Source organism: Melanotaenia boesemani, chromosome 24 (assembly GCF_017639745.1).
Source record: "Melanotaenia boesemani isolate fMelBoe1 chromosome 24, fMelBoe1.pri, whole genome shotgun sequence".
Lineage (NCBI taxonomy): Eukaryota > Metazoa > Chordata > Actinopteri > Atheriniformes > Melanotaeniidae > Melanotaenia > Melanotaenia boesemani.
In genome coordinates, this window is record NC_055705.1 from 13,290,729 (window position 1) to 13,415,401 (window position 124,673).

Consider the following 124,673-nt stretch of genomic DNA (forward strand, 5'->3'; position numbering starts at 1 on the left):
TGGTAAAGTTGCTGCTTGGATATCCTTCAGCTCTTTGCTTTAATCTACAATTTTCCTGCTTTTCATCTTCTTGATAAAAGGGTGAAATTTCTGAGTTGTTTTTTTTTTGTTGTTGTTTTTTTTTTTTTTTTTTTTTTACTTTTCAACTGATTTTATTATGGGAACATGTTTCCCGTTGATTATTTTTTGACCCTGGCTAAAAATATTTTCTGGTTAATTTTAAGAAAAATGTTTTTATTTTGATTTTCTGCCTCATTTGATCCGGTCAATGTAAGGTAGTTTCCCAAACACCCAAGGCCATTTTACAGTTAAAATAAACTTAAACAAGTCATTTGAAATGTGCAAAATAAAACCCATAAATAAATTACACAGATGAAATTATTGGTAAAGGTGTGGGCTTTAAGAGTGGATTTAAAATAGGTTAAAGACTCAATGGTAGAAAGTTGATCATGGAAGAGGCGAGGGCTCTTTAGCTGAAAGCTCTTAACCCCATCGTGCACAGACGAAGTGGAGAACTGGAAAGAAGAGGGTCTGAGAGTTTGCACAGGAATGTAAGAATGATGGAATTCAGAAAGATGTGCAGGAGCAAGATTATGGAGATCTTTCACTGTAAAGAGGAGAATTTCTAACTCAATGGACTTTTTGACAATAGGAATGATTGGTAGCTGAGAGGAAGCAAAAATATTGTTGATTTTATATTTTTAATTCCTTTAAAATGCACTGCAAAAGATAAGAAGTTCAGTACCCTTATGTACTTATCAGCTATTCATCTCTTCCCTGTCTTCTTCCACTGTCGTCCTCATTTTATTTTATTTTCATTTTCTCTCTGTATTCAACCTTGTTTTCTCCATTTGGCCTCCCCTACTCGTTCCCTCTCCCTTCCCTTTCTGTCCCCCTGACTGTGATCCCAAAGGTCACTTCTCCCCTGAGAGCCCTGTTTACCTGAACCACTCCCCACTTTTTGACATTCACCTACTTGGAGACAGAGGGTGAAAAGGGAAGAAAAAATTCAGCTATTCTTGTCTTGGAGGATTGCTGCTTTTCAAAAATGAAATGTCAGTTTTCTCCCAAAAGCTTTAATCAGCACCACATGACACAATAGTGTACAATAGAGCCTAAAATCCTTTCCTACTTGGCCCCTTCAGGTGTTATGCACATTAAGACAACTAGATTTTTTTTTTTTTTTACATAGACAGGGAATTCTTGAGGTTTGTCCAAAAAGCTCTAAGAAAAGAAAAATTACAAGTGATCCCAGCAATAAATATTTCAAAATATTGTCATGTGATGCCTTCATATTAAGATAACTGAAAATCCTTTATTGGGTTTAAAAGTCTCTGGATTATGAGGGGCCACTTTAAAAAGGCCTCAGGATATTTAGGATGTCAGGTGTGTGTACATTACACCTCTGCATCTCTATCCATTACCAATTTATTAGCTTTCACTCGCCGTTTGTGTCTTGGAAAAACGTTTTTCTCCTTTTCCTTGAATTCACCTCTTGTGTAAAAACACGTGAACATGGATATTTTCAGATAATAGTTTTAACATTGCTGTTCCTTTCTCTCACCTAGTGTATTTGATGTGAGCGTGTATGCTTTGCTCCCATTTACATGGTTAACAGTGTGTGTTTATGTTGAGTGTTATGCATGCTGATGGTGACCCAGACCCCCACAGAGCCTCTCACCCCTAAGGCTCTCCCCTCCCAGTGTTAGGGCAGCAGGATGGGGTCAAACAGACAAATCTGCACCCCTGCTCCATAGAGGCCTGCCCACGGCCATCAGTGTCCATTACCAGCAGGCATGGGCACATCACGGCTTGGGGAATTTTATATTACACTCACACAGATACCTTTTTTTAAGCATTAGAGCATGTAAACAATTGAGCAGGCATAATGAAATAATACATTTCCATATTTACTCACATACATAGTTAACCTGTCAAATTTTCATGGTTACAAATATAATTCTACAAATATGCAGACACACACATATGCACAAAAATGTTAAAGTCCACACAAAAACAAACCCACCTGACAGTGAATCAGGCCTCCAGCAGCTTGCGACTGAGGTCCTTACTTCAAACAGACATTCTCAGAGGGGATGACCTTCTGGGAGTCTGTGGGGTGTGTGTGCATGTGTATCTTTGCATGTATGCATTTATCAAAACTCTGAATTATAAGCACAACATTTCATGTGGCAGTAATTTTGTATTAAATTTGCTTCCAATAGTTCTCCCCTTAGTTGGGAAGGTGCGTGTTTATATTAGTGGTGAAGGTATGGGTTCAGAGCAGTGCTATTGGCTCCTTCTGACTTGTCTCAGTCACACACCACGATGTCCACACAGATGTAGGCTACCTACCAAACAGATGCAAGTTAAATGGTTATAAACGAGCTTCTGGATGAGCCAGCACAAGTTTTTATGGCCGGTAATGTCTATTTAATAGAAACATCCGGAGCAGCAGCCCTCCCCATCTGTCTGTGAGAGATACAGAAGTGATAGTGGTAGAAAAAAATGGGAAAGAGGTATGAAAGGGTTCACAGGGACGGATCAAATGGCAGGGAAGAAATATAGTTAGAGCCAGTGGAAAGAAGATTGAGTCATCACTGTATCCTTGGTTGCTCTCTGTTCAGTTCTTGGCTTTTGCCACTTGTGTATCTGAATGTCAGCTGTGGCTGGCTAACAAGCTTCACCCTCAGCAGCCTATTATCTAGAGCATGGCAGCTGGCCCATACCTGCAAGGTGTGTGTGTGTGATTCAGAGCGTGACAGCTGTGTCATACCTGCAAGCATCTTCAGGACACTCTTTTCGTCTGTAATGGAGCAGAAGGGGGGGATTGTGGTGCAGATGAAGGAGAAAACTGATACTCCCCCCTCCTCTTTTTATCTCCATCTCCTCCACACATGCAAGGAAGGCAGCTTGGACGATTCCTGTCGCCTCCTTAGAGGACAGTGAGGAGACTGGATGCCAAGGGCCATACACACATGCACACACACATACAGTAGGACAATACACGCATGCCCGCATGAATGAATGCATATGTTCAGCAGATGCACAAGAATGTCAAGGACATTTCCTGCCCATTCGCTTCACATGATGATGTTTTATAGAAAAAAAAATTAAAAAGGCAATTAATAACCAATAGTTAAGGGGAAAAGAAAAATCTGATTTCAAAACATTTAGCTTTAAATTGAACATCCAAAATGTACCCCAAAAGTTAGGATATGTGTTTTTTTACCAGGAGAGAGTTAGGATTCAAATTTGATACACAATTATCCTATATCCTATATGATCACTTTTGACCTTACTATAGCTCTAATGGTGAGAGGCAATTGCCAAACTTATGGCTTGAAAATGGTAGTTCTTATCATAGTAACAACCTTCAGCATTTCTGACCCTGTAATGCCTCAAACTTTGTTTTCTGCCCCTATTAGGAAATACTTTAGTATCAAAATATTTGAATTCTGGTGTTGCATCCACTTTGTGTAAGTCTTTCCACAAATAAAAACTGAAAGTTTCAATGCATATTTTCATTATAACGAAGCCTTGATCTTTATTCAGACCACACAAGTTGCAGATGGATTACTCGTGGACTGTAAACTGCTAATAACAAGAGTAAATAAGTGCATCTCACTAACATTTAAAAGTGGCTTAATGAGACATGCTGCTAAGTATGCAGCTTTATTAGCAACATCCTTGTCCTCTTTTTCTTGTCTTTGCTCTCTGTGACCAGAAGAAGTTCTTCTGCACTGCTGCTCTTCCATCCATCCTTTCAAGCAGAAAACCTGCGCACTCACACAGACGGACACTCGTCCCACCTACCATCACACACCTCCGATGCACATACACAGACACACACCTACTTAACACCCTCCAACCACAAGCGTACACACTCACCACAGGCCACACCAGCGGAGGCCTTAGGGCTCAGCCATCTGCTGTCCACTCAGCCCCCCCACTCCCCCCTCTGTAGTGCCCACCTTCCCAACATATGCAGCCCTTGCCCTGGGTAAGGTGGCAGGGGCACTGGCCTTGGCCCTGGCCAAGAGAGGGGTGAAGGAGCACATATGTAGCCCAGACGGTGTGTGAGAGAAAGAAAGGGAGGGGGTTGAGACACTGAGACAAATCAAGGACTAGATAGCTCTCCTTCAATCACTACATCTATTGCTCTGTCTCATCCATATGGACTGTTACTTGTGAGTTCACAGCATCTCAATGGCCACCAAGGTCGCACCCTGCAAAGGGCTTGTGAGGCCTCAAGCAAGGCAGCTGAAAACAGAGCAGTGAGAGGGAGACAGGAGCGGGAGGGGGGTTGGCATTGCCACTGACACACCTCCTTTTTTTTTGCACCCCTTTTTCCTAACCTTCATTTCCTATGTCTGTCTCTTTTCTCTGTTAAATCTTGCCTCAGGGTATACTCCACCACAAAAGGCAGAAAAAATGAGCGTGGCACTTTCATCCTCCCATCATCCCCTCTATCCATCTACCCAACCTTCTGTCTTGCTAGGATGTGTGCATGTGTGTGCGCAAGACAAGCGATATGACAGCAGCAGTGGACGTTTTGTTTCAACGCTAACATTAATTACATTGACTATTCCAAAGTCGTCCATATTTCATGAGCGTTCTTTTGCATGCACAGGCGATGCACCACTTTCCTATTCTCTTTAGTCTTCCAGAGTCTCTTTACACGTTCCAGGAAACCCAGTGCTCATGTCAGTATCAGGTAGAGCTGGAAATCCAACAGGGACCTGCGCCAAAAGTACCTTGGAAAGTTGACAAAATACAGTTGTAATAGTCGCACCATCACTGGGGTTTCTGCAGTTGTCCAAACTAGTTTAAATTGTTTAGTAGAAGTTTTACAAACTCTAACTATAAATGCAAAAATAACACAGAAAAGCACAACAAATGCATTCATTCTAAAGGTTCAAATGAAAAAAAAGTCTTTTTAGATTTACTATACAGAAGCTTTTTTTGATGGATTTTGATGGATTTTTTATGTCAGTTAGTGGACAATAAATGTAGTTTCCTCATTAAACCTTGGCCTGAAAACTAGATTGGTCAGAGACAAATTCTAATGGCTCTGCAAAATTTTATCATCCCTATAAAGTAAACTGGAGCTCTTCATAACCTATAAGTTTTATTAACTCTAAATTACAATTCTTATTCAATAACACTGTAAAGTGTTATGTAAAAATAACAATATGAAACAAACAAAGCACGTGAATACATTAATATATGAAAATTATTATTTTTTTATACATTTTAATCTAATTTAGTGCTTTATAGTTTGAATAATTATAGAGAAATAAAATAGCGTCACTAATAAGAAAGCTTTATAAATTCTTTGACTTCTTAAACCTTACCCGAATACCAGCAGCTATTAGATTCTCAAAGAAGCTACCCTAATGCTTTCAAACAAAAAATAATGGATACCCAAGAAGTAATGGAAGTTTAGAAGAAAGCTTAGTGTTTTAAAGTAGATGATTCCTCAGCTGGCAATGTTATTAATAAACTGTGGTTAACAGGGACATAAGAGATCAAGCTGAGATCTGATTTTCCTTTCCAGCAAAGGTCCTTGTGGTCCCAACCTAAATATCATAGAAAATCTGTAAATAGATTTAAAAGGAACAATGACTTTGACCCAATTTGCTGTCTTTTCAAGAGAAATTAGCAAAAACAACTCAAACAAGAATAGAAACTCTCATTTGGTCTGTAATACTTATCAAAAAGGCCCTGCAAATTACTGATCATGCTGACTGTCCAAGCTCCGGATTTACATCCGTTTAAGCTTTTGAATTCAGTTCAAGGAACCTAATTCATCTGTTTGGATTAGGATGCAAAGCATGAGGATGAATTCAGTTCACAAACCGAACAACACAAAAATACCAATGTAACATACCATCAGTTCACACTATTAAGATGGCAAAAAATAACAATAATAGAATTTTAATTTAATTTAATTTAATTTAATTTAATTTAATTTAATTTAATTTAATTTAATTTAATTTTTATCCATTTATTTACACATTTTTTTCATTTTTTTTTTTTTTTTTAAGTCAGCTACATCTTCTAATGTTAGTTGCCTAACAAGGAAAGCATTAAGATGAACAGGATGATCTTGTGTGAACCATGTCTGTGAAAAAACATTGTGGCTTTCGATGGCTTGATTTTCATTATGTGGACCAACTGACTGTTTTATGCCAAAAGCAGTATGACCAAAAACTGAAGTTCCCACATGAACAGCGTAGCTCTGTAGATACAATCTAAAGTCTCACTCTGATTAAAAAAACTGATAAAAATTAAAAAAAAAAAAAATTAAGCATACAAATCTGAAGAATATTAAGCTGTCACACTCGTGTGGGTTATAAAGACGTGCGGGAGGGGAATGTGTGTGTATGTGTGTGGGAATTTGTGAGTGTGCTGCTGCTTCTGATGCATCAGTGATTAAATAAATCATGGTAACCTTTCCTGTAACCTTTCCCCCCCCTCCCCAGTCCCTGTCTGACCTTACAAGACCCACACACATTAAAGACTCCTTTCTTCTCCTTCGCCCCCTCGCCTCCTCCCCACCTCTTTCTACTAAAACTCCTCCTCTGTCTTCATCTGTTTTAAATAACTTTCTCTCTTCCCTCGTTTCTTCTAAGTGGCCAACCCAGTCTCACCAGAACATGTGGAACAGATACTGTACATTTGTTTACATCTCCAAACAAAAGTAGGGTCACTCCATGATTAGAAATTAGGTTCATCTCCTTTGCGCATTGTTTTGTGAAAGCAGAGCTCATATGTGATGAAATTTTTGCCTTGAATATTAAAATATATAATCCCTTTGTGTGGAATAGGTCTCTAACTCTGGTGTGTTGTGAGGGAAAGGTGCTCAATTTTTGAGCCAAAAAATAAAAAAATGTAAAACTTAATTGTTGTAAAAGTATGAAGTTGTAATGACAGGATTACATGTTTGTGTCACACATAGTTTCAAGTACCTGCACTTGCAATAATCTCTTAGCCATTGAGATGCAGCTTAGCTATTAAAAAGCAAAACATAAAAATAAAAACTGTGTAAATAACTGCATAAATGGTTTAGTCTGGAGTTTAAATGTGTCATTAGTTGCATTTACATGGAGCACTTTTCCAATCAAATGTCCAATCAGAATAAAAATGCATCATGTAAACATGTCAGCTGATCCGATCAGCTTTGATCGGAAAAAATGTTCAATCTGATCAAGAAGGATGGTTTAAATCTTTTCACGATTTGAACAGCAGGAAAAAATTAGCCATATGTTTACTCATTCTGATGGTTTATGTGGTGTATGTTGTTTCTGCGCATGCTTAAACCACGTGGTGGTTACGAGACGAGAGTTTCAGGTAAAACATGAAAAAGGACAGCAGCCAAACAGAACGGGACTGAGGCAGATAGGAAACTGAAAGAGTTAAGGTTTATTGAGCATTTTAATGGTCAAAAGGTTCAAAATTAAAAAAAGAAAAGAAAAAAGCATCCTCTTCCGACCTAGTAGGCACTGTGCATGTCAAACGATCGTATTAAATCTGTCCATCATGAGCTACAACTAATCCGATCACTTTATCTATATACATTTAATAATATTTATTTATATTTATATATCCACTAGATACACAAGGGATGGTGGAGATGTTTAGATAGGGAAAGATGGTGAATGGTGAGTCTGCAGAGACGTAGCTGGATGGAAGAATCTCCTCTGAGATGGACATTTAAGCAAAAGATGTAAAAGGGAGGAAGGCAAGGATGTGTAGATATTGACTTGACAACAGGGATACCAGAGGAATTATTAAAATGGAGGATCAACTGAGTAAGGATTTATTTCAGAATGATCAGAGAATAAAGTGGAGAGAGGAAAGGTTAGGGGCTAACTGTTCAGACAAAGGAAAAGCAGATGCCTTGGGGAACAATGGAGAAAGGAACATCCAGAAAAACATGAAGAAACTCCTACATTTCCTTAACTTTTCTTCTAGATCGTTCTTGTCTTCTTCCAGCTCTTTTATGCTTACAGAGATGCTTCTAGTTAGATTTTAGTTTCTACCACAAGTCCAAAAATTAGCATTAAACTCTTTTAGGCTGTGAGTTTGTTATGCTTTAGAGACTTTGCTGTGCTGTTCTTCAGAGTGAGCAAAGTTTTCAACACTGGACTCCATGACCAATGAGACGAGATTGCAGCTGTCCATATGTGTCAAACTGTATTTGGTATTTCTGTTTCTATTTCTGTTGAGCAGAACCACTGACTCAAAGAAAATGATCAAGAAGGCTCTGGCTCTGTGCTGGGGACAACTCTTGGGGCTGATTGTACAGAGAAGGATGCTGCACAAGTTGTTGAACATAATGGACAATTCTTCACACCCTCTACACGACACAGTGAGGAAAGAAGAAAGTGTGCTTAGTGAGAAACTTCTTCAGGTCTTTCTGTAACAATGAACGGTACAGGAGATAATTGTGAGATCATCATTAGCCCAAAGAACTTAATAACTATTAATAACTTCTAATTACAAGAAAAATTACAAGATGATCATTTCCCTTTACCCTTTTCCATTTAATTTCTTATTTAATTATTATGTTTTCAATGTGTTTTTACTTAATTCTATGTACTCATCCAGCCTATTGTTCATGGCAGTTTCCTTAGTTCCTCCTGAGTTTGCTTTGTATTGAGTCTTTCATTCAGAACATAATAATGTATTGCTTTGTGACTTAAGGTCACAGAATATGCAGTCTATGCTGTCAGGGTGAGCTGGGGTAGAAGTGGGTTAATGGAATATCTAATTATAAGATCATAAACATGGACGTTTGTGAATTTGTTCCAAAAATGCTCAACTAGCTCTGCAGAAATGAATCCCAACAAATATTATCTCCTGTTTAGCCACACCAGACATGCTCTCCAGTCAGTGTACCTCTGCCCCTGGAAATGACGGTGTGTTGCTTTTTTTAAAATAACCGGTATACCCTCCATACTTGAGAGAGGCGTGTGGAGGAAAAGTTAGTCCCCCCCACCCCTAAATAAAGAAAATATGTACACAATGTAGAGCTCAGCCTGAGTTATCGGGTATCAGTTATGTTATTCAAAGATATAAATTAAGATTTAGCCCTTTTTTGTTCAGGTAAAGGCCTTTCAGGGCAGTCTTCCTAACACCACATTACAATGAAGAAAAAACTAACCAAAATTTCACTGCTTTAAGATGACCTGGTTACTATAGTTCTGTTAGGACTGGCTACCAGCTGCAGAAATCACATTACAAATTAGCAATCTGAGAGCACTCAAAAGTGAAGCAATTTTCACTCTGTTCCTCACTTTGATAAGCAAATCTAATTCCCGAAAATGTGGGGCAATATGTAAAATGTGAATAAAACAGAATGCAAATCTCATATATCAGTATTTTTTTCACAATAGAACCAAAAATATATATGTGGAAGTGAGCCTTATCATAATGGAAATATCAATTAAAGTTAAATCATAACCTTTTTTTTAAAGCTAATAAGGCATCTAAACCTCACTAAACATTGTTTTACCTCAACCTAACCAAACGGTGTGAAAATCAAAATTGTGTGTTGAATAAAAACCTGAAATCTTTGTCCTGCTCTGTGTTGATTTTGAAGCCCTTTGATGACTTTAACTACAGAAGCTCCTGGACAACTAATGGACAGAAAGTATTGCTTATTCACGTTTGTTTGATAGCTGTGACAAGACAGTGCCAGCTGCAAAATGGATGGATAATATTTAATATTCTGAGGGAACCACAGACCTTTAACTATTTAAAGCAGACTGGGGTTGCACAAAAATCTAAAAAAAAAGTGTCTGCGATGTCTACTTTCTGATTGAAAGTGCAAACTGTGATCCTTATTCAAATTTAACAGTGAATATAATGTGCCTCTAAAGATTTATTTATTTGTAGAGCTTATTTTGTATTAACACAGGACTTTTCAGTGATTTAACACTGCAAGCACACAGTAAGTTGGTTTACTTGGAATTGTCCTACATTCACTCTTAAGAATACTATCTGAATCTGGTCATTGTTTTTTAACATGTTTGGTAACAAAATAATCCCAGCTAGAAACGTTATCAGTGCCAGCCACCGGCTGACATGAAGCTAGTCGTTACAATATGTTTATAATTGTTATATGTGGCAGTATATAAAATAGACCTTATTTAATCATTGAAAAATATATCAATCGATCAATCTTTATTTATAGATCACTTTTCCATACATAGAAATCCAATGCTAAGTGCTTTACATTAAAAACAAAATGGAAAAATAAAACCCCCTTTACCCATCAAGTCTCCCAGACCACAAACACACAAGTCACACATGAACACAACATATTCACATGCACACACATAAACACACACACACAAACGTGTAAACGTCCAGCTCACATTTTCTCCAAATCTGTATTCAGTCTTTTAATTATGAAATAGCATTCAAATAAAAATGTGAAAAGTTTTTTACCACCTCATGAATGCTAGCTGCTCTTTTCTGGGGATGTTCTGTACAATGCAAACATCTTAAAGTAGCACTATGTAACTTTCTAACCCTAAAATAAGTGTTACCCTAACACAGAGACATTTATCATGTACATTTCTAGAGTTGTCGTTGCCTTGCAGCATCCCAAGAAACTTATCAACTTATTTTTGCTATGTCACACATTAGCAACTGGGTATCAACAGACTGGCCGCTTTGAATGTGCACCATGGCTAATTTATAAAAAAATAAAATAAAAGCAAGAGGACATTATTGGAGAAAGAGAGGAAAAGAAAGAAAAAGGGACAGAGTAAAAGGTAAGAGAAAGTCAACATTGGACTGACTTTTATTGACTGGGAGAGCTCACAGTACTAGTAGGATGCAAGATGGGTGCCAAATTAGCTGTCATTAGAAAATCTGCCAAAGCAGTGCTTCTTTAATGCTGACTTTGTCACTTGTTCATGCTTCAAAATTATCTTTGATGTTTACCCCTTAGAACACCTTGTACTCAAAGCTATCTCCTTCAACAAAGCAGCAATTTTTTTAGCAGTTTTATTCAGTTAGAAGCGGTTTTATTCTTCTAACTCCAACTACGTCGCTTCCTGCAGATATCTGTTTGCCCAGTTTCCTTTCAAAAGTCCAACCTCGAAGCCCACGTGAACAAAAAACAAAAAGGTTCAACTGTTCTGCTTCTTTACCATTAATCTGTGTGTAGTTGTCTGTGTGTGTTTGTATGTGTGATCTTTAAGATCTGCAGGTTCAAACGGCAACTCTCACCACGCCTTGCCACTGAACTCACCAAGAGGTCGTTGAGACTCCACAATATGCGCAAATGTCTGTGCACCAGTGTGTATGTGCTGACTCCCTGATCTCCTGCTCTAATACCCTGAGGACCTTTGGTTCCTTAACTATAGGAGGTCCAAGCAACCAACCCATACACCCACATAAAAAATACACACCACACACGTATCTTCAGAGGATATCAAAGATTAGACATCAATCATTCACATCTCTTGAAGTCTTGAAGAACGAAAATCTCATATGAAATGTCAGCACACGCCTGGAGAGCCACAACAAAATCAATACACAATGACGAAGGTAATGAGGAAGATGTCAACAGAGAAAATAAAGCTGGTAAATATGAGCAGATGGAAAACAGTGCAGATTTTTTTAACATAATCTTGCAGATAGGACCTACATTTCACTTCCAATACAAACCTAACTTTTTAATTAACTTCTATCAAGTAAAAAAAATAAATAAAAATTTAATGACACTGCCTACAGATATGTTTCCCTTGGTTATACTAACAGCTATAGCAATCTGCTTTTCTTTTTTTTTCTTTTTTTTTCTGTTTTTGTTTGTCACCATAGCACTTTTCAGCCCATTGTTCCATGTTTATTTGCCAGCTTGGCAATTCTAAAAGTCTCTGTAGTTAGGTTTAGGCAAATGTTTTTTTACTTTTACCTTTAGTTTTGTTAGGTTTAGGTAAAGCAAATACAAAACACAGACATCTATGCTAAACAAAGTGACAGGTGCTGGGCCAAATAAGCCTAATGGAGCTGTACATTGTAACTGTATCTTCTTTGTGTTACCTGGAAAGCAATAAAGTATCTATTAGTGGCGTCCTGCGGTGTGCAGGTCTGTTTGACTTTAAATAGTTAAGTTTAGGAATTGTCATAAGATGCTAATTTTTCCCAGCCATTGATGATTTTTCAATCTGGTTCAACCCTTATGTGCTTAATGTGGGACAGAGATTGGTACTCTTACTCATTGTTATTGGTCATCATAAACTGGAAAATCTTTTTGAAATTGAAGAAAATATAAATACTTAATTGAAAAGTAAAGATGGACCTCTTATTCTAGGGCTCCCAATCAGAAATGCAACGTCTGAAAGTGAGAGACTTTATTCTATTTTGACTTATGGTGTTTTTTTTGTAAAAAAAAAATAATATACATATTGTTAGAAAAGATGAGCCATTATAACTGCAAGGAAAAGATTATGGTTTGGATAGTATTCACAATACATAAAAATAAAACGGCACTGTAAAGCATGTTGTTTAAAAAGTTCCATGAACTTAAAAAAGTAAGGCAACCAGCTGCAAAGCTTTTTTGAGTAAATTAAACTAAGTGTTCTTGTGTTGTCTGAATCTAAATAAGAGGTTAAAGCGTAAAATCTTAAATTTAACAAAGTTAGGATAAATATTCAGGTTTACTCATGTCTTTGACCTGAAACAACTCACGTTGTTAAGCTGAGAAAAAATAGTACTCTCATGTTTGTCCAACCTGATATTTTGATTTAAATTTTTTGTTGTTGTTAAGTTATTGCAAAAATGTTTTGCGGCTGGTTGCCTGACTTTTTAAAAAGTTTTCTCAACCATTTATTTTTTTGCTGGGACGTCTGTATTTTATCCATTTTCTGTACTCACTCGTGGGGGAGGCGAAGCTTATCCCAGCAGCTAGTCACTGGTCACCAGTCCATCAAAGAGACACATACAATCATTCACACTCAAACAGGTATAGGTTCATGAAAACCTTTTAAAAGACCTCAGAAGTGTACTTAATGTCCTTTGGGTATTCTAGGTTTAGAGCATAAGTGAAGCGAACCTGTACCCACTTCACAGCCACTGTGGTTTGGAAATAGCCTGCGATAATGTTGTAATGTTGGTGGTCTGCACCGTTGCCTCAGAGCAAGAAGGTTCCTGGTTCAAGCCTCAGCTTTTCTGTGTGGAGTCTGTGTGTGTGATTCTGTTTCTGTGATGGACTGATAACCTGTCCAGGGTGCATTCCTGCCTCTCACCCAGTAGCTGCTGGGATAGGCTCCACCTCCACAACCTTTCATTGGAATAAGCAAGATGGATGAATGGAATACTGACATTCCATGTAAAGAATGGCAACCAGCTGCAAAGCATTTCTGCACAGAATGAAAAAAAATCAAAACACTAAGTAAGACAAACTTGAAACTACTAACTTGTGAATAAAAGTTGATTAAACCTTTTCAGGAAAATTTTAACTTAGGATTCTACTTTGAGTTACCCTCTTAATTTAGGTTCACACAACACCAAAATTTATGATGTTTAGCCCAAATTTGTGCCTCAGTCTTACTTCTTTTCAGTGCTCCTCCACACATGCATTGGGATGCAATGTAGCAGGACTGTTTTCATAAAGCCTTCATAAAGTTTCATAACTCATTTGCAGATGTTGGAATCATAGATTCACTTCTCTGTAGCTGGTTTGAACTTCAGTGCAGTTCTGTGTTGCTGAACTTTGCTTGGCCCAGAGTGCTGAGTAACTGATTGTGATAGGAACAGGGAGACTTATCTCTGAATGCTTGGTGTTTGGATACGTATGATGTCAGACCAGTTTTCGTTATGCTTTCTAGGCTGCATTTACAGATAAGCTTTTGGATCTGGAGAAGGTAGAGACGTATGCAGGTAGCAAACAAGACACAATTGAAATTGGAGCAAGTGAAAGCATATGCTTGTGTTTGTTCAGATGTCTTTTTGTGCACGTGTGTGTGTATGTGTGTTATGTTCTTCTCTGCTGAACTTACTTTTAGCTCATCGTACTCCCTAAGCAATGACCGGAGCAGTAAGCCCCCCCTGTCCAAGCACTTGGAAACCAGAGTGAGGCGAGGAAAATGAGTGGATGGATTGGAAAGAAAGGGAGCGATGCGACTGGGGAGAAAGAGGATGGAGCGCAAAGAAAGAAAGGACAGGAGAAGAGCGGAGGCAAAAAGAGGCAGACAGAGCAGCAGCACATGGAACGGCTCAAAACGGAAAGTACTGACGAACGAATGGAACCAAACGAAAGGAGGAGAAGTATTGGATTGAGGGATGAGAGGGAAGGCGAGGCCACCTCTTCTTCTCCCTCTCCTCTCCTCATCCCTTTTCTTCTCCCCCCCTCGTGAGAATGTGTGTGTTTTCTTCCTCGTCAGATCTGCCACACTTTCATTCGCACACAAAGACGGGACGTTCCTGGCACGGTCGGATGTGAAGGAGCTGGCAGAAGTATGTGTGAGTGTTTGTGAGTGTGTGTATGCGAGAAAGACACTGGCTCACCTGCCTGGCAGAGAGCGATGCCTGTTAGAGGATGGCCTGTCTGTCTGAGATGTCCCACTTAACACTGTCACACACACATAATACATCCCCTCTGTCTTTGCTGTCTAACATATTCATATATATGCCACATCTGTCTGTGTGTGGATGTTTTATATTTCAATATTTTATGTTAGAGTTGTTTCAGATTAACTTTGACATGCCAAACTAGTTTATTATGCATACCAAAAATGTCCCACGGTGTTTGGCACCGGGACATTGGCAGTGGGTCCGTGGGGTCCTGCAGCTTCCTTAGTCAGGCTCCACAGCTCAAACTTGTTCCTGGGTGTTCCCTAGATGATCGATCCGTCATTTGGCAAGTTCCACGACGAGGTCAAGTAGCATTGTCTTGCTTGGGTTCAGCTGCTGCCATTTTTAGTCTGCTGTATTTCCTTGCAGAATTTAGCATTTTTTCATTTATTACTGCTTTTTAAAACAGTGTCTATAAATGCAGACTAACGATATAAAGATATTGATTTCAATGGAAATTAGAGAAACACTGATATATAAAGATAAAACTGTTGTCCTTCACTGTGGCCCATCTACGTAAATTTAAAATGAAGTAAAGGGAAAATAAAATTACACAAACTGTGTGAGAACAGAAGTTAAAATGCAGCGACATGGCTCGGTGACTTGTGGAAAGCAAACTACTTCACAGAAGGTTCTAAAGTTAAACTTGCTCTGAAGTTGCCGTAGACCAGTATCAGGTGTAAGCTGGTCTAAAAGGAGTAAAAAGTGAGGACATGACACAGGACCTGTGCAAAAAAGATAGATGTGTTTGACCTCTTGGCATCCACAAGAGCTGTTTTGCAACAAAATACAACAAAAGACTGAAGAACAAATTAATGCGGCACATTTTTTTACACAACTGAGTAGAAACAGTAAATGTTGATATGACAGCCATTACATTTCCATTTTTCTTCTTTTTTCTTTGAGTTTACAATAAAAAAAAAAAACTAATTAAAAAAAGAAAAAAAAAATTGGCTAAAAAGTCAAATTGCTGCCCAACAGCTGCAACAGGATGCGCTTCTCTGCCAGAGGGAAAATGTGTCCATGCTAAAGAAATTGGAAGGGTCTGCAATGCGACACAAACAAACAATAAACACGGAGACAAGCAAGTCGACAAACACACGAATACACATACACATACAGCGACTGGCAATGCTGCAATTAGCTTGTTTTAAAGGAAACAAATAACAGTAATTTGAACAGAACAGCATCCATAACAATTCACCCCTGGGGGGATCAGCAATTTGAACACACATAAACACACACTGGAGAGCAGCACACATTCATACAGAGGAGTACACACATGCAAGAACACAAAAACACATGGTTGGGTATGTACATGCAGTCACATCCAAATACAACAGAGATGCACAAGATACACATGCATGCTCACACACACACACTAGCACACATGCACACACACTTCCATTAAGTGTACTTGAGAGCAGCAGAGAGGGTCAGCTCAGTGTCTGAGTTATTACGCTACTTTGTTCTGCCTCAGTGGGGAGGCTGCACCATGTTCACACACACACATACACACACAGAGAATTATTATCAGCCAGTAACACTCAAGGTGCAAATATAAAAGGGTTGCTTTGATAATGGATTGAAAGAGACAAATAAAAGAATGGGTAAAAAAAAAAAGGATGAATAAATGGAGAGAGAAAGTGGTCCCCGTTTCTTTGCGTGCATGCAGAAGTTTGCAGCTGCCTGGCAAAGCCGGACTCCCTCTTTCTGTCCCCACCTCTCTGTCCATCTATCCATGGCTGCACAACAATGGTCTGAAACATCTGCGGCTACCAGGTAATTACAGCAGAGCCGAAACAGTGGGATGTGCCGCTCCGGCGTGCTACGACACCCCACAATTAGCCCCACATCTCCATCTCCCCTCGCTCTGTCGCTCCCCTGATGACCAGTGTATTATCTCTCTTAAGAGACCTGAGAGACATAGCAAAGTGGAGAGAGAAAATAGACAGTTGAGTGGTCTCTGAGAGACACATGTAGTGAGAGAAGAGGACAGCTACATCACAAAAACTGTCCATCTGAATGAGAATGAATTGGCCTTTGGATAGTTTTTAGCAATAATTTCACACAAATGTGTGTTTATTTTGCTTCTCTTCAGCTTGTTTGTGATTTATAAATGTTTGTGAGCATCTGATGAGCAGACCCTCCCTGCAGCACACTTCCACACCTGTTTCCATTCTCACGCAGCCCTGGAGCATTCAATGAATACTTACAAAGTGGTAACTTTTCACTAAACATTACTTTAATTTCCCTTTAATTCATTTTGCCTGTCCTACAGTCATGCTTTACTAAGTTAACAGCAGAATTTGCTCAAAATAAACTGTATCAACTCAAAAATCTTGTATTTTTTTTAAATGGCAAGCTCATAAAGGTGTATAACCAGATCTGTTTATTTAAGCCTCTCTGATCTATGTTAAAGCAGCATATAATGTTTGTCTAAAAATACCTCCAAAAACAGCAGAACCAGCATTGTTCTGGTTTATCTGAGATGAAGAGCCGTAAAAGCTGCTTATAATCTCCAAGTTGCGGTTTTGCTGGTTTGTTTGCTCGGTTTCAGATTCATATTGTATCTCATGACTTTTGTGGCCGAGTAAAGTTTAGTTGGATGCAATCAGATTGTTCTAACTTTATTTGGTTGGTTGTATCATCTGAATGTGTTGCTCTTACTCTCCAAAATGTGGTTTCACAATCAGGAGAAGAAACTGGGTACTCTGAAGCTGGGTGAGAAATTAAAATCCCAGTTAAACTTTTCCATGGGGGAAACTTTCCTTCCTTTCGCACATCCCATGTCTTCATTCCATGTTTGATTAGTAGATTCATGACCAATTGTTTGTGGTTATGGATTAGCACCCTCACAGCTTGTGTGTGTGTGTGTGTGTGTTTCTGACTGTGGGTGCAGTTTAAAACGTGAACTGTCTTTTTTTTCTTTTCTTAGTCCAGGAGTCCCCGTCAGGACCCCTAGGCTTCCCTGTGCCCGCCTGCCAAAAAACGTCTGCATCTCCTGGACCCCCTTGAGGCACGGGACAGCCAAATGTCACTTGGACCCTCTACAGAGTAGTGAGAGGAGGACAGGAAGAGGCCAGTGGGAGAAAGGGGAGGAAGGAGAAAGAAGGGGGGGGAGTCGGTAAAGTGAATGAGAGGGAGACAAAAGTTAAAAAGGGTATCCCAAGAGAGTGCCCACAGAGTGCGAGACGCAACCGGAATGATAAGAGTGAGAATGACTTATAATCAAATACTGAATTCTAGTTGTGAAAACAAAAAGGGATTTTAATACCAGGAGGCAGTAGTCAAACCATTTGTAGTAGACTTTAGCTTTTATTGATGCACATATAGAAGTTTTTTATACTTTAGTTGTTGTGCTAAACTTTAGGCACCAACATGCATCATTTCATGGAAGAAGATTTTTAAAAAAAAAGTTAATTTTATTCAGTCATTCTTTTTAATTCGTCTTTTTATTCAGTTCTTAAAAATCATAAATGTTTTCCTGCACCAAAAAAATTATATTTTACAAGTTTATGTTAATTTCACAGAAACATGAAAGTAACCCAACCTGAAATTTTAAATGTGCATTGTAGCAGGTTAGCATGGTTAGCATGTACACCACCATGTATCCATAGACATCCATGTTATTTTAGCTTAAGTTCATCTTCACAGCGATGAACATAAGCTTTTAGTGCTTATTACCTTTTTTCCATGTATTCAGAACTTCATCTCCACATATAAAAACCTACATTTCAACCACTTTCTGTGATATATCTATGAACAGTCAGTGGGAAAAAATAACCTTTTCAAAATGTTATAAAGGTGACCTATTTGTTATTTCTTTTTTTTCTCCACAAATTACTTTCTTTTATGTTGTTTCTTTCCTTTTGCAAATCTCCTCCATTCATCTCTGCCCATCCATCCCTGTATGCAATGTGTGTGTCTCTTGTTCCCTGTCCTTGCATGGAGGACAAATGGACAAGATGTCCAGCTCCCTCACACACTTATCCATGCACCTGACAGAAAAAGATATAAATCTAATCCTTTTTTTAATTGAAAACAGTTAGCTTAAGCATATGAGTGTGTGTCTGTATGTGAGGTGTGAATGAAGGAATAAAATGTCTCTTATTCTGGGTCACAGCTGCTGAGATAAAAACACACACACACAGACTTGCAACCTCTTTCTTTAACCCTAATTCCCAAAAGGCCCACCCACCCACACATAGTGTCTTTTTTACATGTCCCCTGTGTGTAATAACACTTCTGGATACGTAGTATTGAAGAGTAATGTACAAGGAGCATGAATGCACGTGAATACTGATAATAAAAGTGTCCTTTTTGCTTTAATTCCAGATTTCATACAACATTTCTGCACTGATTATGGGTCAAGTCCTCAGAGAAAAAGAGACTTTAGAATGAAAAACAGTGTGAAATAATGAGATTATGCATAAAAGACCCAAACTAGAGATCAAATTGTGTGCAGCTCTTGTGGTTAAATCAGCTTAACTGATAGTTTTTTTGTTTGATTTTCTGAAATCACTTTAAGTCCCAGAGTGTGACGTCTTCTCAGTCAGACTGTGCCTGTTGAAATGCTGGAATAATGCTGCATTATGAAGGCAGGAAACTTCGAAGTGACAGTAAAACAGGGCGTGTAAATAAACAAGCTGTCGTTCATTTACAATCCAAATACATAATTCAAGCAGCCATGCGCATGAGAGAAGGATGAACTGGCTTTAACCAGTAGCCAGCTCTCCAAACAGCACTTACACAGCAATTACTGACAAGAGATAGGTGTATGTGTGTATCTACTACGTTAATGGCTGTATGGAGGCAACAGTCTAAATGTTTTCATCTGCAACATTTTATCCTGGTTCACCTCACTCTGCCACTGTCACGCAGCAAACACACACTTAAACACGAGCTCACAAAGCAGGGAAAAGACAGGGCGGGATGGATGGGAGAGAGAAATGAAAGCAAAGCAGGGAGAAGATCATTTGTAAGCATTGGTTTGTGTTTTCAAAAAACATTATCAAGATTTTTTTTTTTTTATCTGTCTGCTTCTTTTTAATAATTTAAATAAAGGGAAGGGTTTTTTTGTTTGTTTGGTTGTTTTCTTTTAATATCTCAGGTAATGTTTAAACTAAAGGAGTGAAAGCAGATTATAAACTATTATAATCTGCCTTTTTTAATATAAATATTTCTATAAACTATCAGTGCAAAAAATATCTGATATGATCTTTTTTCATGAGATTCCTGACAATAAGCAAAAAAAGGAACATAATATGGAATTACTTAAAGTGCACTGGCAAATTATTTATTTTAGGTCTTTAAACTGCTTTTTTCTACAGTTATTGAGATAAATGGGTTACTAACAAAGATTAAAGCTGGTTAATTTTCATGTGCTCCCTCATACATTTATCAAGATAAAACCCTTCTTAGAGGTTAAATAAAGACATGTGTTTACACATACAGTAAATGTAATTTCATGCTGGGAATCTACTGTATTTTGAAAGTTAAATTTATCATCTATTTGCAATGGTCAAGTTGATCCATGGGTTGCAGCCAAACTTCTACTGCAGCATCATTTCTGAAGTTGAAATTGTATCAAATATGGATGGTTTATGTTTTACAAACTTTTAAAGCTATATAATATTTGATATCTAAAGGACACTCATTTGGGCATTTACTTCTCTTGATCAATCAACAAGAAGTCCAGGGTTTAGTTGCCAGTTGAATAAATTATCCAGTATAGATTAACATTTTTTTCTATCTTCCAATTGACTTTTACCTTCACTGTCAGTAGAAGTGAATAAAAGTAACAATTAGTCCAACTATTCAAGACCGTGACTGAAATAGCATCGCAGACAAACGCCATCACACACACACACACACACACACACACACACACACACACACACACACACACACACACACACTGCTGTCCTCATTCAGCTCTAAATATTAAAAAAAAATTCTATTGAAAACTTGAGTAATGCTTTGGAATCCTGTTAATCATTTTTCATGTATTTTGAATTTATGAAAACATGCAGTGTGTAAAATACATATTTCATGGCTATTAATTAAGAGACGGGAGAAAAGAAAGCTCAGGTTTAGATGTTCACTTATCGCCTCCTTGTGGTTATTTGGCAGCACTGCACCCGGCTCACAGTTGAGTTTCTCGCCTTAAAGAAAAAAACCAACCTCTGAAATGTTCCATTAAAAAGATATCATTTGGATTTTATTATTATTATTATTATTATTATTATTATTATTATTATTATTATTATTACTGTGGCTCCTAATACTGTGTAAAGAGTCAGAGTTGATTGAACGAATGCAGCTGTTCTGGATTGGAAAACTCAAGAGTTGCCCCACATTTTAAATAACACCCCCTCCATTGTTGGGTCCAGTTCGACTTCGTGCTGAAGAACTCTACACAGCAAGTGAGAGACATCTTTAAAATAGCTAAAACCTTTTACGTATTACATTGCTATTTTTATGCTCTAAATATCAATAATATATAAAACAACATACTACGTTTTACCCAAACCTCATATTTAAATGTTTTTATAACTTGTAACTTTTGGGCACTTAGCTATTTGGAACACGGCCCAGGGCTGTTGCGTCTCACCAAAACAGGAAGTTTCCACACTTCATAGCTGCAGGCTAGTTAGCTAGCCTGCGAGTTACCTACGAAAATTGCTATGATTTAGAAAATGTTCTAACGTCTTGGACAACCTTCGCTTACGCAGGTATTATAGGATTTGTACTAAAGCATTTGTTTGTAAATAGGTTTATTGGCTTGTGCTTGTGCCAAGTAACTTCAGTGTTGTATGTGGAGTTTAAAGATTAGCCGACAAGCTAGGTGTTGAGCTAACGTTAGCTGCTGACAGTTTAGGTCTGGCTCTTATATCTGGAAACACGCTTTACCTTTCCAGCCTGTTTGATTATTAGACAGCGCCGTAACATGAAGTTATGGAGGAACGAAAGCTAAAGAGAAAGAGTCCCAGGTCCTCAACTAACACTGCGGCTCCGACTGGTAACTCTGGCCGGAAGAATAGCGCTTCCTCCGGTGGAAAGCATGTGGGCTACAGCCATAACACGGGGACTCACTCCAGCCAAAAGAGCAAGAGTCGGAGGTAGCATCTCCAGCTCATGTTATCTCACCGAGGAAGGGATAATTTGATGTTTCTGCTGTTTATCCAGTTATCTTGAATGCACTTCTTCCGTTTTCCCTTTTTTTCCTCAGGGGAGTAAGAGACAAACCTAGAAATCAGCTGGGTGCGGGTGGTAAAACCAGTCGGAGCCAAGGACAGGCAGCACCTATCGTCCAACACTCGTTTCTGACCGACGTCTCAGATGTGCAGGAGATGGAGAATGGCCTACTTAGTCTCCTCAACGACTTCCACTCAGGGAAACTACAGGCGTTTGGTAATTTAATCAACTCACCACAGAGCAGATTTACTATTACAAATAGCTGCAGATAAACTCAATCCTGTGCATTTATAGAGAGCCATGTTTAAAAAGCAGATTTTTTTTAAAGATGACTTACAAATTCTGAGGGAATATTGTATTTCAAGACTAAATATAGCAAAGGCATGCTTGCTGAAGGTGGTTCTGGTGTTTGTTTTTGTCTCAGGCAATGAATGCTCCATTGACCAGATGGAGCATGTGAGAGAGATGCAGGAGAAGCTGGCACGTTTGCACTTTGACCTCTACGGTGAGGTGGATGAAATGCCTGAAGATCAGAAGAAAATGGCCTGTGACACCAACATGGACAAGTTACTTCTAAACGTAAGGCTGTTGTTAATTAGAGTCTTTGTCATTGCATTTATACCATTATATGTTAAAGTTTGCTTTACTTTTACTCTATAACACCTTATGATGCCTGATCAGATTCAGTTCTAATAACTCTGAATGTTTATCTGTATGCAACTACTCTGCTCCAGAATTGTTGGTGATATAACATATTAAATTGACAAGCCTGTTGCATGTTCTATCTTTGATCCTGGTGAGGATTTAGCTGCTTATCCTACTGAAAGTGCTAAGCTCTTAGAGTTTAGTCAGCTTGTTACATGTTGAACAGGATAAAGGTTTACAGGTTATTTATAATGATTTGTGAATGACACAAACTGCTTGTGTATTTTAACATTAAATATCAATCTTATCCGCAGCTTGAGGAGCTGAGTTCATCTATGTATCCTTTTGATGCTGAAAGTTTTCAGTGGACAATATTAATCCTTACTTGCTTATAAGAAGCTTGATTGTAAAATTCTTGTTAACTAACCAGTTTAAAAATCTTTTTTTTCTTAACCCTGCACCTCCAGTCAGAAACTGAATCTAGCCGACGCTCAAGAAATCCCGAGGACATCCAGCATGTGATTTTCTTTTTTTTTTTTTTTTCCCTCTCCTTCTTTTACCTCTTTTGAATCCACAGTTTGTTTTCTGCCACCTGGAGGTGGAGTAATAGACGAGGTGGAGGTGAAACAAGTTTTGTGGGTGTGTTTTAACAGAAACGGCAACAACAACAAAGCTGTCCACCAGCAGTCCCTGTCTGCAGGAAGCTGTATGTACTTTAACATGGCATACATGCACCAGCTGCAAAATCTGAGTAGAAAATAATATATTGTTTTCTTACTAAACCTAAAAAGAAAAAAACCGCAGTAATTAACTTACTTATGATTGAATGTTATCCTCTCTGGTGATATGTCAGGTACATTATATTGTTTTATGTGGTTGGAAAGAGGTTTAATATCCGATATTTGTTGGGTATGATCAGTACATCATATGATTACATATTAGCTTTGGTGAATCTATCATCTTTTTGTGTATTTACTAATATCCAAATAATACATTTGCAAAACATTGCTAACCAAAGTATTCAAATCAGTGAGTGTTTCACAAACTAAAGACCCCAAGCTTGACTTTTAAAGCTATAGAAAGAAATATTTTTGTAACTATCTCAACATACAGCTTTAATCACTAGCATAGCTCCAGTTATGACCCAAATACAGAAATATAGCTCTATTAAAGTTAATGCCCAGTACATTATAAACAGTATGTTACTCCAGTTTGAGATTTTTGTCTATGATTTCTTGCTTCATATGTGTGGCCTGATTCCACCTCCAAAACATTGTTCGCTGTTGAATATGTTTGCACAAATCCTTGAAACGTAAAACACGCTGCACATTATTACAGGCGTGTTGGTTGGACGCTGGGAAAAAGACTGAATTATCCAAATGTTGACCAAGCAACCATGCCTTAATTTTTAACTAACTTGTTTTTGCCTTATTGGTTCATAACTTTTAAGTGACTGGTTATAATTTTAACTTTTATTACAAGTTTAATAATCATTTGATGCTGCTTTGATTGTAAAACAGGTAATTATGTCATATCTTATTTCAACAAGTGTTGGGGTTGTGGGACGTTATACTGTTAACTTTTCTGATTTTATTTTTATTGACTTAATAAATGTTTTACCAAATGTGAGTTTCTGAGCTATCATTATCATTATTATTATTATTATTATTATTATTAGATTTTTTTAGAAAGGATGCCGAGAAGGCTCGTGTTAGGAAGAAAGTTGATCAATAGTCTAATACAAATTAGCTGTCTTCTCAACCTCTTGTTCTTTCTGGTTCCGTTATTACATGAATTAATTTCCATTTTAACTTTGTTGAAGCTACATTTATGCTGTTATATGAGAAAGCTTCAGAAAATACTGCTGGATGCAGTTTGTGAGATGATGCAGAAAAAAAATCACCTCATCTTGAACAGAAAAAGGTGATTGTATTTTAGGAGGACCAGGAGTTAATAAAGCACTTTGAATCCTGGGAGAGGAGATGGAGGTGGTAATGGACTACAAATAGTTTGAAGGGACGGAGCAGACTTCTTGAGGAAGCTGAGATGAGGCGGTCTCTGTGGACATGGGTGGGGTGGCTCCTGATGTGGATGGATCTCCATGATATTGTTTCCTCACAGCAGCATCAAGCCAGATATTTATTACCTTTAGTATTTTATACCTACATTCAGCTTAGAGACAGAAATTAAGGAGTCATGCTTTGTGTGTGTTTGTATACATGTGTGAAAGACTTTAATGAGTGTTTTTATTATTAATTGTGTAATCTATTTTGCTGTGTGTAAAGGCTTGTTTTATATTTTAATAGGCATGAATTGATTTTTTTTTTTTCATGTAAAGCACTTTAGCATGAAAATCACTTTATAAATAAAGTTTGGTTTAATTTGATTTGAGATCCTTTAATGTCTGTACCAAGATGTTGCATATCTTCTACAAGTCTGGTTTTGTGCTGGGGACAACCCTGGAGCAGCTGAAGCTGGCTTCTGAACTTAATGGACACCTGCAAATAATTCACATCCTCCACACTTTTGTGTGGAAACATGAGTGTGTTCAGTCAGAGGCTTCTTCAGTACCTTACACTGCAAGACAGAAGGGTACAGGAGAAAATTGCTTTGCTGCTCTTACCCTCTGAAACAAGACAGAAAATTATACATACACACACACACACATAAATATATATATATACCATTAAAGCATTAGTCTCCCTTCTTGGATTAAGAAAGAATCTTTTTCATTTCATATTTTTTTATACTTTTTTCAAATAACTGATCATTTGGCAAATCCAGAGCCTCTTGTCAAATATTATGACACCGATATCTTTTTTGTAATTTAAATTTAGTCATTGGAAAGCTCATTACATTTGAAGACATCCTGTTAATTATTCATGTTCAGGATGACGGGATGGGCTGTGAAGGAATGCCCTCATCCCTTTGTTGATGCGTCTCTAAGGTTACAGTCTGCAGAGAGAAGAACTGCTGCGACCTGTTTCTAGGAATTTGCTCAGAAGGAAGCTATGTGACGGTATTATTTTGGAGTTTGTCGTTAAGTCGAGGCTGCATGGAGACGGGTCTGAAATCCGCCCCTCACTCGGTGAAGCGGTGGCAGCTGAACGGGACAGAGTATGAGTCCCAACGAGTCCCCAACCTGCGGTCCGAGACCCGCTTCAGCAGCTGGACCCCCCTTAACAACAAGAAACACAACCTACAGGTCAGAGGGATTTTTTTCTTTAATTTGTTTTATAACAGTATAACCTTTACGCATGCGTAATTGGTTTGGAATTACTCCATACATTTTTTTTTAAATCATGGTTGTGGTAAAAGCTAGACACTGCTGCTATGCTAATATTAAAAATAAAGAAGTAGAGGTTTAGTCAGCATTATTGGCTTATAAGTTAAACTTGACCCACCCTCTGTAAGAGTGGCTAAGAGTAATTATTTCCTTAATACTGCAATGTTTTTTCCATTATTCTGCGTTCTGTTTTGCATAACTATATTAGTGATTTACCATCCAGTAAATATCTTTTAGCTGTACCTTAAACTTCATTCAGTTTATTTCTTTTTAACTGAAAGCTTTATATGATGATGCTGTCCTCCCAAGTTCAAATATCTTCTCCACTGCTACCATACATTTCTGATTAAATGTGTTTCTTATTTATAACTGCTCAAAAGAAAAGTATGTTCATTGATTCCACAGAATAACAAAATAAGAGAGAGATAAGAAGAAGAAAAAGAAAAGTTCATATACTCTGATGTCTATTCCCAAATGTTCTCCCAGTTATTTGAGGAACGAGTGAACCTTGTGCTGCACTGGTTTGATCTGTGGACTGACATGCAAAGAAAACACCTGCTGCATTCACTGCTCACACGTTGCACTAAGTCGCAGCTTAAGTAAGACTTTATAAAGTTTTCTGTGTGTTTATATTGTGGTAATTCTTAGCCTGAACTTATACACACTAAAACAGATTTTAATTAAAAATATCTAACAATCTGAGCAGGTACTGCAAGGATTTGCTGATTGAGACTGTTCCAGTGACTCGAGTGGACTTCACAGCAGTTCTTCCTCGGTTTTTGTCCCTGTATATCATGTCCTTTCTGTCCCCTCTGGACCTGAGCAGGGCCGCCCAAGTCAGCTGGTACTGGAGGGTCTTAGCAGAGCAGGTGAGTGGTCTACACAACACATTTAAAATTGTATTTGTCTGCTGTTTCTTTTAAAAAAAAAGGGTTCAAAGCCTCTAAACCCTCTCTGCAGGATTGCCTTTGGGCAGGCCGATGCATCAGAAGAGGCTGGTTCCTTCCCTACACTCCTGGAGAAAATGAGTTTGGAGCATGGAAGAACCACTACATCTCCTGCGTCTCCACACTGGACCTGCTAACTCCACGGGAGGCAACTGAGCTGTACGGGACCCTCAACCAACAAAGCACGGATCCAGCAGAGGAGGAAGAAGAGAAGAAGAAGGAGAAGAGGATCAGGCAGAAAATCAGAGACAAGCTTCAGGAAGAGAGGAGTGAGTGAAACCAAAAGATGACAAGGATGAGGGTGTCGTTAATGTTCTTTGATTTTTCTTTTATTTATTTATTTCCCTCTGGAATTTATAATGATATATATATATATATATATATATATATATATATATATATATACATATATATCTTTTTTTTTTTTTCATTTAATTTCATTTCATTTCACTTCCATTGGCATTGCAAGGCTGATCCTTGTGGGGCTGGTGATTCCTCAGGCAACAGAGCTCTCATTGTCATGGCCCTAGAACTTAGCATAAAGGTGGAATCACAAAATATAAGTAAGCCAGTTTTGCCCACTGGAAGCAGTTACCTTAAGTTGATGTTATTTATAAGAAACATGGATGCCTTGCAGCTGTATCACCCTCAAAACGTACTGCATGTGGTTTTTGAAGAGCAGAAAGATTAGCAGAATCAAGAGCTACCAATCTGTTATATTTGCAGGACTTTCTATCCGAACAAGAAGAGCTTGGGGCAGCAATGCAAAACCAAAAGGAGCCATCGCTGGAGGGACCTTCTCAGGGGTAACATTTACCTCTTGGCCTTCCCTTTCCTGGCCTCCAAGGATGGTTGGGTCTTCCAGTCTCAGCCTGGACAAGGGACAACCTATAAATGCAACTCAGGTCCAGGGGAGAGTCCAGACCACCAGCGTTGGCAGGTAATTGTCTGCCTGTAAAGTGAAATGTAAGCCAGTATCAAAGCTTTGTTTTATATGTAATACTGTTAGTATTTTATATAAGATTATATTCAATAGTTCACTGTGTTGCTTTCTGAAAGATACTTTTGATTTATTGGTAATCTTGCTATGTTTTTCCTATGTCAGTTTAAAATTCTGCACATAAGAAGCTAAGACATCTAGCTCAAACTATAAACTTGAAACATAATGTATTGTTTTCTGTCATCAAACTTCATGCAAAAACAAAAAAAAGAAGAAAATTTCCCAAGCTACTGGTATTCTTTGTCAGACATTGCTGTTTTTTCTAGGGTTTGCATGTATGTACTAATGCATGTTATGTGTATTTCCTTCCAGTGAAAAACTGCCCAAAGCCAGAGGAATGTTATCCTCCTTTATCCACAGACCTGCACTCCCACACACATACTCACCCCATCATCAATCATCATCTTCCCTCCTAATGCTCATCTCCAACAGGATTCCTGCCTATGAGGTACTAGGGAAAAAAATCTTCACTTGTTTTTATCATAAGGAGGGAAACCAAAATGCAACAGAATAGGGTTTGAAATGAAGTTGTCTAAAGGGAAGCTTTCACAGATATTTCTCCCTGTTTAATCTTTCTATCTATAACTTAGCTGGTGCTGAGTGGTGTGAAAGCCGGAGTAATTGTGGTCCTGTATAACCACAGAGGGACTCTTTCAGCTCTGCTAACCCAGGTGGAGAGGGTTACTTCAGGGCAGCCAGTCCAGAGGGTTGGCCTGCTCGCTCCAGGAGGAACAGAGGAAATTCATCTGCTTCATGGTAAGACCTAATTATCCTGTTTTACTGCTAACTGGAACCTCCACTGATAGCACTTAAGTACAAATCTATTTCATGGCCTATTGTAATGTGAAGGTACCAAAAGCCTGTAGCTACCTTAACGACTTGCCAATAATAGTTTTAATTCATCTTAAATTAATTTTAAATTATGTCTGGATACCCCAGATCTGCAAGTAAAAGTTTTAGCTCAACTCATCCCTGTGCTGCTTATCTGGAACCTCATCAGAAAGGAAACAGAGCAGAGGTCCTCATACCTCCTTCTCCCCAGCCACCTCCTCCTCTTTCAGGGGAAAACAAGGTGTTACCAAGCTAGCTGAGAGATATAATCTCTCCAGTGAGTCCTCCTGATAGGGCATGACTAAAACACTTACCTCAGGAGGCGTCCAGAAGACATCCTGACATATGCCCAAACTACATCAAGTGGTTCATTTCCAAGCAGAGGAACAGTGACTTGGCTCAGAGCTTCTCCTGCACCTCATCCAGGGTGTCCCCAGCCACCCTATGGACAGTCAATCCACCTGTGTCACATTATGTTCCAACCCTGCTTGTGAACAGTTCTATGAGATACTTGAGCTCCTTCACCTGAGGCAGCATCTCATTTCCAGCCCAACGTGGGCAAGCCATAGAAACCATAGAATCAAACCATAGAAATAGACTTCAGTGTGCCCCATTTTAATCAGGTTTCAAACTGATTGTATAAAAAAGTTGATCTTTTTTACACAACCTATTCTCTCACCTCACCAATATATTGAAATGAACCTAAATCTTGAAAATGACTTTGAATACCTTTGAATACCAGGTATGACTTGTTTGACTTGTTTTGACACATTTATATAGGGAAAAGAGTTTCCACACCAGCTCACAAAATCATCCACAACCTGCCCATGTGCTGTCTCACCATCCTCAAGATGCCTAACGATGGCCGTGTCGTCAGCAAATATTTGAATATATCTATTATTAACATTACTGCGACACTCGTCAGTGCATAGAGTGTATAAAAGTGGAGAGAGACAACAACCCTGTGGAGAACCTGTGGAAGATGGGAGCTCATTAGAAAATGTACCATTCACCTTCACACACTGGGACCTATTAGTGTGAAGGTGAATGCAGAGGTGCCAGCAATTGCAGGTCCTTTAATGGCCACTTGAGGCCAGTTCTAAAACAAACTTAGACCTAAAGCAGGGTTATTCAACTCCAGTCCTTAAGGCCACTGTCCTACAGGTTTTAGCTGTTTCCCTGCTCTGCTTGCACTCTCCCAGTGGATCGTAAACAGGCTTGTTCAGAACCTGATCATAAGGTGTTGAAGAGATCTGCTTCGTCTGAATCAGGTGTGTTGAAGTTAATATTAATTAGCCCTTTAAGCAGAGTGTCTTCATGCTCTCATCAGATCACTTGCACTCAACTCCTGGCTGCATTAACTCAAGATGGCGATGGCTCCCCATAAAAATCTTTTCTTTAAACCAATGAATGGAATCACACTGACCTCTTTCATCTTTTTTAATCACTTAACAAAAAGAAGAACTTTGTTGTACAACCTTCTTTTTAAATGTGTCATGAACTATAAATGGTTTGAAAACTGAAAAATGATTCTCAAAATGACAATGTTTTTATTTCCTCGTCTACTGATCCAATCATTTGTTTAACCCTGAACCTGTTAGGGATCAGCCTATCAGAAAGGACCCTGCTGACACCTGATCACAGAGAATTCTGGGAAAAACTCTGCAGCTGGGTGGTACCAACTCAAGAAGGAGGCGGGATTGATATCTTCTGCTCACTGGCTGCATCTGGTAGCACATATGCTGACATACATACACACACTACTGTCTTGTTTACATTTCCCCATAAAGACAAACTCACTGACTGTCTCTTGCTACCTGTGTGTCCCCTCCACACAGCATCGGGTGTGACTCTCATCCGCAGTCTTTCTACTCTTACTGGTCTGGAGGTTCGGGCACCGGTGGGTCTTGCCACTGGAAGTTTCCAAAACAGTGAGTAACCCATTTTTTAGATGTATGGCGCACTTCATACTTAACAATTTAGTAAACTTTTGTCCCTATGTAGTCCTTAGTGAATGGTCTAGTGGTGATGTACGTACTGGACTCTGGGACCAGCAGCCAGCAGCTCCGGCGCTGCAGTATGTGTGTGACAGTGTGCTGCAGGGCTGGTGCAGACAAGCTCAGTGGATGGAGGAGGCTCTGGATGACCTGAGGAGCTCCCTACAGCCACAGCTCCAACAGGCCAGCCTGCAGGCCAGAGGCCGAGCTCTGGGTAGGTTTCACTTACCTGTTGAGTGAGATGCAGACATTCAGAGCTGGACTAGTGTCAGATTTAAATATTTGTGTAATCTGAGGACTCTGATCTCTCTAAAGAACGTGCTTATACATTTATAGGTTATTTTCTGTGGGAGAAAATCGGCCTAGACAAACTTTGTGTGTCCAAAGAGCTAAGTGAGGCGCTGACAGAAGGACTTACTGCTCTCACTGAACAGCAAGAGGTGTGAAGGGATTTTTAAGATGAAAAAATGTTGTCAAATAGAAAACAAAAGATGAACTGAGGTGGCCTTCCATTTTTAAGTGTGTACTTTATCTGTGCTCACACACTTTAAGACCAGACCTCTGGAGTTTCTCTCCACCTTCCTGACAAGATGGAGTAAAAAGGACGAGGGAGAAGAAAGTTATGAAGAGGACAAACAGACACAGAAAGCAGCAGAGCAGCATAGTTTGCACACATCCCTCAGCCCAATACCTAAGCTACCGCAGGTGTGTACTCTTTAAACTTTTCTAATCAGAGAAGACTGTGAGGGAACTTTTGACCAACTGTTCTTTTCTGTCTTTAGACAGCGTTAGATTGGAGGGGTGCAGTCGTAAGAGAGCTGCACCACAGCGAATGTCTTTATCTGGGGAGGCTGAGCTCCATCCTGAAGGTATAACCTGGATTTTTAACGTGATATTCATTCAATTCTAACATCACAACTCGTAAAAATGTTCCACTTATTATATACGACTGTCTGGACAACATCTGGGGATTATTTACTATTTGGAAGGGGTCCAATTCGTCTCAAGATGTAGAGTTTGTGATATATTTAAACCAATAATGCGCTATCTTTACCATGCTATATTTTTTGTTCTCATCTGTGAAATCCTCACAGTTTTCATCTTTTGTTTTGTCGTCCACTTTACCTTAAGTGCCAGTATCTACAAACTGTATTTCACTCATGTGAATGTCTTTGTATTGAAGGTGTACCAGGAGCCTCTTACAGCAGCTTTAAATTCCAACAGAACCATCCTCAGCTTTGCTGACATCCAGATTGTCTTCATCCCTGTTACAGTAATACTGCAGCTTAACAGGTACACACACCGTTTGTCTGTATGTGTTGTGCTCCCTGACTGTCCTTCTGTGTCCATGAATTAGCAGATGTGTTTTTGTGTGTACGTTGCAGGGTGTTTGAGGCAGATTTACAGACCAGGCTGCAGCAGTGGGGTGCAGAGCAGTGTGTTGGAGATGTGTTTGTGAAGCTCTGCTCAAAACTGAGAGTCTACACCAACTACCTAAACAACTACACCACTGCCCTCTGCACCATTGATAAGGTAAAGTCAGTGGTTTGTGCAGAGGAGGCTGTTAAAATTAGAATTTGTGAAGAATATGTAATTATTATAGGTAAAATATGACAGCAGAGGAAAACTGCTTGTTGGTTAGATCAGTGAGTTATATTTCTTCAAAGCTCAACTTTAAATTTGTTCCATTTAGATATGATATTAACGATGTACATGTAAGTTTTCTGAAGAATTTACTGATGTCAATTTTCATTTTACTGACTATTCTCTGTCATAAATTATTGAAACAAACTTAGACAAACTTTTTAGTGCAAATCAGAACCAATCATGTTTGCAAATTTTCAGCATCACTGACTGAACACCCAGTAGCATTACCAACACACACCTCAACAGGTTTGCTTATAGAATAAATGTAGCATAAATAACTCAGCTGAGAATCTGAATTAATAATCAGAAATGCATGGTATTTAAAATTTGCAGATATCCTCATGTTTCTCACAGTCTTCCAAAAAACTGAAACGTTCTCTGAGAATGAATGAAAAGGAAAATAACAGCTCCAGTTTGTGTGGAAAAGATATAATCTATGTTGTAAATTCTAGCTTTATAATTTTTTTTTAGCCATTTAATTGTGCTGTGTCTTTCTCAGTGCAGAGAAGCTAGGCCAGCTTTTCGGGCTTTCCTAAAGATGGCAGACAGGACACTTGCAACCCACATGCTGAGGTATTTGCACACGTACACAGTCATATTTATCTATAGCTACAAAAAATATGCACTGATTAAATTGCAATGAGCATGTGTGTGTTTGTAAAGCCTGCAGGAGCTACTGCTGTGTCCAGTGTGGAGAATACAGGAGTATGTGACTCTGCTTCAAGCTCTCTGTTTGCATACACACCCTGGTCACCCTGACTTCACACACCTCTGCTCTGCCCTCAAAAAAATGCTCCAATTTATCCAGTTCATGCAAAAGGTAAAACACACACACTTAAATCGTATTTTTATTTATCAGACTTGGATTTACTCCTGAACAGTAGCTTAAGTTAACGTTTCCTCCTGTTTCAGTTAAAGAGCAACTCGGAAAAAGACAAGCTGATGGAGGAAACACAGCAAATGATCCGGGGCTGCCCGGTAAGAAAACAGCTCTAGAGCCCTCTGATTTTTTTCTTTAGCTCAAACCATCCATGCTGGAGTGTTTTAATTGTATGATGGTGTATGTTTTGTATGTGTTCAGAGCCTTAGTGAAGGAAACCGGCAGCTGATAATAACTCAGGATGCTGTGTTGCTCAGGAGCCCAGATGAGCGAATCCCAGAGTCGCTAAGGTAACAGCTTAGCTTTTTGTCTTTATGTGGATGTTCCCTGTTTAAATGGAGGAATTTCTTTCAGATATTTGCTTGTTTTGTATTTACGAGGCCATCTAATTGCACTTACACGCCAAACTGTGCTTATTTTTTCAGTAATAAATTGTACGTTTTTAACTTTGCATTCCTTTTGTCTTTGTGCATGATTAGGACCTATGAGCAGGTGTCCGATGTGGGCCTGTTCCTGTTTAATGATGCTTTGGTGTTGACGCAGAGAAACGTGCGCCACACACCTTTTACGCTGTCTCACCAGAGCACACATACATTCTTGGCCTCTGTGGCTCTCCCCAGCCTGACTGTCAGAGAGATTATCCATTCACGCTGTAAGTATATACCATAAACACGCTTTGAGCCTCCATCACTCAGCTATTTAACTTTTCATCTGAATACTGACCAGCTTTCTCTGCAGATGTGCGTCATGCCTTTGTTCTAGAGGGTCCTCGTCGTTACTGGGTTTGTGCCACAAAGCGAGGTGAAGAGAGAGAGCACTTCCTGTCTGTGCTGCGTTCAGCCATAAATTCTGCTCTGACTGGACCTCAGTGACGATACACCTGCAAAAAATGTGGAGGTTTGGACAGAAAGATAGATAGACTAGGATTTATAGTTGTTTACACGATATATCATAAAGTTGCTGTCTTATTTGGGTAGGAATATACAGCATCAAATCTTATACAAACAAGCCTCAGAGCTGTTTGCTTCTTCATAAATGGGTCATAAACAGTTTTCCAGAACCTATTTAAAGATTTCTGTACAGGTAAAGATGGTTGTCAAAGTTTAACGTCTCTCCTAGAGTCTAATAAAAAGCAGCATTTAGGGCTATGTGTGTTAGCTTAAAGTTTAATAGATTGATTTCAGGCAGCTCATTTCTTACCATATTATATTGCCATGGTAACCTAGACCCAATCCTACTTCCTACCCTTTCCCCTACTCCTGTTGTTTCAGTATTAGATGCCACTGTCCTTTCAGGGTTAGGCCTTATGGTATCCCCCAGGTTCTGAAAAGAGAAACATTAACGCATGTAAAACCCCTGCTCAATAACTCAGTCATCTCAGATTTCAGTTCTCTTGTAAAAATGTAAAAGACACAAAAGGATCATGTGCAGAAAAAAACCTTTTAACCCATTTATCATTTTGTGTAATGTTGAATTAAAAAAACAAAATTAAATAAACTTTTATTCAAGTGAATTCATTTCACACTTTTTAGCCACGGTGTTATAGATTTTGTTGGTGTTTGGACTTAATTTGCCTTATAGACCCATTACAGCAAAAACATGGGTTGCTAATGAAAAAATAACTGAATAGTCTGACGCATCATAAGAACTTAACAGTCATTTAATGAAAATCACGCTCTCATTTATAGTCTATTTGTTCTTGGTTGAGTTGGCAGTGATATTAAAGCCCATTGATTTTTACATAGGGAGGTTTTCCTTGTTAGCTTTGGCTGCAGTTTTCGCTGTTTTCAGTCTGTGTCCTGCAGTTAAATTCCTCATTTCTTCAGAATTACATTTTGTTGTTCTTATGAGATATATGCAGCTTCAGATCCAAGTTTGCGACCAATCATCTGGAGCCAAAACTGTCTTTTTAAACGAATGCAAACATAGAGAGTCTGCAAACTTTGACTGAACTTGGCTGATAAAACAGCAATGTGACAACACCTGAAAAATATGGAAGTATGTTATTGTGTTTTTTATTTTATCACAAAGATGTATAGCAACACAGCACTGCACATACATCTTAATAACTTCTACTAACATTTTTTTAAGGAGCAATTCAAATAAACATGTTAAGCTAAAATAGTTTCTGATTTGTTTGTGCCAATTTCAGACGAAATTCAGGAATAACCTGTCCAGTCCTCTTTGATCACTTCCTGTCTTTTTGTGAAACATGTTTGTCAAACACGCTACACACACCTGCAGTAAACTGAGCATATTACGGTCACAGCCTATAAAAAAATGACTTGTACAAAACTCTTAACAGAAATGTGCAGCATTTACGTATTTATCTCTTTGTGTATTTAACTTTTCTAAATGCATAAGAAACATTTCTCTTATTTAAAGTATAAAAAGTCTTTATTGATAAAGAAAAATAACACAAATATCACATTTTTTTTAGAGAGAATCACAATGAAGAAGCTGCATTACAATGCATGAGACATACACTTATGTACATTATTGCCACTGTTTTTAAAAAATAATCATGTGCCCCATCCCTAGAAATGGATAAATAGTTGTTTCATTATCTGTATCTCACAACAGATACCGTCATTAGAGATGAATAGAAATACTCACAGAACAAACAACAACATGACCATATAACACATTTATTGTTATAATGTCTCTGTTTCATCGATGTTGATCACAGTGACGTCCTGACACAAATCTGTCAGGGCAGATGATATATCTCAGTTTTCAGTCAGTTATATAATGAATCTATATTTTAAATTGCATTTTAAAATGCTTCCATAGACACACTGAACAAAATACTTACACAATACACCTGCTGCATTTTGCAATTCTCAGAACAGCAGACGAAGATTTGGTAAAAGTGGAACAGGTAGTTTTTATGCCAAACACAGAAAAAAAAAAAAAAAGATCTTATTCTTCTAGATTTTTCTTTTTGTAATATTTGGATTTTTTTGGTGCAGGTATGCTCTAAATGAGCCTCTGACTCAGAAGATGTCACAGTCTTCTGTTCACGAGGTTTGGGTTGTTGTTGTGTGATGCAGGTGTGTGTGCAGACTGATCTCTCCCAGCGGTTACATGAACATGCTGCAGCTGACTTCTGCTGTGCAGTCCCAGGTTTGCCGCTGTGTTTGTGCCTTTTTGGGAGCTGAAACCCTTCGGTTTGGGGATTCTTGTCGGTCCTGGACGTCGGAATGCTTCTAGAGGTATCTGTGGGAGAAATATGGATGCACAATCAGAAATCAGAAACACACCCCAGAGAAAATGATGAAGATAAGGGGTTGTGTGATGATAAACCGAAGTAGCTAAATAGAGATCCGTTGCAATGTTAACAGTGACCACAAGATGGCACCAAATCATTTTTTTATTAACCTTTTACTACAGAAAGCTCCTCTTTAATGTTTTTAAATAAACATTTTAATACTTATGAGATGGCAAAGTTATGTGATTATTAAAAAAAAATGTTTTTAACTTAGCAATTACAATCAAAATGCATAGTTTTACTTCAAAACTGTTGGTCAGGGACCAGCACATTTTCTGAAGAGAACATTTAAAAAGAGGAAACTCAAAATGAGTGTTATTGTCTACTGCATAGAAAGCTTTTGATGGGGGTTTCTTTAAAGATTTCCATCTTCAGGATGAAAAACTTTTTTTGTTTTTTTTATCCCTCATATTGTCCCAGTTCATCCTGACGCCAACACCGCCATCATGCTGTTGCTTAGAAACGAGTTTTTGGTTGTTCCTGCAAAGCAAACCTCAAACACGACAAGGAACTCTCATGAGCAACGACGTTTTTCTCGTTTCTTTTAAACAACTTACTGCTCCACTTACTGTGCAAGCACTTTTTAATCAGTTTGTTTACATGTGGAGCAGCACGCCGAGATGCTGAGGCACATCACTTTTGGAGCACTTGAAACGATTTCCTGTTTACAGTAACAGATAAAATGTTTGCATTATAGGAAATCAGAGCACCAGCAATAGACATTCCTAATTTACTGATGCTGAAAAACAGTGCCTATGCTTTCATGGGCCACTGCTTTCAAGTTATCACATAATTGGCACATCGCATAATCACAGCTTCTTCCTTTTCCTTTTCATACAGTTCTGTATGTACACCACCTCAAATAACCCTTCTGACTTAATATTCTTGCATCATCTGACCTATTTGGGTGTCTTCTTTTACATTTTGAGCAGGGGAGTTAATTCCCTTTGACAGAATGTGTCATCGATCTGGTCTACATTTCTGCAAATGAGTAAAACTAAAACTCAGTATTTCCATGAGTTTCATCACATGACTGAACATAATTTCCCAGACAGCCCCACTGAAACCTCTCGGTGGGAACAGAGCAAAAAGCTTACATGTTGTCATGTGGGCTGTGAGATTTAGAGAATTAACTAAAATTTATAGGAAAGTATATCCATAAATATTCATATGGGGGTATAAATTCCAGCTTCAGTGGAATTAATGGGCCAGAAAATCCAAATGAGCTCCACGTCATGGGAGTGTTGTTGATTTTACTCTAAAAGACTTTAAAGTGTGGGTTGTTCTCTCATATATCAGCGGTGCAGAAGGAATACTTCTTCTGCCTCTTGCTTTGCTATATCGGCACAGCTGTTGCTGTAGCAACCAAACACAAGCTTTGTTTTGGTGCTTGTCTTGCAGTGGGGGCGAGGCCGCTCTCACTGCGTCCTCATGAGCCCTTTTGTTTTCACAAAGCCGCTGCTTATTGTCCTGAAGTTTTATTAAGCCCATCGCTCAAGGTGAGCACATTTCTCTGTACTTACTGGCATCGTGGGCTAAAATAAGGATATCCGCTCTGGCTTGCCGAGCGAGGTGATTAGAATTTCCTGACTTCTGGATTCAAATCAGTAGCTGATTTTTTAAAATAGATTCAGGATGTTTGGTGTTTTCTAAAAACACGAACAGAAGGGAGAATCAGTGAGGTCATTTGAGATAGTTACCCTCCCAGAAAGTCACTTTATTCTTGTTTTATCAGTCTAGGCTTGAACACAGTGTTCAGATTGATCTGTCTTGGTTCAATACGTTGAGCTAAGTTTATGAATCACATCAACCTTAAGTGAGTCAGGGGTTAATGAGGGTGCAGACAGTAATCACAGCTGCTGGATGCTTTCTTAAGTGGTGTTCTAATGAATAGCATCTTGTTTAGCTGCTGCATCACTTCACCGCAACCAGACAGTTTTAGATTTGCTTTCCACAGCTGTTCACTCATTCGACTTCATGCTTCATTGAATTATCTCCTCACTGTCTGGTGTGGGTTGGAGCCAGGTTTTGCTTTGTACCTTTGTGTACCTTGACAGTATTGCTTTAGTAATTAGTGCTACTGGAATATTTTAGTGTTTGATTTCATGAATATAGAAATGTTTACGGATCTGAACATAAGATGAAAAGAAGTGTTTTAACCTGGAGAAGGGACACTGGGAAGGTGTATGGACATAATTCCCAAAGATTTACTCTATTTCTTTAGTTTTTCTCCATTCATTCTTTCATCAAGCTGAATTTCAAAGAGTATATCTATTCTTACAAAAAAATGTCCTATTTTAAGTGTGGTTTTTATTAACTTTTATTTAGACTTGAATTCTTACTTTTGCACTCATATGTGAAACTGCAGTGCAAGAAAACCCCTTTCAGTGGTTCTTTTCCTCCCCTCTGAGATGTTTTTGACATCACATGTATTGTGACTTTATTAAGTGTGTGTCAACAGATAAAATCTTTACTACTTTTTCATCTCTGTCCCATGTGCTTTTTTTCCTGGTCAGGAGTATCTCTCTCTGACTTTTGCACAGTTAATTTAAACAAAATGCATGTATGTCTCCGCAAGCACATAAGCCCTTTTTCTAGGAATGCATATACATGGAAGACCTTTAGTAAGCCCTGCAGATGACTCATTTCATAAGACATGATTCATGAGAAAGAGTTAAATTAAACACATGGTTTGAGTTACTCTTCAGTGAACAGTAAGACTCATGCAAGAACACTGGGTTTGACTATCATCAAATACATTACTGAGTCTGAGACCCAAACATCATATCAAGTTTTCTAAAGGGGGCTATTCCATGTTTACACTATGTTTCTGTGGGTGTAATATTCAGTTGCTTGGCTTATATCTTTGATTAAAAGAAAAAATGTCGGAGATTGGGGGCAGATTCTCCAGCATTTAAGGTTTTGCTTGAAAGCCAACCCACTTATATGAAACATTGTAATCTCTATATTACTGAGCCACAGATAAGAACAATCCTGATGTTTCTCAGGAAATGAGCTCCAACCTTAAAACCGAGAGGTTTCTGTTTAAACTCTTTGAGGAAAATTGAGTTTCTATTTTCATATTCTTTTGAATGCAGAAGAACATCCTGCAAGTCTTTTTGTTTTGTTGGATTTCAGCTCAGCTTGAGTCTTTTTTATTCATAAGATACAGACATAGTAACACCAGCCTCTTGAAACTGTGCGAGCTGCTATTTTAGCTCTTTATATAGTATTTGTGTCTTAATGAAGGACATCTGATCATTACAAACCTCCATGTAAGTCTGAATTATCATGATGCAATTTATTTACGAAGGCAGGAAGAAAGCTGAAGTTTGTATATTTTAACTCTTTGTTTCAGCCATATATTGTTGCAAGTACAGTGAGGTTTTAATGGTGCATCAGCGACAGGTTTAAAGGTTTTAAGCTGAGTTTCCATTAAATCATTTCACTCCAAGTTCACATTACAGTGCTGTTCATTTTCGGTCACTGGGTTTTTGTGCTTTGGCTGTAGGAAGAAACTATGACGTCAACCTATGATTTTCAGTAAAAAAAACAAAAACATGTGAGAAAAAAAAACTTTTTTTTCTCTCTCTCTGTCAGTAGATATGAGTCCAAAGGTTTTTCAGATCACTTCCATCTGCAAAGTATTTTTATGCTCAAATATGACAATGCTAGCAGTAATATTTTAAAAACAAACTAATGTGAACACATTGGATTGAAATCATGTAAAAAGTTACTATGCATGCACCAAAATCAAACAGTTGATTTCAATCTAATAGTTTTCCTTGAGATTAATTCAAAACATGCTGGATTTAGTGAATAAATGAAATCGGCAAGCATGGATGACAAACTAAAACATAAAATTTTTTTGCACACTTTAATTCTCAGAAAAATCAAACAACTTAATTGTAAAGCAGTATGTGGAATATAAAGTATAAAACTGACATGGAACATCAGTGTGAACAGCCTGACTACTAAATGGCAATTGTGCCATTGTGTACAATACAGTAAGTGCACTTAAGTTAGAACCTGGTGTTACGTCAGATTAAAAACAAATTTCTACTGCTCTAATTTTTTTTTTTTTTTCATGCAGACAAACAGATTTTCTTGAATTCTTGTTATACAACACCAAGCAAACCAACCAAAACACAAAGAAAAACATTCAACTGTTTAAGCACATAAATGAAGTAAAACAGACAAGTATCAGGATGTAGAGTGTTGGATCTTATGAGCAGGATTTAGAACAAAGGATGGGATGGAGTTTTGGGGATCATCGGGTCAGTCGTAAGCACTACTTACTGTAATCTGTGATGGCCTTTGGATTGGGGTGGAGGTGGGCTTAATCATGATGCTACTTGTAATTTTGCTGCTGCCTTTAGCAGCAGGAGTACTGCAGTTGGCAAGCACCTGAGTCCTTTGCTCCTGGAGTCCAGGTGTGCTGCATGGACTCAGTGTTTGCGACGGAGTGCTGATGCTCTGGATGAACGGGCTCCCTAAGTGAATGTGGATTTTGTTATCCTCCGTGGTGATGACATTTGGCCCCGAGCTGTTGGACCGCTGCACCTGCCAGCTGCTTTGCCTTTCCGGGCTCACGCGGAAGACGGCATGCCCTCCGACAACCTCCACCGACTCCGTGGAGAGGGATCGCTCCGGGGTACCTGTTGTCACGGATACAATTTGTATGGGTGACATGGCTCGGTCTGGTGTTATAGAGCCACAGGAGTCTGGGGTCATTGCTCTGGAGTATGTAGCCATAGTGAACGGTGACAGGGCTCTATCTGGGGAACATGGCTCATCCGAGATGGAGGAGCACTTGGATTTAGTAGTAGGGGAAATGGATTTAGCATTGGGGGATATGGAAGCATTCTGGATGATGGTAATTCTTTGCTTGGGTGGACCTCCACTTGTGGGTATGACAGCAGTGCTGGTGAATGACTGGGTGCTTTCTGTGGTTGGACTGGTGATCTCTAGCGTTGCCGTGTTGTGTCCGTGGTCAGGAGTCACCTTAATGTGTAGAGGCTGCCCAGGGCTGTGGGTCAATACAACATCTCCAGGCTGGACGTGGGTGCCGTTCTGTCGCGGCTGCATTTTGCCGTTAACGTGATGAGGGGGGTCTTTGCATTTAAGGAAAGGTCCCCGTGCTCGTTTCATGTTGTTGTTCAGATTATTGACATTGTTGATAAGTGAAGGGCTGCATTTGCTGAGCTGAACCTCATTGCTGTAATTTGTGTTATCTTCAGGCTCGTTCTCATCGTACAGCTTCCCATTAACCACAGCACGCTCCATTGTATTAAAGCTGGGTGGTGTGAGGTCCAGTGGTTCTGTCTGAACCTCCTTGGAAGACACATGCAGGTCTGAAAAGCGCCTTCCATTCATTCCTGGGCGCAGACTTTTGCTAAATCGTCTGTATCTTTCAAGTTCTCGAGTGAGCGTCTCCATTTCCCGGGCTAATTCTTTATTCCGGACCTCCTGTTGGGTCAGCTTTCTTTGTAGTGTAGAGTGGTCAGTTTTCATGCGACAGATTGACTCCTCTGTTCCCATGTATTCATGAATCTTCTCTTTCAGTGCTGCCACCTCTCTGGACAAATGACTAGATTTTGCTTCTTCCTCCTTCAAGCGTTTATAAAGAACATGCTCTTGGTTGCACTCTTTCTTTTCAGCCAGTTGGTATTTAGAAAGCTCTTTTCTGGAAATTTCCAGCTCCTCCATCAGGGCTTTAGCTTTCTCTTGTTCATTGGTAAATCTTTTCTCCAGTGATTCAAATTCCTCTGTCTTTAATAAATCTCCTTCTACCACTTTCATGTCCTTTAATTTGCGTCGGAGGCGTTCAACTTCCTGTGTCAAATCTTTCACCTTGTTATCTTCCTGCTGGAAGCGGTTAGCAATAGGTGTTTTCATGTGCTCCTCTTTAGCTTTACTTCTGAGGTGTTCTCTCTCGATGGTCTCAAGTGATTGCAACCGTTTCTTCATCATATTGATCTTGGACTCTAAATCGTTGCTCTTCTCCTGCTCAGCTCTCAACTTGGTCTTCAAATCATCCCTTTCCTTCGTAGCGGTGCACATTTTTTCCTCCAGCTCCGCCTTTGATCTCAGTGCTTTCTTGCTCTCTTCAATTAGCTTCTCAGTGACTGATGTAACTTTGTCTTGTTCAGCATGAAGCTTTCCAGTGCTGTTCTGCACCTTGTTCTCCATTTGCTTTAGCTTCTCTGCCATTGCCTTTCTCTCATCCACAAGCATGACTGTCAGAGTCTTCAGCTTGGTCAGATCTTCCTTCAGAGTCATCTCGGTCTTTGCCAGCTGGCTTTCAGCAGCCTCCAGCTCTTTGACTCTGACTTTCAAGACCTCAAGCTCGCTGCTCAGAACCTTTGACACCATCCTCTCCTTCTCCAAGTTGCTCTTCAGCGAGCCGCATTCCTGTTTGCTCTTGCTGAATGCATCTTCTAGCTTTTCCAATTCTATAATTCTGTGGTTCAGTTTATCCACTTCAGTTTTCAAGTTCTGGCTCTGCTTGGACTCTTTCTCCAGCTTCTTGTTGAGGTCCCTGCAGTGGTCCTCCATTCTGATTAACTCTTCATCCTTTCCCTCCATTTCAAGTACTCGTTTCCGTAATTCTTCAAGCTCTGACATGAGGCTGGAGTTTCCGCACTCTCCACGGCTGATTTTGTCTCTCAGCTCCTGCAGCTCCTCCTCAGCTCTGCGCAAGGTCTTGTTGGTCTCCTCCAGCTCATCAAGCTGCCTGCTGAGAGCCGACAGCTTCTGGCGCAGCTGCCTGTTCTGGGCGTCCTCACTGGTCAATTTGGCAGTCATGGCGTCTTGTTCCTGATGATATCGACCGGTTTGGTCACGCAGCTCAGCCTCCAGACGAAAAACCTTTTGCTCCTCTTCCTGCAGACGAGCATTAGCTGAGCTCAGCTCTTCCTGAGCTTGTGAGGAACTGGCACTCAGTTCTTGGACCTTTGCTGTTTGTTGGTTCAGCTGCTCTGTGAGACGCTGCTGTTCATCCACAACCATCAACGCAAAGGACTTGAGTTTTGTCAGCTCTTCCTTTAGACTTGCTATCTTTTTGTTGTTTTCTTGATCTTTTCGTTCTTGGAAGGCCTTTTCCTGATCAATTAACAGCTTTAACCTGTAAAAAGAGGGGGAAAAGGGTAAACATGATCATCAAGAAATGTGATTCAGAATGAGCAGTTTGCATGTAGAAAAACCATTAAAACAAATTTTTTACTTGAACTGCATAGTCTATTTACTTTTTTTTTTTTTTTGTATCTATTAACTTCAATTTAATTCTGGAGCGATGGTAAACCCAATGCACAAGGCGTCTTTATTGGCTTATATATGAAAGAAACTCTACACCCCCAACACTGTCATTACCCACAGGACCCACTTCTCCAAGTACTGACACATCATAAACACTGTTATTTTCCCTACATTTTTAAGGAGGACTAAAGTTTTTATGTCATGGAAAATTTAACACGTCATAAAAAAAGCAGCACTTTATGGTCATAGTCTGAAATACCTGTGCCTTTTTTGTTTTGTTTCTCTGTTTCCACCTAATTCTCATGGTTTAGAAACCTGAATTATGACTGTAAATACTTGACTGTCCCTAAATTTTTAAAGTTTTCGTTGTGGTTCAGGGTTTGGCATGAAAACCTGTTAAGTCTGCTCTCAAATACGTGCAGAAAATGACATTCAATGAAATGTTGATGCTTACAAAATTGTTAAGAAAGGATGTTTCTGTCCAGGATATAAGCTGTTTATTAAAGTAGTTAATGTTCATGTAAAGTGCATGAGAATGGATAAAGACAGAGTTTAGAATCAGATAGGTAGAAGAAAGATAAGCTTTCTTATCAGAAACATGATGTAAGCACAGTTTTTCTGCTGATGAAGAGCATGTGATCAAAAATTTAAAAATAATCTGTCAAAACTAATATGAACTACAGAAATCTGTGGTAAGCATATGGGATATTTATATTTTTAGGTAAATTAATTTCATATTTCTGTACATATTATCCATAAAGCAGTCAATATGTGCCACTTGACATGAAATACAGTGTGTAGTCTGGGCCAGGGCGTCTATACACATCAGAACAACGTGTCTACATCTCCAGGGGGAAGCAGCTGCCAGGCATTTCCACACAGATGTCCCACTGGCATGGCACAATCCTTTAATTAAGGGGTTCCTCGACTACTAGCTTTCCCTCCCCCTTACCAAAACCACCCCTACCTCCCCTCCATGTTTTTTTTTTCTTTTTTTTCCACCCTTCTCTCTCTTATACATTTAAAGGAATTCCCCTTGCTCCCAAACTCAATTACAGTCCCACAGAGTTTATACAGAAATCCCCCACACATACAAACTTTCAGGGATCACTAATTCCACATGCACACTGGGGTTGTCAGCCATGATGTAAGCGTGTTACGGTGGGGCGGGTCACTATGGAGCACTGGAGGGTAGCTGCCAAGTGGGATGCGTTTAACTAGATCCATGTGTTGCAATTAGACAGAACACTCAGAAATAAGTATAATAAAGATATAAATAATCAGGAAGAATTCATGATTAGTGTTTGAGTGGCCTTTTTCCCTTGATTTAGTTTATTAATTCAAAATGCAATAAATTAATAAAAAGTTTGACTTTATGATCAGTGCGTCTACCATTTGTAAATTAACACAATGTTTTCCTGCAGCTTGCACAATTTTGTTGTAGTACTTGCCCATTCATTCATTTAATGCTACAATGTCATATGTTTTATTTTGGAATAGCGCTCATGCTTGCATACTTTTTACTAAGCTGATATTTTGCATGAATTCTTATTCCTAACCTAATGTTCCTACATTTTATTAGAGCTCCTTTTTTTATGGCTCATATTCCAGTATTTTGAGCTATCATCTTTTTAGCATCTCTTTAAACCAAAAAATCCCTTCGGAAATGTATTATTTCATGCTCTGTGACCATTTCAGGGGCTCAGATTTGTTTGTCTTGTTTTAGTTTAGCTTTTAGAGGTGTTAATTGATAAAAACTCAAAGACCCGGGAGTGTTTGTCGTAGTTGTCTAATCGAGGGACATTTTTTTTCCCTTGTGTGGATTGTGTATGTAGAAACACTGAGTTGCTAAGCAAAACCTTTAAAACAGGCAGACATCTCTCTTGCAGACTGGCCTGTTGTCTGTAATCACTATTTACTCAATCTCTTATCTCAGTCCCTGCTGTTTTTCTGTTGATGTCATCAGCCAAAATAGAAAGAAAAATACACTTTGTCCACAAGCAGGGCTGGAAACTCTGCTGATCTCTTGTTTTTTTAAAAACTTTAAGTCCTGAGCTGGACATTAGTCCTGTGAACTGCACACTGGAGCAATGATAAAACTTAAATCACCTCAAGCCCTCAGTTGGACTTAACTTCTGAGTCCTGATGTACTTTGTGCTGCAGAAAGGCACTTTGGTTCATATGTTTCTCCTCCACGAACTCAGTTGAATACATTTAGTCAGCAGATCCACATCTGAGATCATTTTTGTTGATAGATATAATTCAGAACAGACTTTTTTTCATGTTCTCTAGAAGTGACAACATGCAGAAATGTTCCTGCAGTTGACCCTTAACTAATGCAGGAAACCACACATAAATGAGTAGTATTAGCTTGACTGGGCAGTTTTTGCTGTGTATTGTAAGTCAGCTGAATCATGTGTGGTCTAAATAATTCAGCTGCTCTCTAAAGCTTCTGCCCATGTTCTCGATTATTTCAGCATTATGAGAAATGAACCTGGCTTCCCTGCATGTTTTATACGAATGCATTGTAACTTATTGCACAATAAACCTGGTCACATTTCAAGACCACCACTGTCACAGTGCACCTTACCACCCACTGTGCAGCCTGTTCTGATTTCTCCCCAAGACGGATGCATGATCACCTCTGTGAGTTGTTAATGTCATGGAAAAATGGCTTACACAGTTTGATTTGTTGCTAATGTGGATTCCGGATTGTTTCTGTCTTTGTTTCAAGTATATTTGATCCTTTTCCTCAAATGAAAGCTAACATAAATAAAATTAAAATGGAAAAGGAAGCATCCAGTTGGGAGCAGTCACTCCAGCACACATTATAGCTTTACTAAGGGCTTCCCTCTGTTTAAGTGACTCCCGAGGCTGGAAACTATGGCTCACCCGCTGCTTAAGGTTGCGCTACATGTTCCATATGTCGTGGCTGCTGCGCCATTTCCTCCCCACAAGTGATTAGGTCATGTATGTACAGATGGATTTGTCCTGTAACTACCCTGGCTCGAAGAGGCTTGTGGATGGTGGGCCCAATGCCCTCGTATGGGACAGAGTTTGGGTTGATTGATGCTGTGCTGTATTTAAAGTCCACGCCTGCTAAGTGATGTGCCCCCAGAGTGCAATCAAAATGTGTAAAATATGTCCCTCTGATATTTATTAACTACCTGGTAGTGGGTGAATGGATAAAAGAGTGGTGTGTTACCAAAAGAAGCCTGAAATACTCTGTTAAGGTAAAAGAATAAATTATTTTATTTTTCCATAATGTTGTATTTACATTATGTAAATGCTGCCGTAAACGTTTAGTTTTTTAGGAACCATCATTAAATCTTTCCTTACTTAAAATACGGCTGCAGCCTATAAATTAATAAATACATTTCTTGTAATTTTACTGGTATTATTACAGGTAATGAAATTTATTAATTCATGGGTCCACCGTGACTTGGAAAAGCTTGAATTTTAGTGTACTTCCAAGTCATTAGGTTTGCACTGACCTGGAAGTAAATTTTATGACTTAAAACTTACCTAAGACAAAATTACACAGTGGCTCTTTATTGCAAAATAGTTGACTCAGTGTCTTAAATAAAAGTAAAATACAGAATTATGTTTTTACAGTTCATGTAAAGAAACAAATCATAAATTTCCTGTTGATGACAACAATCTAAATTAATTAAATGTGCCATTGTGGGGTTTGGTTAAAAACAAGGTATTTCACATGTAACTTACATTACAGTCTTGTTGCTTCCCATAACATTAGATAAAATCATACATGTGTTAATATTTTTTAATATATTGTGTCAAATTGTTACCTTTTTTCCAGTTATATCTCCATAATTTGTAATGGGACATGCTAAACAACAATTTACTAAGATTTAAGGACCGGAAATCAAAGTCTTACAGAATTAACTATAGTCTAAAATATCTTTAATAATGTTTGATCAAACCTGACATCTAAATCAAACCTTTCCTGACACTGGAAGAGCTGCTACTTTAATTTCTGATCATTTCATCATAACTTTTTTCAGAATTGCTACATGAATCTGCAAAACATAGTACAATATGCCCCCAAACATCCAGATTTATTTACATAAAAAAAAAACCTATGTTTTAAAGATTTAATTTGCTAGCATTTCAAACATAACTAATAAAAAACAATATCACTCTGAAGTCAAAAATACATCTTAAAATGTACAACATAGCATGACAAACTACACGGGAACATCAGCGCGAACTGATGTTACCCTGAACACCCGTCTGTCCAAGCTTGTGACGATACTAACAACTCTTTTAGAAGTTTTGGTTGTTTTTCCCCATGAATACAAAGTTTTGTGTTCAGTATGCCTACCTGTGGCTTTCCCAGGTTTTATCGCTGTATGCTCATTATCTTGCCGTTCAACACCCGACCCTCAACTCTTCCTCTCACTCTCTGAGTAGCTGTAATGTGGGCATTCCTGCAGTCAGACCAAACAATAAGGGATGTGCTCCCTGCCTATGGACCATTACATCATCATGCCCTTATATGGAGCTTTGCATTGCAGCAACTTGCAAGAAGGGGGTGTGCTTGCTCACATGTGTGGCTGTGTGCTGTACTCATGTCTATGTGAGAAGCTGTTTAACTAAAGGCAGAGGTAAAGAAGAGGGAAAGGTATTTCTTTACGTATGTAATGTGTGAAATATCTGCCAGGTCTGTCACTGCTCTGGAGGGAGGGCAGTAGGTGAAGAGAGATGAGAGGTTCGAGTTACATCATTTCCTTCTGGCCTTTGTCAAATTAAGTCATTTATTGAAACAAAAAGGAAGAGAAAATAATCAGCTCGCAAAGTTAATAAAAACAGACTTGAATGAGGATTTGTTACTGAGAACAGTGGTTCTCTCATGAAATGTACATGTCCTGCTCTCACTGAAAATATATCTTTATATTTAGACAGTTTTACTAACAAGGCTTGGTAGTAGTTCTGTTGCTACTATCCAGGTTTTATTAGTGCCTGTTTAGACCAATGCAGGGATTTCAGGACAACCAACGTGATGTTTTATGGAAACTAAGGCTTTGCTTTCAGACATGTTGGAGTGGTGAAGAAATTCAATGTTTTTCTGCACATAAGTGCATATTTAGTTGCCAAGAGCTGACTTGATCTCCTAACTCTGACAAGCTAAAATAGAAAGTGTAATTATTTAGCCAGGAGCCATTTGTGCTTGAAGTTGTTTACCATGCTTGCAAACATATTTGCAGAGAGTTGGATACGACAACAAGGCCATGTCTGTTAATTAAAAAGGCCATACTGTGCTCATTTAGCCTTTCATCCTTTATTTTTATAAGAGGTCTAGAATAGTTTTACATGTATTAAATGAAAAAAAGGACAATAAATGACAAGAGCACTGATGCTAATCATGTTTACAGGTGACAGTTTCTACATGCTCTGGCCCAGGCCTAGGCATGTTGTGTTTTTTGGCTGGTGGTTTGGGTCACTCGCTTTCTATTCATCCATCCATCCACTTGAGAAGTTTAGTCTTTTGCCAGCTTTGCAGATGTTATTTGATTTTACTCTTGGAAACTCTTTAGTGTGTGTTAATCCTCAGATTAGCTTCTGACATTTGTATCAAGATTAATTGGTAAAGCCTCTTAAATAGAATACTGGGCCAGGAACAGGAAAAACAACTGGCTTAGTGTATTTATTTTGTTAGGTTGACCTTTAAATAACATCTCCTAACTGCTGCTTTTAGTTTGTATGTGTCTGTGTTTTTTGTTTGCACTGATTTAATAAATGACTTTTCCTTTACCAGCTTATCCTGATTTTAATGTTACATCATTTTCTAGTTAAACTCATGCACAAATGAACTTCTGAAGGACTTTATTTGTTTAAAGAGGTCATTTTAGATCTAAATTTTCATTATTTTCATTAAAACACTTTTAATTCTCTAACATTTTTTGACATTGTAAATTGAATGAACATTTTTTTAAAGAATATTCGAAATATTCCGGCAATAACAGGAATGTGTGAATTGTACACAGCTTTGCATGATTTCTGCAAACTGAGACCAGCTGTCATACAGGCTTTACCAGCATCTCCACATCTTCTACCTGTGGGTATAAAAGTGGATTAAAGCTAATGTGTCCACAAACAAAAGCATAAATTCTCACACCACATTGTAATCATAGCTTAAGCCAGCACACATTTCTCTTTATCAGTAGCACATTGTTCACATTACAATGCTGCTTTCAATGCTTTCTTTATCAGATTGCTCTGACCTGACTCATAAATTTCTCAGTATAGTTAGTGACTAAATCCATATTTAAAACAACACCGTGCGTCACCTATTGTCATACAAGGAGCAAATTTTGTGGTGATCTTACTTGCTCAGCTGTCATTGTCTCTATTGTTCTATGAAAAATGTGCCCTGTTTATCAAACAAAAGGACTCATAACCCTGCATGGTGCAGGAATATTTGAGCAAGTAGGACAGCGAGAGCTTGTGTTTAGTGTAAGTGATGATGTGTGGCATGCTATTCGATGGCAAATTAGTCACATGTACAAAAGAGTTTGTAAAAATGCAAAGTATACTCTGTCAGTACAGGCTTCAGGGGCTTTGTCACAGTTATAAATGATTCCAGTGGTGAATAACAAGGACAGGAGTCGTCTTGTATCCTCCCCGCTAAATTAAATATGTCATGACTTCACAATGGCTGAGGTCACTGTTGCTAAACATTATGAGCCTTGCCAACCAAGCTGATAGAAACAGATATGCTGGATTACATTAAAGCAACACTAAAGTAGAAAAGTTCTGCAGAAACAACAGCAGAATATTGACAGCTTGTGGCTGTCTCATGGATTAAATTAGACCAAATTAGAGACTGACATGCTTTGGAAGTAATGGATAGAAAAAGAAGGGTCTTTTACCACAGCTGATTCGGTTTACTGTCCTATTTATGCTGTCAGTGATGTCTGGCTTTACAGGATGAAACGACATGTCAGACTTACTGTATATTAATGAGGCTGATTTGTTACAGAGTCAGCAAAGCAGAAATATCTAATCTTTGCCCAGCAGTGCACTCGAGCAACACTACATTTAGTGAGTTCTCATATAACAGCTGCCAGCATCACACTGTGACTCAAAGTCTGTTCATTATTGGCTGATGGAGCATCGCTCTTGAGCCGTGGCTGAAGCCAGACTCAACTCTACTTCTAACAGAGGTAAGGCCCAAAATGTGACTAAATGGCTTATGTAAGAAATTGGAATTAATCAGAGTTTTGAGAAGGAGAGGAGACAGTTGTTGGAGAACAATGAATGAGGCTGTGTGGATAGCTAGTGGATGTACTGTAGAAGCCAAAGGTAGCATGAACTTCCTCATGCTGCCTGTTCAAACACACAACTGTTGATTTTAAGTCTTAAACTTTTTCTTTATTACAGACAAGGGAGATGCAGCACCAAATAACTATTGTCACACATGACAAGTAAAGTCTGGAAGATCAGCAGCTAGAGGAGTTAGGATCATAACCACAATTATTTGTCACTCCATGTGAAATTAAACAAACATCTAGCAAGATGTTTCCTGAAAATGTTTTTAAGTCTTCAAAGCAATATTTTAAAACGTTGCCACAAGGGCCATGAGAATTGGACCTAATCATGCACACTTGGCTACAAGAAGGTTGGTTTGACTTTAGTATCACAACTCAAAATTTAGCTCCAGCTCTCAACTATGATGTATTCTAGTTTTATGTCATTTCCCATTTCTCTGCAACAAACAATTTGCTCTTGGAATAAACAGCTCGGTCATCCAAAATTGGTTTCTATTTCTGGATCTGGACACATTCAGAGCCGTGAGTACTTTACACTTGAAACAGATGTTGGAGATCAAACAGAAGAGGAGGCCACATGAACATGTTTGCTGTGACAAGCCTCTGCCAAATGACAAATAGTGGAGAGATGAAAATGCGTTGTGTAACCACTAAGGAATAGCTAGAGCTCTGACAATGCTCAGAAGAATGTAGAGGTTGTGGATTTTGTTTAAGAAGTGTGTGCAGTTTGTGGAAGCTGTTGTTAAACCCAAACTTACAGTCGTCAGGCATTTCAACATGTTCTGTAGAAAGAGATTGTGTGGAAATTTCTGCTATTTACCACTGATAAAAATAAAAAAAAGGAATGTTTTTATCTGCCGTTTGAAGCAGTTAATGGTTTAAGATAGAAGAGACTCGTGACTTGACACTGTGGCCGGCCTTTAAAGGCTGCACTGAGTGATTCAAGTATAATGCTATGTGACAAAAGAAAATGCTGCTTAAGGACATCCATGTGGCTTAGTGGTTCACATGCACAGCATACATATTGCATTTAAAGCAGCTAGCATCATCATAACATGAATGATGCACACATTATCCATTTGAGAAGGTAAATAATTATGGCTCAGAAACAGGAAGTCACCTGCCCATAAGACTTATGCTCATAAAACTTCTTTATGCACATTAAAGACATCTATATATGGGGTAAGAAACACTGTATAAATACATACTACTGACCTGCTGTTGTGACTGAATCTCTCGCTCTTTGCAAAGATGATTAAACTAAACTTGTGCTTCAGAATTCAGTTTTAATCCTCTCAAAGACACAGAAAAAGCAAAGACGGAATTTCCATGAGTCATCTTGGTATTTTATAACTTATTTTTATATAACCATGCAATGAGGAGAACAGAGAATCTATCAGAACACTGCCTCAGACAGACCTTGTTCTTAATATTAACATAATGCACAACTCTTAACAAATAAATTTAACTAAACTTGGCACAAAAAGTAAGGCCATTTTTTCTTTAATTTTGGTGGATTATTTCCCCGTTCCTTGGCCTTATCATACTGCAAACCTTGGCTACAAATTCTAAGAAGACTGCTTACGGTTCCTGCTAAGTGGTGTTCGTAAAGAAATTATCTTCCTGTGATGTCATTTCTTGAGAAGCCCACTTTGAAGCCTGACTTTATGTGGAACTTGTCCCACAATTTGGACATAGTACTTGGGCTCACTTCATGTAAACTTGGTTTTGCTGAACACTAGCTTGAAGTTTCCCTAAGGCATAGTCCAGGGGTGCCCAAGTCCAGTCCTGAAGAGCTGCAACTTTTCCATGCATACCTTCTCCAACTTACCTGAGAAAGGTAAATGGCTCGTTAGCAGGCCTCTGCAGAGCTGAATAACATGCGGATGAGGAAATTCAGCCATTTGATTCAGGTGTGTTGGATAAAGGGTGCATCTAAAAGTTGCAGGGTGGTAGCTCTCAGGGACCGGACTTGGGCACCCCTGGCATAGGCCATGTCCAGATTAGTCAAAGGTGGCATACTGGAGCAGACATCGACTGACAACTGTAGCAGGGTTCATGCTCACAGGTGATGTTAATCAGGCTCCAATCAGGCATCTGATTGGTGCCACCTGGGGTACCAGAAGCTTAAAATAAGAGTCAATGGCAGAATAAGCTGTTTGACAAAGGCAAAGATGATTTTACAAGTTTTCTGTGGATGCAACTCTGCTGCTCATCCCACATGTGCATTTTCCTTACAAATATGGCATCGTTTAAAGGGGAACTAAGCACTTTTCAGTTGTGTAATTAATGGCTAAGAAGCATTGTTACAACAACAATAATCCAACAAACACTTACTGTGTGTAGAAGTTTACTGTATATGCTTTTTTTCTGCAGGTTTTAGGAATCTGGTAAACTGTCTGAATGCAGCTGAACCAGACACTCAAGACACATAGTCATCCTCTGCAGTCGGTGTGATGTTGTGTTGTCTGCTGTGTATCATACTAATCGCCTCTCTGCAGCCATCGTGGATGTGGTCTGGTCTTGCAGCTCTGTCTGACACACACATGCTTGTGTGATACACACAGCCCAGGGGCTGATTACCTGACATATATGCATGACATCATTGGTTTGTAATCAAATCCATATGTCTCCTTTCCTCCTCCTGCTTCTCCTCTTGGAGTTTGTCTCTGGAATTTTCTCCCTCTTTTATCCACCCATGACTTTATCTTTATGTTTTCATCCTATTTGTATTTCTTTTAATCCCTGACCTGACATTTTCCTCTCTGTCTTGGTCTTCCCAGGTTCCTCTGTCTCTATCCATCTCCTCCGTTGCTTTTTCTTCTGCCTGTGTCTCATTTCTGATCTCACTCCCGGCCCCAGCATGAGTTCTGCTGTTAAAATGGAACATGATTTTCTTTGCCATCTCATGGATGTTTGTTGGCCTTTTATGGCCAAAATAAGCTTTTATGGCCAATTTCTGGCTGAAAACCTCTTGTGTTGATGATATAATGTAGAGTCGAAATAATCCTAAAGGCATATTAGGTTTCACCTTTTGACCTGTTATACTCTTTCAACAAACTTAATCATTTCATCACTTTTTTTGTAGTTGTTTCTTTAACTGTTGGTGGCATACAATGAAGCCTTTATTGTACTGGGTTTAAGTACATGTGCTTGTATCTGTTTCCCCAACTGGAGAGTCGGGGCAGATAATAACTTTGTTTGACGTCTTTTATTTCCTTCAACAAAAGAGGTGACAGGAGGGAATTAAAACACCGAATTCATGTCTTTTTAAAACAAAGCAATTTTAGTATTTCATGCTTTTCCTTTCCTGCAGATTTTTCAGTCTGTGTGTGCTCATTTTACACTACCGTTCAAAAGTTTGGGGTCACTTCTCGATTGAATCCCATGGCAAAGTGACCCCAAACTTTTGAACGGTAGTGTATTTTTTTTCAGCTGATTTTTCATTCTCATCCCTCAACCTATACACCATTATTCACTATGATAAACTGAGTGTTTTCAGAAACTGATATAATATAAACTATTTATAGAAGTATTTATATGCTACACTTTGTACTTTTGGCTGATGTGAGATTGATATAATAAATTTAAAAGTAATTTATAAACAAACTTATTAAAGGTTTTTTCAAGTTTAAACAGCTTCAGTAAGGGAGACTTTTGCTTCCCCAGTTTTCCTGGCAGCTTGTTTTGGGTTGTTGTTTCTCACCAGCAGAGTTTCGTGTCAGTGCTGGTTCCCAGACCTAATTATAAACCGGCTGTTGTGTACAGACCGGGAAAGGTTTGTTTCGAACTGGAACCAAAAAGTAGTGGTATTTCTTTACAAACATCAATACTGGGTAAGGCCTGAATGGATAACAATGGAGCTGAATGTAGTGTCGCATGTCCATCTTTCAAACTACTGGGCAGGAAGATGGGTCATCGACCAGCAAACCAGCTAACCGGGGTGCAGAATTCAGTCACCGCAACAACCACAACCAAAGAAAAAGCCGACTGAGAAACATCCTCCATTCCTGTGCTTTCCACAAATGAAGACAGCAGGTTGATTACAACTAAAGTTGTTTAAATACTGGAATAACTAATTTTGCATTAAACCTGCATGTCACTGCTTCGTTATATTGCCTGGCAACCAATTTCACTTTGGAAGGCTAGATTTATGTATACTTGTGGGAGAATAATCATAGCTTATAATGGAGCCTGACGACTTAATCATCCACATTGATGACCAAATATTTGTTTGTTTATTTCCACAGAGTAAAGTAGATCCATTTTGGTTAAATTGGTGTAAACGTGGGCCAGTTTTCCAGAATATACCAATATACCAGCTGTGCCAAATTTTCTCCTATAAGGAGGATGCATATTTATATTGATAAAATAAGCAGATTTTCTTCCACATTGTCAGGCATTCATTGTTGTGCCTTTGGGCCAAATCTCAGCAGACTGTAAAGAATAATTTCTCTGTGACTTAGACATCATAAATGCCTGACTCATAATGTTCTGTACTGTTGGTGGTTCATCTTTTAAAATTTCTCATCTTCATGGAAGAACTGAGGATTCATCGTTACCGTTGGCTTGTTGATTACCTATCTTACCAAGGTTTGACAGGAGTCTGATAGAGTAAAGGACAACTTTCCTAATTTTTGTGTGGACCTTCTTTTGGCTTGTTTTTCTTAGCCAGCTTCATCAGAACAAATAGTTCCCTTCACTCAAGTGCATGATAACACATCATCCCACCATGGAGTGATTTAAGATTATAGGCAGAAATCAGTCATGGAGCTTTAGATTGAAGGGCTACACAACCCAGAGAGGCTGTAATTTGCAGACTAACAGCAGCTATTGCATAACAAAAGATTGCACTTAGTGAGAAAATCAAGAGAGGTGTGTACAAGCGTTAGTGTTTGTGTGAACACGGGCGACAGGGCAGGCGTGCGTCTTCTGCCTTCAATTGGTACAGCTGATAATCATTACCTCTTGAACACTTTGGACTTTGATGTAAATCGCAAACACTTAAGGAGGATGTTGCTCTCGTTGTTTGCACAGACGTGGTGGATTTCAAAGCCTTGGGGCCACACACCAACCACCAGACGTTACACTGGCAGAGCAGCAACATGGCACCAGCTGGTTTTACATAATGAATCGTGCACTGCAAACACAGGTCGGATTGGTAGGAGGTGCGGCCTGTGCATTTAGACAAGTTATCGTACCATCTTTTGTATTTCTTATTTTTCTAAACTCTCTAGTCTTTCTATTCAGTCCCTCAAGAAACTGCAGGAGTACCACTGGGATACACACACCCCCTGGTTTTGGCCTTACGAAACATACAAAACCCATTAAGGTAATTCGAGTTTCTGAACAAGAGTCCTGTTATTAAACTTACAAAAAAGCATGGTTGTTGTTCCATAAGTCTTTAGACACAATACTCTCACTGACAACAGGTCAACAGTAGAATATGTGTATTGCAACTTAGTAGAAAATTCCCAGGAAGTAGGGATGTAATGTACACATGCTCACAATAATCTGTCCAGCTGTGTCAGGTGAGTAGCGTGGATGTACTTCAAGATGGTCTTTGATGGTTTCCAAATGGATTTGTTTTGATCTTAAATAGTCCATGGAGACATAAAAGAACCAATCATCAACCAGATTTTAAGGAGCATTGAAATAATCCCTGCCATGTCTCCCACCTGTGTGCATCACTCTGTTAATCTGTTGATTTGCACCATCAAAGCTATGTTTGCACATCTGTCTCACCCAGCTTCCACAGGGGTGACTATTTTTCAAAGTAATTAATAAGTAGGAAGAAGGTGCCACTTAACCAAGAGTCCAATCACTACCTGGCTAATCCCTTAATGTTTGCCTTCCCAGAGGCAGCATTCACATCCCAGTTAGTTAAGATAACCACACTTTATAGCACTGGTATGGACTGTGTTAAAAGGGCGCTCTTGAGCTTCTTGGTCAACCTGGAAAATTTACACCATAACCGCACCAGTTATTTATTTATAAGTCATTCCAACTGAATTCAGTATACTTTTCGCTGAGTGAATATAAGCATAGCTTTCCATTTAACCGCCTACTCTGTCTGACAGACACTCTCATAACAGCTGCGGATAACAAACTTTTGTTGAGTATGAGGCCTACAGCAGAGAAAATTCTCAAGTCTGCCATCAGGGCAGTGAAGCAAACTCCCACTTAGATACTCAATCTCCAACTTACAAACACTCTCCAGCATCTTTAAACACAGGAAATGAGTTTCCTAATCGAGCCATCATTACACAACCGTTTTGATTTTGGGAAATAAATGATCCAAAACCTCTATGAAAAACACTTCACTTATGAAGATGTCATCACATTGTTATTTCTATATTGGCCAAAAAAAAGAGGACATCCAAAGGCTGTCACACATTAGGAACAGTGGAAATTTAAGGGGCTTGGAAAGAAGTTGCAAAGCAGTGTTTGTAGTGTATGACTGAGAGAGTTTTCACTTGACATGAGAACACAGTTTTGACATTTTGGGCCTTACTGTATTTAAACTGCTGAATAAATTGTGTCTGTGTAAGCTAGCTGACTCAGAGGAGTCATCCTTCTAGCCATCAAGATGTCACACAACAGTGATTGTGAGTAGTTTGATAATATATATACCAGAGGAAGTCCATATTAGCTCCCAGCATTGCAGAGTTGGGCTTAACTATGAATAACTCAATTCCTCTCCGGTGTATGTGTGTTAGCGCAAGACAGGAGTCCCTGTAACCAGTAAGTAGGCAAATCTGTTACACATTCCTGTTGATCAGTCAAGCTTATTTCTCTGTTGTCTTCATTTTATTTTCCTTTCATCACTCCTCCTCATTTCTCCATCATTTTTTCATTACCTCTGCATCCATCTGTCCCTCTTCATGTCTCCACACACTTTCTGTGGACGACACACCCCTAAAACTCTCCAGATGTCCTCATTCATCATTTTCTGAGCCCTCTCATAAGACTTTGGCTCTTTTTGCTTAAAAAAAATGGGAGCAAGACCTCAGATGACACATTATTCAGAATTAATATCTAGCATGTGAGGGGATTAGAGTGATTACAAAGGAGTAACAGATAAGCTGTAATATTTGTTGTGGGATTTTTATCAGATTAGGAATAGTCACTTCTTCATAATGTAGTGTAATGTGTGTGTTTGCAGGAAGAAAGTAGGGATACGTTTGTGTTTGAATATGTGTACTGCTTTTCGGAATCCTGTTAAAATACCAGAGCAAATTTAATATAACTCACACGTATTGTCTAAAGTGTTTAAAGCTGTTGCTGGTTTGCATTGCTAATTTTTTCTTCTTTTTACCATGTAGAAATCAGACGCAAAAGCTGGTCTGATCTGATCTTAGAAAATAAATTTTAAACCTGAGTTTCTATTTCCTGGTCAAATGAATGTTAAATAAATAGAATTTTAAGAATATAATTTATCATTCATCTTATTTCAGATTTATAGAAATAAAATGTCAAAAGAAGCAAGTTATAATAATTAACAGTAAAAAATAATGAGTGGAAATGGTATATTTCCCATCATTTAGTGGTTTGTGCTTTAATCAAAGAAAACTTTATTCACATTAGAGAGAAAAAACAAAAACCTTACGAAATGCATCTACCGTGGCAAAGATTAAAATGGTGTTAATCACCAGATGTTTTCAGTTAGACAAAGACTCGTGTGACTGATCAGTTTCTTACCAGATATTTCCAGATTTAAGTAATTCCTAAAGAAGTCTCTAAATTTTCTTGACAATCTACTTCAGTATTATTCTCTTTATCTCCTTGAAATGTTGTTTACTGGCGAAGAGTTGAGGATGATAGCCTTGCCATCAGGCAAACTAATAACTTATCTTTAGCTTCAGAGTTCTACTGATATCTAATGTGACCTTTCTGGTGTTAGGAGACTTCAGCAGCCACTACCGATTATAACAACTTCCTTTACATAGTTTATTACATCTCTTTTCCCGTCTATATCTGTTCTATCTGGCCCTTCTGCTGTCCTTTTAGCATTTCCATGTCAGATGCCCCCACTTGGGATCCTCCCACTTGTTGCTTGCTTCTTTGTGTCCAGCAGGAATGCAAATGATAGTCGTCTGGGATGCAGGGTGTGACACTGGAATTTGCTGAGATGGACTTTTGATTGTGTGTTGGAGAGTGTATTAAAATGACACCACTCCCTTCACAGGTCAATCACCTGGGGATGAAACGCAGGCTGAGAGGCAGTTAAGGGTCCTGAGCACAACGTCTTTCCATTGTCTGCTCGCTTCCTGTTCAAGCTTTCGTGATCTCCATTACTTGGCAGCTTGCCTCAGATGGTTTCATATTTAAAGTGAAGAGAAACAGACTGTAGCTGACACATCACTGCTGCCGTTTCTCATGGGACTTTGCATGTTTCTGCATGTGTGTTTGTTTAACATTTTTTGGCCTTTACTAGAGTAGAAATTATAATAATGTGCTTCAGGGCAAATGTATTAATTACAACCCTAAAACAAAGTTTCATCAAAATATTACATGGCGGCCTACCAGCAGTCAGCTAATCCTCTCTGTTCACAGCTTCCAGCTGTTAGCGAAAAGTGTGAGAGGAGCAAACAGCAACAAGGCCTTGCTGAACTGAAAATTTCAGTTATTTTTGCTAAAAAAAATCCATAAAGTGCATACAACAGAACTGACAACATGCCAAATGATTCCAAACTCTGTTCCGCACAACAATAAATACTTCATGAAATACTTAATTTATTAAAAATATAGACCCACATTTTTTGCACAAGACTGAAACAAGTGATCGTCTCTAAGAAAAACAGAGTGATTTACAAGTAGCTTAACTACATGAACAAGGTTATAAACTAACACCAGAACTTTGTCTTACCATGGGAATGAATTAACAAAAGAACTTAAAAAGAAATATCATAGATTTTCCAAAGATTACAAAGGATACATGAATGTTATTGACCAACCAAAAGTCAGTAGAAACACATTTCTAGTCAGAACACTGGAACCATAAACACCGGAGGAGGACGACAATTTAGACTAGATTTCTGTGAGAGCTCAGACACTCTAAAGGGGATGGCAAGATGTCAGTGGATAGCGTCCAAGAAAAAAAAAAGTTTGTTCTTTGGCATAAAACTTCAAGGTTAACTTTCATCTGCCTGAGGAATATCAAATGAGACAACCATTGTGAATGCAGAAGGCAGCAGTAAAGCATGGAGGTGGGAGTTTGATGATATGGTGCCACATTATAGATGATATCATGTGTGCCTGTGTAATGAAATAATGTCTCAAGATGAAGCTTAGATCATAAATACTTAGCAGAGAGGGAAGATTCAGGTTTAAAAACTGCTTGTGGGTCACCTGTAAAGGACTTTTAATCTCATGTAATTTGAAGTGACTGTAAAATGTCCTGATAATCTGAAAGGTTGCAGCCAGTTAGCACAGTCTAAAACATATCTAAGAGAAATTAATCTAAATGTTTCTGTGCTAAAGCCAGCAAACTGATATCTTTCCAGAGTTCTTTTGCTGTACATTTTATCAAGCAACCCTGTTTAAACAGGTCAGATTTTCACACATGGGCCGTGATCTTATGCCATGCCCAACCATAAAATTTGAAACCTCTCAGCTAAGTAGGGAGTAAAGGGGAATGTAAGGGAGCTGTGTTACTGTACAGCCTTGCTGTTTCAGGTCTCTTGGCTACATTAGGCTCCCTGTGGCAGAAAACGCTTATAATGTTGATGAAGTGCACCGGCGGGATAACTCTGTGCATGTTGAGGGGCTGCCTGAAAGGCTTGGATCAGCAGAGTTATTAATGAACAGGCTGAATGCTGGATTTTAGCCGTCTCTACTCAGGGTGATGTCACCGTCTGGATAGACACGACTAGTCTCACCTCAGTGACTGAACACAACAGATGGCTCACATCTGGAGGGAATCCAGGGAGGCATTTTAGCACTGAGGGCTATGAGGTTTAGCTTTGTCCACTGAGTTCCAGTGATGATGAGGATTGATGGTGATTTTATGTTCTTTTAGTGCAATTAGCTCTGGCAGCAAGCCTAACCTTGAAAAGTTTTACAAGACTTTTAAAAACTCTGAAAAACATCTGTCGGCAAAGTTACATGAGATTTTTTTCTTTGATTGTTTTGCCTGTTTTTTTAAAAAACGCATGATCATTTTATAGCCGTATCTTTCATGGTAATGTTTAAATATTTCCAAAAAATGCTGCTAAAACAGTAACATTTCGCAATTTTCAATGAAAAATATAATAAAGTTTGAAATGTATATTAATAATTTTAAATTTTGTTCTAACAAAATGTAAAAAAAAAAAGAAAAAAAAGAAAAAAAATGGCATACAAGACGGGGATAAAAAATAATTCTTGTTGTCAACAGGTCCAAAAATTTGATTATTATTAGTTTTTTTTAAGAAAAAGAGTACTCCAAAGAGGCTTTTGGAAGTGGAAACCACACCACAGGTAAAAAGGTTGATCATTTAAAAAAAGATATTAGGAGTTTTTATCCAAAGTACACACAACAAAAAAACCTCTAAAAACCATCATCATCATCATTGAACACAGTTTGTTAGTGAATCCTAAAGTGAAAGTTTAAATTCTACTGTGTAAATAAAAAAGCCTAAGCTATGAAATAAAAACTTTCCTGTGGTCTGATGAATCAAAGTTTTAAATTCTTTTTTGAAAGTCCACATCTGTTCATCCAGGCTAAAGAGCAGAGGGATCATCTGGACTGTTCAAAACCAGCATCTGTGATGGCACATAGCTTGGATAGCCTGCACATCTGTGAAGCCACCATCAGTGGTGACTGATATATGCAGGTTTTGTAATAACACATGCTGTCTATCAAACATTTTTTCAGAGAAGTTCAGAAGGATGCTCACCTGACCTGCCTGCAGTCCACATCTGTCACTCAATGTAAAATACCACAAAGGAGAGACCCCAAACTGTTGAGCAGCCTATATCTAAAACCAAGCAAGAATAGGGGTTAAAAAAAAACTGCTTTAAAACTTCTGGGCCTCCCAATGTTGTATATGGTTACATAGGTGCTGTTGAAGGAGAGGAGATGAACATGATGGAAACATACCGCTGTTGGAATGCTACCTTGTATTTTGTATTAGTTTCTGTATATGTTGTCAATTTTGTGTTTTGATAATTGGCGGATGACTGCATTCATTTGAATTGTTTTGGAGATGAAGCGATAAAGTAAATCCAAACTACTTTAAAATTGCTTATAAAACACATTAAATATGTTAATAATATATCTTTTTTTAGACTATGTTTTAGACTCCAGGATCCTGAGTCTGTTGGAATCTGATAGATTTTGTAATCATTATCAATTATCTTTTGATTTGAAACCAAGCGAAAAATATAATTTTACCCCTCAAAACAAAACAAGAAGACATCTGTCATAAAAAGTGCAACATTAAAGTATAAACTGAGCCCCAAAAACTGGACAAGGCCCAATGAAGGAAAAAGAACGCCTGCTAAGTCAGATTCTTTTTCCTCCAGGTTATTTTAGGGCTGGGTTGGCCGTCACATACAGCTTCTTGAAATGTAAGCTCATAATTTTCTTTGTTGGGGGAAAAAAAATGTGCGCCTTAGGAATGAGCTAATGCTATACTTACATTAAATTAGAGAGATTCAGGCATAGCGTTTATTCAGTGTTTGCTTTTTGTCCAGACCGCAGATACCACACCTTCTCTTTGGCATGTTTAAACTCTACAAGAACCCTTCTTAAATAGTTGGATTCTTTTAAGGGGATGGGGATATGCTCTGCCTTGGCACTGAAGCATTGTACTGCTTATAGATTGATGTTAAAACAAAATATGAGTGTCTTTCTGGGGGAGTGAGATAAGAAGTTGGGTATTTATTAAGGTAAGTAGACTACAGAAACCAGAACAAATAAAGCATAAAACATTTTATGTAGCCGTCAGCTCTTTGCAGGGGTAATATCCAGCCTTACTTGTCTTCGTGCTGATATGGATACTTCCTCTTCCACTACACTAAACTATCAGAGGCTCCTGAAACTGGAGAGACCTTGTAAACCATTTTTCCACTCTTTAGTCATACCCCAACCCGCCTACTCACCCCCACCTCCGCTGCCAGTAGGATTTTCTCAATGTCAAGCTCAGAAACATTTGTCTTGAGATATCCGCCTGTGGACGTTGACAAAAGTCTGATTTCATTGCTCTAATCTGTTCTGGTGAGGCTCACAAGCCATCTTGAAGCTTGCCGCAGCCTCATCCAAAATATTATCAGCGGACGTCTTAATCCCTCAGAGTTACATGGGTATTGCAGAGTGTGGTGGCTGTTTATGGCTCATTGAGGAAGCAGGTCCTGACCGGGTCAACACAACATCGATCCAGGAGATTTTTCAGTAAACTAAACTACATAATTTAATTTTGGAGGAAGACTGTGTAATTGCGGTTTTGGACTTGCATCACATGGACTGTGGAAGAGTGTGGCTCAGGGTTTTGGTTGGAAGGTGGTGGACGTTTTGCCGTTATGACTCTGCTGCTTTAAAGAAATACTTAAATTTTGTGGGTAATAACCACGGATGATTGTTCTTGTTGCACCGGTGTTGTAATCAGAAAGCACTGTTCTCAGACTTTTGTTTCCTGTTAAATCATGCATCATATTGGGAGTTAAATCGCATATTATTAGTGCTTTTTCAGTATCTTTGTGGGCTTATTAAAGTACATTACACACATTCATATGTTTTATTAATAAACTTGAAATATGGGTAAAACAATCCCTTCTATTGAGGAGAAAAAGGTGGGGTCTGAAAAGACTATGTTTATCCTTGTATTTCAACCCAGAAACAGCACACTGCCAGCTATCCTCCAGTCTTATAACCTTACAGGAAAAAGTTCTCATCAATCATCTCCAGCACCTTGCATCAGATCTGCAAGCAGGGAATTTAAAACCCACAGGCGGCTCTTATTTCTTGGTTTCTGGGGTTTCATGTCAAAGCCCAGGATGAACTGGGATAGGGTGGTCCCTCTGACAGCTCGCTATTGTTCCTCGCCAAAGACCCAATCCCAAAAGCTTTAAATTTTAGGTTTCCATATCACAGCTTGACAACTGACCACCTTAGTCTCGACAGGTCCTTTCTGAACCCAACATGCAGCCTTGAGATTTCTTTCATTGCCAGTAGTAACCAAAAACATAGATGTCTCTATGCTACGTAAGAATTTACAATGTAGGAAACCTGACATCTTTAAATACCCTTAAAAAACTCCTGAACACAAGAAAGTAAAACTCTTCAAATCTAAAGAGAATCCAGTAAGCATCCCTGATTAACAGTTATCACCTCTGAAGCAGATGCTTCCTAAAATCCTGCCAAAACTTACAAGAACCTTTTTTTTTTATTTTAAATGAATCCCATAAAAATTAGTGAGTGGTGTAATGCATGGCAAAATATTTGGATAAGTCATTAGGAGGAATGTATGTATTTTTTTTGGTGTAGCAGTGTTTTCTTAGCCTTGATTATGCAAAATCTGTAGGAAAACAAGGTAATTCTGCCCCAGCCAGATAAGACACTATAATATCCTCCTTTATTTACATAGCAATGTATCTGTCATCAAAATGAGTCACATTAGGTCCAACACAGTTCTTTTAAATCAAATTTTGGATTATTTACAGCATAGAAAAATGTAGTAAACATAACTGATCATCAAAAGAGTGTTTATGCTACCACTGAGGAGCAACAGGTTCTTCTTATTAGGAAGTTTATGAGGCTGGATTCATGTCAGAGCGGCTCAGACCTCTTACCATTTAAAAATGTTGAAAACATATTTTCACTAACTTTTAGACCCAGCTGAGTAGCTTATCTTAAGTTTTTCTTAACATGCAAGAACTGCTTATTATTTTACCTATTTATTGATTTCATTGTATTTAATCTATTTCTTTTAAATATTGTACTTTTAATTTTAACATTTTGATTAGTCTTAGAGATTGTTTAGTTTTATGCATATCTAGAGTTGTGCAGCACTTTGGACATTTTTAAATGACTTTTTTGTTCATATTGGATCATTAATCTGGTCATCAGATTATACACAAACTTCCAAGCTTATTTTCATGAAACCTCCTGGAGTAGAGGATTATTAGAACTCCTTTCATTTTGGTGCAGATCCCAAACAGTTAACAGGGCATTTTCCCTCTTGATTCAGAGTTCCTCTCTAGTTATAATCTGTGTTATTTATAAAAGTGGATGGAAGACATTCTTATACTCTGATTAAAAGCAACAGGTGCTGTAAAAATACCTTAGCACAAGTAAGAGTTCCGTATTGAAAGCCTTACTTAAATATGACCTTAAAACCCCCAAATCAGGGGATGTTAAACCTAATCTAAAAGCTAACTTTGAGCCATTGAAGCATCTCACAGATCTCATTCTCAGACTCTGGCTCTATTTTGCTCTTTGCTTGAAGCAGCTGAGGATAATCTGGAAGTTTGCTCGCTCAATATATTGCAGAGCGAGAACTAACATGCAGCCAGTTTGGCCTCTGCAGCACAAACATGAGCTCAAGTTTTAAGTGACCCTCTCGCAAAATGCCGTATATTCACATAGAAATTCCTCAGGTTTTACAATGTTTTTTTTCCTCAATAAATGGACAACTTCAACATCTTGTTGGTTTAATCTACCAAAAGAAAACTGGCATGCTAAACCCATAACTCAAAAACCCTCTCCGGTCCTGACTCACATCAATATGACTGATCAAGATGACTGATACAGTCTCACAAGTAGATTTTATTACACTATTTGTTTTTGCACAGCAACAAAATTGGATATGTTTTGGTCCTTTTCCATTCTCAGAATATCCAGATTTAATCCATAGCATTGCATTGCTTGTATAGATACAGCTGATTGCATGTTATTTTCTGTTGTTTGATCAGTGATGTCATCTCTGCTCTGATTTTACTGCCACCAAATGTTTATTTCAAGGGCAAAAGGAGCATTTGTTCATTTTTTACATTATTAACTTGTTTTTAAAGCCAAATGCCACAGCAATGTTGCGGGAACATATTGGTTTTAAGCCAAATGAAAAGGGAGAGCCCATTAATTTGGTGGTAGCCAGCAGTGCTGATACCCCTGATCAGAAAAGCCCTCTTTGGATCCACCACCCCAGTCAATTCACCCAACGTGGAGTAAAAACTACAGCTGCAGGTCAGAAACAAGCTGTTGCCAAAATTTTCCAATGAAATATAAACATATCAATATATGAAGGTGTGTTTTGATTGACACAATAATGTGGTTTGTAGTCCCAGACATGTAAAAAAAAAAAAAAAAAAGCAGCATTTAAATAAATGTTGCAAAAGTTTAATATGCAGCATGAATTACCAGGAAAAAAATAACAGAAAAATTTGGAATTCTCCAGAATTTAACTTTTACTTGTTTATTTACAAAGCCTCAAAAGAAAATATGTATGGTTCTAATGTATATTCAAGCTATAAAGTTTATTCTTTATAAAGTAAATGTGTATTATTACATTATGATTAGGTTTAGGCTGTGATAGTAATATAAAAATGAACATATAATTATCACATGACTATTAATGAGCTCTTGCACAGAAAACAGGCCACATTTTTGAGAACTTAACAGCTTACTTGCCTTACTGAAAATATGTAATAATAAAATTACAATCCATTTATAACTGTCTACAGCTACCTTTTTTTTATTATAAACACTATATTAATTGCTGTCTATAACACAACATTGACAATGGTAAATAGAAAAAAACAAAATAAAAAAAATACAACAACAGTGATTTACTTCCTCTATTAACACAATTCATCATGACCACATCCAGATAGCCCATTCACCACAATGAGACATTTCAGTTAACAGACGCAGGCAGGCTCTTTCCTTCCTCCATATTTCACTCACTATCTTGACTCTGGCTTGGCCGGGAGCGCAGGCTCCGACCTATTGTTCAGGCACTGCAGCTGCCAACTAAAAGGACATAAAGTTTCACGCCACCGCTTCCTTCCAGCCTGACAGGACGGGAGGGAAAAATGGTTTTCCTCTGCCATGTTTTGCCAAGCTATAACTCAAGATGGTGTCTGCTAGAAAACAAATGTGAGACGAGGCTAAATTAGCATTGTCGCTTGCAGGTAAAAGTATCCTCTACAAAGTCGGCCTTTGGAGTTTCTCTATTGCCTCTTGCAGTTCAGTTTCCTCTTCATTTGTCTCCAGAGCTGGCAAAGGCCATGCACGGTTCACAGCAAGCGTAGAAATGTCATGCTAAGTCTACATAAGCTGGATATTCTTCTCTCTTCCCTTGACCCCCCGTTCCTCCACCCTCGGTGCTATTTCCCTTCACAAATAGAAGATTAGCTCATGCATCACTCCTGCAGATTCCCAGTCACTGTGATCATCTATCAAGCTCTGTTCAGTTTGATTACACTGTTTCTGCTCTGTCCTAACCCTGACCGAGTTTAAATGTAACAAACAAGCTGTGGAAATGCTTCAGTAACCTAAACTCTTATTTAGAGAGTCATTAATGTGTCCTGTCAGGTGATGAGGTACAGAACGATACATAATTCAGTTGTTTTGTTTTTTTTTGTTTTTTTTAATGCAGATAACTTACAAGCATGCCCTCCATGTATTTGGTACCAAGCTACTGCTAATAGCTAATGTTAACGTGTGAAATAATTTTTTGTGACTTGCAGACTCAGAGATCATCTGATGAAGGGAGAGAAAGAGGGAGAGGGAGAGGAAAACAGTATGACTTCTGTGAAGAGTAACAACTGAAAACTGTTGCAACGGAGCTTTTCTATTGTAGGCTAACTAACAAATTAGCCGTTTCTGCTGTTTTTGAAAGCAAGTAACAGTAAATGATCAGACTTAAACGGGAGGATAAAGTAGTTGCCTGCCCTGTTTCTTACGTAAGGCTAAAATAAACTTCACTGTTAGATTGAATCAACTTATCTATCCAGCAGAAAAACTGCAACGTCCGTATCAGTTTTAAGTCCCTCTCCTTCATCAATTGCCTCAATCTGGTAAACGCTCCACCGATGTGCACTCTCATTTTCTTTTATTTCTTTTTCTTTTCTTGGCTATTTTTTCCTCTGTCTCACAGGGCAAAGAGTATGGATGGTCCTCTATTTCAATGTAAACTGAATAAACTTTGCTTGCCCACCCTCCCAGAAACACGCAGGGATTTGCATGCAACACGTGTAAGGCTGACAAGTTTGTCCCCTTTCGGCTATCGTATTCCAACATGGTGCAACATGGCAGCCTCCAGTTGGGTGCGCCGCCACCTATGTATTTATAAACAACTCAGTCTTAGCTAAGAGAACACTTTCATTTAGATGCGATTCTGATTATATTTTGGTAAAATACGTATTTATGAAAGCAATACTTGATTTTTGATAACAAAAAGCCAAATAAGTTACACACTAGGGCTTAAAGGTCAATTTCTCTTTTGTAAGAAGTCTAAAAATGGTTGGAAAAGTACAAGCAGCAAGTCTGGAGGCCTTGTGGTTTGTGAGGTCTAATCGCTGCATTCTGTCGGGGGAGATGTAATCACATTACTTCATACAGTGACAAGTTGCTGGCTCTGATTACCAACCCCCAGCTTACACATGCAGTGAAGTAACATTTTGACAGTCATACACACACAATTTATGGTCAAAGTGCAGAGATGATGCATCTTTTCTTTTCAACATCCCTGCACTGCACATCTGCAGAGCATAGATGCTGAATTTTTTCACTCTATTTTCAATAATCAACATCATCTGCAGCAAATGCAAACTTAGATCTTGAGCTCATATTGTTACCCCTTCAGTGATGGGCTTTGTTAGAGATAATCGAAGTGCAGTTTTTTCTGACCTCATATTTTGTGTATCAGACTTTTACAGAGCTACATAGCCAAGTAATATCAATTTTATCCAAGATCAGTTTAATTCTTTGAAGAACATCTAATTCCTTTGACCAAAAATCTGCAAAAAAATTCACCTTTAAATTGCAGAAATGATTATTATTCCAATAAATCACTTATGCAAGAGTACTTGTGTCCTACAGTGGAGATGAAGTTTTTTCATTTTAAAACTTTTGGGGGAAATGAAAAAAGAAGGCTGAGTAGTCTTATTACCATCAGCATTTTTAAAGCAGATTAAGAAAAGCGAGCCTAAGGTCTCGAGGGCTATTGAAAAAATCTGGTTGTTATCTGGCCAAAGCAGAGAAGGCAATGTTCGTTAACCAGCCTGAATCAGGTCAGTAGCCCTTCAGATTTTCCTTCGATGTGGGAGTGATGCAAACATCAGTGAAGTGAGGAGCAAGAGAATAAATAGAGCAAAGTGTGGCCTCATCCACCTGAAATTTCCATTCCATTTATAACACCAGATCATAACCACTTTTCATCTGTTTTTCTTCAACTTTTGCAGCATTTGCTTGATTTTTACTTTTAGCTTTTACTGTCCGGAAGCAATGGAAGTTACACAGTTCTGTATATGTCAGTATCCTAAGCGCTGAAGCCATATTTGATATGTAAAGCAGTGATCACTAAAGCACAGCACAAGGCTTTAAAACTCTTATCTGATTTATTTATCTGAGTTACATTTAAATTCATTGATCCTATACTTTGATTTTAATATATCTCCAGTGTTACATTGTAAGGTTCTCACTTGAGGTGAATGAGCTCAGCCCAGTCAGTAACGAGTACATGTTTGGGGTTTTAGGAGCTCAAAGAGTAAGAAATTTTCCTTAGACAAATGTATTAGGCCTGAGTGTAGGAATAATTATTAATTTTACTGTTTCAAAAACTACTTCTGCAGCCTGATCTCACAGAAATATGTGAAATATGCACCAAAAAAAATGTGGCAATGTGTTGACATTACATTCTGGACGACACACTGGTTTACTTGGATTGTCATTCCTGAGTGGCAGCATTGTTCCACTAACATTTCTTCTGCATTTGTGACCGAGTATTTTTTAACATCTAAACCAAACTATGTGCATTCATTCAAAATTTACCCATGTACTTTTGAACTCTTAATCATAGCCATTAGGGGGCTGGAGTAAAAAGAAAAAGAGTGATCACAAACGTACAGCAGAAGTAGAAAAGTGAAGAAAAGATTATGCAAGACAGGGTTTAAACCAGTGATCTCTTTCTTTATGGGTGAGAGTTTTGCAATAAAACATAAATTCTTCCTTTTCCCTTACATGGAACTGTTGTCCTTGTCTAAAGTAGCAGGGATGTGGACATCATTATGTTGCATCAGAGGTGAAAACATCATTAGTTGCACTACAGGACTTGAATAAAAGGACTGTTATAACATCATAGTCTACACAACCCATTTCTTTCCAAATTGGAACAAGTTTATCTAACATTAGGAACACCTTATTAGCTCTTGATAATATTCTCAAGCTGAAGACTCAGTTATTACTGTCCCATTTCTAAAGCTATTCATGAATGGATCAACACTATGATGCATGATTAGAACATATTTTCAAACTTTTCAGCTCCAGACCAGATGAAGGTTTGGCACCCAAAAGAAATGTAATTTAAGCTTGAATTAATCACTTAGTTGCACATCTGTTGGCTGCACAAGCAGACATTCCATCAAAATGTTGAGTCATTTGCTCAGGAAGCAACAATGTAGAGACACATTTGGACACAAGGCCGAGTGTGTTTTCTAAATGACTGCAGGTCGTGTGCGTGGTTTTTAGGGTGTTGCTGAATGTGTCGTATTTGTGCGATTGCTGACCTTGACATGGTGGGGCTTTAGTGTCTACAACTGCAAATATTTCACTAACACATGTAGAGGAATGACTTTCCTTCCCATAAAAGGAAATGTTTGACATGGTCTGTCACAGAATTCACTGTGGAGATGTTTTTGTAGGATTCAAAGACTTACCAGACAGCTTCTGGACAGATTTCTGAACATCTCTGATTTCAAACTATCATCCATCATATAAAAACTCATACCAGCTTTGAACAGGAATGTTCAAAATGTTCTGTGCTGAGAGATCTTTGTAAGACTGAAACATTTGTGGGAGGAATACAGGTGTGCTTCTCCTCAGAGTCCGAAAAGATGTAATGGTCTTTGCTAAGAGCTTAGCCATCACATATCAGCTGCAGCTGATGAATGAGGCAGATTTCTGCGTCCTTGCTATCGACTTTGAGACTACTGATAAAATCTTAATGATACATAGGTGCAGAAGGAGCCTACTCGTGTGCACAAAGTATGCGTGTATGTACTGTGCTGCAGCTGCTCAACAACTTCCTAAACATGCTTTCATTTGTACAAAACAAAGTTACTGTTATTTTTTTCTTCCTCCAAAGGTCATAAGCTGCCTCTGAAGTGAACTTGCAGAGGCACGAACAGCAATCATTAATATCCAAAAATCCCACCTCGTAAAAAATCAAAAACCTTGTTTCAAAGAGCAGGGCAGGTCTGGATAATAAGCGTCTCTGCGATGATGATGATGAGGGCATTGCTGAGGAATGTTCTCAATCTGATCCACATGGTTGATGTCATCATGGCTACAGTTAAGTCAACCAGATGGCATGAACATATACTGCATGCCCTGTAAATTGCTAAGAGGTGGAGGAAGGTTATGTGTCATAAGTTTTGCAGCTACTGTTCTTCTGTGAGTATGAAAATCTGAATAGCATCAATAATCAATTATTGGGCCTGTAAGCTACTTGAAGACACTTTTATTCAATCATCATCTGAGTGAGTTGTCTTTATTTAATTCTCCTAAAACTTGGTTTCACTGTGGTTGCAAAAAAGCTGTGATTGCATATATCTGTAGCTATAAATGCAAATAAAATTAATATTAAAGTTGCACTATGTAACTTTCTGACCTGTAAATGATGTGTTCTGGCTCGTTTTTAATTGCACAGTGACATTTATTTGATACATTCCTGGAGCCGTTTAGAAGCTTAGAAGTGGCTTAGAAGCCACTCTACACAGCTTTGTGTTCCAGCCTAGAATATCACATTACAGCTGAGTTTCGCTTTTCGCACCGCGTCACATGCTAGCAACTGGATATCAACACACTAGCTCTTTAAATTGCACACTAAGACTGATTAAGCAAAAAGACCCAAGAGGACATTATTGGAGGAAGAAGCAAAGAGAAAGAGAGAAAGGGACAGAGCAAGAGATAGGAGTCAAAAATTAGATTGACTTTCACTCATTGGAGAAAGCTCAGAGTACAGGTAGGATGCAAGATTGATGTTAAATTAATTGTCTTTAGGAGGTGCCTTACAAAGAAAATCTGCAAGTTCAGTAGTGTGTCTTTAATAGAAACTTCAGAAATTGTTGTTAATTTGCTCATAGTCACAGTTTAGATGTCTTAATTTTATGTCATATTTCCTGAAAATGCAACATAATGATAAGGATTTGAGGATCAGCGATCAGAAGCACTGATACAGAACCAGAAAAGTTCTACAGACAACGCGACAGAACACATCCATTTATTTATCATTGCCCTGATTTCGTAGGATATGTGTGAATATCCGTGCATTATTTTTTGTAAGAAATTATGCAAACCATATGTGAGAGCACCCTACCTAAATCCACCAAACCATATCACTTATATATCCAATGCCAAGAAATTCTGTTCATAAAAGGAATTAAAACAAGTAGTGATCAAAGGTAGTCCTGGCAGAGTCCAGCCTTGCCCGCAATGCGGACCAAGCTTTAACAACGATTTTTAAATCTCTTAAAACAATATTTTATTCACTGTATGCATCTCAAATCAAGATTTTGTTCACTGCTTTGCTTCTAAAACTGAATATGGTAACAAAGGGTTACTATGTCATTTTGTCTCAGTTTACAAACAAAAGGAAACATTTTCCTCTGATTAAACGCCTCTAATATCAGGCCCTGCAAGTTGAACAACACCTCCTCCTTATAGTGATGCAACAGTCTGCTTGTTTGCTCTCAACAGATAAGAGTTTCATAACCTTCGATCAAAGACTCATGGATAAAAATGTGTCCTTTAACTCTTCTCAACGTAGCACTCCCATATTACTACTGTAGCTCCAAAAGGGTGCCTTTTTCTTCACCAGCATGGCTTTTACTGCCCACTTAGAGCAGGACTTGGTGTTGCACTTTGCCGTTTCTATCACTCAATATCACAACGTTCCTGACCTTTAAAACAGGCTTTGGTAACAGTGAGACTTTAAATTTTAGTGAATTGAACTTGAAGACCCCTCCCTCTATGCTGTGCTTCACCTCCGAAGGAACCTGTTTTGCATTCACAGGCTTAAAAATGGTAGCAACACCAGACAGATTATTTCTGGCTCTAAATGTTTGTTCAGAGCCAGAACATGGAGGAGCCAGAGTCATCTGTTTCTTTTTCCTTTTTTTCATAGACTGTCCCTTTAAGTTCTGCTTATAAGTACACTAATTATACTACTTATACATACTTATGTGACAAGAAATTGTTAAAAAGTGGTCGGTTCAGGTTTTCTGAATTGAGGTGGCCAGTTTAAACTCTGGCACCAGATGCTGTATGTTCACTTGATCTCCCACAAAACCTAAAATAAAAAGAACATGAAAACTAAATAGCAGCATGTTAGCGTTAAAACCTTTGAACCACAAAAATTAGACTTTTTACCCCTCTTATGCCTTTAGTTTAAAATGATCCCAGACCTGCTTGCTTTGTAACCATGAGGTTGCCATGTGCATTTTACTGACATTACATCACAGGACTTCCTGGTTTTAATGTTTTGTAAGAGCTGCTGTCATCTGGAGGCATCATGAAAAGATAGCATATTTCTGTCGGCTTCTTTGTGTACATTCCACTAACATCCCTCGGTAAGCTTTTTTTGTTTCTTGTGAGGCTACACATGAAACCAGAGGGTACACGTGCTCGTAAAATTCGCTCCCTGCCCTCTCTTCAAAAGAACAAAGGCAAGCAAATGGCTTGTCAAGGCCGTGCGTCTTGCTTTGTGCATGTATGTGTGTGTATCTGTGAGGTGAAGTCATGTTTAAAGTAACATCTGTTGATGGTTAGGATGCCGCTCTCGCTCTCACACCCCTGCTGCTACAGCAGTATCCAGCGTGCAATGAGGTCATCATTCGTGGACTGTTGCTCTGCCGACAATCAGAGAGGAACCAGGTTCATCCCCCCCCCCCCCCCCCCCCCCCCCGGCAAGGATTTACAGGCTTTTTAAGGATTTCTAGGAGAAGGTCAAGCACAAGCTACCTGCCAAGAGAGGGATCAAAAAAAAGAACCAGGAGATGAGTTTGTTAAAAAAGTGTGTATGCATTTAGTGGAAGAAAGAGGAAGAAAAAGGTTTATCCATTTCTAAATTCTGCTCCACGTTACCTCAGGTTGTGACTCCAACTTGCTCTTTTCCAGGGCTCAGTAAAAATAAATGTTAACAGGAGTGAAATGAAATCCCTGGGCAATGTGCTGTCTTTTATTCTGAACCTGTCGAACCATGGCAGCCACTTTCAAAACACACAGTGCTGTTACAGCTCTCTGTGAACAAGTGATAAGTGGGTTTTCCTTCTAGAAGTCAAAGATTTTTCTTTTTTTTTTTTTTTTTTTCTTCAGTTTTTCAAGCCGCCTGTAATAATGTTTTGGAAGGAGTACAGAGTTGAACAGAAGCTGTTGAACAATCACTGCGTTTTGTGTCTGGGTGAAAGACTACAAGTCGTTTACTCAAGTTCCTCAGGGATTCCCGCTTTCTTCCTGCCTCAGAGGGCCTCGATGACAGGTCTACCTTTACATCTGTAGAGGGTCACTGGATTGTTAGTTTGCAGAAATATATTTTCTCAGCTTCTTGTTTTGACTTTTCCAGTAATGAGCACTGGGAGTTTTTAGAATATATGTGAGATATATTTGATTTATTTCAAATTCGGACTAATTTCATCATGTTGTCCATCACTTCTATGAGTCACGATAACATTGTGCACTCACAAGTGATTGTTAAGATCACTGACACAATCTTAAAATTTGTCCCTAACAAACACTTTCAGTAATAACTCTATATGTTAGAGTAGGATGTTAAAGATTAATGACTCTAATGTCTTGACAGTACATGGTACATGAGCTAGCAGAAAACAGTTAGCATGTGGAGTCATGGTTAAAACAGAGTGTGACGTATAGGAGAGTGAATCTAATAAAGTTTTTGTTTTACCTGAAAAAAATATATATTATCTGTTCAGGTGAAAAGGGAAGTAGTTTCTACATTAGTCACTAAGAGCATTAAATGAATAAAATAAAGCCAGTAAAGGTTGTGGAAAGTTTGTACATTCAACAACACAGTAGATAGTTGTAGTGGACAGTATGCATTTAAAAATGAGCAAAACTTCCAACTCTAAAAATGATATACACAAAAAAAAAAAAAATTATATTGATAGTAGCGACTAACTGAGGGCTGAATAGGAGGATTCAAGCAACTTTAAATAAGTTTCCAACCTTAAAACTCTGTTCCATTACCCCTAGAATCGCGCAAAAGCTAAATATCGCAATAAAAAACTGGTAATGGAAACACCTACATTTTGAAAAAAACTCTCAAATATCACTAAAAAGTTTTTACGCTCTCATGAGGTGGTTTTTCAGACGTGTCAATTTAGAAGTATATTGCAAAAGTATAATGGAAACACTTTTCTCGCATATATGCCTCACTGGACGTGACGTAGCGGGTCACGTGACTAGTTCATTTCAAATAAATATGGCACAGTCTGAGTAGACGCAAGAGGAGACGGAAATCTTTTTACAAATAATTAGAAAAATAAATATATAAACTTCATCCTTGATAGCAAACAACAGCAAAATGCAGGAGTTTTACACAGATTTAGAAATCCCTATGCTCTTTAAAGTGGAGTCTCCCAGGACGAGATTTTACCAGAATAGCGGCTAATGCACTAAACGCTATTCAGTGGAAACACCTGCAAATTGCAATTGCACTTAGTCGAAATGTTAGAAATATCACTTTTATTTTGCAAAAAACTGTAATGGAAACGCAGCTAATGACATTCATTATGCTCGATCCTGGAACCGTCATTGTCCTGGAGCATCCCGAGGCTGAGAAACCACAACTTTGTGTTCCCGCCCTGAGCATCGCTCAACAGCTGCATTTTGCTTCATAGCAACACGTCACACTTCAACAACTGGATATCAACACATAGGCCGTTTTGAACACACCAATGCAAGAGGACATTATCAGAGAAAGTGAGGAAAAGAAAGATAAAGGGACAGAGCCAGAAAAAAGACCAGAGTCGGTACTGTGTGATGAGTCGTCCCCCACCCCCACCCCCTGCGTCCCCCCACGCCTTTCTTAATTGGAATAAGGGTACCAATCTAAGCAAATGAGTAAAGACCATGTTATGGCAAACATTCAGCAAAATGAGCTGTTTTACGACCAGATTGTGCTGAATGAAAAAAGGCCCCCACGCTCACATCAACATGTAGCGATGTAGCGTAACTCATAATCATCCGAATGGCGGTAAATGTCTCATGTGTGGACCGTTTGGACCAGCAGAATAGAATGAGGTGAGGACACAACAGAAATCCATTTAACCTAAAAACTTTACATATTACACGTATTTACAGCCACAGAAACAAAACTGCAGACTCCTACAGCGCTTTTACTCGCTTCCAAGAACATACACTACATCTACTGATGAACTTATGGCTGTAAAAATACATGTTTTACAGGTATTTCTAAAGTAATCTGGCATATTATTGAGCATGTGGTGTGATTGATTCTTCTCAGAGCCATTAGGTTAGCTTTCTTATTTCTTTATTTTTTCCCTTTCAGTTGTATAAATCTTTCAGCTTTTCTCATACAGTAATTAGCCCAAGCCTGGACACGATACTATTTATCATGGCAGCGAGTCTTTCCCGACATGCTCGGTGACACAGCACAGACCGTCATCACACCGCCCTTCAGTCCAACTCAAACACTCTGCCCTGGCTTAAATGCAATGATGTGATTGCTCCAAATAGGTCACGGGCCGTTGTTCAGCTCCGTTTCCGTTGTGAAACTAATTGCTGAGTGTGTCTTTGTGTGTGTTGTGAGTTCATGGGTTAGCGCACGCACACTGTGCATGTTGTGTTCGTGTGTGTATGTTGATATGTGATATTGCTATGGAAGCAGTAAACAGAATCCCGCTCAGTAACTCTGTATGTGACATTTACTGGAGAAATAAGTCAGACATGTTTCGGCTTCCAGTCGCCTCAGTGACTGGCAACATTAAACAGCTCTTCTTAATAATTCATCCCAGGTTCTGCTCACATTACAACATTTTATGGATCATAGTTTCACCATCGGAGGCGTTAAAACCTCTACAACAAACCTTTGCAGTCATTCCAAATAGCTGTAAAGCTGAGAGTAAAACAGTGTAAATACCTAATGTGATATAGAAAAAAATCTAATGTGATAATTCATCCTAAGAGGAAAATAAACCCATGCACCAAATTGTCTGGTAATCCATTCAATAACTTCCATGATATTTCACTCAGAAGTACAAATATGACATTGTAGATTTAAAAAAAGAAAGTCAGAATATCGTCAACATGCTTTAAAAGCAATGTATAGAAACAATAAGTGGCTGCACCAAATTGCTTCCCATTCCAACCACCTGAAGTTGAAATATTTAAGTTTGGATCAAACTGTAACACTGACCAACATTGTAATGCAGCAAGCTTTAGAAAACACAGGACCAAGTCCCGGGGGAGTTCTGACCTCAGACTGTTCTGACATGCTCTTATTAACTCAGTCAGCTTAAATAATTACATCATAACTCATATCACAAATCCACAGAATCAACTATTTAATCTTCAAGTGTTTTGCGTTCTGAGCTGCACAGACATGCAGGCTTCAGTTTTCTAGGGACAAGGTTTTTCACTCCACTTCACAAGTACTCATAGTGCTGCTATAAAGACGAGCTGTAAATTTAAAACCTGGTTGTGTATTTAAGTTTTGAAAAACTACAAATAATTCAGCTTCCCACCCAAACTGATGGGCTCATCTACAGAAAAAACTCTTGGTTTGCTCCAGATTTCAGTTTTCAATAAGAGGTGATAATAAAATTGAAGTTACCATGGAAACGATGATGAAAATTTGGACTTTAGTTATTTGTAAGGTTATTTTGAGTCTAGCAGGACTGGCTAACTGGAGTTGGAAAAAAGATTTCAGGGAATCATATTTGCTCTAAACTGCCTTTGAGCAAGGCACTCACAATCTCAAGATTATTGAAGGTCTGCTTTCTTTAACCTCAACAACAGGAACATAGCAGAAGACTAAAACGTGATGACACTGCTAAAATTACTCAAGAAAGAAAATGCTGACATTTGCTCCTAGCTACACTTTTTATACCACAGGGATGCAAATGCAGTTAGAAATGACAGATGCTACTTAAATACTTAAATACTGTCATCTTGACACTGAAAAAATTCATATTTTGAGTTGGATTGGTGCACAGATCAGCAAGGATGGTCAGTAATGTTAGATAACATCCATTTTTAGCTCTTCACATACAGCCACTTCTGATAGTGCTTCGAGGAAAAGTGCAAATTTTTAGAAAAACGAGGGAACAGCACATCAGATGCACATAAATGGCCAAAATCCAAAACTGGAAAAAGTCCCTAAAGCTCTCTCCAGATATAAAATGAGATTTTTAATTTATTTTTAATTTTAAAAAAAAGAGAGAGATTTCTGTATTTGCCACCTGATTATACAGCAGGACTCCATCACTCCAAGAAGGCTAACTGCATTAAGAAACTCCCCCAACCCTGATTTATATCATTTGATGGAAAACTGGAAGCTAATCTCACACACAGCCTGATTTATTGTACTGATTTTAAAAACTGACCTCTCACGCTCCTGCTCCAGCAGGTTGGTGAACTCGTCACTCTTCTTCATGAACTCTCCATGGTTCCTCTTCTCGTCCTCCAGCTTGTACAAAGCCTGTTTGTGTGCTTGCTCCACCATCAGCAGCTGCTCCAGCATCCGCCGGTGGGTCTCCCTCTGCTTCTCTACTAACTTATCCAGCTGCATCAGCAGAACATAAAAAAAGATCTCACGTTAGAACTGAATTGTGTTACCTAAATTTTGGATGTCATTATACTTTGACTGAAAGTTGGCGTTACCTCTGCCATGGGTTTCTCATAGATGTCTTCCTGGAAGACATCAGTCTTGCCCTGGATGGCATCCCTCTGCAGGGCTTGCAGGACTTTCTGTGGTGTGACGAAACCATATTTGGCCTCCAGCAGAGCCAAGTCAATTTTCTCTGCCTTCAGCACTGTTATCACTTCATCTCTAGCCTGCAATGGGAAAAGAAAGTGAGTTTGGTTTTGAAATGCAGGAATAATTTATTGAAGACTACATGCAGGAACAGGAGTCCAAGCTAATGCTCTGACAAAGAGGAACTCAAGCAGGAGTACTAGTTGTTTGGGGTTGAGGTTTAGTTGAGTTATCTAACACATTTAAGCTCATTAGATTTTGTTTAATAAACAGAAACACCTTCAGGAAATTCCTGAATCTGGGGCCAGAATGACAGGAAGTAGCATGAGCTGTTTGCTGTCCGTTAACACAGGCTTTTTGTCAGTTTAGCTTCCTCTGCCCAATGACTCAGTACGTCGGGTGACTGGGGTCATTGCCATGTCTGCTGGCCATCAGCTGCTATAGTTAAATGCTTCCAAGGTTTAATCCAAGCTGGCACAGTCACCTTTCCAGATTAAGTTACCTGTAGCTCTCCTTCCAGCAAGCTAAGTAGAAAGACGAGGTCATCTCGGGAAAGGTCCCTGCCCTTCTCCCTTCGACCGCCCTTTGCAGCACTGCTGCCACTACTGCTCCCACTCCCACCAGTACTGGAGCTGTTCTTGGCTGTCTTGTGGTTCCGGCGAATGGTGCCTGTGTCGTCGGGAGGCTCTCGGTGCCGGCTGCGACGCTCTGGTCTTCCTGAGGGCTCCTCTCGTTCTGTGGATCGCTTGCGTGTGTCCGCCTGGTGCTGCTGAGCCAGCTTGGCCTTGGCTACATCCTCCAGACTGTTGCTGCGGGACCGCATGTTCCTCTACCTGTTCATTGGATAGAAAATGGAAGGATAAAAGTGTTTGTTTATACCTAAGGATGTACACACATTCCTTTATTTGTATTGTCTTGTGCATTTTTAATCTCAGCTTCAAGTCAAGATGGACACGAATTAAAGAAATGTTGTTTATTCCATTACTATCACTTTTTATTGTGTTGGTGCAGCCAGTATGTTCAGTTTAGTGATGTCCCAGTTTAAAGTATCACAGTTTGCAAGTACTTGTTCTTGTTTGTGGGATTTTTATAAATTTTTCTAGAAAGGATTCTAGTTTTACAAGGTTTTGGGGCTGCATTACATGTGTTTTAGGCGGCTGTGACCAAACCATTAGCTTCGGTGTTTGGGATGAGTCTCCTGTTGTAGAAGCTATTTTTAGCTTTTCCACAGATTGTGTGATGTTGACCTCCAGATTCTTGTTCACATTTAATTCAATAAATTATTTCTTCTACCACTAAAATGTTCCTTTTGCCACAGAAAGCTATTCTTATAATAGTGCAGAAGTAACATGAATTAGTATGACTACCTTACTTTAAAAAAATACTTTCATCTGTAACTTCCTTCCTTTTAGAAATTAGCTCATCGTCCACTTGTTCATTATTGAGGTGCATAATGTCAATTATTTATGTACATTATTATCAGTGAATGATTGCTCACACACACACACACAAACACAAAAAAAATTGTGACTTGTTTTTATTTTATATAGGTTGTCGGGGCTATTTTCAGACAGTATGGTTGCTGCCTCTACTAAACACTCCATGACTCCTTTAATCAGTGGTATCCTGCTTCACCCAACAAGCATTTAGTTAAAAACAGAACAAAATAGGAAAAAACATGCAAGGATTTGGAAAAGCACAGGAACTCAGAAAAATACTCCACCGTGGCACAAAAATGAAGGCTGTTCATTTGCCATGTGTACATTGTGGGCACATATCGTCATTCCATGCTGTGTTGTGAGACAGAACGTTTTTAGACCAACAAATTACCCAGAGCGACCTGATGTCATTCACAGCAGATGATCTTTCAAATTTTGGTTAAAAAAAAAAAAAAAATAGTCTGCCAGAAGATTTAGATTCAGGATCTCTAACATCCAGTCCTCATAGACCACTGTCCTGCAGGATTTAGATGCATCCATGCTCCAACAAAGCTGATTAAAAATAAATTAACAGCTTCTTGTCAGGTTTAACACAATGCTCCCTTTGTTGAAGCAAGGACAGTGGCCCTTGAGGGTTGAAGTTTTGAGATCCTTGATTACATGTTTGACTCACTGTGGTTTCACCTATTTTATCTGATTTGCATATTATACTGTAGGTGGTCTGATGTGATTAGGTTTAACAGGGTTAACATCAGGTAGATGTTTTATGTGCAATGAATAAAACCTGTTGTGATGTGTTTATGTTGGACCTGTACACTGTGCATTTGTCACATCTGGTTTATTAATGAGCCATTCGGGGACACGGCTATGATAAACTGAACTGTGATGCACAGATGAATGCTGTAAGCTGCACACTCAGGCTAAAGAGCTATAAGCTCATTTGCCAAGTAATTTATTACCTCTTCAGGGTTTATGCTCAGCTAAAGTAAATACATCCAAAAGACAAACTGAAACAAAAGCATGTTGAGACTCACTTCTGAGTGTAAAAAATCCACCCAAAGACATTACATCATCATCTATCAGGGCTCAACTCCTGTGAAAGTGTTTCCAAATAAGTCAGCTCAAAAGTGGCTGTTCCAGTCAACGGCCATATTTCGCAACTGTGTCCTTTTTTTAATTTATTTGTAACTCAGGGATGATGTATAGATTAAAAATCAAGCTTTTTTAAAGGCTCAGGCTCTACGCAGATGAGGTGATACACTCAGATATTGTGGTTAGAGTTTAAAAAATAAAGAAAGCAGATTATTTTTAATAATAAAAAGTGATTAAAATATCTCACCTTCTATTATTTAAACATTACTCTGATCTTCTTTAGCCACAAATATTAACCATGAACTTCACTGTTATGTAAAGTGAAAATTAACTGAAATTATTTAAATGAAAAATGTATGCGTTTGTTCCAGGATTGCTCCAGGAAAAAATAAATTCATATGAATTTTGCCTGAGACGGCCTAATTGGCACATCGATGCAATGTGTTGGAGACTCCTGTAGAGTGTGTCCAGCCTCTGTGTGAGGCCCTCTGACAGTTTATTAGTAAGAAAGATGGCTGGGTGATTGCATTGTGCTCAGTCCAGGCAAGGCGCCACATGATTCAGGGCTGAGGTAATTCCCTGCAGTCAAAGACAGACTCCACATCAGCTTACTCAGAGATTTGGGCTACAGGCGATAGAAAGAACTTCTTGAAATAAGTGCACAAGTGTGCATGTGTTGGTACAGACTTGGGGAATGAACATGTTTTTCCTGTACAAAAAGTGAAAGATACAGTACAGTTTGTCCGGAGGGTCATAAGGGCAGTAACCTCTCTAATAAGCAAGATCCTTTCTGATGAAATGCAGCTATTAATCACTGCACAACTGCAGCTTGTTTAAACCAACGCACACTCATACTGTACTTTACATCCACAATAAGCTTAAGAGTGCGGATTTGAGCCGAGATTGTGCAACAAATCCAGGGGTCATAGACATGTAATGCAGGCCCCACTGGGATTCCTACACGTGCAAGTATCACGTATCTGCAAAATCTCCAAGATGGATCAGAAATATATCACATAGTTCATAAAAAAGTTCACTGAGGGGACGGGAAAGGGCTCCAAATCAGTCAAATAAATGAGTTTTTTAGCTTGGTGTTGTATCTCTGCTGAGCGATGGGTCCAGGCTTTTGTGATCTGTGTTATTGGTTTTAGGAAACTTGGATGAAATCAGAACTGGAGACACTAGCCAGCTGTGCTGATATGTATTCTTGGACAGATGTAAGAAGAATTTGTTGAACTGTAGTTACACTGTTAAAAAGCACATTTTTGTCATTATCCAAATACTATGATTCCACTCAAGGATTTTTCCTTTAAACATTTGAATTAACTAAAACCCTAAATTACACCTAATATGCTAAACTTATTACATTAATATAATGAGCCTTTAATATCAAGCTTTTGCAAATCTTTACGTCCAAAACAAAGTTGTTAAACATTAAAAAAAAGACGACAAACTGTTCATTCTGATCAAATAGACATAAGATAATTTACAACTGAATCCAGAGTTAATTATTGTTAGCGATTATACCTTGAAATCCCGTCATCTGCTTGCAATTTTAACACCGAATGCACACTTTGAAAACGAGCACTTATAAAAGATGGCTGGGAATTTTTTCCAGGTTTTTAATTCACTATAAATGCTCACATACATTCCTTTGGTCTTTAAGACCATATTGTCAGTGTTGTCAGCATAGAGAGCGTGTGAATACAAAACCATTAAAAGACATCTGATTAGATACCATTTGTGGAAAGAGACCTCAAATACCCCTTTGGGAACCACCTTAACCCGATAAATAAATCCGTTTTTGAAAATCTTTGATCAACTGATAAAACAAACGTCTTTTTAATAGGAAATGTAATCAAAATGTCAACATTTTAGATGAAGTCAGAGCATTTTCCCAGTTGTCAACCCCCAGTAGTCATGTTTGTACCTGCGATTCTCACGTCATGACAATACATCATGATTTCCATCTGTTATAGAACCTACAATAACGGCATGAATGAGTAGGTGTGTGACATGTGTGAAACTGCCCAGGGATGACTTAACCGGGGCTTTGTCCTCTTACTAATCCCATCCAACCAGTGCCAGAGCAGTTTGAATAAACTACACTTGTTTTTCATTCTGGGAGCATTGATCAGTGCCAGAAGGTGATGTTTTGATGAACAGGTGCTCAGATCTTATGCAACAGGCTTGGCTGCTTAGTTTGGTTTTGGCAATGATGACACAGTGCTGAGAGGAATCTCTCAAGTACAACTATGATCAGACTCAAAGGGAGAATTAATAAAAGTTTTGACCAGTCCCAGCATGTTTTCCTGTTGTTCTCCCATTTATATACAGCACTTCTTGAGTATCACAGGTGGAGAAAATAGAGATATTCGTTCTCCATCAAAGTAGCTTCAGGGCTTGTTCAGACCCTGTTCTTTGGTTTTGACAGTCAGGAATGCCAGCTAGTATAACATCTTATGGTGTTGTAAATAAAACTTTATTTTCACCAATAACATGAAAAGAGCAAATCAGAGCAGCATCGTTTTTGACACTGTGATTCTCTAGAAATTTACGAAACAAAGGGAGCTTCAAGAAATATGACTTGAAGTGGGTTCAGCATTGTCATACCAACAAACTCAGGATGCTGAAAAGGTGTAAATCTATTAAAGCAAATATTTTCTTTAAAGTATGTGGAGTCTGATGGCTTTGACAAACTTTCTGGTTTCTGCTTTTATTTCTCATGTTGGACCAGATTTGAGTTCATTCAGTTTGTAAGTAAAGCAACAAGAACAAAAGCATACTTATAGAAATACATTCTCAAACCTACTCCACACCCACCCACTTTTTTAAAATTTTCATTTTCACGATGACTGAGACACATAACAGCAAGAAATTTTCTTACCAAGAAATCAAATTCTGTTTTTTGATAGCTAAATATTGACCTAAATCAAATCATATCTTGTGGTGCATACACCTAACCATCCTTGATGGGCTGGCGACCAATCCAAGGTGTACCTTGCCTCTCTACTGCTGATTCCTGGGATAGACTCCACCCCCCTGCAACCCTGAATTGGACTAAGCGTTATAGAAAATGAATAAACGAAAGAACCTAACCATGCAGTTATTTAGCCACGACTAAATCAAACACAAACTAAACCTGAATGTTCTCACCAAGCAATGACAGAGCTGACTGAATGAAAAGTAAAATTTCCCACTGAAAAAACCTGCAAAATGATAATTCCACTCAAAGAATGTTTGAGGCACTTGGGTTAAGATTATTACATTCTTGCCTTTCCTTCCTCCAAATGGGCTTGTTTTGGCTCTTACATGCCCTCAACTAAATGAAGGAATCTGTGCTTGGCACACAGATTCTCTAACTAACTCTCCTTTGGCCTTGTTTTAGAATATAAACACGCAATTCCAACAGAACATGTCATCATACATTCTTAAAACCATTTGCTTTGTACGGTGGCCAGGAAGTCCAAAACAATATTACATTGAGTGAAACACTTTTACATTTTCGCGATACAAATTTACATCCAGTGAAACACTTTTACAAGTTTACCGAAACACAATTACAAAGATAGTACACCAAAATCTGTGATCCAGCAGAATCTATGACCACAGGGGGGCGATAGTGTACATTTCTCTGCATGTACGTCTTAGAACTCAAGCAAAGTCTTGAATACTTATTGAAAACACATTTCTGATCGCTATCAGAATGTGCTACTTTACTGTACCTGCATTTTAATAAACTCAGACTTCAATAAAAGTGATTGCAAGACTTTGCGTGTCTTCTAAGATTTTGGTGAAGAGGGCTCCCTGCAGTCACAGATTCTGATGAGTCACAGATTTTGAGGAAATTGTGTTTTGGTAAACTTGTAAAAGTATTTAACTGGATGTAAATGTGTATTGCGAAAATGCAAAAGTAATATCGATGTACTATTGTTTTGCACTTCTCAGCCACCATAGCTTTGAGATGAGGTTGCTGACTACATTAGAAATATGTAGGACTTAGACCTCAGAGGGACAAGTATTAGATAGTTTCCCTAATTAAAAGTAAACAAAAATTATCCCATGACTATGATGAAACAAAAGAATTCTTGTTTTATTAAGCGAAGATTTATATTTATTTTTTAAACTGAGACCATTTATGGCAAACACTGCCTCACTTTGCCACCTTGTAGCATGCTAGCAAGCTAGCTTAGTAGCTTCACTCAAAATGTAGCAAAGCTGTTTTACTAAAGTTTCTAGTGACATCTACGGAGCACCGAGATTGTGTACAAACATTTACATACATTTAAATAGCTTTTAAAACATTTTGCTTCTAGTCAAAGTGACTGGTTGACCAACAATCAGGCCAAACTTCCCATTCATATAGCCACATTCATGGTGTGGCCAAAAATGATGAATATTAATGAAAACAGTCTTTTTTTTGTCTTTAATTTTTTTTCCTCTTCCTCCCTGAGGTCCTTCCATTACCACATGCTCTCATTAAGCAGTGAGGACAATGTCCGAAGCCAAAAGTAAAGCTGTTACTGGAAACAGTTGGCAGTTTGGGTTCGTCTAGCAGAGACCACCAAGGTTTCTTCAACAAGCTACCAGGTCAAAAAAGGCTCACTCATTTAGATTTTACCAAGCCAGACAGCCAGACAGCAGCTCATAAACCCACACAAAGTTGTATATAATGACCATCAAGTAATTTTTATCACACATTTGAGCCCTTCAACAAGCAGTTAAGCTTATTATTTTGGATATTTTCTTTGACTGCTGGGACTCACAACCTAAATTAGCATTGCATTCCGCCACACATAGAAAATCTTTTCCAAATGTTACACAACTTGTCAATAAGCTTTAAAATGAACCAAACCGTGTAGATCAAGATCCTTTACAATGAGTGCCTGCTGTCCCTTTAGCCAAAAATAAAAAAGATAGCTTTTTAGTGATGACTTCACTTTTTATGAGAGGTGGAAGTAAAGCAGAAGAGCGGCTGTTAAAGTCAAGAGGGTGAAAGGTGAGGAAGCAGGTGTGCCACAGAGCAAACTTTTTCTTCTTACACGCACAAACGCAAACAGCAGCCTGTGTGGCAGGCGGGCAGAAATGCACAGAACATATGCATGCATGTACACACCCTTTGCTGCACAGGGACACACAAATTAGAGTAAATTCCTGTGGGCTGACATCATGCAGCTGTCAATATGATTGAGGGGAAGAGAAACGCAGATCAAAAGAGAGTGGAGAAAGGAGAGAGCAGGGAGGGGAAAGATGGAAGAGCAGCAGTTTATCCTTGGGAGGATCTTCTGGTAGTCTGCAGCTTTGTATACAAAGCCTGACCTAAATCACCACTTAAGATAATTTCAAAAGGTGTCTTTGGTGTTTGAATTCACAAAAAGTGTAAAGTGCTTTCAGGTGGCAGGAGTAGGTCCTGTAACGTAATTCCATCTTTTCCAAATCCCACTGGGTGAACTCAGACATGCAAAGTGTTTCCAAAAATAAAGTTTTTTCTAAAGTTTTGACACTGAAGTTTTTCATTCAGCAGAAAAAGAATGGCTTCTTGTGAGGTTAAAGGATTAACAATTTTATGTTAGGAAAAGTGTGTGTTTTTTCCTTGTATCTTTTTTTATATGCAGAAATACCTAAAAGGTTGTATGTGGGAGCTGTTGTTCTTCCTCAAACAGCAGTAGCATAGCTAGTCAGTTAATATAGTGCTGCTTGAAAGCTGAAGATAACGGCCATTTATTGCTGGGTTTCAATCTTGTCCTACAGAGATTCCTTTGGATCCTGTAAATCTATTAGTGATATTATACAGAGAAGATAAACTATCTTGGCATTAACTTCAAAGCAAACATTTTTCTAGCAAAAGAAAACAGTATCTTAGCTTTAACCTTTAATAATTTGTTCTACCTTCTGTAAATAGTATGTTTTAGAGAGAGGTATTCAAGAAAACCAGCATGTTATCCCAGATTATCAACACACTCCTTGTAAATCTGGTCAGGAAGGGACAAACTGAGATTTCAATCACTATTTTGTGTAACACACCAGGAATTCTTTGCAGCAGAGGCAAGTCTTACTCTCAGTAGACCAAAAATAAGTCAGTGACCTGTGGAAAAAATGGCAGGTTAAAGAGAAAGGCAGGGGGTAATGTGTCGCAAAATCCTGTTTTAAAATGCTTCTTTTGATCCCAGCACAGGCAGTCATGCAGTAAGTATCAAAAAAATCTGTTTTCAGTTGGGGGCGAACCACAGAGTCTGAGTCATATAAAAACAGATCATATGTTCCTAATTTTTTTACACTTTTCAATTGTTTCTCCAGATAACATGCATGTTGAATTGCATCAAGTACTGTGCTGCATTGTCAGAAATTAAAATATCCAGTCTCAAGTTTGTTTTGCATGAACTGATTCTAGGCTAATATGACTAACTGGTGCAAATGCAACACATGGATTAGAGCATACATTATTTAGTATGAAATCTATTAAGAACAAAGTTTTTCTCAGATATTCCAGGAGAATATTGCACATTGAGAGCTAAAGGTCAAAAGTCCTGAGAGCAAGAATCACCACTGTTGGCTCAGAGGAAAGGTCAGATTTTTTTATTTATTTATTAGTTTAAGAACGTGTGTTGTACATTTTCATGATTTGATGCTGCAGGATTGTTCTGTACTGTTACAGATCAGTCGTAATCCTCAAACAGACACATTGTGTGTGAATGTTTCCACTATTAATCTTTAAGTTGTAATAAAGCTGCAGAGCCAGAGAGCACTTTGACAGTTTTAGACAAACACTTTGGAAAAGGTGTTGTGCCTCTTGAAAGTACTTTTTCCATTGTAAAATATAAATATACTTTCAGTGTTTTATTCATATTGCTTCATTTAAAGTGTTATTGTAACGTGTAAAATGGATCAGCGGTGCTAATAACACCCAAAGAATGACTGCAGAAAGTAGCACGCTGTGCCGGAGGGGTTTCCGTCATCAAGCCAAAGGAAACCAGTTAAATGTTTACAAACAGAAAGTCGGTTACCACAGCAACAGGTAGAGATCAGCGCTTGGGGCTCGAGGTTGGATGAGATGCCATAAACCAGTCGGAGATGTTTCCTGCAAGCATTAGAGCTGCTGGACTGTGAAGCAACAAGAGAAGCAGTTTGGGAATTCCTCAGCACTGAAGTCGTCCGCAGCTCAGACCATAACTCCTCCAGAACGGATGGTCAGGCAGGCAAACAGAGATGTTTCAGCTCATGTGGAGGCGGGCTGTTATTTAAAGCTGGAGGATACAGTATATGACAGTGCCTCACTGCCACAGGGCTGTTAAAATGCCAGTTCGGGAGAAAAAGAACACAGCTCCACTTTTTTTTCTGCTCTCCACTAGATGATGCAACCTCTGGAAATCTTAGAACTTGTCAGAGTCTGTTACACTTTGATCTTGACACATTTTCAGTGCAAGCTTTCCAGACAAGCCTCATATTCAGTAACAATGTGGTTCCTCCTTAGATTTCTAAAGATGGAGAACAGATGATGGTGGATAACACTGACTGTACCCATTCAGACAGCGGCTGTCTTCAGACATTGTAATATGCATCTTTTAGTTCTAATTTGGTATCACTTCTTATTTGGGTGAAGAAAAATGAACAGCAGAAAAGCACTTTTTACTCACTAGGGGGTGCCATGTTGCCAATAAAGCTGAAACCATTGGAGCTCTCATCAGTCAGTATTCTAAATCCGAAAAAAACAACATGAACGCAACAGTTTTTTTGGCAGCTAAATTTAGCAAAATTTGAACTTTTACTGGTTAAAAGATATGTAATATAGCTTAAAAATGAATGAACAAAGGGCATGTTGCTTTTAAAGTTTAGTTTAGAAATATTTTGTACAAAATTAATCAATTTAAACAATTTTTTTCAAGTTGCTATTTTTTTTATTGGACATTTTCTTCCTTTTTATCTGCTGAAGACAGCTCACTACTGTACTAGTTGTTTTTATTTGTTTTTTATTTTCTGTTTTAGGAGTGTACCTGTGTCTGTTTCCTTTTTATTCATTTGTTTTTATTCTCGGTGTAGGGTTTTAATGTTTTTATTGTTCTATTTTATTTTATTTCCATTTTTTATGTACAGCTCTTTGGTCAGCCACATTGTTGTTTTTAAGGTGCTTTATAAATAAAGATGGTATGGTACTGCTTCTCCCTGATGATTTTCCTTTGTTTTTCATGTCAGAAAATACACAAATCTCTTTATATTGCCTGAGCTTATCCAGGACACACAACAAAAGCTGTGAGAACTGCAGTGTTGGTTTGTTTTTGGGGGAAATAGGAGGAGGATGGAAAATTGATGGGATTCATGCACGCTCTGCCAGGTTTACAGGATGCATTTTGAAACACAAAAACAGGCCTTGGATTCTTTATTTTACAAACATTTTACTTGCTGACTGAAATGTTAACATTTTTGTTTGAGCAACGGTGCATGAGAATATCTTTATTGTGACCTCATAGATGCTTCAAATGGAGCATTTTACAGTATGTGATTTTATTTTTAATTGTCTGGGTCCTCGCTGTATATTAGAGCTTCTTTCTTTCCCTCCCTGCTAAGAGGGTCACATTTAATGTGGTCAAACTGGTAAGAACAAAAATAGAGTGGCACACAGAGGTTTTGTGTCCTCTTGCGTCCAGAATTAAGACCAAAATGGCTTTTTAATAGTGCCCGTCGTGCTCTATTTATTCAAACATCAGGACAACAGAGTATGATGCACATAAAGTCAGCTACATAACATTACTGCTGCTCAAAAACTGGCGCTATGTTTAGCCAAACCAACTAATACATGTTTTAAACACGCTAAACATATTTAATATCCTGTATCAGCTTGCTTTCTTTGGCAGGTCCTTGATGTTCAGTGTCATCAGACTGTAATCTTGTCTGTTCTGGAGCAGGTGATTATGAGAGAGACGGGTGATGTGGTTTAAGTTGGCCGGGAGCTGCTGGGTGGTGGCAGTATCACAGCACTGGATGTCACACTGAACAAAGCAGAAGTGAGGGGTCATCCAGTTCAGTGAAAGGCTGGTTGGTATGGGCTTAATTTTTTTACCTATTTCTGCTGTCACCGTCAAGATTTTATAAGTTAAATGTTTTGGTTTTACAGCACTCACTTAGCCTAATATGTCACATTTCATTTTCTGTGTAAGCCTGAAGGACAACAACTCTGCACTTTGGAGACCTCATAGATTGTCTCTGATAGTCTAGCTGGATTAATAAGGGGTTTGCATGACATAAATCCAATATTCTAGCAGGCTAGCTTTAACTTGAACATACAAAGGAGCAGAGCCGCATAACCTGCAGAAATACGTTTTTAGCTGAGTCATAACTAGAGTAAGCACTCAGTGTTTACATTATCAGTCTATTCCAGGGTCATAATTTTATTTTGGGGACATACAAGAATAGATTAAAATGCTTCTATAATATTGTAAATTGGAGCACCTCCTGTTAAAGTTACATTTGGCTGCCCTGTGGGTCCAGTCTGATCTGATTATTGTAGATGAGGCACCTGCTCATTCTTTATTATTTAAACTAAGCCTGGACTACAAATTAGATGTTTCAGGCCATTCACAATTAATGTGTATTGTGGAAAGAATAATTTCCTTTGTTGTGGACTTTTTTCATGCATTAAAAAGTTATACAGCACGATAAGCTCTTAAACGGACCTTGTTGAGATATAAAGCTCTCTTTGCAGATAAAAAAATATGTTGTCTTTTAAATTGTGGCAGATTTTCTCTTATTTTCGCAACTGTTTCTGCAGAAACATCCATCTCTACTCCTCTAAACTTAGTGTAACAAGTGTAACAAAAAAGCGTAACAAAAAAATAAATTGAATTTCTCACAGAAGTTGCAGGCAATCCTCCATCTGAAGAGATAAATTAAACAAATTTACATCCTATTTGCATCCCAACTACGCTAAACCAGTCAGAGCTGCTAATTTTGTTCTGTTACATTAACTAGTTGACTTTGTTTGACATTCGCTGGTGGTGCTATCTGTATTTGGTTCACAACCGACAGATCTAATCGAGTCTGTTTCAGAATATCCCCAGCTATGGCAACATTTTAAAAACACCCACATCTCTTCCCACCTTTAAAATCTGATCCTCTGCTTCTGCTTGCCTCGCTCCCCTACTGAGGGGTCCTGTTCGCCCAGCATGAAGGAGCAGCTCCAGACAGATCCGATGGTAAGGAGGTGTGAATAACTGAAATATCCTGTCACCACAAGGGCCACCGGTGATGAAGACAGATCACCTACTGTACTGTACAAGCACCAACATGAGCTTCCCTGCATAATCCAAAATATGCAATCCACACATGTAAACAACACTCCAACCTCAAGCAGAAAATAAGCTGCCAAACCTAGTCTTTTCCATCAAGTAGTGTCATGAAAACACAAAATAGCATCACTCTTCTGGAGCCAATCAGTCTTCCGGGATTTGATACACAAATACAACTTAAAATGGAAAATGGCTGCAGCTTTTATAGGTAAAAATGTCATTTTCTACTAAATTCTAAATCAGGGGTGGTCAACTTTGGTCTTCGAGAGCCACAATCCTGCAGGTTTTCCATGTTTCCCTGCTCCAACACACCTGACTTAAACTAATGAGTCATTGTGCAGATCTTTATAGGCTGTTGGATCCATCTCATTTGAGTCAGGTGTGTTGGAGCAGGGACACTTGGAAAACCTGCAGGATTGTGGCTCTCGAAGACTGACGTTGGCCACCCCTGTTCTAAAACAAAATAATGCAGCTGTAGATTTTAAGTTGGTCCATTCTTCTTCTCTATTTGTTTGATTCTGGTTTTAGCATTTTTGAGTATATATTCATATAGTTCACTTTTTGTTATCTTCTTTTAATCAGAACATAAGTATTTCAATATCAAACCAGGTGTTATGTCCATTTTCAGTATGAAAGACAGTTGTTTCATGACCTTTTTGTTTTACTCTGATCAACCAGCAGATGGCACCACATTTTTATTTTTAAGAAATGACACTTTGAAGTTTTTAGTGTTGACCATGCTAACTACCATCTGTAATAATGTCCACATATAGTTTTGATTTTTTTTTTCTTTGTTTGTTTGTTTGTTTGTTTTTTGTTGTTTTTTTTTGCATAGGTTATCTGGGGTAGTGATGGAGTATCTGGAAACACAACAGTTTTCACTGTCAAATATCTTTCAGAAAAGGGTGGCTGGAGTCAAAGGAGTTCATCAGCTGGTCAGCAAGCTTTCACTTTGAAGAAATTGCATCTGTGCTCACATTAGCCTGTCTCACATCCCAGTATATAAATGATAACATCTAAGATGTGTATATTTCCATTGTAGCTGTTCAGTCCTAGCACCTAGCAAACCAAAGTTTGAAGCCAACATTTACACGTAGAGTTATGGAACATTCAGCTCAGGAGGCATATGAGGACAGAAAAAAAGACAGGTACAGTTAGTATTGGCATGCCTGCATTCATTCATGCATGCATTCCCAGTCTGTCCATCCATCTGTGTAGTGACTGAGGATTTACAGTAGAGGATTACAGGGTCACAGCATTCATCAGCTGATGTACAGGCTGTCACTTTAGTGCACACATAACGCCACTGATTGAAAGATTTACTCAGCTGTGCACGGCGTGTTTCATGTATCAGTATCAGTCAAGTTAGCATTGATTCATGTGTCTGCTCAAAGACTTAAGAGAAGAGTAATTTTGGTATATGACATTTGCTATAGAGCGAATATTGCAAATTAAATCATGTTTTAATCCCTGCTGATCTCTGTAGGTGGTGACGTTATCAGTTGCTTTACATTCACATGTCCATGAACCCAGCTCCAATACTTTTCTCGTCACTAAACACTAGCAGACCAAATGACACTCCCTTCAACCTCAGCTGTTCTCTGTGCAAATGCTAGCATGCTAAAGTGCTAAATTAAGCCAATGAACATGGCACATACTTGCTTTGCAAAACATGAAGATTAGTATTGTCATTGTAAGCATATTGGAATATTGATGTTTGCATTTAGCACAAAGCACCACTGAGCCTTAACATGACCTCAAAGATGTGCTAAAATACTTGTGAACATGTTGTATAATGACTGTCATGAAATTATAAAGCTGTCTAATTATGTTTTATCAAGGGAAACTCAGTTTTTCACATGTTTTAAGTGACTAGTGCAACACATGAGGTGAAGTCACAGTTCAGCAAGTATAGTTATGGTATATATCTCATGCAATAAAAACATTTCTGACCTTTTTAAATGTGCTGTTAGTGACGTAGAGCTGCCTCTCTCCTCCACTTTATTCATGTGCCCGGGTTTAACTACAAATAATCATTACCAGAGCCAGTCCCTGAAGAAATGAAGGTCCTTTCAAAAAGGCCCACACATGTCAAATAAATATAGATTCAAGAGGAAAAAAAAGAAAAAAAAGCTTGAATTTTGCTCATTATCTCTCAGTTAATGGCTGTTGTGCCTAGTCATTTTTGCCTATAAAGCAAACTTTCTAACAGCCCACAAATCCCAAGCTAAAATTAGGGGTCATCCAATCCCCAGCACAGTAGAGGTGAGGAAAAGGCAGGACCTGATTCAGGAACTGTACTGTAGTCAGCTACATTTACCCTTTAGCATCCAAGGTTTGATTTTCCATGTGTTAAAGCTATTTTCCAGTCTGAATCGCAAAGTAGAGTGGAGCTTGTCCTTGAGATGTTGCACATTTATCCATCAGTATATTCCAAAAGTTTTAACATTAATAACTTTAATTTTATGAATGATGGCAAGCATGTATGTCTAGGAAAAATATTGTTTCTTGAAATTTTGCTTTGTCTCTTGTTAATATGCTAAAGTATGTTATTAACTTAGAATGAGCTACTTCTATTTGTTGGAGAGAAAATGAACATATAATAGCAGAGATATGCAGAGGAAAAGTGCAGAAAGCAATGACAAAGAAAATGGAGGCTTCAGAGGTTGTAGATGCTAAAGTTGTAAAGGTACACAATGAGCATCATATTCATCATGTAATGCAAGAACCAGCAAGGAAGTATGAATGGATTTCATTTAGAAGCAAAAACATGAAATGTTAAAGCAATTTTAAGATAGGCAAAGACAAAAAAGGAATATTAAATTCAACATAGCCTGAATCAACAATGATGTTAGGCTTACTGCATGTTGCAAAACAAAGCTGGAGCATTCAGTGGAGAGTTGTATCTGTGTGATCATGGGTGTGTCTGAGAATTAGTAAAAAGTCAGGTAAGCAATTTATTTTTGCCTTCATTTGAAGTACTAATGGATTAAAAATTAATTGGATCTCTCAATACCAAGAACATTGACTATTTACTCAAAATTTATGGATTTATATCATATTATTCTTAACAGTGACATTACAAACGCATTACATATTAGGTAGTGTGTACTGGGGACAGAAATCTCCTGAAATAACTTCAGACAGGAAGCCAGTCTTTGTGGATACAACCTTTGTATTTAACCTCTACAATGTACTTAAAAGCTACACTTTCCTTCAGTTAGTCTCTACAGGTCTCCTTCATTATCAGTTGCCCAGCAACCTTTAATAAACTATGCTACTGGTCATACTTTATACTGTTTTGCAAGCCGTTTGTCCATGTTGTAGCTAATGAACAGCCTCTGTGAAATCATGCCCCTGACGGCCTTAAAAGAAGCTAACCAGTAATAAATGTTGTCTTGAAAAATCAGAGTTGTTGCATGTTGAGGGTCCTGAATCTTAACTGGCTCATTGTGATTGGGGATCAGGATCCTATTCAGCAGAAGGTATGACTCAAGCGGAAGAGAGGTGATTTTAGTGATACTTGACTGATAGGTAATCCATTTATGGATCCCACTGTGATCTGTGACTTTTCTTAATATGGTGCCTCACAAGTGGATTTTTCTTAAAAGAAAAATCAATGAAAGACTTTAACATGAGTAGAACTTTAAAGTCAACCATTATACTCAAGTAAAAGTGAGAGAATGCCAACTCAAGCAGGCTACCTTGAACTATGCTTTTTTACTGTTGTTTTGGTACTAACATTAAATTCTCATCTGAGTATTTTATCTAATATTTTATTATATGGTAAGCTATCTTTTCAAGGAAAAGATGTGAGATGTAAAAGTCAGCGTTAACAAAACCTTGAGTGCTCAACCATATTTTTTTACTTCTGGTAGTAGTTTATTTTGCTTTTTATTTCCTATTTTTTTTCCTCGTCCTGAATGTAGTATTGTATTTGAGTATTTCCTTTATTGTAACGTTGCTCTGTCTTATAACTTCTATTGGACGGACCGATACATCAAAATATTGCCACTCCTAGATTTTAATGTAGAAATGTAATATAAGTTAAAAAAATCAATGTTGATGATGTGAAACCAGCTGATGATGCAAACAATGACCCAAAAAATGACTAATTTATATTAAATTCATAAAGATTAAAGTTAGAAGCCTCTTCTTAAAAATAAGAAGTATAGCTTTAGATTTTTTTTTCAATTCAAAAAATAAGTTTGTACAGATTTTTTATTATTATTTAAAGGTCCCATATTATGCAAAATTCACTTTTTAATGGTTTTGGAACAGTCATACTGGTCCCCCCGCATGTGTAGGAGACCCGTAAGTGTGAAACTCTTTCAGGCGCTCTCTCTCCCCCCTGCTCCACCTCTAGGGAAGTAAGCGCTGAAATGAGCTTGTTTGAAAGCGTGTACGTTATGACGTCATAAGGGACAATAACCACTCCCCACAGAGCGATGGACCCGTCTACCGGCTCTCAAAGCCCGCCCTCTAAAAATCACCTAGCGCCCAGTGTTTTTCCCTCTTCGGCAACCCTCGTTAGCGGACATGGCTAAGCGACAGAAGCACTGTTCTGTTTGTGGCTGCATAAATGAACACGAAAACATTTTTTTACTTCCATCCACTGAACCCACGAGGACTGAGTGGATTAATTTTATTTTTGGAGGAAATGTACCCGGAAAACTTCCAAAGGTTTTGCATGTCTGTGGCCAGCATTTCAAAGAGGACTGTTTCCACAACACGGGGGCATGGAAAGCAGGCTTCGCCAACCGTTTGAAGCTGAAGCCAGGTTCAATACCAACTGTCCGTGACACAGCTGGAGAGGTAAGAGCTGGCAGTTATTTTATCGTTTCGGCCTTATTAGTCTGATAGCTTGAAAATATATTAACCTGTCAATCACCTCATGACGGGCGATGCGATGGGCGGAGCCAACAGCTGAGCTGCTCCACCAGGGTTCCGCCCACCATAAACGGCACATTTCTGAAGCTGCTAAAAAGAGGGAGGTGAAGAGAAGCCGCTGCACTCAAACTGAGGGTCGATTTGTCCATACCATGGCGGAAATATTTCATTTAGATATTAATGAATGGTCTCAGATTGGGAATAAAGTGTATAATATGGGACCTTTAATTCATTCATTTTTTTATACTTTTCATTTACATTTTCTGTAGTCCAATTGTCTATAATTCAAGGAAATTCAGGGTCGCGGGAAAGCTTATGGCAGCGATAGCCTGGTGGTTACAGAGTCGGGCTTGGGTTTGGAGAACCTGGGTTCTTACCCTGAGCAGCAACTAAGGTAAACCGCTGTGGGCCTGTGAGCAAGGCCCTTAACCCCCATCTGCTCCCCAGGCGCTGTAATCTGGCAGCCCACTGCTTCTAGCAGCTAGGATGGGTTAAATGCAGAGAACAAAAATCAATAAAGTAGAATAAATAAAATAAAATAAAAAATAAAAGAAGTTAGTGCCTATCCCAGCAATTAGCAGGCAAGATGCAGCTGGTTTGGTTTGGTTTTTATTCATATCTATTATACTGAATTAAAGAATCTCAATTAATCTGCTGTAGGTGAAAAGTTGAACTGCATCCTACTTAATAAAATAATGTTCCAGAAAAATAATGCATTTTTTTTACTTCTTTCTCTTGCTTGGTTAATAAGTAGTGACTGTGCTACATGCAAGCAGCAAACTAATACTTAACAATGAGCTGAGTCATGCTTTCTTTAGAAAATAAATCTCTACTTTCAGCACTGTAGTCTGTCGCCCTTTTGGAACGTTATTTTGTACCATTTTAAAATGAGTCATCAATGCAGATAAAAAAACATTTAATTTATGTAACCTTATTCACATGGTTTGTATTTATGTTAGATTTAGTCCAGTAGATGTGTTAGTTAGTTTTAGTATTGTGCGATACACTGAGGTCTCTGTAAATCCCTGATTCAGAAGAGTAAGATGACTTTGCACTTTCAGAAAAAATGGCAAAGTCACAAATTCTGAAGCAGTATTGTGGATTTGGCTCCACTGCTCCGGTTATGAGTCATCTTAAAAGATTGGTATGGTGTACCCTCCATCACCCTACATGGAACTTATCCTATACAGACATTGCAGCTGATGAACACAATCCCATTTTTTTACAGAATGTTCCCATTTAGGTCTTTTCCCCAAACTAAAATGACTAAATGAATTGTCATAGGGAGTTACACAAGCATTCCTTAACTCTGTAACCACTGCCCTTTCCTCCTCTGTTCCTTTTTGTTCTTAGTGTCACTTCTATTTTATAGGAGGTAGTAGGGAAAATGTTAGTGGGTCATCAGAAAATAGCCTGATAATTGACCCTGTCATGCAGTGAATGCAAAAACCATGCAAAGTCCCAGAGCCACGTTAAGCCCCCTCATCTCAGCTGGGTTCATATCTATAGCAACAGCCAACACAGAGAGGGGCAACAATGGAGGCTTAAGCTCAAACCAAAGCACTCACAGCTGGCTTCCTTGCTGTGTTAATTTTTTTTTCTCCTGTGCATATTTAGGATCCTGGCTCCACCTGTGTCACTTTATCCAATCATGTTACATATGCCAAGTATTTCACAACCAAAGCTGAGTCCCCGGTGGGATACAGAACAGAAATAGCAACAATATGTGAACTGGTTCACTTTGACGTTGGTATGATGGAGAGTTCTATAAAGATGTTGGCATAGACTCACATAAAAACAATGGCATAGAGGGAGAAAGTAACCTGCATTAGCCATGTTTAGACAGTCAAATTAGAAGAAGCCGTCTAAATTGTTAAAGACAAAAAAAAAAGCAAATCAGAGTAAAAACAGATTTTGAAGAAGAAGAAAATCTATTTCCATTTCTTACAATGGATTTCCTGTTGTACGTTATGGTGTTTACTTTTAGTCTAATTCATTAAGCAGGACTATTATTTCTTACCCTCGTTTTCACTCCATGTCTCTGTATATTTGTAGCCTGGCCCTTTTTCTCTCTAAGTAACTATATAGCGTCCTCTTGACAGGTTATGGTCAGTCAAAGATCATGGTTTGGCTTATTTGATTGGTTACAGTTACAGATAACAACTCAGTGAATACCCTTTTATGTTTTTTTGCATTAGTAAAAACAACATATTTGTGTTGCCTGGTAATTTGTGGTATTTGCAGAACTGCTAATAACTGCTGTGGTCTTGATTGTGTTCGTGGTCCTAACGATTTCTGCTGCATCATGGAAAGGACAGGCCCTGTTAAAGAGCCTACAGTGGAATCTGACTATAGCAGGGCCTCATTGTATATTTAACACAGAACACAAAGTACTGTAGGGACTAAATAAAGTAGAGGTGATGACGCACCATTAAATCCCAGCAATGAAGCTGACTGACATCGAAAACACCAGGAAGTGAGGAGACAGTCAGGGTTACAGATCTAGTCAGAAGTTAAATACAGTGCTTATTAGATGTGTCTTGAAGTAGGCTTGATGATATTTATAGCATGTTATAGTGAATGAAAAGTTGTACCACTGTATGTTTGGCATCTTTAAGTATCATAGTAAACAGAAAATATAGTATCATTTTTCTTGAACAATAATATTCGAGATAAATGAGCTGAAAAGTAGCCAAATCATTATTTTATATATATATAAACAGTCATACAACAAGTGAATTTCTTTTATTATTCATGTTTCAGCATCTCCAAAGATTTAATTTGAGTTTTGTGTTGAAACATCAATGCGACCGGTTTTATTTGACAGGAGCAGATTGTCTAAATTTGCAAATATAAAACTCAGACCTTGCAAAAATAAAAATAATTTAAACTGTTTGTCTGAGCAAGTTATTGGTTTCGATTGAGTACGTTGGTGCATTTAAAGAAAAATGCTGAGTTTTGTGGTTTCCTTTTTGATTTCATCATGTTTCACACTTAAATTCAGAGCCTTCAGCAAACATCTCCTGCTGGTAGTTTTGAATGCGGCACAGGCAGTCATCTGTCAGTAATGCTCCATGGTGTACCGATGCAGCATTCCTCACTTTTACACATCCACTATGTCTGCTTCAGCAAATTTCACCGTAACCACATGGTCCAATGCACTATTGAAGATATGTATGTGAATTATTGATACACCTGGAGTGAAGTTTTCTGATGCGATGCACCTGCAACAAATGAAATACAGTAAGTAATGTAAAGCTAACTCAAGATTTCAAAATAGTGACCCTTTAACTCTGGAATAAAGATGACTAAGACACATTCCTTTTCTTCTTTCACTCCGTTTTTACAGCCATCTGTCATTGAGACTTTTAAGTTTGTCTGTCTTCACTCGGCTTCTGCGAAAGCACACTCCAACGGATCTTTCAGTGCCAACCCTCTGGACAAACTGATCTCAGCTTACCTATTTTGACTGAGCTTGACAGCAGAAAGCTGCAGGTCAAGCTGTGAGTAATAGAGAGGGCCTAATGGTGGACAACATCAGTCTTTCTCTCTTGGTATATATAGTGGCCTTTTCCCAGAGCTCTGAGCAGTTGGGTTCTGTGAGAGAAACTGGATCCCTACAGATGAAACAAGTTACAGCTCCTGCAGCCAAACCCCATGTGTTTCCCCTAACCCACGTGCTGCTTGGACTGGTCGACCCTCTTCAGCCTTTTAGTGCATTTATTCAGCTACAAAATGTGAAAGCATCACAATTCTGACCCTTTTTTTAACAAGTCCTGCAAATCTAAAAGTCAAATGTTGGAATTGTTGACTTGTGCCACAACACTCCATTGCTGTTTTTCCTTTGGGAACCATCGTTTCTGTGCAAAGACATCCAATTTTATTTTCCACCTGGACCAGAAGTCAATGCAGAAAGATGTCTCTGGCAACTTTAAGCATCCTGGATAAACAATGAACTGGTGCATTTCTATTTGATTATTGAAGTTGTTAGATTGAGGTTTTAAAGCAGCATATTTTTCTCAAACTATGAGGTTTTTTATCAAATCAAATGAAATTTTAGTACTTTTCATACAGTAGTAGCACAACATGCTTTACGTGCTAAAAACAACAAGGTTTGCATAATATAAAGAATATAAAACAATTAAAACTCATACTAACTCTTTCTATCATGCACACACATACACACACACACACACACACACACACACACACACACACACACACACACACAGCCAAAGCCCCCTTATATTTTTTCTAGTTTATTTCAATATTTAAATACAAAACATTTAATTAAGTTATTTATGCATTTAATAAACTTTTCTTAGAATTTCTTTAAGAGGATCCAAACATTACAGATGTTTTCTGCATCTGCGGCTAACTTTCTTTGTTGTTTTGTTAAGAAATTCTTCGGTTTTCCCATGACTGTTTTATGTTTGGTTGCTAGATGCCTGTTTAATACTGAAGGCTTTAATGCTTCAGTTAGCTCAATTACAAAATTCTACTGAATGAATTTTAGTGTTGTGCAATATTTTTGCCTATTAGGGGAGGTTTGGGACAAATTTTATCTTATTTTGTCTTTTGAAATACTTCATAACTCTCACCACAAGCTAGCGGCTAGCTGAGTCTTCCAATTACAGACACATTACCGCCACAAAGTGGTGGGAAGCCATATTGCAACTGAGCTTCTCATGGACAACAGTATTATTTCTTGCGTCTTCATTTGATAGGTTATGCGGTCCTGCAGCCTTCACAGCCCATGGGTACAAAACGGCCCTCCAAGTAGCACTGGAGGACCAAGCATGGGCCATGGCCCCATGGGTAATCAATATTCTAGAGGGTACAGAGGTGGGCGTGAGTCTAGAGCAGTGATTCCCAATCCTGGTCATCAAGACCCACTGATTCAACTTAAATGGATCTCTGACAAGCTTCGCACAAGTCTATTACCAAGCCATTAATTTGAGTCATATGTGTTGAGCAGAGAAACAAAAGTCTTCAGGACAGTGGGTCTTGAGGAGTGGAATTGGGGATCCCTGACCTGGAGAACCTGGGTTCAAGTCCTTGGTGTGCCAACAGAGGTGAACCCCTGTGAACCCCTGTGAGCCCCTGAGCAAGGCCCTGCTCCTCAGGTATCAGAACATAGCAGGCCAGTGCTCTCTAGTAAATCTAAAGATGAGTCAAATGTAGAGTCTAATTTCCCAATTGGTTCTCACCTGCTCTAAATTTGTTTAAGGCTACATGTTGGTAATTACCCTAACTTTGATTTTATCAAAGGAAACGATGTTTGTAGTGAGAAGCAGCTAATGAAGGCATACAACCAAGCATGCTTTTAACACGGGGTGTGCGAGGGGTTAATGGATTTTTGTAGTTGCATGATGGGGGTCCTCAGGGAAAATAGGTTGGGAACCACAAGTCAATACACTTATCTCTAACCAGAAAAAGAACTTGTTACTCTGGTAATAGAATGAAGTTGCTCTCACGGTTGAATAAGACACCAATGTCAAATGACACTGTTGTGTTTCTCTGTGATACCAATGAGTTCTGACAGTGGCATAACCTGATGCCTGAAATGAGACCTGATTGAGCAGGAATAATTCCACCTTAAAATCTTTTTATTACTTTATTTCTGTATTGTTGGAGTGAATTATTATTTCATCATTTCCTCAGTTTTTTCATACAGTAATATCCAAGCCAAGCTAATATCCAAGCTTAAATATTTCAATAAAACATGATACGCTTTGCTCACAGTTCACCTCTAGAACTGGTCTCACAGGAAGTTGTCTAAAGAATTTGAATGACCATAACTTGAACCTTGTTTCATTTCCATTCAGATCCAAAAGTGTAATGTCATCCTTTTTATTGATTCATATAAGGAAACACTTATTTCTCTTGGCGTCTCTCCAGCGCAGAGATAAAAATGTCCTGCTCAAGGACGCTTCAGCAGAACTTTGGTGACAACACATGTCAACAAGACAAAATGACACTTATGACCTATGACTTTTCACCAACATCTCATTTCTTGCATCTGTTTAAGTGTAAAAGAAAGTACACTTTCACATATCAGGACATAATAAAAAAAAAACAGCTGATCTTACCAGGTTTTTAAAATGTCTGTGAATAAAACATTAGCTAATTGACAACATGTGATAAATTATACTGTTATTATATATCTAACTAAAACAAATGCCACAAATCCATCCTTAGTACCTCCACTTCAATTAAAATGGTAACCAGTAATCAAATAAACTTGATTTAATTGACCATCAGAAAGTGAATTTTGACAGTTTACTGGTCTAAACTATTCAGGACTGTGTTAAAACAATGCCAGTGAGGAAAGAAAGACACCAGCACTGATTTTAGAGAAGCAATTTTTGCTGCCTATCAACCTGGGAAAGATGACAAGGTCATTTTCAAACTCTTTGACGCCGATCATAATTTATTGAGAAAGATTATTATATAAGCAGAAAACATTTAGGACAGCTGCCAATCTTCCCAAATTGAATGTTCTTGCAGATTCATCTTATACTAACTGTCAAGCATGGTGGTGGAGGGCTGATAATCTGGGCTTGTTTTGCAGCCACAGGACTTGGACACCTTGCAGTAACTGAGTAGTGGTGTAACAATACATCTATGCATCGAAACTGATAAACATCAATCACACGTTAACGAAGTAATCATTTATGAGAAGTGCAGGAACTGAATCATACAACAGGTCGATAATCCAAACACAGTAGCAAACCTGCAACAGAACGACAAAGAAAAAGAAAACTATCAAGGTGTTGCAATGATCCAAAGGCTTAGACCTCACCCTAACTTTAATGCTTGAATAAACAAAATGTCAATAAACTGAAGCAACATTGTGGGCTAAAATTCCTCCAAAACAACAATCTCACCCTGAAAACTTTTTTTTTTAAAGTCAGTGTTGTCAAAGTGGTTCTACAAACTCTTAAAACCCTGAGATGTACTTAGTTTTTAACACATCGCCTTTGCTTTTTGGTTTAGTCTTGTTAAATAAATAATGCCATAGCTGTAATAAAGTGTGTTGTTGCTCATCTGAAGATCTAATTTTAAACCCTGGTGAGATTTACTCATGTCCTGATGCATAAAACCTTAGATTTGAAAGCCGGTGTTTAATAATATGAGGTGAGAATGACATCTTCTTTATTTGTCATAAGCTTTCCCCTCACAGCACAGTCCTGCTTGGATTAGACTTTTCCACTTATTAGAAAAGCCTAGTTTTAACTTAAACCCAACAGAGCGGAAACAAAATTAAGGCCAAACCTAGCACATCTTTGATTTATGTTAAATAATCATCACTCATTGATCTTAGTGGGGTATAAACCAACAATCTCTTCTATTGATGAATCAAACACCGATAAACCCTCTGAGCAGGCCCGCTAATCCAAGCTACAGCTGGTAAAGCTCAAGGTGCCAGGAGGTTTGGCTTAATACGTGTGTAGTTTAATGACCCCTGTCCCACTACCCTCAAACTGTCAATCACCCCTGAAAGCGAAGCAGTTTGCAGTTTGCTGCAGAAAAAGCAGCATTGTTGTCGACTCATTTACACACTGAATATCCTTAGAGATTTTCTAAACACATTTTCAGCTCTGTATGTCTTAATTTGATTAATGCAATAACATATTTTCATCTTATAATGCTAATGTTTTTAACTGAACACATTGTTTACCTCCTTTCTAAGTAAACATTTAAAGAATGCTGAAATTAGAGGTAAAAAAAAAGATTATATATGCATTAGTTAAAAAATTCTTATTAAAAATTATAGGAATTCAACCATGCATTTCCCTTAAAATTTCCCACATCTTATAGTAAATTAATATGTTTCTAATTTAACTGCGCACACTTCTAATTTTTTTTTCTTTTTTTTTGTATTATTATTTATGTAACTATTTTATGGATTATTATTTATACTTCTTTGGTATTAGCCTCAGAGTTTTTGAAGTCACTCATGTTTTCTTAGCTTTTGAGTGAGCTAGATGGTCTGTTGAAATCTGAACTTTTTCCTTTGTGACTCTAATGAGTCTGTTAAAGGTTTTAGCTCAGCACTGCCTCTGTTCATTCCCACATCATGATGCTACCATCACCATGTTTGAGTATAGGGATGGTATTCTTGATGGATAGTGCCTGGTTTACTTTGCTAATACAGTTGTAGACTTTTGTAAAATATACTTCGAATGACTTTCTTCTTCAGATTGATTCTTGCAGTATTATGAGTAGTTATATATATGAAATAGTAGTATATATAGTAGTATATATTATATATTAGCAATAGGACCACAAACGTCACCAAAGCTCACCTTTGTGTGGTTTTCCATTAAGTAAATTAACGAAATTCTTCCTTTTTCTGTGTTGTCATAGAGCAGATTAGTGATAGAAAAAAGTTTCATTCAGTCTGCAACGTGAAATGTGGAAAAGACGCTTTGCAACATTCACCCTAAACTTCAGCTCACATGAACTTACAAACACTGTTCACTCTAAACTTGCAGATTACTGCTGTAGCTCCAGAAGGCTCGGTCTCGCTATCATATGTGGTTAAGTAGATTAACCTGTCACTCCTAGTCGTATGCAAATCCCTGAGCCTTTTAAAGCTGCATCTGGAAGGAGTGTACTGGGGTGTCCTTCTGTCAGCCACGATATTTATTCACAGGAGGGAGGTTTGTGGGAGCTGAGAAGGAATGTTTCAACACCTGTTGATTCATTTTATGTTTATTGTGGGCTGTTAAATGTGAGAGAAAATGGAGAAAAAAGACAACTATTTTCTAGAGTTCAGAGTGGTAAATCTGAGTTTGTAGCACTGTTGGTTTTTAATGCAACTATAAATGTCAGCCATGGGCCTTTCAGCATTCAGAACACATGAGCAACTGCAAAGCATAGTATTTGGTGATGGCCTCTGAGGGCTTTGTTAATCCCTTTATTATTAACATCTCTGTTATTGTGCTGACCACCACATACCGTCATATCATCAAACCAGAACAGGAGACCTACTCTGAGCATGTGTTAATCGCTTTGGCATTTTTAATGCAAAGCAGAAATTCATAATTAAACTTGGCCAAAGTGAAGAAGCTTTCTTGGCCTGACATTTGACTGTTGTCTATCGCTCCCACTACCCCAAGTGTGTTTCCAAACTGAGCCCCTGAGTGCAGGCCTGGTAACCTGACCTCCTCCCTCCCTCTGGTCATCCTCTGTGCACTCAGTTACTGTATGACTCTGTTGCGGGTTCTCATGGACACGTTGCCCTTTGGAAATTCCCTGACTGCAATCGATACGGCCCGCCGTGCAACACCGGTGTCCACGCAAGGTGGTATCACTGCACAGAAGCTGATGAATTATCACCATCAGCTTTGATGTGGTAGGCAAATTGACCATAGGGTGTGCTGCCACTGCCAGGGTAATATCATGTTTTGTACTCATAAGCAAATTCAGTGGAAAATGGTGGGTTATTTACCTCAAGACTGCAAAACAAAAGTATGACTTTGAGCTCAAATGTGGTGCTTCTTGCAAAAATACATAAAGTCCAAATGAGAGACAAAATTAGACCCTTATCAAAAAGTTCACAGCTTTTGTCGACTGGTCAAATGAATACAATCTAATTGGATCAAGTTAAGATCAGCAGGAATTCAGTGTGACCCCCTGAGACACTGGTCTCCTCCGGCCCTTAATCTCTATATCTGTCCAATTAGCAACAACCTTGTGCTAAAGCTGTCACAATGCAGATTACTACCCACTAAGTGACTGTTTGGAGAAGAAAATCCACTGAAGTTCAAAGCATCTGCACAGTTGTCTGTGTCTGTGCAGGAACACAGCCTAACAGAATAAAATTAGGAAAGTGAGTCAAGCCCAATTAAATAGAGTTTAAAATATGTACATGATGTACAGTGTTAATAGCTTGATTTTTTTTTATTTTTTTTTATCAAAAATTATTAGGAGAAATTGCATATCATACAGACCTCCACAGAGCAACACCCCTGCAGCCCCTTGCATTTGCATATATAACTCTAAAGGAAAGACATTGGGTTGATGCACACTACACACATCTCCAGACACACACGCTCACCACCCTTTTCCAGCCGAGCTCCTGTCTTACCTCTGACAACGACGCTGTAGCCCACTATGCTGCTGTGCCTCTGCAGTGGCTTCCTTCAGCCTGCCTGTTCAGATCAAGTGTTATCCTCAACGCAGCAACAGCGAGCGTCCCTTCTCTCTCCTCCGTCACGTCCTTGGCCAGCCTCTCCTACAATCCAGGTGGATGTGATGATGTGTCTCCTGATAGACTGAGAAAGCTGCTGCTGCTGCTGTGAGTGTGATGATGTCTGTGGCTGGTGACTGTGAAGACAGACTGTGTGTGTGTGTGTGTGCTTGTGAGGAGGAGGAGGAGGGGGAGCGGAGGGGGAGAGACAAGACCTGCCATGCAGATATCAGCCCTGTTGCGGTTAAATTTAAACCACCCTCCCCTCTGACACCTCTAGCTGTGGCTGCCCTTCCTTTGACGGTACCATATGGACCCTGACATAAGACTGAACACTTGGGAGTCTGTGATTATCCCTGGCGAGAGAACAAGCAAGGTGGATGATATCAGGGTGAAACAAGTAACATGTAGACAATTCATGCTGTTGCTGTTGTTATTAAACGTGGTGCAAAAACTTAAGCATCCGATTCATGTTATTACCTCTAGATGCAAAGTTTTAAATCTGCATCCAACTTGAATCACATTGAAGCTAATCCAGATTCAAGGTGCTGAAATCAAAGCAGCTACCTGATGTTGTAAACCAACTTATTTGATATACATCCGGCTCAGGTGACATTACATGGTGTAATTCATTAAATAATAATGCGCTTTCCCTTTAACAAAAGCCCTTTAAGTGATTTTTGGGAGAGGGTGGGGTTGCACCAAAAATAGGCACCTGATACTTCAAGTGTCAACTCCTTTGCTGCCTTTAAAAAACAAACCAGGTTCTTTCTGATGCAGTAGTTGAGTCCATGTCTTTGTTTCAGCCGACATCAGAGCTGTAATATAGAATCATGGCCACTGTTCAGCCCTCAATGGCATGCAGGGCAAGAAAAGATGTCAGAGCTGACTTTGTGGATGTGAGTGAATAATTCTGTCTTTATATATATATATATATATATATGTGTGTGTGTGTGTGTGTGTGTGTGTGTGTGTGTGTGTGTGTGTGTGTGTGTGTGTGTCATCCGTCCTTCAGCTGTCGCCGGTTCATCTCTTTGACATGCTGCTATAAATCAGCTTGCTAGCTCTGTTTTCTTTCACCTCTATTTACTCAGGTGTGATGTGTGCATATGCGTCATGGCAGCCTATTATGAGTTCTTCACTTTCTTACACACGTCTGGTGATCTGAGTTGCACAAAGAATAAAAATCACATTTTCTGCCCTCTGATTTCTTTTGTCCAGAAATAAAAAGAAAAAACTCTTTAATGCTCCCTCAGCCCACAATAAGATAATTCTGCAGCTCATGTCTCTATAACAGTTTACATCTAAGGCTTGTAGATTGAACTATACAGATACGAAGTTGTTCCATGAGACGAAAATATGTATAAAACTTTGAAAACACATTTTGTAAAGCCTGCAGTGGAAAGAAAGGAGGTGACTCAGCAGTTCTACGTTTTGATGCACAAACAAGGCCTTAGTGTTAAAAACAATAAAACATGTCATAAACTCAAATACTGGTGAATGTAGGGACTAATGGTACATCATTTTCAGACTTTTATTTTAAATATATTTAATTTCTTTAAAATGCAGCCCTTTCTGATTTACACGTGAGCCCACATGCAGCACAATATCATGCAAATGAAGATTTAAAGGTAAATTCAGACTTTTTGAGCATGCTTAATGTAACAGATAAACACATAATGGTTCACATTTTCTAAAACCAATATTTTTACAAGCGAGAAAGTAAAAAGAACCGATGAAAATGGAATATTTATCCTATTTTTGCTCAAAACCATGAACTGTTGGTCCAAGCAGGTGAAGCATGGCTGGTCAAACACATGTCAGTCATGTCTGCTTGTAACCAGGGGCTGGTTTTGTATAGTCAAAAATCTTTCAACCAGATTTTTAAAACTATTTATTTTATACATTGTAATGAAATGGTAAACTACCAGACATTCCCCTTGTTACCTATTAGCATGTAAAAACAGTGTTTGCACCACAGCTGAACAAACATGACAATAAAGTGACAAAAAGAAGTGCAGCTGGAGAAGGAATGAAAGGTTTTCTGGTATTTGTGTGCACCACCTGAAATGATGACCCCATAGGCATGCTTGATGATGCAACAATACCATACAAGAGTCAAATTTGTCTAAGTTTTGTCCCCCAAGGTGACAAAAGCTGAACCACATTTAGCTCATATCTTGCAGAAGATGTTCAAATGAGCCTCTTCTTTGGTCATCCAGACGTTTGGATCTTATCTTTGATGCATGTGTGACTCAATGCAACCACTGACTCATGAATCTGCAGCCATCCCTCAGAGCCCAATCAGATGGCTTTACTGATTCTTTTAAGAGGTGTATTTCCACTGGTACCGATGGAAGGTGGTTATGTACAAAGCCTCATGTGTATTCATTGCCCCTCACTTTGCAAACAAACAGCAGGTTTGTCTTCATTGTTGACTGTACATACATCATTGTTATTGGCTAATTCAGCATAATGACTGACCCCAGTTCTGTTTGTTGTCAATATACTGACTTATGATGTTAATTGCGTGTTAAGAGATTGTGATTGGTTATTGATTTAGTGTCTACTGCAGACAACAGTGACTCAAAAATCATCAGTAATTATTATTTATTTATGCAGATAATCTTATCGAATCTAATCAGTTTTACTTTCAAAAGAGAATTGTTTCCAAGAATTTGGAAGCTCTATCAAGTATTTTAAAGACTTTGTCATAAATCTACTGTCTGCATGTGTGTGTAAACTTCATGTATAGAAGACAAATCTGCAATATCCGTTTTAGCTCAACTATCGAAATATTAAATAGAAGTGTGTGACTGACACTGAGTAAATGAATGAGTCATTATTTACCTGAGTGTGTGAATCAGTGTAACTCTATTCCGCAGTAACTTTACACTGCTCACTAATCACAAACATTTCCAAATTAACCTGACTGACAGCTCTGAGGTGGCATGACAGAAAGTGCAGGCCCCCTAAGTTTCCACCAGGCCATTTCTCATCATACGCAGACAGCCATGTGTGTGCACGTGTGCTTGTGTGTCACTGTCATTGTATGTATTCATGTGTACATACAAGAAAAGGACAAATCTGCGCTAAAGAAAATAGTTTATTTTGTTATTATGAGTTTCCGAGTGAATTAATGCTCTTTTTTGTACCAAAAGCAAACCAACTCTCAACCCCTCTACAACCCATCAGTCAGTACGCTTATCTAAAGTGTTTAATAAAATAGTGTCACTTCTTCTGCAAGACGATCATCATCATATGCTCTGAACAGCTACTGTTTTATTGAAAAAATGTCACCCAGCCTAACTAGCAATCATCTGATAACTTGCATGTTTAAAGTCTGAATTTATTTCATGTTTTCTGCTTTGAATTGGAAAATCAGTTTTAAAGACTATAAGAAAGAAAATCTCAATTAGTTTATAAATAAAATCTAAATCCTAATTCATGAGCTATGGCAAGATTAACTGAATGGAATTAAACTTCTCTTTTGTGTTCTTATTTAATCGATTTAATGTGAAAAAAAACGTAATAAGTCAACATAATTGACACAGTGAAATTAATCTTGCTACACTAGTGCTTTTGTGACAAATATAAATATAAACAGTCTCATGATGACTCTACAGAAAACTGCTATAAATTGCATGCAAAAGCTAAATTTTCTCCACCTTTATATCCACAATGGGACAAATCCATTTTCCATTAGTCTCTCAGTGAGTCGGAGCACCTGTCCCAGCTGTTTTATAACCTGTCTGCTTGGCCTACATGTCAGAGTAGCTGTAAACGGCCTTTTTGGGGCACTTTCAGCAGCACCGGAGAGCTGTTGCAGAACACAAACACCAGCATGCTTTCAGAAAGTGCACTCTAAATAGTGTCCTAGAAAAAAAAGCTGAAGCTGTTGCTGTATTTATCAATGATGAGGGCTCACTTGGGGTTTTTGTTTGAAAAGCATGAGGAATTTTGCCCAACATTACACATTGCACCACTTAGGAGGTCCTGATTTCAGACTAAAGCAAACCTGCAGTACCACTGAAGCCCTGCTTTAAACTGACACAGAAACCTAAACCAGAGAGGAATTATCAGTATGAGAAAGATGAGAAAATTCATTTTTTATTTGATTTTTATTGAGAGGATGATTTGTTAGCTGCAATGCAAAACCATGCAAATGTTTTCCACTGTGCTTTGCCAAGGCAGTCATTAAGACTCAAACACACTCTGACCCTCTTCCTCAGCATTATGGGAGTGCGCTGTTAAAAACAGAGGTATTTACGACTCAGCGCTCTCCTCTAGTTCCTGGAGCTCCACTAAGCATGTGGCACTGGCAGTGTGACACCACCAGCTCAGTTTAAAGATAGACAGGGCGTTGGTTCCGCCTATTTTGTGTCAGGGTCTGCACACCTGCTTGTCTGTCTGTCTTGAAAGGTTGAAGCACGACTGGATATTTTCTAAGATAACTTAGTCAGCATGTGTGAAATCTTGATAAAGGAAGATACAACCCCTTTTTTCTAGAATAAATTCAATTTGCGTCTTAAAGTCTACAAATGTGTGTGCTCTTTTATTTTTAATCTATTCAAAATTGAATAAAACTGAATATTTGTTTATTTGTTTTAGCAATACAAACTCAAATTGTGCTTGTACTGTTCTCAAAGGTTGAAGTGATGGTTTGTACATATTAAACTCAAAATAGTTATTTAAAAAAAAATCCAAATATGCTTTAAAAAATCCCATAAAACCTTTAGAGAATAACTTAAGGGATAATATGTCTTTAAAATGTGTTTCAGTTAAAGTATAGAGTAAAACAAATGGGAATATTTGCCTCAAAATCATTAATGGTGCTGTTTGGTAGCATTATCACACCAAAACTAAATAGTGTTTCTATTAGCATTTTTATCTTAAATGTGTATTTTTGCCAAGTGTATGAACTTTCACTGTTTAACCAAAGCAAAAACTGCAAACTGCTGATAAAAGTGTTGCATCTGTTCTCCTACATGAAGTAAAACACTGCTTGGGCTCTTTCGCCATCTAGTGGTTGAAAGTAGATCTGCAGCCAGCTCTGAGGCCACGGCTAATAATGATAAACACACAGCTGATTTTCAGGGAAAATGATGTTAAAACTCTCCTGCAAACAGATGTGAATTTCTGGTGGATTTAGAAGAACAAAATGTGCAGGTACATGCTTAGTAGCTTTTTGATCAAAGTTCATATTTTGGCCAAAATGGGACACTTGGTTAAGGTTATCTTGTAACACAGACTGGTACGCAGTGGTCTATACAGTACATTTGCATTCATTGTCTTGACAAGTTTGATGATTTTTGAACTACCTGGAAATTTCCCCATAACATAAAGGTTCATTTGTAGCTGTTTTTTTGCTGCACTGCACGATTTATACTGTTTGTTAACTTCTGAAAAGCAGATGAACGGGTATCAATTGACTGCAAATGACTTGGAATTCACAAAAAAAGATGAAAGAAGACCAACTTCTTGCAAAATAAAAAAAAAACAGTAAAAGTAATCCTGACATTTTTCAAAATGATCACAGCTGCTTTGTCAGCTTTGTGGCTAGAAGTGATGAAGGTCTTTAGGGAAACTTGGAAGAGGTGCAGAGACTGCAGTAAAATGAAACAGTGTCCTTGGAGCTGGTATCAAATCAAGGGAGATGGAACAGCTGAGCTCAAGATTAGTTTCTCTGAATTACAATGAACATGAAAGGCTTTACAATGGAGGATGACAAAACTCTTGCAGAACGATTACTCAGTCCGGTTGGTGGTAGCTAACAGTGTTGGGAAAGTTCAATTTCTACATTAACTAGTACAAAATTCAGTTCACACATTTTGAACTAAGTTCACAGTTCTAAAAATGAACTAGTTCATAGTTCTTTTTTCCCAATATGTTGCTACGAGTTATTAACCTCAGAATACTGGCATGTCAACCCTTATAGCCAGCTGCAGCTTTCACTTCTACAGCATAAAAACATGAGGAAAAACTTGCAGAGTTTAACAATGAGGAATTATTAAACTATCTGAGGTAGGGACCAGGCTAAGGTAGGAAACAAATGTATCTCAAAGTGCAAAACATTTAAACATGATTTGTCTTTTCATTAAGTTACTTTACAATTTTTGTAAATGTATTTTTTCTGACTTGTTTGTCCATAGAAAAGTTGTAGAACTTGGGTCATAAAAGTGCAATATTCAGCCCAAATGAACAAGTAAAAAAAAACAAAACAAAGACATGTCAAGTTTATGAAAGCTTTCTCTTTCCTCAAAGGCTGCAGGTTTTCCAGCTGCGGCTGGGAGATGAAGACAACAGAGCTGCTGCTGCTACTATTTAGTTTTGGGTGGTAGAGGATCTGCTTCAGCACGCCAAGTCTTTAGATAGTTTTTATTGACATTTAGTTCACATTCCTTGGAAGGCGAGCCGGGTAGCTTTATTTCAATATGCTGTTTCAGGTTTGCTGTTGACGTTGTTGATGTCCGGAGTTGCTTCTTGACACCCGGTAGGCAAAGTTTACACAAAAAGGCCAGATTTCTCCCTCCTAGATCATCACCGACCTTTTCAAAAAATTATTTGAAGTGATCATAAGAAGGTGCTGTATTAATCATTGATCATTGGTGCTGCTGCTGCTGCCTACATTAGATTTTGCCACCATGTTGATAACACATGCGCGGTGTTTTTCACCTAAGGCTTGTTTACAATGTGTTTTAGGCGGGATTTTACCTGGAAGGCTTCATAAAAATTTGGCACTCTCTTGAACAAAGTTTAATTGTGAAAGAACGACGTTCTGTGAAAGAGCGTGCTCACAATAACGCTCATCAGGCAAAAATGTTCATGAACGATCGCTCAATGAAATTGTTTAGGCACAACACTGGTAGCTAAGGCATAGCCTAATGCTAAATGCATCCATTACTAACGTATTCCAGTGCAGGGTTGTGAGGTGACTGAAGTCTGTCCCAGCCCAAATTATTGAATTTCCCTTTGGGATTAATAAAGTATTTTTCATTCATTCATTTCATTCAGCTACAGGTCACCAGTCCATCACAGGGCCCTGCAAAATAAAAAAGAAATCAGCTAATCTAGGTTTGTTTTTTTTTAGTAACCAAAACAGGAGACACTTTAGCAGGTTGTTAGCCTGGGCATGCTAGCTGCCATGATAGGCATGCTAATGCCTGGTCGACAGTGTATGGTCTAATTGGTAGTAGAGGCTGACATTTTTTCAGAAATCCCATGGGTCACGGGATTCCCGTGGGATTCCCACGGGATGGGCATCAATTTTACTATTAATCACATGATTGGGACAGTTCAGGGTAAAAAGTTAACGGGATAAAACACAGGCACTGCCATTTTGTTGTTTTCGCTAAATAAACATACACTGTAACCAAGTATAAAAGAACTACACTACCCAGAAGCCAACACTGCTTTCCGGCCGCTGCTTCCGCGCTGGAATTGAAATAAGAAAAGGAACACAAAGTTAGAAGTAATGACGTGTTTATTAGGTTGGCAGAACTGGTTAGAAAAGGCGGACATATTAATGAACTTCACGAGACTCAAGTGTCAACACAGTGTATGCCACTTGTAAAACATGTTTAGTTAATGACATTTAGAAATGAGTGAAATACAACTTTATATGTTCTGTTTGGGTTTATTTAACTTTGGTAGACATGGCGTGAACCATGTACTGTTTTATTGTTGTTCCCTTTATTTTTTACTGTAACTGACCTCCGAAAAAAACTGGAAACACTTAGCAGCTGGTCTAAAAAAGAAGGGGGAGAACATTTCATCAAATTCAATGTATTGCCTAAAGACTAAATAATTTTTTATTTTATTTTTTTTCTTCTTCTTCTTCTTCTTCTTCTTTTTTGGTATCGGGAGTAATTTTATCAGGATTGGGATTTTTTCTGTGGTAGTGGGATGGGACAGGAGTGAAAATGCATTCCCATGTCACCCTCTAATTGGTAGCTGCCTAAGACATGCAAGTTACCACAAATATTAAATGACTCAGTTACCAACACTGACTTTGGCCAGATCACTAGCAGGACTCCCACTACAAGTATATTTAACTTTGGCATACTGTTGATTGGTTTTAATTGCATTAAATGGACCTTCATTATAAGCTGTAAAATCAATCACATGATGCATGTGCCACAATGCCATAATGGGAATAATTAGGCTCCAGCCTGACTTGATAGTAGATTGTTAAAATTTCAGTTTAGTTGCCAAATGTTTTCCACAAAATTTCAAATTTGGTTAAATTAGAAAGCAGATGGTTTTATCTGATATTGAGGACTATCTCTGGCCTTGGCTGTCATAGGTTTTTTAAACTAATTTTTAACAGATTTTGCTGATTTACATTTTTAAAAAAAACATCAAACCCGAGCATGAAGCATGAACAGATTACCCGCTTAGTTTTATTTACGCTGCTTTGGTAGAATCAGAAAAAAGAGGAGAAAAAAATAATGGGTTTGGAAAAACACTTATTTGTATCAGGGTTAGATCTAACAGGATGTGAGAGATTCTGTAACTTCCTGCACAGACAGAGGGGTCCTGCAAACTGTTCAGCTGCACCACAGCTTTTTTTTTTTTTTTTTTTTTTCACTTTCCAAGCAATGACCTGTTGGTGCCAAACGAGCCTAATGTGGCCCCAAGGGTTCCCAAACAAACATCAGCAAAGATTTGAGGGAATGTGCTGCAAATAAGGTTTAAAAAACAACCATCCATTTTATGCAGGGTTGCCATGGGATTCAGGCAGGATCCAACCTGATCAGGGTGCCAATAAGTATAAAACACAACCTTTTGGACTGAGAGAACTGCTGACGTGGGGAAATGTGTCTTTTTCTGTTGCAACAAAAGTATACTTAAGTGGTAGGAAATTTTGAGAAAGGTGTATAACTTATGTTACAAATTAAGTTATTTTATGTTTTCACAAACTGAGTGAACTCCAGAAACTTCAGTATTCTCTTCAGTTTCTAAAACTTCCTGGAAACTGATAATTATAATGTAATAGATCTGCAATTGTGAATGTTTTAATTCTGTGTCTGAAATCTTTACAACTCCAATACCTGTTTTGGGTTTTTTTAATCAGGCTTCAGGTGGAAACGAGTCAATGAAGAGCTGCTTCATCCCTTTACAGTTTAGCTCTTGGGATTTTTGGTTGCCTTAGCAGTGTAACCTTGTCTATCTTCCAGTTCAATCTGAGAAGGGAGGGGAAAAAAATAAGCAACATTCACTGCTCATGATTCTGGAAAAAAAGAAAAGCACTGACATTTGGAATGCTTTGAGGCACCTTCTCAGGTTACAAATTGAGTTTGAACTGACAGACTTCCATCATTTGCCAGGATTTACTGCACAAACGACTCCAGTCTCAGCAACTGTACTAACATTTCTCTCAAAAGTTGTTAAAATTTTCCACGTTGGGTCCTGATTCTTGACACTTCCTGCAGTCTTGGATGCTCATTTACAGCCTGATTCTAATCCTCACAGACTGAGAAGAGATTTCCACTTTTCACCCTCACAGCTAAACACACATGCAAGCTCACACAGCCTCAAATGGAGACATTTTTTGTCCGATGGTCAAACACAATGACCCAGCCAAGACCAAAGTAATATAAGCCAGGGTGGGTATGATGGATCTATATCCTTTTATTAAGTTTAATAGTCTCATTTTTAATAAAATCAGCTTTCCTCTCCATCAAATCTAGTGATGGTTTCCTCTTTTACTTTCTCATTTCTGCATTATTTCTGTTTCTTTCCCCATGGCTCTGTGTTTCTCCAAGTTTTACTGCTTGCCAAGTCTGAAACCCTGAGCTGTTTTTGAGATTCGAGGCATGGGAACTTTACCTCAAATACGTCAATTTCAGAAATTAGATCTTGTTTACAGACTGTCTGAGCAGACAGCCGGGATTATGGCCCAAAGAATTGTGAGTCACACAAATTGCTAATGTATTTTGCCTTTTGGCTCAATGAGCTTTTCTCTGTTTTTAGGCATTTTCGGATAACGAAAAGTTGCTAAATAGGATTTTATATAGATGCATGAAAAAAGTTTTTAGTAAGTGTGCCAGTTCAATTCCTGGTTGCACTAATTTGACTTCCTCAGAGAAATCTGTTTCCGTTAGCTGCCACAAGAGGGCAGTGTTATGGATGTTAACCCAACTGGAGCAGTCTATTCTTTCTGATAGGTTCTGTAATATTTATTTCTCATATAACCTGAATAAGGAGAAGCTAGTATTATTTAATACCTTTAAGTCAAGTTCTCAATCTCATGCATCAGCAAAAGTCATTTATTAATATGATAGGAAAAAATAGGACAATGAAATTCTAGATTGGTAAGGTGGAGAAGTACAAAGAAACTAAACTGGTAAAATACAATGGTTTATTTATTTAGTTATCTATTTAAATCAAACTATAAATGCTTGATAGGTGCAACCGCTATGAATTGTTGGTGAAAACTTTTAAAGGTTTTACCAAAACCCTCCTAAAACAAAGTAAAGGAAAGTTTGGCTCAGTGGAATATTTTCTCTGTTTGTTATTTACCTGCTCATTTATATTTTGGTATATTATCAGATGCAAATGTTGAAACAAAACTAATGGTGATGTATAAATAATGCACAGCAATCAACTTCTAAATCCTTGTGTCAGGCCAAAGAGTCGTTCGACTGATGACTGACTTTACTGTGACAAAGTTGCTTAGTTCCAGGCTCTGCGTGCTGTCCCGAACCACATGCCTTCTCTTGTAATGCTTTTGTTTTGCTTGGAGTCTGAGGCAAGACGGTACATAAAGCTCTTCCAAAGAAAACCCTGTAAAAATAAATTAGTGAGAACGAGGGCTGAGTTTCGAGGAGGTGAGGCCTGTGACACATGTATGAGCGGCTGTGCCAAGTCTGGTAAGACAGGAACACATTAGTGCATCCAAATCTGGAGCCGAAGTGTGAATCCTGCGGCCTCCATCTTGTGCCAGTTGAACTGAAATTTCAAACCAAGAGAGCACTTCACAAGAGAGTGTGTCTCTTTGATGTGGCATCTGACTCGAATATACTGTAGACCTTAAAAACAGAGTAGCATTATCATGTGTACCGAACCTCTGGGTCATATTTTCTATTATTATTATTATTATTATTGTCGTAGAACTGATGTGTTTTTTTGTTTTTGTTTTTTTGGAGGAATCAAAAACAATGGAAGGAAGGGTGTGTAAACAGCAGAAATGTGAAACAAGGAGGGGGTTGAAGAGATCTTCTGCTGCATCCTGAAGCGATCATGTTAAATTATTTGAAACAGAAAACAGTAGAAACTACATACACTAATACATTAAAAAAATAAATAAAAACTTTGCTTTTAATCACACAGCTGCCTCATGTGTCCAGCATCTGTTCAGACCATCATTGCTGCATGTATCCAAAAAACAGTATGCAGCAGGCCAGTGGAGGCAAAAGTTACTGTATGTCCAACATCTTAATCTAAATTTCTTGCAAATTATTGATGACTTTCTAATTATGGCCTAACAAAATTTAAATAAATTTACATTTTAAATAACCATATGGTGGCTTTTCTGTTGGTAAAAATATTGACCACACTTGTTTTTGCACATATATTGAATATATTGTCACATTGGTAGTGCGCTCTTTTTTCTATACTCATGTTTTTGTCTGGTTGTAGTGACATAAAGTGGCAAAATTGCAGCTACGTCAATTCTGTAAATCTAATGGAGCACTCTATCTTGTTTGTTATAATGTTTTATGCACATTTAAAAGAGCTTTTTTAAAAGTCAGACTGCATTTCATGCCAACAGAACCTCAAAAATAAATCAATTTCAATACTGAATATTTTAAGTGCAAGAGAATCATGGAGGACTCTCAAGATTAACAGTTAAAACATTTGTATCTTCTTGTTACTCAAACATCATGCACTCCAGAGTAAATATAGCTTCATTTTGACTACCACTGCACACAGTGTGCAGACAAATTTGGATTTATTTGCAGTAAACTTCAACAGCCCTCCATCATAGTTGTATTCTCAGTCAACATAGTCTCTTTGTACGAGTCCATCAAAGCTGGACAAATATGGTCCAGACATAGCCGGCCTGCTGAGGCGACACAGGCACTCTGCAAAGACCAACAGTAGCATTGTTTGCCTTTCCTTTCCTGGCCTGGCTTAGCTCATATTATTGCTCTGTTGCTGTTTTGACTAGCTCGCATTTTATCGAGTCTCATCTCTTCAACACTGCGGACACACGATGTTCCAACACACTGGGATGCTGGAAATGGATCAGTACGGTGTGAGGTTGGTCAAGATTATGTAAAACTGATATGAGAGCTGAAATCTTTTGGAGTATCCAAACTTGCTCTAATTTTGCTTAAAACATTGACAGAATTTTTAATCTTCTGGAGTCCAGTTCATCCTCTAACAGAAATTTACTGTTGCTGTATTTATTTATCCAAAATATTAAATAATTCTTCCAGTGAACTGCGGTGCTTTCAACCCTGTTTCTGTTGAAATTCATGTGTTAATTTACACACAAGATTAACAGGTGGAAAATAAAAAAACTAAATGCTACACACTGAGGTTCAGTTTGTACATAACGTCCTAAAGGTGGAATAGACACAACTGTAATCCAAAAAGAAATACAGGCTCCAATAGAGGCATGTTTCCATTGTTAACTTTTAAAGAAGCCATCACAACACTCGGCCTGTGCAGCCGAAGAAGGCCGGATCAGTTTACTCTGCTCCTCAAAGGAATGCTGGGAATTTTTTGCACTGTCTGATTTGGCTTTTGCTGCTTCTGACCGGCTTACTTTAGCTTAGCTGTTTCTGGATGCGCACACGAATACAGATCTATGAATTCAGGAGTCTTGACTGTAAAGAAACTTGTGCATCTGTGTTTAATGTTGCTTCCTGTAAAGAGGTGGAACTAGTTTGTTTGTGTCATGTCTGAGTGTTGGATTTTAAACCCATAATCAACAGAATCTGGGATCAACATCCAGTTTCCAGCGCTGGCAGGCGAGGCGTAAAAGTGAACCAATTTTAAAGATATTAATGCTAATAGATTGCCAAGTACAGAAATAAAGCAGGGCTTTGTGGTTTTATCTGACACACAAACAGAGAGGAATTTAGTTCTTCTCCACGGCGAAATGTAAAAAAAGGTATTTCTGTTTTACATCACACATTCACAAATGTTCCTGAGAACCCATGACAAGAATCTCTAATGATTGCTTCACATCACAGGGTCGAAATAGTTGTGGTTTGATGCTATTTATAGTTCAAAGCATATAAAGTACATGGCAAACTACTCATAGAAGAGGTGGCTGTAAATCTTCACCCACCCACCACTGGGTGACCTGCATGATGGGAAGAAAAGAAATCCATCATTCATGTGAAAATGATCTCTTAATTTTTCTGGACAGGCTCGACAGGCATGTTTTATTGGCGAATCGCAGAAGTTTTCCTCTTGGGCCATTTTTTGAGCCAGTAATGTTTCACACTTTCAACTGCAGTTGCCATTCCTGACTTTAAAATAACATGAGAGCAAATTTTCAGACCATTAGCATAACAGCTAGAGAACTACATTTATTTATATAGCACATTTACACGAAAGGCAACCTAATGGGTTTTACATTATCAAAAGAGACGGAAAAGAGAATGCATACTGTGAGTTATGACACAAACAGACGTCAACAGGAAATACATCATCATCTTCATCATGAGCAGACTTTAGGTTTTCTGATTATTTGTTCCAGATATTAGGAGCTTACAAACAAAATGCTGATTCTCTTTGTTTAGTCTTATGTCTCAGGATAAAAAGCAAACTTGACCCCAGATGATCTTAAAGGTCAAGAGGTGATTTTTATAGAGAAACCTGTAAAAACTCCATTACAGCGGTCAAGCTGGTTGAAAAGCATGAAGAACTTTTTCTAAATCATGATAAGTCTTTCTGACTAGATCCATTGATTTTAACATTGCTGACTGAAGCATCTTTTGATGCTCATCTTTGTTTTCAAAAACACTGATTTTAGATTTATCTATATTTAGCTGAAGAGAAGCCACATCCAAGTATTGATTCAGCATAGACACACACTTAAGCTTTGTATGGGACTATAGTGGCTATCTGTAGTGACTCTTTATGGCTTATTTTTTTTTAAAAATAGCGGTTCATGGCAACATAAAAAACTGTGATGATGATTATTGTTTTTTATTTGCATAATTCATAGTACAGAAGATATAAAATTGGACTCTTTCATCTGTATTTCTTTTAGTCCCCCAGCTGAGGGGATGATATGCATAATGAAGAAGTTAAGGTGGATGATTTGGTCAATAAAATTCCATAATCCAAACTACAGTAAATTGGAATTATTTGAGTTTGTATAATTTAAATAAACTCAATAAATGTGAGAATTTTGTTAGTTCATGAGGATGTGGAAGACACTTGATGTAATTAAATGCATGTAGTCGCAAACCTTTATGTAGAAACATGTTAACAAAAACCAATATAGTTAAAGTATATAGTTATAGTTAAAGAGTTAATATAGTTAATATTTTCTTTTAAAGCTGTTTAAAATGCAGTGTAGTTAAAAAGAACAAAAAAATAGACAGACAGAAGGAGAAGTGGCTAAGGTGCTTAAGCTAACTACAGAGGTAAACTTGTGTTTTATGCCGAGTTAAAGCAAAGGTTTCCAACTGGAGTTGATCCCTGATACTAACCAACATGCTGTACATCTAACCTAGGATGGATTCGGTGAGTTTTCTGTTAGTTTAAATTTAATTTGAATTTACAATTTCTAGTAAAATTTGTAGTAATAGTATTTTTTAATAGTAATACTATTAAATGAATAATAAAATTAGTTTTACTGTTAAGTAAAATTAAATAGTGAAATTACACTGCAGCCTTGTGCACTATTGTTAAAGCCGTAAAAAGTTGTTGCGTTAATAACTTTATTTTGACCCAATGTATTGTTGTTAAATTACTTGTGATTTATTTTTCTGACATTATAAGTCTGCATTTGGTGTAAAGAGACTCTTGTTCTAATGTAATTTTAATGGAACACCTGAAAGCTGCGGCCTCATTAAGTTTACCAACCTCATAGACATTTTCTTTTTGTTAATGGGGATTTTATATTTCTGCGTTTAAGTTTAATTGACTTTTCTGCAGGCCAGGTTTGTTTTTATGGAGAGTTTAGGTGGACGGCTGGGCCTGGTTTCCCCTTTCCTGCATGTGCGCACAGAGCAGACAGTGCACACAAAGTGGCATTGGATGGTGATGGTGCGTTCCAGTTGTCCTCAGAACTCAGGATTCCAAGGAATTTTTGCCGAAAATGACTAAATGATCTGGTTTTTCCAAACACCAAACTCGTCTTTCAAGATTCCAGATTTAAAGATGGCTGCGCTCATTACCACTTGTAGTCCATTGTTGTTTTTAATAAAAAAAAATGTATTATATATTTTGTTTCCGCATTTAGTGTAAACAGCTACGAGTTGTGGTTTATTAATAATTATCACCAAAAATTGGCTGCTGTTCTCATAGTGCACATTTTTACAATGGGTTTGTGATTTACTACAAGAAGTTTGCACGTCCCGAAGATCCTAGCAGCTATGTTGTTGGTGGTTTTATGCCCCTGGTAGAGTCTCCCATGGCAAACAGGTCTCTAGGTGAAGGACCAGAGTAAACACGGCTCAAATACTCCTATGATACAGTACAACAGTCCATCATGAAAATTTAAGGGAACGACTCAAAATCTACAATAATTCTGAAAAACAGGCAAGAAAACTCTACTTCTCAAACCTCATCACAGATAACAAAAATAACCCAAAGTTCTTTTTATAAAACCCTTGATATTTAAATAAACACAAATTATAGCAAGTCCACTTTGCCAGCATCAGACGCAAAGACTTTGTTGACCAAATTTAGAAATAAGATCAATGCAATTAGGTTCAGTCTTCAATCTCAACAAAAGTTGATTTTATGAGATCTGAAGAATTGTTTTTATCAGAGGAAACACTGGAGAGTTTTGTCCTGGTTGAAAACATTTTAAAAACATCATGGTTTCATTGAGCCTCATATTTTGAACATAGTAAACTACTCTCTTCAGATGGGTGTCTTCTACGCCACCTTAAAAATGGCAGTGGTGAGGCCCCTTCTAATTTAGAGTAATTTAGATCCAAACATTCTTGATAATGACCGACTTGTATCCATCTTACCGTTTTTAAGCAAAATGACAACAAAAAAAAAGGGGGGGGGTTATTCAATTGCATTTTTGAATAAACACAATATTTTAGAAAAATATCAAACTGGTTTTAGGACAAACCACAATCACCAAGACAGCCCTTTTACAGATTGTTAATGACCTTAGCTTTAACTCATATTTGCAGAAATTTTCTGTTCTGGTTCTACTGGCTCTGAGTGCCGCATTTGATACAGTAGAATACAAGATTTTATTAAACAGACTCCAAAGTCTAGTGGGCCTCTCGGGTACTTTTCTTAAATGGTTTTATTCCAATCTCACAGATCGACAATTTTTTTTCTAAGTATGGATACATGCTCCTCAGGAATCCATTAAAAAATAAAATGTTGGGTTCCAAAAGAATAATTTTTAGGTCCAATACTTTTTAATCTGTACATGTTGCCTCTTTCAGATGTCACCAGGACACACGGCATTGATTTTCACAGCTATGCTGATGATACACAGCTTTACATAGGATGCTTGTCAGGCCCAAATGTGTTGTGAAGGTCTGCTAGGAATATCTGGCGAAGTCCCCTGTCAGAAAAGTGTCAACTCCCATCTCCGGCAGAGCTTCAACCATGTCCCAAGAGAGGCAGGGGGCATTGAGTCTGAGTGGGCTGGGTTTCGTGCCGCAGTTGTTGAGGTGACCAACCGGAGCGATGGCTGTAAGGTTGTCTGTGCTTGTCGTGGTGGAAATCCATGAACTCATTGATGGACACCAGCATTGAGAGATGCTGTCAAACTGAAGAAGGAGTCCTATCTAGCATTTTTGGCCTGTGGGACTCCGGAATTCGGGAAGTTGTGGACTGGTGGAAGGAATACTTCAAAGACCTGCTCAATCCCACTAACTTGTCTTCCGATGAGGAAGCAGTCGGGAACCCTGGCATGGGCTCTTCTATCTCTGGGTCACTGAGGTGATTAAAAAGCTCCTCAGTGGGAGGTCCCCAGGGGTGGAAGAGGTCTACCCAGTGTTCCTTAAGGCTCTGGATGCTGTAGGGCTGTCTTAGGTGACATACCTCTGCAGCATCGCATGGACATCGGGGAAAGTGCATCTGGACTGGCAGACTGGGTGATTGTCCCCCTCTTTAAAAAGGTGGACCAGAGGGTGTGCTCCACTACAGGGAGATCACACTCCTCAGCCTTCCTTCTAAAGTCTATTCAAGGGTCCTGGAGAGAAGATCCCGTCAGATAGTCGAATTTCGGATCGAGGAGGAGCAGTGTGGTTTTCGTCCTGTTTATGGAACAGTGGACCGGCTCTACACCCTCTTCAGGGTCTTAGAGGGGTCATGGGAGGTCACCCAACCAGTCTCCATGTGCATTGTGGACTTGGAGAATGCGTTTGACCGTGTCCCCGTAGAATCCTGAAGGGGTTACTCCAGGTGTATGGAGTGCCGGATCCCTTTGTATGAGCTGCCTGTTCCCTGTACGACCGGTGCCAGAGCTTGGTCCGCCTTGCCGGACGTAAGCCAGAATAATTTCCAGTGAGGGTTGGACTCCACCAAGGCTGCCCTTTGTCACCTATTCTGTTCATAACTTATGGACAGAACTGTGTGGAGAAAGATGTT

At 38.4% G+C, this 124,673-nt stretch overlaps 3 protein-coding genes across 9 annotated transcripts; 2 read left to right on the top strand and 1 right to left on the bottom strand.

Moving 5' to 3' along the window:
- The first annotated feature begins 21,218 nt into the window (after positions 1-21,218).
- On the top strand, positions 21,219-24,067 carry ccdc28a (coiled-coil domain containing 28A). 3 transcript variants are annotated; one of them, XM_041979084.1, is made up of 6 exons: positions 21,219-21,335; positions 21,522-21,722; positions 21,833-22,014; positions 22,223-22,377; positions 22,758-22,780; positions 22,911-24,067. In XM_041979084.1, the coding sequence occupies exons 2-6, from the start codon at positions 21,559-21,561 to the stop codon at positions 22,963-22,965; spliced, it is 579 nt and encodes a 192-aa protein (XP_041835018.1). In that variant the 5' UTR covers positions 21,219-21,335; positions 21,522-21,558; the 3' UTR covers positions 22,966-24,067. The 3 variants fall into 3 exon arrangements, with proteins under 3 accessions (XP_041835018.1, XP_041835017.1, XP_041835019.1); XM_041979085.1 differs by having other exon boundaries at positions 21,232-21,335; positions 21,538-21,722; XM_041979083.1 differs by having other exon boundaries at positions 21,227-21,722.
- Positions 24,068-25,413: 1,346 nt separating this feature from the next.
- Positions 25,414-34,541, top strand: LOC121635761 (epithelial cell-transforming sequence 2 oncogene-like). 2 transcript variants are annotated; one of them, XM_041979080.1, is made up of 21 exons: positions 25,414-25,648; positions 26,216-26,328; positions 26,436-26,598; positions 26,690-26,945; positions 27,403-27,616; positions 27,989-28,124; positions 28,267-28,432; positions 30,109-30,237; positions 30,346-30,438; positions 30,512-30,718; positions 30,841-30,944; positions 31,057-31,209; positions 31,287-31,373; positions 31,688-31,797; positions 31,890-32,037; positions 32,651-32,724; positions 32,815-32,971; positions 33,064-33,129; positions 33,233-33,321; positions 33,511-33,683; positions 33,770-34,541. In XM_041979080.1, the coding sequence occupies exons 1-21, from the start codon at positions 25,499-25,501 to the stop codon at positions 33,901-33,903; spliced, it is 2,922 nt and encodes a 973-aa protein (XP_041835014.1). In that variant the 5' UTR covers positions 25,414-25,498; the 3' UTR covers positions 33,904-34,541. The 2 variants fall into 2 exon arrangements, with proteins under 2 accessions (XP_041835014.1, XP_041835016.1); XM_041979082.1 differs by having other exon boundaries at positions 30,892-30,944.
- An 897-nt stretch (positions 34,542-35,438) lies between these two features.
- Positions 35,439-107,022, bottom strand: filip1l (filamin A interacting protein 1-like). Of its 4 annotated transcripts, none has more exons than XM_041979158.1 (6): positions 106,809-107,022; positions 79,511-79,841; positions 78,915-79,088; positions 78,638-78,816; positions 40,602-43,428; positions 35,439-36,250 (listed from the first exon to the last, which is right to left on the bottom strand). In XM_041979158.1, exons 2-6 carry the CDS (start codon positions 79,829-79,831, stop codon positions 36,038-36,040), a joined length of 3,714 nt encoding a protein of 1,237 aa, XP_041835092.1. In that variant the 5' UTR covers positions 79,832-79,841; positions 106,809-107,022; the 3' UTR covers positions 35,439-36,037. The 4 variants fall into 4 exon arrangements, with proteins under 4 accessions (XP_041835092.1, XP_041835093.1, XP_041835095.1 ...); XM_041979159.1 differs by lacking the exon at positions 106,809-107,022 and adding an exon at positions 95,004-95,013; XM_041979160.1 differs by lacking the exon at positions 35,439-36,250 and having other exon boundaries at positions 40,304-43,428; positions 106,809-107,021.
- Between the last annotated feature and the right edge of the window lie 17,651 nt (positions 107,023-124,673).

What these genes read in the sequence shown, in the direction of transcription:
- LOC121635761 (XM_041979080.1), top strand. Translation starts at nt 25,499, where the DNA reads ATGGAGACGGGTCTGAAATCCGCCCCTCACTCGGTGAAGCGGTGGCAG. An exon ending in GGAAATTCATCTGCTTCATG is followed by an intron (nt 28,433 to 30,108) that starts GTAAGACCTAAT and finishes TGAACCTGTTAG; the next exon opens with GGATCAGCCTATCAGAAAGG. An exon ending in CCCTCTGCACCATTGATAAG is followed by an intron (nt 32,038 to 32,650) that starts GTAAAGTCAGTG and finishes TGTCTTTCTCAG; the next exon opens with TGCAGAGAAGCTAGGCCAGC.
- ccdc28a (XM_041979084.1), top strand. Translation starts at nt 21,559, where the DNA reads ATGGAGGAACGAAAGCTAAAGAGAAAGAGTCCCAGGTCCTCAACTAAC. An exon ending in CAAAAGAGCAAGAGTCGGAG is followed by an intron (nt 21,723 to 21,832) that starts GTAGCATCTCCA and finishes TTTTTTCCTCAG; the next exon opens with GGGAGTAAGAGACAAACCTA. An exon ending in AGGGAAACTACAGGCGTTTG is followed by an intron (nt 22,015 to 22,222) that starts GTAATTTAATCA and finishes TTTTTGTCTCAG; the next exon opens with GCAATGAATGCTCCATTGAC.
- filip1l (XM_041979158.1), bottom strand. Translation starts at nt 79,831, where the DNA reads ATGCGGTCCCGCAGCAACAGTCTGGAGGATGTAGCCAAGGCCAAGCTG. An exon ending in ATGAGAAACCCATGGCAGAG is followed by an intron (nt 78,817 to 78,914) that starts GTAACGCCAACT and finishes CTGCTGATGCAG; the next exon opens with CTGGATAAGTTAGTAGAGAA. An exon ending in AAAGGCCATCACAGATTACA is followed by an intron (nt 36,251 to 40,601) that starts GTAAGTAGTGCT and finishes TTTCTCCCACAG; the next exon opens with ATACCTCTAGAAGCATTCCG.